This window comes from Nelumbo lutea, chromosome 8 (assembly GCF_056320005.1).
Source record: "Nelumbo lutea isolate HS-2025 chromosome 8, American lotus-T2T, whole genome shotgun sequence".
In the NCBI taxonomy this organism is placed as follows: Eukaryota; Viridiplantae; Streptophyta; class Magnoliopsida; order Proteales; family Nelumbonaceae; genus Nelumbo; species Nelumbo lutea.
This window is the reverse complement of record NC_142691.1, coordinates 58,887,107-59,023,952: the sequence shown is the minus strand read 5'-3', so window position 1 is coordinate 59,023,952 and position 136,846 is coordinate 58,887,107. Positions and strand designations below refer to the sequence as shown.

The 136,846-nt window shown below is 38.4% G+C and overlaps 3 protein-coding genes across 5 annotated transcripts; 2 read left to right on the top strand and 1 right to left on the bottom strand.

The window, feature by feature from the left end:
- Window positions 1-3,658: 3,658 nt before the first annotated feature.
- LOC148844415 (Pentatricopeptide repeat (PPR) superfamily protein) lies at window positions 3,659-9,815 on the bottom strand. 2 transcript variants are annotated; one of them, XM_088957035.1, is made up of 6 exons: window positions 9,565-9,815; window positions 9,236-9,388; window positions 8,947-9,129; window positions 6,018-7,424; window positions 5,820-5,882; window positions 3,659-4,529 (listed from the first exon to the last, which is right to left on the bottom strand). In XM_088957035.1, the coding sequence occupies exons 1-6, from the start codon at window positions 9,599-9,601 to the stop codon at window positions 3,991-3,993; spliced, it is 2,382 nt and encodes a 793-aa protein (XP_088813161.1). In that variant the 5' UTR covers window positions 9,602-9,815; the 3' UTR covers window positions 3,659-3,990. The 2 variants fall into 2 exon arrangements, with proteins under 2 accessions (XP_088813161.1, XP_088813162.1); XM_088957036.1 differs by lacking the exon at window positions 5,820-5,882 and having other exon boundaries at window positions 3,849-4,529; window positions 9,565-9,811.
- A 16,045-nt stretch (window positions 9,816-25,860) lies between these two features.
- LOC148844414 (small ribosomal subunit protein eS8-like) lies at window positions 25,861-30,638 on the top strand. The gene is made up of 5 exons (XM_088956743.1): window positions 25,861-25,997; window positions 26,123-26,195; window positions 28,253-28,583; window positions 30,114-30,289; window positions 30,400-30,638. Exons 1-5 carry the CDS (start codon window positions 25,994-25,996, stop codon window positions 30,476-30,478), a joined length of 663 nt encoding a protein of 220 aa, XP_088812869.1. The 5' UTR covers window positions 25,861-25,993; the 3' UTR covers window positions 30,479-30,638.
- A 14,489-nt stretch (window positions 30,639-45,127) lies between these two features.
- LOC148844413 (putative UDP-N-acetylglucosamine--peptide N-acetylglucosaminyltransferase SEC) lies at window positions 45,128-126,693 on the top strand. 2 transcript variants are annotated; one of them, XM_088957132.1, is made up of 28 exons: window positions 45,237-45,881; window positions 50,864-51,009; window positions 51,238-51,336; window positions 51,434-51,484; window positions 85,772-85,888; window positions 85,975-86,031; window positions 99,483-99,602; window positions 99,836-99,898; window positions 99,993-100,071; window positions 101,268-101,377; window positions 101,487-101,540; window positions 101,643-101,710; window positions 101,838-101,940; window positions 102,105-102,307; window positions 102,395-102,491; window positions 117,955-118,026; window positions 118,151-118,227; window positions 118,304-118,420; window positions 118,505-118,589; window positions 118,706-118,873; window positions 124,545-124,655; window positions 124,749-124,835; window positions 124,933-125,060; window positions 125,149-125,231; window positions 125,371-125,476; window positions 125,609-125,755; window positions 125,844-125,964; window positions 126,404-126,693. In XM_088957132.1, the coding sequence occupies exons 1-28, from the start codon at window positions 45,698-45,700 to the stop codon at window positions 126,515-126,517; spliced, it is 2,967 nt and encodes a 988-aa protein (XP_088813258.1). In that variant the 5' UTR covers window positions 45,237-45,697; the 3' UTR covers window positions 126,518-126,693. The 2 variants fall into 2 exon arrangements, with proteins under 2 accessions (XP_088813259.1, XP_088813258.1); XM_088957133.1 differs by lacking the exon at window positions 118,706-118,873 and having other exon boundaries at window positions 45,128-45,881.
- The last annotated feature ends 10,153 nt before the right edge of the window (window positions 126,694-136,846 follow it).

Genomic DNA, 136,846 nt, shown 5'->3' with positions numbered 1-136,846 from the left:
GACCCTTGAACTGCCAAACGTGTGCCCTCAGGTTTGTATTGTCGGATTCTCTCCTCCTCTTGGCATGCATGCTGATTAAATCTATCATTTTCCATTTTTTTTTTCTTTTAAGCATTATAGGTAGTTTTGAAGATGTAAAATTGCTCAGGCATAAAGGTCATAATGAAGTGGTTCAGGAAGGATTCATTGACTGATATTGGCCGATGATTTGGTAGATGATGTAAAGTGTTCTTCAGTTGCTTGAAGATATTCTTTGGCCAATGGGGATAGACCCTCTGATATATTTGGGAAGATTCCTTCTAATATACATCAGGATAAGCCACAAAAGGAACAATTCGACTGATGGAGATGTCAATTAAACTTTCCAAAATTAATGAGCATGCCTCAAAACCATCAATTTTAAACGGAATCAATTGTCTACGTCATAATCTCTCCTTTGAGCCAAGATTACCACATGTCAATCTCCCACTAGTGAAAGAATTATGACCTTTGGGGTTAGCTAACTATAGACAACTTGGCATGAGATGTTTCTCAATCAAACTGTCTACATTAACCATCCCAACCCATTTGATTGGACAATCTTAATGACCCACCTTTGGGCTTGATCATTATTTGTCTTAATCAAATGCCAAACCATAATCCCTTACTTTAGTGATTATCACATGCACTCTGAACCACAATAGCATTTACCAATGTGCCACATTGGTGACTAGACACCCATTCCAATTCAAATTGCTCTAATGCTAGGGATTGTATAAGGTGATTCAATTCTTTGAATGAATCAAAGATATATACACATACATGAAATTCATAGTAAAGGTGATGCAAACAATCATGCATCACAATATGGAACCATGGAATCAGATATCAAGGACATACTTAAAAGAATATCACAATAATATGCAATAAAATTGCAAACTGATATTAAAAATATTTCCTAAACCAATTAAAGTTAGTAAAATGCCCAAATCAATTCATAAATCCATGAAATTTTACCAGAGCATAGAATACATTGTCATAAAGCTGCGGGAAAAAGTTGGGTCAAAACAGATTTGAAAAACCCCTAAACCAGCCAGTCAAATATTCGGGTTTCACTAAACAAGGGTTGAGCCTCTAGGTTGCAGTGTGAATTAGGGTATGGGATCCACACAGATGGATTCAGAAGGTTGAAAAGCCCTGGGGTACCAATTTCCATTGGAATCTAAGCCCTAGAAGGTTCTGAGCCAATATTTAGAGCGGCCAAGGAGCACCACTCGGAGTGCCTAAGAGTGGTTTGCAGACACTTATACCGTTGTCCCCGGCCACCGCAGACCACCCATGATTGATCATTGGTGGTCGGAGACTCCGTCTGTGCCACTACACCACCGATCACTGCTCCGGTAGCCAGCGACTAAAGACTAAAAACTTTTTATCAAACAAGTCTGGTCAGCCCAGGGATGGGTTAGTTTCCAGTTATACAACCTTTCCAGTCACCGAGCACCACCCAGGAATATTCACCGGCAAGCGATGGGTCCAACCATAGCTAACGCTCTGGCAGACGTCAATGAATTTTTTATTATTATTAAAAGGGCCCTGACAGGTAATTAAAACTTGTTCTTTATGCAAAAAAAAAAAAAAACAATGACTTTCAAAACCGGATCGGACCGGAAAATCCGGGAACCGGTCAGGTGACCGGTTCTGTTTTACCCCAGAACCATTATTTCTTCAACAAAAACTGTTGGTTTGGTCAGCAAGCTGCTGATCCAGATGGTTGAACCATTCAACGATTTGACCGATTTTTATTTTTTTGTTGGAATGGGCTGTTTGTTCGGTTCAAAACAGTCGGACAGTTCGACCTAGGAATCGGACCCTTGACTAGTTTGTTGTCCGGCTCGGTTTTAAAAACTTGAAGAAAAGTCGCTTTGGATCAATGTTAAACTATTTGGAACCATGATTTTTAAAACCGGACGGACCAGACGGTCAGACCAGAAAAAATGAAAACCGGTTGAGTGACCAAAAGTTTTACCCCAGAACCGTTATTTTCCCAAACCGCTGATCCAGGTGGTCAAACCATTCAAACCGTTCAATGGTTTGGCCAATTTTTATTTTTTTGTCAGAATGGGCTGTTTGTTTGGTTTGAACCGTTGGACCATTCAACCTGGGAACCAAACCCCTGAACGGTTCAGTTTTAAAAACCTTGTTTGGAACGATTTATACTATCAAATAAACAATCACTGGTCCGGAAGCTTAAACAACATTCAAAACCAAACTACCAACCATAAGCTCTTAATATTGTCATATTGATGCGGAACCATCTCTAACATGTAGAGAACACAATAACTTAGAGAGGGAGATGGAGACTTACCTTCCATCACTACCAGTTCTCGTATTCTGCAAATCAAAATTGAAGAGGGATCTTCAACTCTCTCTATTGCTCTCTTGAACTAAGTGATGGGCTCTCTTGCTTGTGCAAAACTTCTAGTCGAGGAGAGTTAGGATCCTTCCCTATTTATAGAGTTAGGAGAGCCTTATAGGGCTGTTCATAAGACGACCCAAACCGACCAACCCGAATCGGCCAGGTTTTTTTTAGCATCGGTCAGTTCGGTTTCAGTTTTCACACATGAAAACCGAAACCAAACCGACTTGATTCCTAGTTAGTACTTAGTACCTAACTTAGTTTCTACTTTCTAATTACTTATGGTTTCTACTTTATAGTTTTCTCTTTAGGAAGGCCATTAATGGCAAGTATTGCAAGACAAAGAATGACATTAATGCCATAATAGTTTCTTGCATTTTTTTGGAAGGTTTAAAGAAATGATTCTATTCTCTAAGGTCCTTTATACCAAATAGGTAACTACAATTAGGTATCTTTTTTACTTGATTCGCCCTTACTCTATTGGCCCCTCAATTCAAGCACTCAAACCAACCAAATTGGTTTTGCCTAACTCAGGATCGGTTTCGGTTTCATTTTCAGGCAACCCGATCAGATCGAATCGGTTGAAAAAACAATAATAAACCGACCCAACCTAACCCATGAACAACCCTACCCATCAATGACCTTCTCAGTGGAAGGACTCTGGGTTTCTCACCTTGAGTGGGACAATCCAGGTTTTTCGAAACACCCAAGACTCGGTTTATATCAACTTCTAACCACCTGTGCTTCATTTGAAATTCTGCCAATGAAAAAAAAAAATATTCATTTGATCCAAATAATTGACCCAAAACATGACTACTCAAATCAAATATTCCTAATATTTGAAACTTCCGAATTCTTAGTATTTGACCCGAAATATGACCACTAAAATCAGTTATAAATCATGTTCCTACATCTAATTAAAACCGCTACTTGCACTTAACTCACAATTCGCATGGTCTCAACTATACAAATTCGAAAAGAATTGTAATGGATATTGCTGGGTTATGCGTGTAGCATTGATGGAATGGAGTGCAGTGCAAAATGCAGCTTAGGCTCAGTTTGGAAGCAGTACAAATGCAAATATGTGCGGCGTAAATACATACAAAATAATACAAAATATAAGATTTTGTTTGCACTCTACATATTTGCATTTGTACTCCTTCCAAACTCAGCCTTAAGAAAAAAATCCATTACGGTACACAATTTTAGTTGCAAGTTGCGAGTATGTTGCAATTTCAGAGACCAAAAATGTCACCAATCATGTGAAGGGAAAGAAAAACAAAATCATATAATATACATTAGGACACAACCCATCTTACATTCATCATCATCATCATCAACAACAACAAAGCCTTGTCCCGAGTATATAGGATCGGCTATATGAGTTCTCTGTTTCACCATTCTCTTCTGCTCAATATTACTGTGAGAGGTCAATTCCGGGGACTGCTCTGACAAATCCTAGTCATTTGACACTAGATTCAGATCAAGGTGTGGTGTGTTTGTTTCCGAAGAATGCCCCAGCATGAGCACAAAAACAACTTATCTTTTACATTAACAACTGATAATGTTAACACTGGCACCTCTGAGCAATTGATCTAACTAATAGATGAACAGCATAAAAATGATGCCCATGATGCCTTCCCTTGAGTTTTATTCTTCTCTCTCTTATTTTCTTGAAATGCTTGAGGACGATTCAACTCCGTCCGTCCATCTAATTTGACATCGTGAACTTCAACAGCATACATTGTATCATTTCCAGAAGATGTAAAATTTACCTGTTTATCCTGTGAGTACTTGTGATGTTTTTTGACCTTTGCTTCTGTAAGAAGGTTCTTCAAGGTACCATGTGGTTTCCCAGTGCTCTTGGTGACTTCAGTGGTTATGTGCTCATTCTTTTTGCGTCCTTTTGTCTCATGTTGAATGTGATTAAGAGAAGGAAACCATCCAGATGCAATGCTCTTTTGGTAATTTGCTTTGGTAGGTTCAACCAAGGTCATAAAGGAAGGTGGCTCAAAGATATCCATTTCGTTATGGTGTTCAATTGAAGTGCCGATGTTCTTTTGGTTGACCTTTTGTGCTTGAACAGGTGTGTTCATCTCTTCCATGGCATCTCTAGTGGAAACAAGTGTTCTATCTGAAAAAAAAAATAAATAAAAACTAACAATAATAGATAAATAAAATTAATCGATCAATTAGAATAGATATCAGATGTTGACTTAGGCTAGGTTCTGTTTAAATATTAAAAGCATACAATGGAATGGGAAAATACATGATATATCGTGAATATTCCTTTCCAAATAATTAATACCTATATGCAACCATAAAAAGTGGGAATGGACCTTTGGTATTTTTGAACTTTTCCCTAACTGAAATATCAAATATGACCTATTTCTTAATTTGGCTCATCTCTGTTTGTGAATGCAAACAATTCTTAGGGAAAATTACAGATAGGTAGTAGTACCCTGTTCTTTGGGGATAGTGAAACTAAAGGGCCTTAACTTTCAATTGCGACAATCAAGTAGTCCATATTTTTATGTTTCTAATATTACATACACTAAAACAATTAATTCAAACAAATAGTGAGGGTATCATCAATCTATGTTTTATACAGAAAAGGATTGGGTCCATGTCAATAGTTCAACCATCTTAGTCCATGGCAGGTCAGTGGTTCAACTGTCTAGGCCCATGCCATGATATCATAAATAATACAATAAAATATAAAAACAGACAAAAATACAAAAGTTATAGAACAATTGCCCATGTCTCCAATATTATATATTCATCATATTAAACAAAAGTAAGTGTAGTAACTGAGGATTATTGTTATTAATGAAGGAAAAGGCTAAAAATATAGCAAAAGGGATTTAATATCTAATCTATGATCCACTGGCTGGGTCAAATGGTTCAATGGTTCAACCAAATGGACCACTAGGTGACTGGTTATCTAGTCATACCTGTCAGGTTACCAACAGGATGAAAACATTGATAATTGCTAAGATTTTTAGTTATAAAGCCAATTGAGTAAAAGTGGATTGATTTATATTTGGATCTAACCCATATAGATTCATTGACAGGCTAAAGGGGTTAGATTTGGCTTGGGCTATATTAAAATGCACTGGATATGGATCCACTCAAATCTGAAACTAGATCTGATAAGGCAGCAAGGCCATGAAGCTAGAACTTTTCAGATTGGACTCAGATTTTGTTGGATGTTACAAGTCCTCTTAGATCTCTCGGACTGCTCTTAATTTTATTTTTTTTAATTTCTGAAAATTTAAAAAGAAAATCAAATGTGAGGCTACTTAAGCTTACCTACAACCAATTCAATTTCCTCTTTTATAGGGAACTGAATCTAATTATATGGGGCGTTTTGACACATATCTGTGCATCGAACAAGTCACTTCTAGTATATATGAAAACTTACCAGAAACAGAGCCACAGTGGCCTTCCAAACTATCTGTTAGGCTACTAGAATCAACTGCAACATCTACACAATCTAAAGATATCAGTGCCAACTACCAAATTGACTTCTAATATTTAGAAAAAGAGCTGTGAAAGAAAGGAAAAAGTAAGTGTGGAGGTTTTAGATTTTGAAAAACAACTGTGGTAAGAAAAGAAATACCTGGCATAGAGCCTAGACTACAGGCTGCAACGTCAAAGGAGCCAAATTGATGTTTAAGCAGATTGTTATCATTGCCATTTTGCAAAATAACAGAATTATCATTAGTAGGATCTCCACCACCAAATTCCTTCACACTATTATTGAGTTCATTGGTTGTTGCCTTGGATTCAGAGCCATCAGTTTTTTGCACAACACATAAATCCTTGACTGTGTCAGCAATCCCTCTTTCTTGTTGAAGGTTCTCCTTCAGAGCTTGCTCAGCTGAAGAAGTGACATCAAAGCCCTTGCCTTTCTTACTTACCAATTGACATGAATGGGTCTCCTTAAAAATAGAATCATTATTATGATTTCCTTTTTCCTCTATGAGTGCGCCATTCCCAGAGGTTAAAGGTATATCCAGTTTCATTGGGTCTTTTGATCCTTCAAGAGCCATGTTAGTAGCTCTTGAAGCTGCTAAAGACCCACTGAAATCAGATGTATCTGCAAGTGAAAGTTCATTTGCTTCTGCCTTTTCATTCTGACCCTCAGTAGTCTCATTAGGAGCTGCTCTTGGTGCTTCAAATTCTATTGGGGATCTGACAAGATCACAACTTTTTTCATCCTTGGTTATCTCCAACTTTTCAACAAGTAATGACACGGTGCTATTGAAGTTCAACGCATCTGCATGTAGATACGTATTCACTTTTGTTTTTTCATTTTGACGCTCAACAGTCTCATTGGGAGTTGCTCTTGGTGTTTCAATTTTTACTGGGGACATGGAAGAATCACAACTTTTTTCATCTTTGGTTACCTCCATTGTCTCAACAAGTAATGAATCAGTACTATTACTTGAAATTGAAGTTGATGTGATATCTTTGGATGGATATTCACTGGCTTCTGCTTTTACATTCTGGCATTCAACAGTCTCATAAGCAGACCCAATCTCTACAAGTGGATCTTCATTTACTTCTCCTTTTTCATTTTGGTCTTCAACAGTCTTGCCAAGACCTGCTTTTGGTGCTTCAAATTGTGTTGGGGATGTGGAAGAATAACAACTTTTTTCATCCTCGGCTATCTTCGGTTTATCAATATGTAATGGTGCAGTACTTCCACCTGGAACTGAAGTTGCTGGGATATCTTTGAATGGATATTGACTTACTTCAGAATCATAATCAGACTTAACTCCAACTTCTCCTTCAGTATCACCCACTTTAACAGAATTATTAATCAGATTCACACGTTCGGAATCTTCATTTTGTAAATTGTATGTTTCCTGTCCAATACACACCTTAGAGTTGTCCATGACAATCTTAACAGGCTGGATATTGCTCTCAGAAGAAGCAATGGTTGGGGATAGGGCAGAAGTGCAACCACTTGCATCCTCGGTTATCACCAATGCCTCAATAGGTAAGAATTCAGTATTGTTACCTGAAAATAAAGAACATGCTTCAGTTTTGTTCGGAGTTTTGGTTCTGGTAAAATCCAATATAAACTCAAAAAAAGTAAAATGCAAAACAATAACATCCATACAAATTTGAATATACTAAATATACAAGTCTCAAATGATGAATTTCACATCAGTGACTTCCGTTTATGGTTATATCAAGTGCAATTTAGGGAGAGGTTGCAAATATACTCTAAAACATAATTTGTTCTTTCCTTTCTTTTATTAAGGTCAAGCAGGTGACAGGGAATACATCTATGACCTAATCAATCAAAAAAGCAAAAAACATCTATGACCTAGAACCAAGTTTACCCTCCAAAAATGTTTAGATTCTGAAATCATTTCCTATTGAAAAATACAGAGATTGATTTCTGTTTAATACATTAACATGAATCCAGGTGCAAACAGTAGCAAAATCATTGGATAAAGTTGTTATTAAAAGATACCTTAAGATCAGTATCCAATTTATCCTAATTTATTAGTAAACCCAAAGTCAAATTAAATTAGGTAGAAGATGTGATTTGAAAGCTTATAGAAACAGCAATCAAGGCCAGAATTTCAAACAATCTTACCAAACTGAAACTTGAATATGTTATTTTAATAATTTGGAGAAATATTTCCCCTACTCCAAAGAATTACTACTATGAACACGAATAAGAAAACATCCTAAAAGAATAATAGCAGTGGAAATGAAATCCACAAAAAAAGTCATGATACAGAATACCGGCATATGAATGTTCATATATCTAAAAAATCCCACATACTTACATCACATACCTGATGCAGATTTGGAAGCAAGGAGAATACATGGAGAAACAAATCAGCTTTCCAAATCCTACACCAATTTCAGAATTTCTGGGTGATAGGATGTTGGTATTGTTTGAGTTTTTTTTTTTTTTAATTTATTTTCTACTTGCAGGTAACTTAAGAACAAGGTTTTAAAATTTCCAGGAATTCACCATTATTTTGAAATTACTATTTATGATAACTTATTGTAATTACAATTGTAGGAGCATGGTGTCAATGGTGGTCGGAGTTCTCCGAAAGCCCAAGGAATGGTTCAAAGTTGGTGGAGGTGGGAGAGAACCAGAGAGAACCAATGGTAAAGCCCCTCCTTTACCCCACAAAGCCCACACTTACCCTGTCCTACATCAATACCCAACCTATATCAAATTCTGTTCAGCCATGTCTTTCCCGTATTAATTCGCTCTTTAGGCTTAGTTTTGGAGGAGTGCAAATACAAATATGTTCAGTGCAAAACCTTGTACATTGTACACTACAAATACATACAAAATACAAGGTTTTACAGTAATATTTGTATTTGTACTCTTTCCAAACATATATTGTTCAATCACCAACCTTCAAAATTTCCAAGAGCAAAGAATTGTTTAAAGAAACAGACCGTATTTGAAAACTAATCTCTCTTTGATTCAAAAACTTATGCAACTGTAAAATTGGCTTCAACCATCCTATTCTTTAGCCGGAAGAAGAAAAAAAAAATCTCACCCGAAGCTTCAACTGGTTCAGTTGCAGTCTCGACTTCGATAGATGCAGTTGCCAGAGCAGCCACCGTATTAGTAGACTCTGCCACCGCATCTCCAAATCCATCCTCTTCGGTTCCGGCATCTTTATTTTCGTTGCTTTCAATTGGGTCGCACTGCTTTAAGCTCCATGTATTAGTCGGGGATTCTGATGAAAAACGAAAAATAGAAGAGAGATCAGTCCAATCATTCAAAGGCAATCTAAAATGGAATAGAAAGGGAGCAGTTAAACCAAATGAACCCATAATCCTTACCAGGGTCTCCCCGTTCCGACTCACTGAGCCTGTACCCATCGAGAGTGCCACAAACTTTCTTATGGGCCCGTCGATGTTTGGCGCTCGGATTCTGGTTGGGAAAAGGCCAACCGCATCTGTGACACCGGAAGACATGGTTCTCGTTCTCGTTCTCTGCCAAACGACTAACCCATCAGAAATCTCATACAGGGAGCGCAGAAAACAATTAGACGTAAAACAGAAATAACCCATTAACGAACAAATCATAACCCAGAGAAGAACCACAACGGAGAAAAGAAAAAAACAAACATGAAATGAAAAGAGACAGTGTTTCGTCACGAAATTCTAACCGGGAGGATGAATCTGTGTATGGGCTTCTCCGTCCATTTGGTAACAGAGAACTAAACTGCAGAAAAGATTGAAAGCACACCCAGCAGCAATCTCGTATGGAAGATGAAGCGAAAGACCCTGAAAGCTTCAAAAACCAGAGCTCGACCACAGATAAGAACAAAACGAACAGCAAAGCTCAACCAATCGTAGCTTCTCTCTCTGGTTCTATATTACTTCTGAAGTCTCGTCAGTCTCCTTTCCTGACTTGTTCAATCTCCTTTGATCGCTGCATATATATAGTTTTTGACCATTACTGCGTAGGGAACGGTAATGTGTTGTTTAGTCGGATGGTCTTAACAGATCCTCTCTCGTCAGATCGGGATCTTCTTAGTACTCATCGGGATCTTCTTAGTACCCATCATCGCTACCTTTTATTTGACATTTGTCATTTAGAGGTAACTCACACGGCATACGTGTAGAGAGGTCGGATTCATGGAGTAAGAAGCGGAAGCTTCGGGTTGTTGTATCGGCTTGACGGAGGGAAGGCTGAATGATAAAGCTTTTGGTGGGTGGAGTGACCGGTTTCGTGGAAGAAAAATCTGCTACGACCGTGGTCGCATGAAATAGAGACACACGTAGGGATGGCAATTTTTTCCTTCCCCGACGGGTACCCGGGCTCCCCGACCCGATGGGGTCGGGGATGGAGCTACCCCTGAATCCCCGATCGGGGACGGGAAATGCAATCCCCGCCCTGACCCGTCCTCGATTAATATATATAATATAATATTATATTATATATTATATAATATAATTATATATATTATATATTATAATAATTATTATTTGTTTTTTAAAAGATTAAAACTTTTAAAACACTTAAACAGTAAAAGGCTTGCCGGTTCGTCTTTGTTTTCGTCTTCGATAGAACCCTAGGTTTCTCTTCCTTCGTCAGTTCGTCTTCATTGTCGATTCGTCGACAGTCGACCATCGCCATTGACTATCGCCACTCACCCATCGCTTCAGACATCGAACAAAGGACAGAAATACTCGAGTCTCGACAAAAGATAGAGAAGAGATACTCAAAGAAGAGTTTCAGTTCTTTAATTTTCCTTCAACCTTCATCATTGTCGCCAACCACCATTGTCGTTGCCTCACCCTTCAGATTCTCTCTCATCGCCAACCTCAACTCTCGAAACGGTCCTCTCTCTCTCTCTCATTCTTAGTCTCTCAGAGACTCAAACTCAGTCTCCAGTTTGTCGGAGATTCGGGTCTTCAATGGGGATAAATTCCTCGTTAAAGTCAAAGATGGAAGAGGGATTCCTTTCCTCGCTGAGGATCGAGGACAGAGATGGGGTGATTTGGGGGTCGGGGTTGGGGATGGGGAATGTAGTCCCTGCTGCCCCGAATCCACCCCGTTGTCATTCCTATACACACGATTAATGAAAATAAAAAATCGGTTCAGTTGACGTGCTGATGTGTATGTGCTCCATTGGGCTCACATGCGACCACGAAAGCAGCAGATTTGAGCGCGGTTTCGTGGATCGTGGAAAGGAAAGTATGGAGACAAGATCTTTGTCGTGACAGCAGGGTTACAAGAAAAAATAGTCGTTATTTGAGGAAAGTACATTGCCAAAAGGGACGAAGATGGCAATTCATATGGGTTGTGAAAATAAGAAACATTGCAGTGGAAGTCACACGTGAAGAAAATCTCATCTTCTTACACATTAATGTTATTATGCAGTGGAAGTCTCCACTGCACCAAGGTAGTGTTTTTTAGGTAAAGAGTCCAGATCACCTATCAATAAAAAAGATTTCAACACCTTTTCAACATGATCAGACACTACACATCTTACACATGATGGATCCCACTTTTATGGTGGGGCTCAGTGCATTTCTAGACAACACTAACACCAACTAGTCATGAGGAAGTCTGAATCACTATTGATCTAAAGTGAAACCTTTTTGCAATGGGCAACTTCATTTGCACTTCTTCTAACAAATGGAAAGGTTACATTAATTAAGGCCTACGAGGCAGGGGAATATTCTTCAAAAGGAAAATGAGATATTTATTGCAAGGTACATTCTTCTTATGCAACGATGCAATTAGCTCCAAGTTATCAGACTGTGAGGACAAAATGGTGAGCTCCCATGGCTAGCTTCAAACCCTGCATGTTAGCAAGAGCTTCAGCCTCCAAAGTTGACACGGCATTACCAGCCAGCTCTTTTGGAGTTGTTGTCTCTCGCTATAACACCAAAGGAGCCTCTCCAAATATTTTAACCTTGCATCAGTTTTAATCTTCAAAAAGACCCCATATGGGGGAATCCAAAAGGAAGATGGCTAAATAAAGCAAGGATGGCTCCGAGTTCTCTAATTGAATCCTTCTCTTGGACCCATGAAAATGCCATCAATAATGTTATAATTAGACTTGTTCATGGGCCAAGCCGAGCCGGGCTTTTGCTCTTCGTTAACAAGATTTTTTCAAGCCCGAGCTCGAGCCCAACCCTCATAAAAAGCCCAAAGTTCGACCTAAAAGAGGCTGAAATGAAGGGCGACTGAGTTCACTTGTGGTGCGGCTGGCACCAGTGCTTGAGTTCGCCATCACTGATGCTTGAGTTCACTGGTTCCTAAAAATATGCAATAATGCATGAGAATGAGAACTGTGAGAGAGAGGAATGATGGAGAGAGAGAAGATTCACCACCGGAGAGAGGGGCGATTGAGTTCACTAGTGGCGCGGCTGGCGCCAATGCCTAAGTTCGCTGGTTCCTGAAACCTGAGAATATAAGAGTGCGTGAGAGTGAGAACTGTGAGAGAGAGAGAGAGAGAGAGGACCGGTGCCTGAGCTTGCCTGTCACCTCTGAGACTGAGAATAGTGATTGCTTGTTTGGATTCACGTCGGTTATTGAGAGTGAGAATGAGGAGAGAAAGATAAAAGATGAAAAGAGGGAATAGGAAAGGTTAATCGGCTAGGGTTTACAATAAAATACAAAACGTCGGATCAGGCCGGGCTGGCCCGTTGGGCTACTCGGCCCATGAACAGGTCTAGTTATAATGCTGAAGTTCGTTAGACTCAATTTAGGAGTATAAATACAAATATGTATAGTATAAATCTATACAAAATAATATAAAATATAAAGTTTTGCACTCTACATATTTGTATTTATACTCTTTCCAAATGGCACTTTATGCTCAATTTGGAAGGAGTATAATGTTACAGTCTCAAATTGTATGTAACGAGCATCTACTTCGAGGGAGATGAGAGGCCTCTTAACAGTTTAAGGATAAAATTCTTCAATTGCTATTCTCTCAAAGAACAATGGAGACTCATACACCCATACCATAGATGACTTATCATGACACTCTCTCTTACTACTAACTGACCCATAAATAAGGAACAAACTAATAACAACTTTTACAAAAATGGCCCATGTGGCTTTCTACTACATGCATGGTCGAACGTCTAAATATAAATATGTTAGGCACATTCAATACAATTTAAACCACATCTAAATAAATGGACCCACTAACGGACCCATTTGTTAGGTACGTAATATATAAATACAAATATGTACAGACCCCCTAACGGACCCATTTGTATTTGTACTCCCATCTTTAATTATAGGGTACGGATATAAAAATTATTAAGTTTATACGTTCCAAGATCTACTATTCTAGCAAATCAGATCTGAGACCATACTGGAGATCCAAAGTCGGTCCCACTAATTTTAAACCCGAGAAGGATGAAATCTAGGGGTGATCATGGGCTGGACGCGAGCTGGGTTTTGCACCTGTGTTAATGGCTATAGTCAAGGTCTTTGTCCGGCCCAGCCCAGCCTGGGTTCCAAAGCCTGAAGCATAAAGTCTTGAATTCGGGCCTACAATTATTTTGTATAAAATAATATATATATATATATATATATATATATATATATATATATAATATTTTATGTTATATATCATATAATATATATATCTTATTTTATATTATAAGTGTTAAATTATAATATTTTTTAGACTGTTAAATGTTATAAGAAAAGACACAAATCTCCTTCAATTGTTATCAAATTTTCTTTATCAACTATCAACAACTGTGTAACTATTGTTCACCTCACCGCCACTGCTCATCCTCTTCAACCTCTCGAACATGTGGACGAAATCTCGGCAGCTCAGAAGATACACGAGATTGAACCTCTCCAAAAGCCCAAGCAAGACATATATGCTCTCCGTACATCTCCCCAGTGGTTGGGCCCCCAAATTGAAGTGATCAGATCGGCGACCAAGATGATCGAGCGGGAGATCAACTCCGTGAATAACGACAACCCATTGATCGATGTGTCGAGGAACAAGGCCCTCCACGGTGGTAACTTCCAGGGGACCCCATTGGCATTTCCATGGACAACACTCGCTTGGTGATTGCCTCCATTGGGAAGCTCATATTTGCTCAGTTCGCCATGGCTGCTTACTGTTCTGAACTCCAGTTCCTCGCCAATTCGGTCACAAACCACGTCTAGAGTGCAGAGCAACACAACCAGGACGTCAACTCCTTGGGCTCGATCTCTTCCAGAAAGATAGCCGAAGCCGTCGACATCCTGAAGCTCATGTCTGCAACATACATGGTTGCACTGTGCCAAGCAATCATTTGAGGCACTTGGAGGAGATACTGAAGAGCACAGTCAAGAAAACAGTGAGCGAAGTGACCAAGAGGGTTCTCACCATGGGCGTCGACGGGGAGCTTCACCCATCCAGGTTCTACAAGAAGGATTTGCTCAAGGTCATCGACTGCAAGTACGTCTTCGCCTACATCGACGACCCATGCAGCGCGACGTACCCACTTATGCAAAAACAAAGGTAGGTCCTCGTCGAGCATGCACTCCTCAACGGCGAGGAGATACTGAAACAGAGGAGTTGCAGTGGTGAAACTCCTCTGTTACTCTCTTCGGTTCCTATAGCGGACCCTTCTTGTGAAGAAGAAGACGAACAGTGTTTAAAGTAATACGCGTTTTAAAGTTTGGATACTAAATTGGTACTTCACCGGTATGGGGAATTTTATATAAGGTACTTCCTATTTTTATACAATAAGGAAAAAACACGAGACTTTATATATATATATATATATATATATATATAATACTTTATATATAAAACATTAAACATGTATACATATATTAATTATATATAAGAATATGTAGAGGTCGAGCCTGAAGTATTAGCGCAAGCCCAACCCTAAAGTTTATTGGCTTGATAGAGGATGGATTCAGCTAAAAATGATCACCCCTAATGGAATTCAAGTTCCCCCACCAGATATTGGCTGAATCAACAACTTTACCTGCTTAATTGATACCTCCAAGAAGCATTACTCTACCTTTTAGTGAACTGCCCCTTGTGAAGTCTTAAAATGGAATACAGTTTTTTTTTTTTTTGTTAGAAAGGGATGGTTGCACAAAACAAAACAAAGAAAAAACTAAAACAAAACAGCTATCTTTCTTGGTTAAATCCTCCAAGCTAATCTTGTGAGTTAGGTTGAAGCAGGTTAAAGAGGCGAGGCGGCCAGAAAAAGCCTTACCTCAATAGTCAATAGCGTCGGTCTTCATCTCTGAAGCCTAAGCCTTGGATTGGCTGGTGGTCACGCCTTCCGCCTTGCACCTTATAACTTATGAGGCGTGCGCTTCAACCAGTTGCCCCTGCAAAATGGAAAATCAATTTGTTGGAGAGAAATCGTGATTCCTGAGAACAAAAACATTTTTTTTTTTTTTATAAAAGAGAAGAAACATTTGTTCTTCGTAAATGGCTGGTGAAGATATCTCTAGTCTTCTTCTTCATGCTCTGTCTGTTGGAGATTCACCCATAGAATTGACTAAAAAATGAAAGCATGAGATCAAACCTTCGTACCGGAAAAAATTGAAGATTGCTCTATTTATTTGGAGACTCATCGATCATACCAACTTCTTCTTCTTCTTGTTCTTCTAGCTTTTTCATTCTCTGTACTCTGCGTTGGAATTTGGAAATCCATCCACCGCTCAATCCATGATAAACCAAAGTAGTACTTTTTAGGTTCTCATTCTACGGTTGTAATTTTATGAAGATTTTTTTTTTAGATTAAACTATTATGTTAAGCTTTAGAACTTGTCTTTTAAGTTTTAAAACTTTTAGATCAATTGTACTTTTATGAATTTTTTTTACATAGATGAAATTGGTTGTTAAGTATTTCTACTAGCGGAGGGGGGCCTGTGTTGTAGGGGCTCGCTTTTAAACTATCAGGCTCGAGTTCAATTCGAATTAGAGACTTGAATTTGAGTTTGAGCTCGGCTTGAGTCAAAAGCTCAAAAATTCGAGCTCGGCTACTTTTGGTTGTAGGTCTCTCAAACAACCGAGGTGTCGAGCCGAAGTCTCCTTCAATTACCAAAGTACCAAACCAAAGTCTCCCTCAACTACTGAAGTGTCAAGCTGAGGTTTCCCTAATAGGCGACGTATCAAGCTAAGGTCTCCCTTAGTTGAAAAGGTGCCGAGCTGAGGTCTCCCTCAGTTGTCGAGGTGCTGAGTCGAGATCTCCCTCAGTGACCGAGGTGTTGAGCTGAGGTCTCCTTTAGTGGTCGAGGTGTCGTCTAGCTCGAACTTGATTCGAATTAGAGACTTGAGCTTGAACTCAGAAGTTCGAATTCCGCTTGGCTCGAACTCGACTACCTTTGATTGTAGGTCCCTTAGCAGCCGAGATGTCGAGCTAATGTCTCCCTCAGTTGGAGAGAGAGTGGCATTCTTGTAATTTATAAAGGGAGAGAGAGAGAGAGTTGGTAGGAGAGAGTGTTACATTCTTCTAATTTGAAATAAAAAAAGTAAGAGAGAGAGAGAGAGAATTGGTAGGATAGAGTGACATTCTTGTAATTTGAAAGAAAAAAAAAAAGTAAAAGAGAGAGAGAATTGGTAAAGAGTGGAATTCTTGTAATTTATTTGAAAAAAGACAAAAAATACTGTTAGATTCGAGATGTTCCCAATACATGGTAGGATGTGCATGTGAGGCATTGGGTGTGAGGAGCAGATCCGATCCATTTCCCTCATCCTCGGGCCTTTTTACGTACACATTTCAGCTTAATATATTTATATAGATATTTTGAATGTTTTTAGGGAAAATGACCAATCAGCCCAGATCAAAATTTTATAGCCTTCATAGTAAAGGGAGAATGCATCATGATCGTGAATTGATGCCAAATTCACGGGCAGGATGTGGTTTATAGGGGGAGAGGGCCGGTAGAAGGGGGGGGCTAGAATTCAGAATTCTGCATCGGGTGTATCCGTACTTGTCCGATGCTTTTAAGATGTTTTTAAGTTTACAGATGGTTGATGTGGTTCGTACTTTATAGTAAGCAAGTATGAATTAATTAATACAAATAATATCAACACTTCAAAATCCAATGGTCTAATGGGTATTCCAGAGAGTATTTTTGTTAACGAACATCATATTCTTTAAATTTTTGGTAAATAAAATAAATTACCTTTCTTTGATAAAAAACCTTTTCTTTAAAATTTTAAATGGAAACAAACAAATTACTTTTTTGAGTATTCTAATGAAACTTTGTCCAGAACATGTATTCTAATGATGACCTTAATTCTTTTTTTTTTCAGTTTTTACAATGGTTTTTCGGGAATTACAAATTGGTTAGTAGTTTAGGGTCCATTTGATTTACATGAATAGAGATCTAAAATTGGAATCAGAATGGTCCATTCCAATTACAACTGTTTTGTTGGGCAGAATTAAAATCCCATCTAAACTAATCAGAATGGTCCATTCCAATTAGACCATTCTAATTCCCAATGGGTGGTTAGATGCACATGCTTGTAGTGTGTATAAGGTTTTTGCTTTTAGGAGATCCCGTTATTGTCATTGGACCATTAATAGATTAGATGCACCAAACAAAATTACACAAAACTCCAATTTCATGTTTTAATGCCTTTTTTGTTTATTGACTGTACCTATAATCTTTATCTTTTTTACTTCAAGGCTTATGTTTCAAACTGCCTTAAGGCTTATGCCTCGTCTCTCTAAGAACCAATGGCCTTGCCTTGGTCTTTAGCATTTTAAAACCTTGGGTTGAAGGCATTTGGATCGATGAGACTTAGCCAAATAGCTAGCTATTCAAACTTGGCTCATAAGGAAAGTATGATGCTCAAGTTCGAACTTAGTTCAAGCTAGAGACTTGAGCTCGAGTTTGGCTCGAGCCAAAAGCTCGTAAGCTCAAGCTTGATTATGAGCCAAATGTTTTATAAAAATAAAATAATTATATATATATAATTTATTTTTATTTGATATTTAAAAAAATTAAGAAATATAATAATTATTTATTATTATTATATATAAAAATAAAATAGATGCATGTGTGTATGTATGTATGTATATATACATATATGTAGAAGCTCGATTAAATTCATGAACCTCACAAACTGAGCTTTATTAGGTGTGAATATGTATGTATGTATATATACATATATGTAGAAGCTCGATTAAGCTCATAAACCTCACGAGCCGAACTTTATTAAGCTTGGACTTAGCTCAATGAACAAATGAGCCTGTAAATTGGGCTCAAGCTCATCTTGAAGCTTGATTCAAACTGAGCCAAGCTCAGATTGTGGCCACCCCTACCTCCCATTTAGCTTATTTCTAGTTACCTAGTTCTAATACACCTAAGCCATTTTCTTCTTAGATTGACTAGATCCTCACTTATATGATAATAGATACCTGTAGGAATAAGGAAACAAGAGAGCATGAATTTTCCACAACCGATTTAAATACAACACCTATTCCTACTTGAGATAGAATAAAAGGGTTGTCTTCCATGGGACGACGAAATACTTGCTTGATTTTGGGGTTAGCTTAAAGTGGAGCCTTGAACCACTATCTTCTATAACTTATGGCTAGTATTTGTGCTACAAAATATTTTTGGACTTCTCATAATTTTCAATGGCATTTCCCTCCTTTAAAGGCAAAACTGTCGTCTAAGAAAAGGACGAGAAATTGAAGGACAAATCCTCTTTATCTTAATGCTAGAAATTGTGCCATTGTATATAAGATTGGAGAGATTGGCATAAAGACTTTCCATACACAACATGAAAGGATAAGTTGAGAGGGGGTCTCCTTTGCCTCAACCCTCTAGAGGGAAAAAAATTATTGGTATGGGGTCCAATTAATTCATCTCTGACCAAATCCTAATTTTTCTGATATAATTGATATATATTTAAGAGAAAACTCATTCTACTCTATCATAGCCTTTTGATACATCAAACTTTATAACTATCCACCTTTTTTATAGGCACTCTAATTTTGGATGACACGCTTGGGCATAAGAGGTTTGAGTTTCCTAACTAAAACTTTGGCTATGATTCAATAGGTTGAAATACACAAGCTAACTTTAACTATTATTGAATCACTCACTCTATCCAATTGTTGGGATTTTTGCATACAACATTACTAGATGATCATCTTTTAATAATACAATCTAAAGACGTTGAAAAGGGGAAGAAGGGATAGACAATCCATGCTAATTAGAACCTGGAGAATTTTCATTTGATGCTAGATAAAAGATAGAACAACAATGTTTGCTAGTGCTAGAGCTTCTATACCTTCTAAGATGACGTAGAAGCAATCTTGAAGAAATGTCACTCTGTCTCTCTACTTTTGGATGACAATGAATCTAATATACGAACTTGGACTGGCTCGGCACGACAGTCCACAGGTCATGTCAGGCCTGATACGATCATACAGGCTATGCTGGGCTTGGGGTTTTAGGTCCACGGACTGGCATGGCATGACACGACCGAGTGGGCTGTCGCCTGTGGCCTGTGGCATGACCCATATATATATTTATATAATATTATATAAATTATAATTTTATAATAATATATGGTATAGAGGTGTAAAGTGGGTTGTGGTGGGCTGGCACGGCACGGACCATGTTGTGCTGGTCCATGGGCCAAGCCTTGGGCCAGGTCGGGCCGTGTATCGGGCCAAAGCTATTTATTTAAAAAAATTGTCAAAAAACTTAAAATTTTAATTTTATATGAATTTTGTGTATAAAACTGCTTATATATGCAATAATTAAACAAATTAGTACAATAAAATTAAAAAATATATTTATTTTATTAATATACTATATCCTATATATTATTATATAATTATAATGTATATAAAATATATATAAATATATATGGGTCGTGCCACGAGCCGTGCTGGGCCAGGCTACGAGCGGCACAGCCCGCTCGATCGTGCCATGTCGTGCCGGCCCGTGGACCTAAAATCTCAGGCCCAACACATCTTGCATGGTCGTGCCGGGCCGCAGGCGACACGACTCGATTTACACCTCTAATATAGTATATAATATATTAATAAAATAAATACTTCTTTAATTTTATTATACTAATTTATTTAATTATTGTATATATAAGTAATTGTATACACAAAATTCATATCAAATTAAAATTTTAAGTTTTTGTCAAAATTTTTTTAAATAAATAGCTTTGGCTTGATGCACGGCCCGATTTGGCCAACCTGACCTGTGGCACGACACGGCATGGCACGAACGCACACGGGCCTGGGTCATGGGCCGTGCTAGGCCGACCCCCAAAATTTTCATCGGGGAGGGACATGGTCCATAACGGCCCATGGGCCAGATCAGTGGGCCCCCATTTTACACCCCTAGTTTTGAAGATGATGCGAGAATTGATAGGAAAGTACGAACAAATGAAACCTAACGCCTACAAACAAGGAGAAAGCCATTTTCTTTAAAAGTGAAACGAAAGAAGAGGTTTTTGTGATTGTCAGAATCTCGAGGGGAGCTTTTTATATTTTACACAATATTATTATTAATACAAGTAAATATAACGCTATATTGGCAATAGTACAAGTACATATAACACTAACTACTGTTGGTTCCTAATCAGTTTATACGGTGACTTCTCCTTTCTTATATATTGTGAAATATGATATCTTCCTTTTCTCGTCAACAATGGAGTTCCATGGAGAAGAAATATAGCATGCTAGATGTTCTGAAGTGGCTGGTGATGTTTTATATCAATTTCAAATCCTTTGGAGGTCAAGATGGCAAGCTAGATGTTGTGAGGTATCCATTGGTGTTGTTGATATCGATTTCAATAGCCGTTGGAGGTAGAAATAACAAACCAGAAGTAGCCATTGATGTCACTGAATGGTGGAGTTCTTTTGTAAAGAGAAAGCAGTGTTCTATTTCCACCCATGGAAAAGAGTACATAAGTTTGCTTTTGAAAAAACAATTTAGGCCCTGTTCGATGATGAAATACTTGTTAAAAGAAGTTCTTGCTTTAACAACCCTTTAGATTGTTTGGTAACCCACTTTTTCAAATCACTTATTATGTTTTTAAGTATTTATTGGGGTGGGAATGTTTGATAAGTTACTTTTCCCATAAGTGCTTATATTTATACAAATGATAATTTTAACCCTCACTTCTTTCATACATACATACATACATGCATGCATATATATATATATATATATATATATATATATATATATGTATGTTATATCATGTTATACATTTTAATTGAGAGTCCAGTGGACCCCACTTCATGACAACTGGGAGCCCACGTGGATTCACACGTGCACAAGTGAAAGTCCATGTGGACCCCACTTCATGGTCAACACTATTTCGGTCGTCAATGGCCCAGTATCAAGCTCGGTACACTGGTTGCCGACGTCGTTGGTACACCGGCTGCCGGCTGTTGACGTTGCTGGTACACCGACTGTCGATCGGTACATTGGCCGTCTGACTGGTACATCGGCTGCTGATGTCGTTGGTACACCGGTTGCTGGCCGATACATCGGCTACCAACATCGTGTTGGCGGAGAGATAGAGACAAGGAGAGAGAGTGAGAAAAAATAAGAGAACGAGAGTGGGGGTATTTTAGGTATTACAATAAAATATTAGGGACTGGTCCGTCCCATTTTTTTTGGAGAAATACTTTTTTAAAAGGTGCTAAAAAAAGCCAATTTCAAGTTACTTTTCTAAATAAGTACATTAAAAACAAGTACTTATTACCCTCTTTTTTACCAAACACCCATAAGTACTTAAAAACCACTTAATGTGTGGTCCTATGTCTTAAAAAAAATACTTCAATTCTCAAACAAGGGCCTTATAATTACACCTTTAAATGGAGGGAAATCTTGACAAAATTGGACATTTCCCTCGATTTTTGGAGTTCTTTTTACTCTCTTATTAAATGATAGAAAAGTGACCTAGAGTGCATTTTTGTCTTGAATTGGATTTACACTTTCCCAATGGAGCTTTAGGGTTTAAAGTGGTGTTTTTTTTAAAACTCAAGAGTTGTCATAGAAAAAATGGTTGTCACTACCACAAATCTTAAAATCCTCTATATAAGACCCCCGTACTTTAATTTGGAACAAAACCCCCCTGAATATGCTGCTACAAATAGCATTTAGTCGTTAAGTATTACCAAAATACTCCACTAAACTTTCTCTATTTTATTTTGCTTGCCAGTTTTTATTAAAACCTAGCTAACTCAAAAACATCTTCATTGTTTTTCACAAGAAAATATTTTGTCATTTCACCTATGCATTTAAAGGATTACTCCTTTTAGAGACAATAAACGAAACAATTGAGAAATACATATAAAAATACACACTCACATGGCAACAACAACAACCACCGACCCCTGACAAGTAACACCCTTCAATTAGGGGTGCCAACGGTATTTAAAAATCTGATTTCGAATTCGTTATTCGACATAATCAAATCAAATTCGAATAATTCGAATATTTAATCAGTTGAATTCGGATATCCTATTCTTACCGAATAGTTAATCGGATTTAAACTCGAATGTGACTTGATTCGATTTGATAAATATCCAAATTCAATCGATTATTTAATTCTTATTTATAATATATAAAATATTTTGTATAATTTATATATAATAATTAAGTTATATAAACAATTTATATATTTATTTACTTTATATCACTAAAATATTTATTTTATATATTTATTAATTATTTAAAATAATTAATTAGTCAAACTCAAATCGAATCGAATATTCAAATATTTAATCGAATTCGAATTTGAATATTAATTAAAATTTTCGTCAGATATTGAATCAAATTCAGATATCAGATTTTCTAATCAGATTTTCGAATTCGATCCATTTACACCCCTACCTTCAATGATTTTACACATGAATCACCAACATTTGTTTTCCACCCAGTTAGCAGAGGAGAACTATTCAATGAACTGTATAGAACATGAAGAGCTTGAACTGCAATCAAACACCAGTTTTTCAGTCCCCGTAAAATGACAAAAAATAGATGGACAAATTCGTTAATGGCAGTGAGGATCTCTCCAAATTCGTTAAGCTTCTTCTTCAATGGGGTGTCTTCATCCATCTGCGTGGCTGCATGAATCTGAAAATGCACCTTCCCGATTTCCGTGTTCTTATTAACCGCTTCGCTTTCTCCCCTTCAATAAGCCCTAGTTAACCCTTGCAGTTGAGCTTATCAGTTGCAAAACCTGCATATCAGCTGGGACCTTGTCGCCCACCATGAGTTCAACGATATCACCTGAAACGAGGTCCCTGATTGCTGGTACACCGGATATCTTTTTCCCCTTCATGAAATAGATACGATCGGTAGAGACAATTATAACTCCTCTTCTTCCTCCATTCATAAATACCTTCGCTACTGAAATGTTGGACTTCATATTAGGCAATATCATCTCATTTCCGAATTAACTTCATCGACCGAGAGCTAAAGATAAATGAACAATTCAACCACTATAAGAAGAGAAATTACCGTTAGAAGAATTTAAAGGAAACAATTGAGAAATACATATACAAAACAGAGTTTGATAGACACACAAATGGGGACTCTCCGCTCTGATATCTTCAGTTCGTTTTCCCCTGCTCTCGTAACGCTATTTGAATAGTTAAATTGAACCTGCCCAAATGGGGCTTCAGAACCTGAAGGCTGGTGAGCTTCATCATCGCCATGGAAAAGTCCCAGCAGAACACGGCGTTATCGGCCCGCAGGCATGAACCCACCACTATTTGGTTCCATTACCGGTCATCGGTTGCTGCTTAGCGTGAAGGATTCCCCTCCTCTGCACCAGGCTCTTGTAGTATATTGTTCCGAATCGTTAGGGGTGTTTACGGGTCATCAAGTCGGTTTATTTATTGATTAAACCAAAACCAACTGACCCTGAAGCAAAATCGATTCAAATATGAAGGGTTGGTTTATCAGTTTAGTTCGTTTTTATATATTTTAAACTAAAATATCTTATATCTAAATACCGATTTATATTTAAATTTATTTCTGTTTAGTTTTTATGCAAAACTAAAATATACATTTAAATCGATTAATTTTTTATGCAAAACTGATTTTTTATTAATATATATTTAAATTTATACAAAATTGTATTAAATATTGTACCATTGTATTATATTTGTATTGATTTTGCATTTTTAGTTTTTATCATAAATAATCAATTTTTTTCAAAGTTCAAACAAAACACAAATAAAATATATCAATATTTAACATATAGGGTATGAATTAATTAATAATTATTCAAAAATATAGAATCGGTTTGATTCAATTCAATTTCGATTTTCATACATAAAAATCGAAACCAAACCAATTTATCGTTTATTTTTCATACAAACCAAAACCGACCAGCTCGGATTAGATTGAGCTGGTTTGGTCGATTTAACATTTAATGTCAACACCCCTACGAATCCTTGTCCCGTTTCCTTCATAGTCCTTATCCGTGCTGCTTAGTTTATCTTCTAATGATGTTGTGGAAGAAGGCAGATTTGAGTTGTCAGAATTGTTGCATCTTCATTTCATTAGGTTGAAGAATTCCGGTTCTAGAGTTGGGTCAGGGCCGTTGGTACTTGGTGAGTTTGTAATTGAACAAGCGGTTTCTAAACAAATTGTAGTGGATCATAACGAGTACAAACAATGAAATCCATAACGAAGGTTGAAAGAAAGAACAATAAAACTTTACCTTAATGAAACAATCGTGAAACACGATATGTAACAGGGCAGGTGCAACATTGGATGAGAAAAGGGTAATTTAGGCATTTGGTGAATTGATGTATAAAGTTTAGGAGATCTTTATTGCAAATTGATGTATAAAGGGATTTTTATCACTAATCCTATAATACAAGAAGGTATTTGTAATTTACCCTAGAATATTTTACTACCCCTATGGTTGGGGTAAGGAATAGATGATAATTAGGGGTGCTCATTTGAGACTGAAGTGATACTACTGGTTTATGGAAAATCAGTAACTGAAACTGAACCAAAGCCGATCGGTTAAGTTCATTGTTTTTTCGGTTTTTTGTTTTTATAATATATATTATAAAAATATATTAATATATAATAAAAAACTAAATATATATAATATAATATTTTAAATATAAATAATATATTATATATTTATTAATTTATAATATATAAAAATATATAACATAAATATATATAAAATATATAGAAATATATGTATGCGGGTCGGTTTGGTTAATCACCGATTTTCTATATTGATTAACCGAAACTGAATTGACCAATTTGGTTTCGATCAATTTTTCAATTCGGTTCAGTTTTTCTTACTCACTCCTATTGATAATGATATAAAAGATTTTACGGAGATATACGGATTTACCCAATACAATTTTCTGATTTCTACCATAGAGCTATAAACATTCAAAAGGTCAACAACCCACATTCTATACACCAACGCCCGCCCGTGAATTGGCATCAAATCTGAACTGACACCTATCCGACAATACTTTGAGCCTACAAATTCTAACCCTCGGCTGATCGGTCATTCTCCCAAGATTTTATTATATATAATTTCAGGACGGGCTGGGCCGTCTGGGCCTAATGGTTGGTTTGTCTGGCCCGATGTAGGCCCAGGCCAGGCTAGGTTTGGAATAAAATGGTTGCCGGAACCCGGAAAATTGCGGGTCACATTATAAATGATTATCGCCAATGTCACCGATCCGTTTTTACAATACCGGCGAATACTACGTTTTATAACTAGACATCATTCCTCGGAGGATGCACCATATCAGCGGGCTTCAATGTTGTTGTTGACTTGTGGTATGTAGATAAAAAAAAAACGTTGTGGTATGTAAATACGGTTTGACTATTCTGTATTTATTTGGTCTCAACGAATCCATTATTCCTTTGGATGACAAAAATGGACATGCTAAATACGGGTTTTGGAGCAGGTACCGGGTGGAGACAATGATCACTAGGGTAAAGGTAAAATGGAAAATGTGGATCATGTATATAAAGACGTAGGTGGAGGACATTGGAGGGAGAGGGAGTGACCCGAGAGGGGGAGGAGAGGCCCGAGAGGGGGAGAGGGAGTGGCTGTGGGGGAGTGAGAGGGTTTCTGGTCTCTCCGCCGCTAAGCTAAAATGGGTATAAACCCTAATTCCCGCCTAATATTCGATCTTTCTATCTATCGCTGCATTGCCTAATCTCTCCATTTTTCAGTCTCTGCTGATCTCACTAATCTTCCAATGGCTTGTTTTTGTGGATTGAAGGTATCTCGAGAGACTCCATGCACAAAAGGCGCGCCACTGGAGGGAAGAAGAAGGCTTGGAGGAAGAAGAGGAAGTAAGTATTCTTCATCCAGATTCTCCATTTGATGGTCTGTAGTTTGTTTAACGTTTCATGATGTTTTTTGAGTCAATCGAGCTCTGGATTTGATCTGAGAACTCGTTCATAACTAGATCTCAGTTCTCCTTTTCACAGTGCTGGGTTTAAGATCTGAATCGGGTGGTCAATTTTTTTTTTTTTTTTAATTTGACTAGCTGTTGGCTTTGATTCCATTTTCCGCTTCCATAAGCCACTCGTTTGCTTTTTGATTCTGGTTCTTTGTGATTACTTTTTTTATGTTTATTGGTTAAATTTCTCCAATGCAGTCAATTTTATTACTGACGTTAGCCAATTCATTTGGTTTAATGAACAGTGAACTTATGACATTGGAGTCTTGTTGTATTCATAGATTCATAGCCCTTTGGTAGTTAAGGACATTTTTCTTTTAATTTTTTTTTGTGGTTCATTTCCTTGATTGTACATACTGTGTGCTTTGTACAGATCGTTCATGGGTTGTTCATCATTGCTGATCCCTAGCTCCTTGTAATATATATAGTCCATGGACTAGACTAATCTTTGTGCATAGTTTCAGAAATTAGGGCATGGAAAACCATAGGTATTCATAACCTCCTGATGTATAAGGCTCGGCTAGTTACAGATGTTCTCTTGGTGTCAATTTTGAGTAACACTTAAAACGGACTGCCTTCTATTTGGAGATATACCAAAACCACCTTAAGTCGGGATAATATATTGTTTATTTGGCATTAAGGGTTGATAGAAATGAAAGCCTGCCATCTTGGGCTTGGAAAAATAGTTGTTAAGGTGTCTAGGCTATTCTGGGCAAAAGTCGACTGGCTAGTAGCCTAAGTGACTGATTTCTTGGTTGATCCTTACCTTACATGATAATGGACGTGCATATTAATTATAAAAAAGCAGCAATGCTCATTTCTATTAACATTGGGTTACCACTCAAATATGGCAAATCTCATATCTAAAGATAATATCTTTTTAGATCAGTGTTATAAGGATCAGACCAAATTGGATGGTTGAACTAGACAATCAGTGACCTTTCCAGGTCTCCTATAAATGATAGTTTGAATGCGCTAACAATCCAGTTAATTGGTAAAAACCATGTCCCAATGGACATTCTGGTTTCAGGTCTGGTCCAAGTCTTGCAACATCGTTTTAAATTAATTAATTTTAATATTTCAAAGACAACAGTATGACGTAATATATATTTAACAGAGCATTGCATGTAAAAAAACTAGTAACAACTAGAGAAATCTATAATTTTATACTAATAAAAAATTTTCAAGAGTGAGAGAGACAGTAATGAAGAGGGAAAAAGGGGGACTAGCACATTTTCTATTTAGTGTATAAGAGAGATAAAGAGAAGCTGTAGAAAAAAAAAGAGGTAATTCTATCCTTCTCTTATTTCTTTCCTTTTATCTTCTTAAAACCTTGTATCTTTTATGCTTTGATGGTAAATTCCGTAAACAAAGCATAATTAATGTATTACTATATAATAAGATGTATTAATGCATAGTTGCATACTAATAATATTTAGCCATTATTAATAATATTACATTAAAGGGCTGGTCTTGTGACCTATCTGGGTTCCTTCTCGCCTAAGTGGTGTCTTGAAAACTATTCCAGTAAACTGGAAGATTGAAAATACATAGTATTATAATTGCCACTGGAATTACCTTTACTGCTTTGATTTTTCTTTCCATAAGCTGACATAATTTGCATTTTTGTTCACCTGAGAAAGATGCAAATTTGTTGAAATAAAAATGGAAATTCCGAAGATTGGAAAATCACTTCAACTGTGTTCTATAAAACATGTAAAAAGGCATAAATTCAACAGAAATGAGAATGCCAAGCTTTTGAAAAATAAGACGAATAAAACTTAAATCTAGCTAAAACTGAGGAATCATATAAATAGTGTCTTTTTTGCTTTGATTGACTAATCCAAAATTGAAAAATTGGCAGTACTGAAGTTCACTTGGCATTAATTTACATCATTCGTTTGTAGAATTTTATGTTCTTATGTTATTCTCTTTTGTGTTTGTAAGGTATGAGCTTGGTCGTCAACCTGCAAACACCAAACTCTCCAGCAACAAGACAGTGAGGAGAGTCCGTGTGAGGGGAGGGAATGTGAAATGGAGGGCACTGAGGTTGGACACAGGGAATTACTCATGGGGTAGTGAGCACGTTACTCGTAAGACACGTATTCTTGATGTGGTTTACAATGCCTCAAATAACGAGCTTGTCAGGACACAGACCCTGGTAAAGAGCGCAATTGTTCAGGTTGACGCAGCCCCATTCAAGCAATGGTATCTTCAGCACTATGGTGTTGACATTGGTAGGAAGAAGAAGGCTGCTGCCAAAAAAGATACTGCCGAGGTACTCGGAATTTAACCAGAATGTTGGTTGTTTTATTGCATTTCCTTGTATTCTTATCTAGCTACATGATGTCCTTTAGTGCTAGACTGTGGGCCCTCTTGCAAGAGTTAAATTACTCTTATTTCTTTTACTTTCTAACGTATTGTTAAAACTTTCTGTGGTTTGGAAATTACATGTTTCTCTGCATTTGAATTTGAATGTGATGTTATATTATCTTGGCCTTGATGCTTACTGATTCATTTGTTTTTAACTTCTGAGGCTTGGTGCTTGTGTGAAAAAGTGAAACAATGATATTAGACATCCGCAGGTTGAAATTCCTAGAATTACGTCATGTCTTCAAACAATGGACTTGTGATCTGTGATGTTTTGATCGAACTGATAGTTAGATGATATGATACTCATGTTCCATAGTTCTTTTCTGTTCATTGTCAAGGACTTGGTTTTGTATTTAGCTGTTGCACCAAGGTAACGAAGTGAAATTGATGTCTTGGTGGTGGCAAATTAAATATCTGCAGGATCATATATTATTCATTTATTTGGCTTAATGTCAACAATAAGTCAATAGCTATTATTATTCAGGACTTGTGAACATTAATGATTCTACAATAGGAGCTGGGGTGGGTAAAACAGTACTCATCATGGAATTGATCAACAACATTGCCAAAGCTCATGGAGGTGTATCTGTATTTGGCGGAGTAGGCGAACGTACTCGTGAAGGAAATGATCTTTACATGGAAATGAAGGAATCTGGAGTGATTAATGAACAAAATATATGTATTCTTCATCTTGATATAACATGCCCATGGAAATGGCTACTTGTCACTTGAGAATTGGGCAATGGACCAATGGTTATTGCCCGATGAGTAGATAATCGGTACTTCGTTGGTTATGGCTAGAGTTATATAAATACCCATGCTAAATCTGTTGTAACTTTTAGTTATTTCAATTTCCAAGCTAGAAGACATTCAATAGACCTCTTCTATTCCATTCTCCAGCAATCAAAAGTTGTTATGATGTAAAATTTAACAAGCTCTGTCCACCTAGATGTTGTTTTCTATAATCAGTATTCAATAGCCCTTACAGTTGTTGGGGTTGTTAATATGCTGGATGGAGCGTATGGCCTGTATCAATATTTAGAACCTTAGGCTGTTTTTGGTTGCAGTGCAAATTTATTTGCACTAGTACAAATGTATGGGAGTGCAAATGTAAAAAATTCAAATTCGTGTTTAATTTTGATTTTGATTTTACTTTTTTCTGCTTTATGTCTTAATTTACTTCATTTTTACTGCAACCAAACAAAATAAGCTAGAATTTGAAACAAAAATAGGTCAGAATTTACACTCAAATCATTTGCACTGCCATGGCTTTGCATCAGTACAAATTTATTTGCATTGCAACCAAACACAGCCTTAGTTACAAGTATTGACACAAAGAACAAAGGTTCCTTTTAGTTTTTGCTCGTGTATTCTTGATCCATTATTATTTTTGTCGTAAATTAAAGACCTTGGATCTTGATTTCATGTCTACTAGGGTCAGGAAGGAGATGGTACTACAGAGGAAACAAAGAAGAGCAACCATGTCCTTAGAAAATTAGAGAAGCGTCTGCAGGGTCATAAGCTTGATCCCCACATTGAGGAGCAGTTTGGCAGTGGTAGGTTGTTGGCGTGCATTTCTTCTCGCCCTGGACAATGTGGTAGAGCCGATGGGTAAGTAGAGTAGGAAGAAAGCAAAAGTGTCATATTCAATCCAAGCACTTTCTAGGCCACATGTTAATTTTCATTTTTCACTTTTTTGCTCTTTGAACTTTTCTTAACAGATACATCTTGGAGGGAAGGGAGCTTGAATTTTACATGAAGAAGATTCAGAGGAAGAAAGGCAAGGCTGCTGCTGCTTAATGTTTTGTTTACTTGTCAAATTTAGATTACTCTGTTGTTTTCCTTTGTCTAGGAACATATGTTATTTGATTTGATCACAAGTGATACAATGTTCCCAAATTTTGCTAATTCTCTTTTAAGCTATTAGAGAACCCTCAGATGTCTCTATGTTCTTTTGAAAGTTGTCTGATGTCTCTGTTTAATCTTGCGCAAGAGCAATGCTTGAAATTGTAATGGTAGGAGAGGTACTAAGGCTAGGTACTAAGGCTATGTTTGGTTTGAAGGAAAAGGTAGGGAAAGGAAGGGAAACATAGGGAAACCTATTCAAGGTTTGTAAAGGTTTCCCTATATTTCCCTACTTTTCCTTCAAACCAAACATAAACAAAAGGGAAAATCCATGATGCGAGAAAGACATGGTATGAAAAGAGTGTTGACCAATCAAAACCCACCTATGAATTTTGATAAATAACACGAAATTGGCTACCATGTTTATGATAAAATACAAATACAAATATTTAGATCTTTTGCAAATAGATCTTGGAAGATCAAATGTAATGTGAATGGCTTGTGTGTGGGCCACAAGCCTTTCATTTAATACGTGGGATTCACATATATTTTCTAAGGTGGGATCCATGTACCATTGGTTGACATGTATGTGGGGCCTATATACATTTTATAAGATGGGCTTGACATACCATTGGTGGACATGTATGTGGGGTTCATGTGTTGACATGTATGTGGGGGCCACTAGACCTGTTCATGGGTCGGGCTTTCGCTCTGTATTAACAGATTTTTCTAAGGCCCGAGCCCGAGCTTGGCCCGACCATCGGGCCTATAATTTGGGCCTGAGCCCGATCCTCATAAAAAGCCCGAAGCTCAAGCCTTGGTCTGAGTTCGAAATTTAGCCCATATTACTACTGCTGAAGTGGTTGAATAAAGAGTAAGAAATTATAAAGAAAAAATAAAAAATGTATATATTAAATTATAAATATATATTTTAATAAATATTATATTATTTATATATTTTATATAATATATAAAATGCATATTATGTATTTTATAAAATATATAATGTTGACTCGGGCCGAGTCGGGCTTTTTTGACAAATCTTGAGCTTGACCCATAACACAATTGGGCTTACCGTGTTAGGTTCGAGGTCAGGCCAACTGGGGTGCGGGTCGGGTCGGGCTGGGCCATTGGGCTACATAGCCCATGAACAAGTCTAGGGGCCACGTACATTTTACAATGTGGGCTCGACATATCATTGGAGGCCATGCATGTGGGGTTCATGTGTGGACATTTATGTGGGGCCCATATACATTTTACAAGGGGGTCCCACATGCCATTGGTGGACATGCATGTAGGACCATGTGTGGACATGTATGTGGGATCCACATACATTTTTCACGGTGGGATTCATACAATTGGTGGACATGTAAGTAGGGTTCATGTGTGAACATGTATGTGGGGCCCACATACATTTTGCAAGGTAGGCCCCTCATACCATTGGTGGACATGCATGTAGAGTCCATGTGTGGACATGTATGTGGGGCCCATATATATTTTACAAGGTGGGCCCTACATGCCATTGGTGGATATGCATGTAGGTCCATGTGTGGTACATGTATGTGGGGCTTACATATATTTTACAAGGTGGGTCTCATATAATACCTAATGTGGGCCCATATGCATTTTTCAAGATGGATCCCGCATAACATTGGTAGGTCTCACTTACACATTCAAATAGTTTTTGTTGAAAGATAACCTATTTTCTCCCAAGCGTGTGCATCGTACCATATGTTCAAAGAAGACGTGACACTAAAAAACTAAAAGCTTCATTTGAAGCTTGAAAAAGCCCAAATTCAAGCTTCTAGCGTCTTTTATGGGCTGGAGCTTTTCCCAAATAGATATTTCTATTACCAAACCGGAAAAGCTCAAAATTCAGGCTTCTAGGCTTCTAAATAGCCCGAAGCCCACGTGGAAAGACTTGCCAAACACAGCCTTTGTTTTTGTACTATTTTGTTTGTATCTGCACTTCATATATTTGTATTTGTACTCTTCACAAACTGGGCCCAAATTTCTTATTTGCACTTTACATAATGTATTTGCACCATTCTAATTAAGTGGGTTTGTAAAGTGTACAAATACAAATATTTAGAACGCAAAACTTTGTTATTTTATATATCTGTATTTGTATTATTCAGGCCCAAATTTCTTATTTGCACTGTACATATTGTATTTGCACCCTTCTAATTAAGTGGGATTTGTAACGTAGGGAAACCTGTTATTGCTTTTTCTGCAATATGTTTTTTTTTTTTTTCTCAAAACCCCTCTACTATCATATGTTTTTGGTTTTGTAGAAGTATATCACTAGTAGGGACTTGGCGATGCATGGGCTTTATTAAGTGAAACTTAAACAATAAAAGCACATAACAGTAAACAATTGTTTTATATTTTGATCTTTTAAATAATTAACTAACGGGACCCGTGTGATGCACGGGAATGCTTGAAAGTTCAATATGATGATAGAAAAGATTAAATTGAAATGAAAATATATTATTTAGAAATGGAAATTTAACCTGCATCAAGCATCCCGGTGAGGAGAAGAGACAAGGAAGACAACAAAAAGAACTCACCACTACTAAGAAATACAACAAAACCACAAACACTAAAGAAAATATTATAAAATTGGTAAAACCCCAAGTTAAATTTTCACTCCATGAAGTATGCAAACAATTCTTTTACCTTAAATAAAATTGCTAAAAGGATACTGGACCAATTTATTAATGCAAAACCGGAATTGTTGTGGTTGGTCAAAACAAACAATATAATAGGTCTCCTTTAAATATCTCTAGCTTCTTCATTATGAAGTGTTAATTGCATATTAAAGATGATTAGGAGGAAAACAATTTGTACATTGAATAGTAATCATTAAAATATTATCAAAGACCAATGAAAACAAAGAAACACATTCATGCAATAATTATTGTTATAATACAAAAATAACAATAATTAATTTCAGTTAGGTTTATTCATAAAACTTATGAAACTGACCAACTCGATTAATTCAACCTGAGTTGGTCGGTTTTCTAGTATTTTGTGTCGGCTTTGGTTCAAAAAAATTTCCAATTCGACCAAGTTGGATCAGTTTCACTTTGACCATTTGTAAACTGACCAAAATCGAATGACCTAACCATAGATATATATTAATATTTTATATTTTAAATAATTTTTAATGTAAAAAAGTGAGAAATTTCCCATATTTCTTAGTCTAAAATGTTTTATTTCATAAATCTAAATTTTAAATTTATTTTTAATAATTGCATTGTAATTTTTAAAATTAAATTAAAATTTTAAATTTAAATCTTTTGAACCGATTGACCTTTTGTGAAAACCGACCCAAACTGATACAACTTGAGTGGTTCGATTTTCATAAAAAGTGCCAGTTTCAGCTAACTAACTCCCCAACTTGACCAGGTCAATTTGGTTGGCCAAATAGCCTATGGCCAGATCAAACCAACTCATGAACACATAATTTTAGCTAAATTAATAATATTATCTCCAATAAATTATAATACTTTAATCTCCAACAATTATTGAAAATCTATAGCAAAAATACACAATTATTAAAAATATATTGATTAATGAAAAATACAATAATTACTACAAATATATTAACTTAGTCAATAAATAGTATAATCTTGAATAATAGTTTAATGTCTAATAAATATTAATTAATTAATAACTTATAAAAAAAATACAATAAATACAATAAATTAAATTTTAAAAATTCAATAATAGTAGTTTAATTTCCAATAATTATTGAAAGTTTTCTGTTAAATAACAAAACAAAATAAATTTATACATAATCGTTGAAAATACATGTATCACAATAAACAATAAATAATTACTGAAATACAATAAATATTAATTTTAGTATATATAATTATATAATAAATATAGATTAAGAGATTAAAATTATTATTAATAAATATTATTTTTTTTAAGTTATTTTCTTGAATTATTACTTGATATAACTGAAATTAGTTATTTACAATATTATGTAAAAGTATTAAATTATTATTCATTTCAATATTATGCTATAATTATTCTTCTACTTTTTAGATTTTTTTAAATTTATTACATATTTCTTTATTTTAACTATTTAAAATTGAGTTATGTTAAATATTTTGTTATTTAAAATATTTAGTTATTTAAATACTTAAATAACATGTAAAAATATTTATATTTCAAAAGTATTAGTTACTTACTGGATTTCATTATCTATAAAACCATAATTTATACTATTATTACATAATTTAATTATTAATGTTTTAATATATTAAATTATTATTAATTTCTATATTATGTTATAATTATTTTTCTACTTTGAAGAAATTTTTTAATTTTATTACATAATTCCGTTATTTTAACTATTTAAAGTCTAGTTATGATAAATATTTAATTTTTTTGTTATTTGAATTTTATTTTTTATAGCTATTACATATTATTAAATATTTGAAAAAAATTAACTTGATAATCCCGAAAAACATAATTTAAGTTGTTAGTACATACTTCCGTGATATATTTTGTAATAATATAAATTTATTTTTGTGTTTCTACTAAATAATTTAAAGTTATTATATATCTTTTTAAGAATTAAATAATTCTTAATTTTTTTATCCAAACTTTATTTAAATAGATATAGATAAAAAATAGGGGAGAGGATAAATAGGAATTTGAGATAATTTAGGAGAGAAACTCTCTACTAAATTAGAAATAATTTTAGAGAAAGTGGGGGATAATGGGGGAGGTATTTTATGAGAAAATTTAGGAGAATAGATTATTTAGGTTCTGAGAAAATGCATCTCATTGGTTGTTTCAAAAAGGACATGGAATAAAAAATAAAAAATTGAAGAAAAAGAGAAAATATCTTGACCGCATTATCCCCCACTTTCTCCAAAATTATATATATAGATAGATAGATAGATAGATATCCCATGCATCTTGATAGTTTTGAATCATGTATCGAGCCCTTTCAATAAAAGACGAGGGAAGTATCTATGACCAATTGAGAATGTATGTATTACAATTTGTTACAACATCTTGCAATCTTTGGTGTAACTCACTCCATAGTTGTTTTTTATTTAATCTATAATACCTTAATGAAACAACTAAATATTGCTAAAATTCTCATCCTCTTTGCAATGTTAGAACATTACACCCATCCTCATTGTATGAAAATAACTAGGGGTGAGCACATTTCGGTTAAAACCGAAAAACTGAACCGATATTTCGGTTTCGGTTGAATCAGTTTGATTTATTCGGTTATTCGGTTGGTTTCAGTTTTTGTATTTGCTAAATCGTTTAACCAAATTAACCAAACTTTATAATTATATATTATTTTATATTAATATTTAATAAATTAATAAATAATATATAATAATATAAGTAATTAAGTATACATTGAAATTCGAATTTGAAGATACAAATTTATTTCCTAAGAAGGCAATAACGTGAAAGATATACTTCCTTCTTACTCACGAAAGCATCAAAACAATTAAATAACAATGCAAAACAAATTAGGATTCAGGAGTACAGCCTGTACAAGACTCTTCGTCTTCTTCCCTTCCGCACTCCACCACCGCACCACACTCCTACCTCACCTCGTATGTCGTACCTCCAGGCTCCAGTCTCTCCTGAGTCCTAAGTTGAAAGCAGTGCATTTCACTTAATCAGTTCGGTAGTTCACCGGTACAGGACTCTTTGTCTTCTTCCTCTTCCACACTCAACCATTGCACACAGTTTGGTAGTTCGCAAGTAGCCCAGTTTAGTTCTTCCTCTTCACTGGTGCCAGGTAACTCTGAAACCTTCTTCTTTTCTTCTTCTTCTTCTTCTTCTTCTTCTTCTTCTGCAACACCAAGTCACCAACACATAGATGAATACCTTGAGTCTTGAGATGATCGAGCCATTCCTCATCTCAGATTGCGGCTGGCACTTGGCTCAGTCTTCTTCTTCTTTTGTAGAAAAGAAAAAAAAAAACATCCATAGTTTGTGAGAGAGGATGTGGCTCTCATGTGTTCCATACACATGAAACCCACAACCACAAGCAGTGTTCGCAGCAGATCCTTGTCTCACAGTCACAACTAACACACCCTCACAGCCTCACTCATCCATTCCATCCTTGCGTCTTGTTCCTACGGACATGTGATAATTTGGAAGGAAGGAAATTACAGTCAAGCACTCAAGCTCATGTGATGTTTTGTCAGTTTTTACAATTTTCGGTTTAATTGAAAAACCGAATTAACCAAAAAAAATTTTGGTTTGGTTTAACCTAACTTCGGTTTCGGATCAATTTCCATCATTCACATTTCTGAAAATTCGACTTATTCGGTTCGATTTTAAACCGAACAAACCATTTGCTCACCCCTAAAAATAACAATGGATATTATAGCGGCATGTAGCTTAGATGTGTCTTGTCAATTCTTTATAGTATTGATTATTTAAAGTTTAGACAGTAATATCAAGATTGTATGGCCAGTTATATATTACTTGTTATTTGGATCCCTTTTGGAGAATACACATATGCAAATTGATTTGCATGGGTATGGGGAACAAATTCACTACATAGAAAAATACTCTTACATAAATGTTAACATTAATTGTTCACAAGTTTTGCATGATATTGGGGTTCAAATTATCACCATTACAATCACATCGACTATCATGAATTCATGTTTAATGTTATGGACATATAGATGAGCAAATTTCGATTGCTCTTCATCTATCGGAAGTAGAGATGTAATTTTGTGGTAATTCAAACTAAGTAAAATAAGTTTCACAATGAGCTTCAAGGGGATCTCTCTTGAGTCGACATTTTAGCATGGAAATTTGGACAAATAAAAGATGGTGGACCAAAGTCCTTCCGTTTATTGAATGTAACTCTCTATTGTCTAATAGCACGACAGTTTACAACTCCTATATGGACAAAATGATAGTTGAGTTTGGTTTATAGATTATATATTTTCTTGCTTTCTTACAATAATTAATATTGTGAGCAATCATGTCAGCTCACTTGGGAGGAGGAGATGTTTCTATTGTTCTAGGGATGAGAACTCTCTTGGAGAAAAGCTAGTAACTGATCCATCTTTTCATGGAATACATGACAAAGGTTGGTAATGGTTCAAAAAAGTTGGAATGTGGAATTTGATAGTGGCCCCTAACACTTCCTACAAATAGATATTGAGATGTAAAGCATAATGGGTTTAAATGCATAGCAAGTAAACAAGGGTATTTATTAGGAATGGATACTCCAAATCATTATTTAGCATTCACCAATATCCTCTAGGACTCATTTTCCCAATACTAGGCAGTAAATTGTACAAGGTGTTCAATGTATGGAGTCCCTATTAATTTATATAGAACTTGTGCCATTTGTGCTCTAGAAAATTGCAACTTCTTACTTGAGGGACGCATCCTAGACAATCACTTGGATTTTCCCCTTTGTTCTCGATCTCTTTGTTGCCTATATAGTCTTGCCTCGTTTTAGGATTCAGCAATAGATGACTCTCCTACAAAGTTCAACGAAGAATGAACATGATACCATCAAATCACCATGATTTACTTCAGTAGTTTGTAGTAGTCGTTCAATGAAAGTACAATGTGGAGTGGAACTACCATGGAGTTCAATGTAAACACCTAGCACTTCCTACAATTTACAAGTTTGGATATGTATAGGGGTTGATGGAATTAAGCGCACATAAACAACTAACAGGTGAGATGGTTATTTGACATTTCACCACCAAGGTTCAAAGTATGACACCGATACGTTTCATTCTGGGACCCCTCCGATACACCCCCATCGGGGGTCTGACTGGTTCAGGGGGTGGAGGAGCCCTAAACCAGCCCCTTGAACCGGTTTTGAAAAAAAAAAGAGTATTGATTCACCCGATATGCCCCTACTGGTATATCAAGCGTATTGATATATCAGACCTTGTTCACCACTATCCTTTGCCATTTGTTTTCCCAATATTTGATGCCTATGTTCAACAACAAATTGCTGGAGGTGTTCCTATGAATTTGCATGGAAATTGTGACATTAGTATAAGATACAATTGAAAGTCTATATGTAATGAACAAAGAAGCAATCAAATTTTACCTTTGCTACATTAGAAGTGTGAGCACTTGTCAAGTTGCTTGGGCACTCCACTGGAATTGAATGTTGGAAGTAACATTGGTGTCACTAATTTTCATGTTAGCCTAGAAAGTAGTCGAGTCGAAGTTGAGAAGGGGAGTAGCTTGACATAATTCTAGGTGGACGATAAGTCATTAAGAATATAAGTGGGGAGAACATTTAATGATTCTTTATAAGTGGAAAGTACACTGGGTTGTTATACTCTCTTGGTCTTTTTTAGCACCACCCCTTTTTTTAGTTTAGATTGTCTACCATTAATTCGATATAGAGTATGGGTAAATACATGTTTATACATAAAAGGGTTAGAATGGTATCGAAATACATGTACATCATGTCACGTATAAACCAATACAATAACCAAGGAAAACAACAACGTACCAACTATAAAGCAACAAAGCAACAGGAGTGATTGTGTAGTGCATTTATGTGGGCATAAAAGTATATGTGTGTATATAGATAGATACTAATATCTAAACATCCATCCTTTAGATACATACTCAATGAAAATAGTACAATGAGAGGGAGAAAGTGAAGCCAAAAAAAAAACATTAGAGAAAAAGAGGGGGAAAGCTAAAGATGAAGAGTGATTGCATAGAAAATAAAGGGAATAATTTTAGAATAGTGTGGATTGTAATAATACCAAAAAAAAACTTATAACCACGGGGGGAGGGATAAAGTTCATGAAGGGAAACTACACAGAAAATAGACTGTAGTTTTTATTTTTGGCATTGAATTACTCGCCTTTGCCCCATAAGGGCCGTATGTCTATATTCCTTGACATACTAAAATACTTTTTCTAGCATTATTAATAACTTTTCTCAAAGGTGGTGAGAGCCGACAGTGGAGCTCGAAACTGCATCTCTACTACGACTATCCAGTTTACGTGCCAACCAAGCCACCACTTCGTTGGCAAAATGAAATGTTGTTGAGTCAAGAGAATAGCAAGAGGGAATAGTGTTAGACAGTGTGTTCTTACCTCTAATCAGATTGATGTACATAAACATTTATTTGTAAATGAATAAAGTACATTATTATTTTATGTTAATATTGGTATATCTTTTGTGTATTACTTTTAAATTAGACACTTATGAGACTCGTATTAATTTAGAATGTTTTCAGTTTTACCCTAACAAGGTTGACACTAAACAGTTGGAGCAACTTGTCTCAACTGCTAGGGTTAAACCCCAAGCACATGTAGTATGTGTTTGGAAGAAACACTGAATTTGGACCGATTTCTAGTTATACTTTGGACCTTGGAGATAGATTGACAAAACTAGAAAGTTACATATAACCGTAGACTTGATTATGGTAATGCACTAGGTGTTGGACTTGATTGTCTTTGATGTGCCAATCAGTGAGATCCATCAAGAGTCAAATACCTAGGCATGTTGGGGCAATTTGGAAAATCACCTGAGTGGGTGATCATAGTGATAGGATTGACCCATTTGTTAGACAAAGTGAATATTGGGGTTTATACTATCTCTGATGCAAACCTAAACTATTAGTAGTGGATTTTAACTGTATTTAACACGTGGTTTTGCAAAATGTATTTATATATTATATATACTACTATTTTATGAAAAAAATTTTAATCTTGGGATCCATCTGAGCAGAGAGTGTGGCACTACACTTTGTACTTAGGGAAGAGGTTATTCCCTGTCAGGCAGTGTTTTGATCATTATGGGTCGAGAGGTTAAGTGTAAGAGACCATTACAAGACTGATTATCCAATGAGCTTTATTTCACTTAAATCCATTATCCTTGGGTCTTCATAGGGTGACTGAATCCAATGATCATTTAAGTGTAAATGTTGGGCCCAAACTAAGCCCATGCTGCTTGGCTCAAGGGTTCATTGTTTTGAAGATTGAATTCGATATAGCCTCTTTTAGAGGTGGGACCGGACCCTTATGGACTTGAGAGAGACCTTTTTGGGGTCCCACGCCATATAGTATTAGGTCTAAAGTGGCCTGCAACACCTAGGGTCATGAGCCTTTGAAGAAAACGGGCCAAAGGCCCAATGTTAATAAGATTAATTAAACTATCGAATTGTCATGTGATTTGGGTCAATTGGTTTTGGATATGGAGCACTTATCCTCTCAACAGGACACCGTTTAATTGTTAAAGCAGTTCAGATAATCTCCTAATTAGATTAGGAGTGTGCTTTATTAAGAGATAAAAGGAGAAGAGGGTAAACAAGAATAGACTACCTCTCCCTCTTGTTCTCTTTTGTCTCCTAGAAAACCTTAGAACGATCAAGGCTTTAAAGAACTAATTTAGATCGGTTTTCTTCTTTGTTTTTGTAAAAAAAACATAGAAGAATAGCAGGCTCAATTACCCTACTCGATCCAAGCAAGTTGGATAGTAGATTTGTTGAAATCAAGTGTTATTGAATCCATTCTTTGTACATTGTGCCATCTTTAGTTGAAGGCCGATTTTAGGACTAAGAACGATCTTGAAAATTTAGATTTCAAATTTACTAGGAATTCGATTCCTATAAATGTTAGAAAATTTTTTGAAAATTTGGCCAGCCATCTAGCATGGTTCGGCCATCCATTTGATGGATTGTAACTCTACTCCAACAAATAGGACAAGGGAGTGGGGGAAAGTAAGAAAGTAATTACTATAGGTAGGCCTACCAGTCAGGTTGGGTGGGTCGGATTCGGGTTGGGTTGGCAAATGCTAGACCCTAACCTAGCTGTTTGTGTTAGGGTTGACCCACGGGTCAACTCGGGTTATCTCAAAAATTAATTGGAAATTTAAAGAATAAAGAGAAATACAAAAAATGCCAAAAATAAAAGGAATTAAAAAACTTAGAACATTCAACAATTCAAAAAGTAAATGATAAAGTGTAAAGAGTAAATAGTAAAGATTAAAGTGTAAAAACTTCTAACAACACATAAATAGTCCTAATCAGACCTGACAATCGGGTCAGTGGATTAACCCATGACCCAACCTAATTTTTTTTCGGCTTGGGTTCGGTTAGGTCATTTTCACATTCAGGTAGCTAAATATGAGATCCTAACCCTGTTTTCTCAGGTTAGGTTGGGTTAGGTTTGCGGGTTGGGTCAAATTTTTGCTAGTCTAACTATTGGGCATTGGGAACTTACAAATGACAATAAATGTAGGGAGCCAATAAAGGTTCTTTTGATATTATGGAGAGCATGTAAAACTATGTATTTGCCTATATATTTACTAGAAAAGAAACATAATTGAACCGGATTTATAACATTTCCAATTGTGTAGCGCTGCAATTTGGGTTGGATTGAATTAACATTTACATTGTTTCAAGTTTAGGCCAATTCAAATTTTGACAAAAGTCCAACCCTGGCTCTCACCCAACCAATTTGTACCTCTTTAATTGAGCCAAACCATAGCAGGTCGAACCAAGCATATTTTATTAATTTGTTTAACTTTTTTCTAATCTTATTAGCTTTTATTATTTTATTTATTTTGTAAATTTCTATTTTTTTTTCTAGTGGAATCAAAATGGATTTTAAATTAACAAAAACATAATTTTAAAATAAATTCATAATTTTTATTAAATTTGTACTTGAATAATTTATTGAGTTAAAAGTCATGTATTTTAGTTCTTTGTAATTGTAATTGTTATGTTTAATTAACTATTAAGATAACTAATTATATTTTGGTTATTTAAGGCTATGTTTGGTTTGAAGGAAAAAATAAGGAAAAGAAGAAAAAGTAAGAAAACATATACAAAGTTTGTAAAGATTTTTTAACTTTCCCTTTTTTTTCCTACTTTTTCCTTCAAACCAAACACAACCTAATACTATGATTTTTCAAAAATTATCTTAATTAACTATTAAATATTTACCCACCAGGCATTAGCCAATAATGTGTACTTGGAACGATACAGTGTTCCTGAATACATTAATCGAATGATCTATATATCAGTATGCTAATGATGTCAAAAGATCTAAATTGATCAACTGTCATGCTATCTTTTGGACACATCAAACTTTGGTAATGTATTGTGTGATCAATTTTACATTTTGATTTTAAGGTTAAGATGATCTAATAATGGGTTGGCCACCTCAGTGTCGTAGTGGGAATTGTCGTAGGTCGGATATTGGTCCAATCCGATTAGATCTAAGATACAGCGAACAATCCAGTCTAATAAATACTTTGACCATTAAGTTTGGATTGCTTCAATTCACTGTTTTAATGGACCATCCAACTTATTCAATTTGGTTTTTTGGACTGGTCCAATTTAATGTGTTATTGGACCATCCAATTTGTTCAAATGGGATTCAACCCAAATTCGATCCATTGACAATTCTATTTATCTTCTGTCAATGAACCCGATATTGATTCAACCCAACTTAGTCCAATATGAATATATTATATGGACCAAGTCCAATCCAATCTAATAAATAGTTTAGACCATCAATGTAATTCAATATGTCTTATGAGACTATCCAACCCATTCAAATAGACTTTGATTTGGATGGGTCCAGTCCAAACTAAGTCCATTAATAACCCTAGTGGTAGGGCATATAACGCTTTATGCCATGGTTGTTAATTGCAGGCTAGACATCATAAACCCTGGTTTCACCTATTCAGGTCAAAGACCCATTTTAATCATTTTCTTTGCCCGACAACATAAACAGGTTTCATAAAAGCTGTTTAGAGGCTCAATCAGTTATTGGAAGGTGGACTTCTAGATGCAATCTTGGACCATTGTTTCAGCCATTATAGTTGTCATTTTTTCTTTCCTGAAAAGGACCAAATAGTGTTTGGTTATTAGGATGAAAAAGAAGAGAGCCCTTTTCGGGGGGGGGGGGGCGGGGGGGATTTTGAGAGGAATAAAGTTGGTTAATGAGATTTTGGTTTCCATTGACCAAAATATTCATGTTCTTTTTTTAGATTTATGTGAGATTCATAGAAAATTTATTTTCTCCAAGTGATACCCCATCTCCCCGGTGGGTACTTAACTTTCTCACGGGGAAGTTACTAACACTTGGATATGACAAAATTATCCATTTTAATAATAACTTTTTTGGATAAAATGGTCGCTTTCTTATTTACCTATGAAATAAAAGAACATAGGTAAATGCTAATGTTTTCAAACCACAAATTGACCTGGACAATCAAATTGTTCGGCTTGGGAACCATCCAGGCAACTGGTTCCGTTTTACCCCAAACCCAGCCCCTAGACAAAAACTGTTGAATTAGTCAATGACCTGTGATCCGGGCTGTTGAACCGCCTACCTATTCAACAATTTTGGCTATTTTTTATTTTAATTATTTTATCAGAGCAAGCTGCCCATTTGAACTAGACAGTCAAATTGTCAACCCAAAAACAGTGGCTAGAGTGGTTTAGATTTTGGGTCATTTCTTAAAATATTGGTAAATGCAATTAACCAAGTAAGTATTTCCCAAGAAACACTTACCTAGGTAAATAACTTCCCAAAAAAATGAGCGGGCCAAAGTGTGTATTCTTTACTCACTATGAGAAATGAGAGGAACTCGTTCCTCAAGTCTTTATTATTCAACAATGAAAGTGGGTTAGATAGAGAAGAAAATCCCAATGCTACGTGTAGACTAAGAAACCGTTATAAAATGTTTGAAGTTCTAAAATTGCAACAAAAACTAAATTCTTGGACTGTGGAACCAATGATGAAGTTCCACGCCTGTAATAAATTCATGGACTCCACTATAAAAGGTGCAGACCCTATGTATTTTATTAGGGAAAATTCCTGATCATTACCCTGTACTTTGGGTCGAGTGACAATTTGGTCTACGAGTTTTAAAATGTGACAAGCAAGTGCCCAAACTTTCAAAATGTGATAATCCAATATCCAAACTTTCAAAATGTGACAATCTAATACCTGCTGTTAACTAGTCTGTTAATCAGTGTTAAATGACATTTGAAAAATAAAAAATGCCTTAAAAATACCATCTAATTCTCTTTATCAACCATTCAACATTGATAATAAAATGAATAGTCCCAAATTCTATATTCTTCTAACCAATCACCAACTTTTTGAATAGAAGAGACTAGAATTTGAGTGTTCAGTTATTTATCAACATTTGGATGGTTGATAAAGAGAATTAGATAGCATTTGATGGGCATTTTTAACTTTTCAAATGTCACTTAACAATTGATTCATGGACTAGTTAACAATATATATTAAATTGTCACATTTTAAAAATTTAGATACTGTTCAATAGATTATTACATTTTAAAATTGAATACCAAATTATTACTCGAACCAAAGTAGAAGGTAGTTATGGTAAATTTTTCCATTTTATTATTCATCTGAAACCTTATAATTATTTTCGCAGCATGCTAAACAAACAAAGCGTTCAGCTAAACCTTTCGAATACAGATCAGGGTTACTGTACTTTAATGTGACTTACAGCAATATCTCTATCGTCCGTTCGAGTAAAAAATAGGAGAGAGAAAACATAAGAAAAATTTAGATCTCTATCGTCCGCTCAAGAAAGAAAATAGGAGAGAGAAAATACGAGAACACTAGAGGTCAAATTGCCACTGCTTCCAAATCTTTGTTAATCGAGACAATGAGACTTTCCGTATAGATCCGGCAATCTATAGCAACGGCGTAGATTTAACCTCATTTCCCACAACAGTGCATGCTACACTTCATTGTGCATGCCTTGTTCTCGTGCGCGCCGTGATTCTCCCGACCAACGACCTATACACTGTTCCTTCTCCCGCGTTACGTGGCCACGTGGTGGGCAGACGGCCGGTATCCCAGATTTCTCACGTTGTTGTAGGTGAACGAACACCATTGATGCCGGTTGAAAGACTTGCTCGACGTTTAACGCTGTGCTGCGAAGTCGCTTTTGGCTGCAGAAACGCCGAAGCAGAGAAGTTTGACGAGGGAAAGAATTCTCAGCGTTTTTGTTGAATACCAGAAGCCAAAGGCAAAAGTTAGATTTTCTAATCTTTCGAGGGGGGAGGTCCTCTGGAGCTTGATTTCTTCTCGATGAGAGATTTAATCGCAGTTTAGGGTTTTTGTTTGATCTCCACCGGCCATAGGTTCATAGGGCTCTTTCTTCAAGATGATGCTTTCGTTGCAGAGCGATGCTCGGCAACAGCAACACCAGCAGCAGACGCTGCAGCCGGCGGCACCAAGTGGGTTTGCGAGAGTTGCGTTCAAGGCCGATCGTGATGATTCTTTCGGTTTGCAGTCGGACTCCCTGGTGAATTTCAAGCAATCGCAGCAGGCGCCGGAAACTCATGAAGGTTCTTCGATTTGCTCTTCGAAAATACGGTTTTGATATGCCTGCTGGTGTTATAGATGCTGTAATTTAGGGTTTAGTGCTTCCTTTGTATTCCGCTGCTGAAGCTTGTAACTTGTGAGAGAAATTTGTCGTTTGGATTTCTGAGTTAGGTGTTAATGTTGAAACCATCGAATTCGATGAATAGTGTTATGTGTGAAAGATGTCATCTTTTTATATACAAAAATATTCTTTTGAGTAAAGGCCTTCCTTTTCATTACCGAGCCTTGCTATTGACATTTCTGAATGTTCGAAGCTACTCCTGGACGTGCTTATGAATGCTTTCTTATTTTTGAATCTTCTTTTTCTTCTCATGTGAAAAATCTGTGCACTAAGCAACACTCCAGGATAAGTAAAGAGAAATTTCTTTAAAACAAAAGAGATTACATCTACGTGAAGAATTTTTACCAGATACCGAAATAGCAAAGTTATCTCATCAACCATAAGATTACAAGCATCACTAAAGAGAACCAATACAACATTCTAATGTATCCCATAACTTATCTCCAAAATCCACCCTATTTTATATTTAATCGGACCCAATATCAACAGCCATTTTGTTTCTATCCCTAACATTGCCTTAAAAATATGTCTGTTCTGTTCTCTCCATAAACTCCAACAAAATGCAAAAGAGATGATGCTCCAAAAGATCTTAGCCTTTGTGCGTCAGGCCACAGAGAGAAGATCTCCTTCAGTATTGTTGATGCTGGCAAAGTGACCCAAAACAATGTAGAAAAGAGTAGCCGTACAAATTCCGTAATCCTGCAATGGATAAATAAGAGTGTCATGTCTTCTGGAACTGGAAGCCTCTCAACTTAAAATTATCCAATGGATACTATCTGATGATAGTAGCCATGTGAAAGCTTCAACCCTTGGGGACAAATCAAAATGAGAAAAACCTTCAACTTGGGGTTATTGGATTTCCCCATACTCCTTTAATGTTACTACTCTCTACCTGTTCTCTTAAAAGGACTTGACAGTAAATTTTCCATCCCTACACTCCTTCTATCATCTCATGTCTGGTTTCCTAGTTTCCAATTTAACGTCTTCCAAGTTCAAACTTAGAAAACAAGCCTATGCATCCTTCCAACTCTCAGTTGTTTTCAAGGCACCAAGGAAAGGCTAGGTGACAGGAGGTAAGTCTTGTTGCTTAGTTGCATAGGTGATGGATTATTTTAAATTTTTTTAAACAATAACCATGAATCATAGCACTATTCCCTAGGTTATAGCAATCACCAACCATATTTCATAGTAATTATTATATATAATCTTCACAAAGGAGTATAAACTTCATATTGAAACATAGTAAATTGACATATTCATGAGAAGAAAAAGAAGGAAGAAAGGAAAACTCAGAAAATATAGGGGTTGAGCCCCTGTTTTTGTCCTAGGAAAAGAAGAAAAGAAAGGGTGGAAGAAGAATGTGTTGATTAGACCAAATTTTAAGTTCTTCCTTATTGGTTCAGGTTTTGAAGTTTTCAAGGTCTCAAGATAGCATATACCAAAATGCCTATTGATTGAACCCTAACAAATAAGAAAATAAAAGGAAACAAGTATATAAACCCCAAAAATGAACTACATAGTTTTATAATGTTTACTTTGTTATCATGATCTCAAAAAATAAAGAACATAAACATATTTCGTAGTGCTACTTATAAAACATCCAGGCACTTAAGTGGGGTAACCCTCCATGGGCACCTTCTCACCTAGGCATTGCCTTGACAACTACGAATGGATGTTTGAAAATTGGGCACCACCAAACAACCTGCTATCTTCTTTTCAAAGCAATGGTTCACAAAATTGTTCTTTGAGCTTAGGTTGTACATTCTAAGGTATAACTTACACAGATTTCCTTCTCCATGCGATTTGTCATTTCAAAACCTCTCTACTACCATCCCTCACTAAGAACTTGAATAGTTTAGCAAATTTTGCTTGAAGCTTCACAATCCCTTTCCATAGGTCCACTCCAAAATGTTGATGACACATCTCTAGTATCCAATTGTTACAGTCTTGAAAAGTTAAACAGCTTGGTTTGACGCATCCAACAGCCCTAACACTTGTAGTTTATTGGTCAAGTACATATTATCACAGCATACCACCATGTCTCAAGTGAGAATCATGGAAAGGGATACCTGGGTGAAGGGCTACCTAGAGTAGAGTGAGAACCATCACAAAGAGGGCTACCTAGAGTAGAGTAAGAGCCATCATGGAGATGTCTACTTGCTTCTAGAGTGAAGTTGTGGGGACTTAGGCTATAGAAATGTTATGGTCCTAAAAAACTAAACAACTTGGCTTGATGCATTTCAACAGTCTTAATGCTTTTGGTGTATTGATCAAGTACATAACACCAATTAATGTTCTCCATGCCATATTCACAAAAAGCCACCCTTCTCTAGAGAGAATCTCTCTCATTTCCAAATCGCCACCACCACTTACCTAAGAAGGCTTTATTTAGGTCTCTAATTCTCTTCATCCTCACACAACTTCTTAGGTTTGCACACCTTATTCTACTTAACCAAATGAATCCTGTTTCCTTTCCTCCTTTCCAAAGTAAATCTCTTTGAATATTCTCCAAGGTAACATTGTGATGCCCTTCTAGCAAAATTAGTTAACCAGCCTTCTACGATGCCTCAGTGGATTAGGTGCTGAACCTTAGGGCTATATTGGCTAACTTTGAAATGTTCACAGGTTTGAAAGTAAACCTAGCTAAAAGCTTGTTGATTGGGGTGGGGGAAGTAGGGAGGGAGGAGCCTGATCAGTTTGCTGTGGTGTTTGAATGTCAAATTGGGGAGCTGCCATTCCAGTGTTTGGGTCTTCCAGTAGTGTCTAAAGCTTCTGCAGCAGGAATTTGGAGACTAGTGGTTAAAAGAGTGGAGAAGAGGCTGGAGAGCTGGAAAGCAAAATATCTTTCTTTGGAGGAGCAGGATTACACTAGTTAGGGGTGTTCTTTCTAGTTTACCAACTTATTACCTCTCTCTACTAAATATTCCAGCAAAGGTGGCTAGAAAAATTGAGAAGTTACGGAGGGATTTTTTGTGGGAAGAGGTAGGGGGAGCTAAGAAATTCCACTTGGTAAAATGTGTAGGCCAAAAGGGGAAGGTGGTTTGGGAATCAGCAGGGTCAGAATTTTCAACAAGGCCCTGTTGGGAAAGTAGCTGTGGAGGTTTGGGCTGGAAAGGGAAAAGGGGTCTCTTTGGAGGAGGGTAGTGGTTGGGAATATGGGTTGGCGAGGTTTGGGTGGGAGTCAAGGGAGGTCTCAAACTCTTATGGGGTGAGTGTCTGGAAAGGGATAATGCAGTTCAATCAAGAGTTTAAAACTTTAGTCAACTTTAAAGTGGGTGATGGGTCAAGGATAAGATTTTGGGGGGACGAGTGGTGTGAAGCAGGGAAGTAAGAAAAGCATGTATACCTCTTTTCAGACTTCAGAGCTAAATAATAGCTTATACTTTTCAGTTCCAGATTTCTGCGTTATCAAACACCACCTAAATCCGAAGCAAGTTACATTGGTTGGATCTCAAGCAAGTTCCAGAAATTCTCCCCCAAGTCTAATCTGCTAACTTGATCAAAGTCTGGTAGCACCAATACCCAATCTGCAATTAACTTCCCCACCAGAGCCACTAGAACTTCTATGTTCTTAAATTTGTCTTCAAAATTCCTCTTGTTCCTTTCATTCCATAGTGTCCAGAACACAACAAAGGGAATAAATGAATAGTAATTCCACATAACTTTTGCAGTCTTGCAGGTAGAGAATAAATGTAGGACAGATTACACATAAAGCACCAATTAGGGGACAAACACCAATCAAAGAATAATAGTAATTCCACATATCAGCAAATGGTCACAGTCGTCACCCTTCACTTTACACATAAACCACCAATTAGGGGACAAACACATATAGGGTTTCTTCTTTTGCAAGTTTTCCACAGTATTGATCTTACTGTAAAGGGCTTCCCAACAGAACACATCTATTTTAGGAGGTATTGGCCTTGGCCAGACCTCTTTAACTGGGGAGACTTGAGAGGAGGGGGTGGAGCAAAGGGATTTAAAAAAAGATGCACAAGAGAAGGAGCCAACCGGGGTTAGAGACCAAACCCTTTTATCCAGGTTAGGGGGTCCAAACACATCGAGTCTAGAAGCAACGAGAGATTTGAAACACAAGAAGATTTATCATCCCTTAACCCTCGTCGGAGCCCAAAATCCCAGTTTAAAGCCAAAGGAAGAACTGGGGGGGGGGGAGGGGAGGAACCTTGAAATAGGTTTCATTTTAAGGAAGGAGATGGAATAGAGAGAAAGGAAACAGTCTTTTAGGGGTCGAGTTCCCACCCAAATATCTTCCCAGAAAAAAATGGAGTTTCTAGAACAAACATCATACCTTACAAACCTGAGGAATTTGGGGAGAAAGCCAGCAATTGCCTTCCAAGGTGTTGTGAGCAAAGCCCTTCGAGATACCCCTGTGTCCCAACCTGATTCAGAACAACTATGGATACTCTTCATTACTTCATGCCACAACCTCTCTCTCTCTCTCTCTCCAGGGGCCACCTCCAAAACCACTTACCTAAAAGAGCTTCATTCTTGCTCACTACATTCCCTACTCCTAGGCCTCCTTTTTTGCTTCGACTCACCACCTTCCACCTAATCAAGTGATCTGTTTTCTCTTCACTAGGTTCCCATAAGAAGTCCCTCATCAATTTTTCCAACCTCTTTGCCTCCCTTTTAGGAATTCTAAAGACTGAAAGGAAGTAGATTGGGTTAAGGTGTTGCCATAGCATCTTATTGGTGGTTGTATTCAGTTTTTATTTTTCTATAATAAAATTTTTCTTTTTATCATAAAAATGATTTTTGGACATTTTGTGCTAGGCAACCTAACTACTTCTGGCTGCTATGCTTAAAGGATTCAAGCTTTCCGTGATTTTTGATTGTTTACTGAAAAATTGTTTTATGCTGTAGTTGATGAAGACAGGCTATTGGCCCTTGCTCATCAGAAGTACAAGGCTGGGAACTATAAACAGGCACTAGAACACAGCAATGCTGTTTTTGAGAGAAACCCCCGGCGGACAGATAATCTTCTCCTTTTGGGTGCAATTCATTATCAGGTTCCTTTTTTATTTAAGTGATCTCAACTTTAGTTCTATGAATGAATGTGCTATTATTTGAAAGCTCCATTTGTTTTTATGATGACTTTGTTATAAGAAAGTACCTCTGGTGGTAATCTTTGCTTTTAGCTCATACTGTTGTGTTGATACATAAATGAATTTTCAATCTTCAATGTGGTGGAAGAGGAATTTCAAATTTATCTAAACATGTCTTGCTATGTTATCCAGTTGCACGATTTTGATATGTGTATCACAAAGAATGAAGAAGCTCTTAGGATTGAACCACATTTTGCTGAGTGCTTTGGGAACATGGCAAATGCTTGGAAGGTAATTATTGCTACCACTCATGCAGACAGAATCAGTTTATAGTAATTTTGATGTGTTTAGCTGGGATATAAGACTGAATTTCTTTTCCCTAATACAGGAGAAGGGCAATATTGATCTTGCAATCCGCTATTATTTGGTTGCTATTGAGGTCTGTACATTCTTGTAGAGTGTAGATATGGTTGAATGAATGGTATATCCCTGTTCTGGTCGCATAAGTGATCATTTCATGTTTATAAATGTGAAGAACATATATTTTAAGATTAGGATATACAAATATTGCTTATTGGCTTCTGGTTTTAAGTATTTCTGGGAGTTACCTTTTATGGATATTTTGAAAACTGAGATCAACAGATGGAACCAAGGAAGACCTTGGTTCTGGTTTCTGGAACATTATGGAGTTAGCTTAAAATTTTCCCATGTTATTGGTTCTTGTATTTCTTATTTTCTTTGAGTGTTTCCTTTTCTCTTCTTTGATCTCCTTTGTAGCTTTGTTTTTCTGGTGATATCTCATCACTAGCATATGCATTGCACTCTTTCATTAATAAATTTTCCTTTTTACTTATTACAAAAAAAAGATGGAAAGGAAAATGCCAATAAGCAAATAACTACTCACACATCATATTTGTTTTTTTATTGTTTCCCTTTCGTCTGGTTAAAATTTATAATTACAATGAAATTAGAGGTGGGAGCTAGGTGCCATTCACTTATAATGGGGTGGTTACATAAGCACCCGGACCCCTATTTAATCTCTTTAGATGGAGGAGACTTTCTAGAATCGGTTGGTGTTTGTGCCTTGAAGTTTTTGTTTGCCACCCACTTCGTGACCTGCTCTGAGTCAAGTTGAGAAAAATCCCAAGGCAACATTTCATAGACCCTGCGGCTGTATGGACCCAATCCATATTGAGATTATGTGTCGGATCTGAATACAATATGTTATGTGTTGGTTTGGCTGATTTAATGTATATGTTTGTCATTGTTGGGTCTTAAGTCATTAGTTATTGGGCCTAAACTTGTTTAATGTTTTATTTGTCTAGGTGTCCCATCACTAATCAGGGGCATTCTAGTCCATTCGTGTAATACTATGTAATAAACATATATATAAGATAGTAGGGTTGGCTGAAAGGTTTTTTGAGCCGCCATTCTTAAACTTTCTCCTCCTCTTCTTCTTTTCTTCTTCTTCGGCTACTGTGTTCCAGCAAACATGGTATCAGAGCATTAATCCATCTCCTTGTTACAACCGCCGCCACCTTTTCTACTCTTATCTATTCCTTTTTTTTTTCCTTCCCTATCTTGGTCGCTGTGAAGAAACCCTAGGGTTGACCGTGGAACACAACAAGATCTATACCTAGGGTTTCCCTTGGTTGTAGGGCCCAAGGGGAGTTTGTCCCAGAAGCTGATGCCCTACTAGACACCTTACAGCAGGAAGTAGCCATTCAGCTGCTAAGAGAGATCTGTGTGGAACAGATCTAGGTGGAGGACTGATTTCGGCAGTCCTATTACTGGTCGTAGGGGTGACTACAGTCTATGACAGCAGAAGTCAAAGCCCAGCAGAAGTCAGCACAGTGCAGCGGTGGGTTGCTCTTGGTTTCAGATCTGTTACGTGTTCTCAAGACTGTAACAACTTTGGTAAGTCTGAAACAGTATTCTTTGTACTGAGTTTGGAATCGTGATCATTGTAAGAGGGAGGAGATGTCTTTATTATCCGGGGAAGTGTATTCTAGGGATAATAGATCTGGTGGGAGGTCTCCTAATCTGGAGAATCCAAATCTGCACAGCTTGCAGATCACTAGTGTGTTGTTGGATGAATACACGTTCAGAGAACGGTCTGTTTCTGCCATGCTCTTCATTACTTCCCGAGAACTTACGTTATTTAGATGGGCAGAAGAAGGAACCTGAAGTGGGTAGTGTGGAGTACGCAGTTTGGCGTAAGGAGAATGCTACTGTTATGTCCTGGCTGCTTGCTTCAATGACTCCAAGAGTAGCCAGGACTGCTCAACACTTTTCCAATGCTGCTAAGATTTGGGAGAAAGTGTCTAAAACTTATGGACAGAGAAAGAACAATGCCAGAATTTATAGGCTAAACCAAGACATTGCTGCCTTGAGACAATGAGATATGATAGTTGCAACGTATTTTGCAACCCTAGAAGGTCTGTGGGAAGAGCTTGATCACCACCTTATTCTTGATTGGGAGAATGCCAGGGACAAGGAGAGGCATGATAAACAAATTGAAGAGGGTAGAGCCTTTAAGTTCTTGATGAGAGCATAAGGTCTCAAATTTTGGGAAGGGATGAAATGCTAGATTTACATCATGTTTATTATCTAGTAAGGAATGAAGAGGTCAGGAGGAAAGAGATGCAAGTTGACACTCAAATACAACCAGCTGAACGTTCAGCCCTAATTTCTTCAAATCAAAAGGGGAACAAGTATTTAGGCAAGAGGCATCTTAAGTGCACTCATTGTGGAGGTGAAAGACATGTAAAAGAGAAGTGTTGTGTTCTTTATCCTCATCTGAAACCTGCTGCCTTGAGGAAAGACAAGAAGCACCAGAAGGGTCAAGCAGCAAGGGGGAACCTTGTTACTAGTCACAGTGGTGATAGCACACAGAACACATCAACAGTTGCTTCTTCTCCCATGGAACAGATTGCTAATTCCTTTGTATCCGGGTCCTTGGGTTTCACTGCTGATGAGGTAGAGGTCCTTAGCCGGGCTTTAACCCGTCTAAGGACTAACTCTTTTGCTTTCACCTCTCTTGCCAGATCAGGTATTGTCTCTGCTTTTAGTGCAACTAGTTCTATTGACTCTACTTCTTGGATTATTGATTCCAGTGCAACTGACCACATGACACATGTCCTCTTTATTTTCTTCCTATCACTTATTGTCTGGTCAAGATAAGATGAGAGTTGCTGACGGTTCTCTCTCCACCATCTCTGGGAAAGGGGTGGTTGACCTAAGTAAGGACCTCTCTCTTAAATCCGTTCTACATGTTCCCAATCTTACTTCCAATCTCTTATCTGTTTCAAAGCTTACCAAGAATTTGAACTGTAGCATAACCTTTTTTCCTACTCATTGTGTCTTTCAGGACAGATTGATGAAGAGAACGATTGGGAGCAGTCATGAGTATGGAGGTCTCTACTATTTTGGTGTAGACATCAGTTCGGCCTTACAAACATCTGTTCTAATAGTTAGAATAATGTGGAGTCAATAGCTAGGTTACATTTGTGGCATGCTAGGCTAGGTCATTTACCTTTTTCATCATTGGAAGGGTTGTTTTCTGAATTATTTAAGGGTATTTCAAGTCAAAGTTTAGTTTGTGAAGTTTGTCAGTTGTCAAAACAATGTAGAACTGTTTATCCAGCTTCTAGTAATGAAATTCAAGCTCCTTTTGATTTGGTTCATTCTGATGTTTGAGGCCCTTCACCACTTGTTTCTGTTGATGGCTTTCGTTACTTTATCAGTTTTATTGATCACTACTCACGATGCACATGGATCTACTTGTTAAAAGGACGTGTTGAAGTGCCACAGATAACCATGACATTTTGTAAAATGATTGAAACACAATTTGACAAGAAGATTAAGCAATTCCGGTCAGACAATGCTGCTAAATGTTTTGAAAGATCCTTGAACCTATTCATGGAGGATGCTGGCATGCTACATCAGTCATCTTGTGCTAGTACCCCTCAATAGAATGGGGTTGCTGAGCGCAAGAATAGACACCTATTGGAGACCGCTCGAGCCTTAATATTTCAGTGCAAGGTTCCCAAGCACTACTGGTCTCAAGTAGTCCTTACCGCATCGTATCTGATAAATCGAATGCCATCCAAGGTGTTGGGTATGAAAACTCCTTTCTCTGTCCTTTGTCCTAATCCTCCAGACTTTCCTCTTCCACCTAGAGTCTTTGGTTGTGTATGTTTTATACATGTAAAGGATCCAAAGAAGATCAAGCTGGATCCTAGGGCTACGAAAGGAATCTTTTTAGGGTACTCTCCTACACAGAAAGATTACAAGTGTTATGATCCAGTCACCAAGAAGAAATATGTCACAAAAGATGTAGTATTTTTTGAGTCTCAATCCTATTTTCATTCTTCCCAGAATCCTCTTCAGGGGGAGACTAGTGGGATGGAAGATGATTCTTCTTCCCCCTTTTTTTTTGTGCCTCTTTCTGCCTCGGGCCTTCCATCTTCTCCTCCTGATCCTCCTAGTTGTATCCTGGGTGAACTTAGTGAGGCTCCCATTGTGCCTGTTACTACTCTTGATGCTGCAGATGTTCTTGAGGACTCCAGTAGGCAACAAAAAGATATAAGAATCACCTACAACAGATGGAAAAAGGGCCCTCTAACTCATGGTAGCAACCAATCGGACTCGGATCAACCTGTCTCAGCAACTCCAGGTAATCTTATCACACATACTTCTAATTTGGATCTTCCTATTGCTCTTCGTAAGTCTGCCCGTTCTTGTACTATCCAACACCCCATTGCTGATTTTGTTTCTTACTCACGTTTATCTCCTCGTTATTATTCCTTTGTGTCTGTTTTCTCCTCTGTGCATGTCCCTACTAGGTACTTAGAGGCAGTGTCTGACCCAAGATGGAAAGAGGCTATGAATGAAGAAATGAAAGCCTTAATGAAAGCAAAGACTTGGGAATTAGTGGATCTACCAGAAGGGAAGAGCACTGTGGGATGCAAGTGGGTGTTCACTGTAAAGCATAGGGAGGACGGGTCCATTGAAAGGTACAAAGCCAGACTTGTGGCAAAGGGGTTTACTCAAAAGGAAGGGATTGACTACAAAGAAACCTTTGCTCCAGTAGCGAAGCTCAACGCAATCCGGGTTTTATTGTCATTAGCTGCAAACTTTTCATGGGAGCTACATCAGTTGGATGTGAAGAATGCTTTCCTAAATGGCGATCTACATGAAGAGGTATTCATGGATCCTCCACCAGACTATGTTTTTGGTAGGAAAGTGTGTAAACTGAAGAAAGCATTATATGGTCTTAAGCAGTCTCCTCGGGCTTGGTTTGAGAAGCTTTGTGGGGCCATGAAGAAAGTAGGGTACACTCAAAGTGGGGCAGATCATACCTTGTTCATAAGGAAACAAAATAGCAAACTTATAGCACTCGTTGTCTATGTGGATGATATGGCGATTACTAGGGATGATTTGGAAGAGATAAAAAGATTAAAGGAGTTATTGGCTTCTGAGTTTAAGATCAAAGACTTGGAGATACTTCCTTGGGATTGAAAATGCTAGGTCAAAAGAGGGCATCTATATATGTCAGCGGAAGTATGCCCTTGACCTCCTAGAAGAGACAGGTATGATGGGGTGTAGGCCAGCAGATGCTCCAATAGAATAGAACCATGGTCTACAGGAATCAGTAGGAGAGGACTACCTTAATAAGAGAGATACCAAAAGCTGGTAGGGAAGTTGATATATGTCTCTCACTCGACCAGAGATTGCTTATGCTGTACATGTTGTCAGCCAGTTCATGCACTCTCCAAAGATCCCTGATATGACAGTAGTGGAAAGGATTCTTAGGTACTTGAAAACTTGCCCAGGAAAAGGAATTCTGTTCAGAAAACACAATAAAATTGAAATTGAAGCGTATACTAGTGCAGATTGGGCCAGTTCTATTGGGGACAGGAAGTCAACTTTTGGGTATTGCATGTTTGTTGGAGGGAATCCGATTACATGGTGGAGTAAAAAGCAGAGTGTGGTTGTTAGATCAAGTGCAGAGGCTGAATATCGAGCTATGACTCATGGTGTTGCTGAACTTCTGTGGCTTAGGACCCTTCTTAGTGAACTCGGGATAAAGATCGAGTGTCCTCTTAGGTTGTACTATGACAATAAGGCTGCCATCAACATTGCAAATAACCCAGTGCAACCTGATAGGACGAAACATATTGAGATTGACCGACACTTCGTTAGAGAAAGAATAGTCTCAGGGGAACTCTGCATTCCTTATACTCCTTCCGAGATGCACATTGCAGATGTGGTAACAAAAGGGCTAGCTTCAACGAAATTCTTGGACTGACTTGGCAAGCTAAACATGATTGACATCCATGCTTAGCTTGAGGGGGAGTGTTGGTTCGACTGATTTAATGCATATGTTTGTCATTGTTGGGTCTTAAGTCATTAGTTATTTGGCCTAAACTTGTTTAATGTTTTATTTGTCTAGGTGTCCCATCACTAATCAGGGGCATTCTAGTCCATTCGTGTAACACTATGTAATAAACATATATATAAGATAGTAGGGTCGGCTGAAAGGTTTTTTGAGCTGCCATTCTTAAACTTTCTCCTCTTCTTTTCTTCTGCTTCAGCTACTGTGTTCCAGCAAACATTATGTAGTTTGGGGGTTTCTTTTTAATGTATCTTTGGATTTTTGGAGACGCTAAGTGAGAGAGTTTGGGTGTATTGGGGTTTAGGGTTTCTGTAAGAGAGATTGTACACAAGAAATATTTTGTATTTTGACTTGGAAAATCATATTGACTTCTTTGTGAATTTAATGTTGAAAGCAACAGTGTCTAAATTTGATAATCGAGTAAACTTTTCTATGATTAGAACTAGTCAAATTGTTTATGAGAAGATAAAATAGGAAAGGTGGAATGGATCTTGGATTTTGTTGGAAAAGGTTGTAGATTTTTAACAAGAAGAAAATAACTTGAACTAAGTAGTTAGAGCATAAAATTAATGACCTGTTAACAAGAATAACAAGGGTAATCTTTTTCCTTTTTCCTTTTGTTTTTTTCAAGGTTTTAATCTCACTAAAATACCCTTGGCTCGGTATTCTTGTTTTGGTTGTCCCTTTTCCATCAATGTCGTTTTCTTGTTTTGATTACAAACATTCTGATTTTTTATTTGTATATTGCTTAGGTTAATCCTACATCATTGGCCAGGCTTATTTAGTAATATTCTTTTAGCTTACATTGTCCTCTAAGAAATAGAAATTCATGTCTCTAAGTTTGATTTTTTTTTAAGTACTTTGGAAACCTTTTATGTGGTATTTGGTAACTGCTGAAATAGGCACTAGAAATGGACTGCTGAAAGTATTCCAAATTTAAAAACCAGATCAATTTTAGGAGTATTTTTAGTATATGAAAATTATTTAGGGGTAAAATAGTTGTACACATCTCCATGCTTCACCAATCAGCAAATAAGTCAGTGGTTAATTGCTGAAATGCTGAATGGGTCATTTTGTTCTTTTTCCCATCTGCTTTTAGAGTGTTTTTCAACAGTCATTGATCACCGCCTTAATCTCTTACCACATCAACATTTTAAAATCAGTTAAAGGACTAGTAAATGCTAGTTCTGGTTACAAAGTGAGGAGGCAAAATTATGGAGCTATAAGAGTAGAAGGAAGAAATTGAAATGGTTGGTACAAAGCATGGAAGTGAGAATACTTTGGGTTAAATGAAGTGCAAACATGGAAGGGGTGAGAAGAGATCAGTTAAAGGACTAGTAAATGCTAGTTCTGGTTACAAAGTGAGGAGGCAAAATTATGGAGCTATAAGAGTAGAAGGAAGAAATTGAAATGGTTGGTACAAAGCATGGAAGTGAGAATACTTTGGGTTAAATGAAGTGCAAACATGGAAGGGGTGAGAAGAGATCAGTTGTTTTGGGTACGGATGTAAAAAGAAGGAAGAATTTTTCGGGGAGAGATAAGAGGGCTTATCACTCACTGCTTCTATACTTTTACTGTACTCATAATTTACTTTCTATCTATTAATGAAAATTTACAGTTATTGATGAAAAAAATGTAAGTTCTGGTCTGAAAGACTTATAAAGAGAAGTATAAAAGTTACGAGCCAAGACTATGAAAAGAAGTATTAGAATAATGTAACCAGATCAGAACTCAATTTGGATATTAAAATATTTTTTTTGATCAGTAGCAGAAACATTTCGTTAACTATCATGAAGAAGGTTACAATCCAGGCACACACTACCTGGCCCAAAACTTCAGTTACATCACAACCTAGAACAGTTGTTCCTTGTTGACCCCTTGCTTGGCTAAACAATCTGCCAAGTTAGTTGCAGATCTATTAACCCAAGAAAAAGTGTCATCCACTTCTCTATATTGAAATACTTAAAAAGTATATTTCCTGCATGGGACATTTTCTGAAAATTGTAATTGTATTGTAAATCTTGGAGGTCTAGTTGAATCAAATTGTGAAAGGTTTGGATCATAAAACTGCTTTGTTTTATAGAACTTTGTCAGTTGAACCAAATTGCCATTGATAGGTATTCCCCAAGAGTATAAGTCTCTATATGTGTTGCTTTGTTCTAAAAAAAAATAAGTCAATTCCTCTCCATCCATATACACCAAAAGATAGCTGCAGGCATAGTCCCCACATAAATTTGTCTTTCTTGCTCAAACCTTTCAGTTGCCTACTCACAAGGAATTTCATGATTCTGCATAAAGTATTAGTTAAAGTATTCAAGAAGAAGAAGAAGAGGTTTTTGTCCAGAATCTCAGGTGCGTTACTGTTCACACCCTGAAATGTTTTACTTAACATATTGAAGAAAATTACAAATGGGCCCTTGAACAGGTGCCCAAATACAAAAACATGGAAGGACATAAATGCCCTTACACTCTCAGCACTCCCACTCAAACTGAGCATAGATATTTGTCATGCCCAACTTGTTTAAATTGTTGTCAAGCTTTGATTTGGGGACACCTTTAGTAAGATAATCAGCGAATTGATCTTTAGACCTCACAAAAGGTAAACAAATTTCTCCATTGACAACTCTTTCTCTAATGAAATATCGACGGGCAGGATTATGGGCTATGTTTATGGCAGCTTAATTGTCACAATATAATACCATTGAAGTATCAATCTGCATTCCCATTTTTGTCAACAAGTTCTTTAGCCATAACAATTCGGAAACTCCATGAGCCATAGCTCTGTACTCTCCCTCTACACTAGATTGTGCCACGATTGATTGTTTCTTACTTCTCCAGGATACAACATTACCACCCACCAAGGTACAATAGCCAAAAGTAGACCGCCTATCATTGATAGGACCTGCCTAATCATCATCAAAATAATCCTTTACCTTTAGATGCCCATGATTAAAATACAACATCCCTTTTCCTGGACATCTCTTCAAATAGGCAAGTATTTTTTATTCATTGCTTGCATATGAGATGATCTAGGCTTGTGCATATATTGGCCGACCACACTCACAATATATAATATATCTAGTCTAGTCAAACACAAGTAGATAAGGCAACTGATAAGTCTTTGATACACAACTTTGTTAGGAAGGACATCTCTATCATCAACTCCCAATCTATGATTGCGACCAATTAGAGTTTCAACTGGTTTACAATCCAATTTCCCTACTTCCTGAAGCAAATCAAGGACATATTTCCTTTGAGAAATATAAATGCCCCTCTTTGACCTTGCAACCTTAACCCCTAGGAAATACCAAAGATTTCCAAGATCTTTAATTTCAAATTCAGTAGCAAGAAAAGACTTTAGTTGAGCAATTCTAGAGGTATCATCCCCCGCGATAACAATATCATCAACATATACTATCAACATAGTCACTTTTCCATTTGCTCTCCTAATAAATAAGGTATGGTCAGCTTGAGATTGAGAAAAACTAATTTTTAAGATAGCTTTTCTGAATCTGTCAAACCGATCTCTAGGGGACTGTTTAAGGCCATAAAGGGATTTCTTTAAACAACAAACTTTTCCTTCACTCCCAGGGATGTTCACTCTAGGAGGAAGTTCCATGTAAACTTCTTCTTGAAGGTCGCCATTAAGGTAGGCATTCTTAACATCCATTTGATATAAGGGACAAGAATAATGGGCAACAAGAGACATGATAACTCGAATTGAATTCATCTTGGCTACTGGATCAAAGGTTTCGTGATAATCAATGTCGTAAGACTGAGTGTACCCTTTTGCCACAATAAGAACTTTGCTCACTGGAAGAGAAACAATTTCCCATGTCTGATTTTTCTCAAGTGCATCCATTTCCTTGTTCATAGCATCCTTCTAATGGGGGAATTACACTACCTCAGTAACACATTGAACGATAAAAACAAAAGCAATGGAAGAGATATAGGTATAGTAAGAGGGAGATAAGGTATTATAAGAGACATAATTTGAGATAGGATATTTAACATATGTCCTTTTTGCTTTACGAACCACAATAGGAAGGTTAAGGTTAGAGACCACGCTAGGAGGCTCAATAAAGGTTCAACACAAGTATCATAAATAAGAAGAGGTTCATAATCCAAATTATTTGAGTCTGGGAAGTCAAATTGTAATGGACATTCAATCTTTGGAGTCATCCTCTTTTTTCGTTTGACGAACCACCAGTGCTAAGACCAAAGAACAGGAGGCACAGGAGGAGTATGACTGCCACCACAGGGAGGAAGAGGAGAAGGAGAAGGATTAACAATGCTAGTTATAACCGGAGTAGGAACTAGCATACAAAAAGGAGTCCAATCTTCACTAACATTCTCCCCCTTAAGAGAATGATGAGAAGAGGAAAAGATGGGAGTAGACTCAAAGAATGCGACATCTTTGGATACATACTTTTTTCTAGAGTAAGGGTCATAACAACGATACTCTTTTTGGACTGAGGAATATCCCAAGAAGACACATTTGATAGACTTTGGATCAAATTCCAACCTAGAAGGACTCATGTCATGCACAAAGCGGACACGCCCAAAGAACTTAGGAGGAAGATGGAAGATATCCTCATCAGGAAAAAGAAGCTAATGTGGAGATTGGAGATGAAGGGTCTGCGAAGGAAGTCTGTTAATAAGATATACAACTATTTGTGTAGTATCCCCCAAAACCGTGTTGGGACATGCATATGGAATAACAATCCCCTGGAAACTTCAACCACATGTTTTCCTTTTCCTCTTTGATACCCCATTTTGTTGGAGGGTATGAGGACATGAACTCTGTGAATTGCTCCTTTCTCTTCAAGAAAAGTTTGCAAGTTCTTCTTACAATATTTCTTGTCATTGCCATATTTGATGATCTTGATCTTCTTTTCAAATTGTGTTCCCATCGTACTGAAAAAGCTTTTTATAACTGAAGGAACTTCATTATAAAAGAAAATGAAATATTTATAACCACCCATACATAGAATAGAATAAGGTCCCCAAACATCAAAATATGTCGTTCTACATTGCTTTGATAGTTGATAGACTTCACATTGTAGACCAGAACTAGACAAGGACTCAAACAGACTAGGAAACAAAAATTTCAGTGAACCAAAAGACATGCCCAAGATGGTGATGCCACAATTTCAATTGACTTAGTTTCTCATCATGATTGGACTTAGACTGACACATTATCCCTAACTTTGGAGATCGATCAAGAAGATAAACTCCATCGGCACGCAATAAGATGGAAAGAAGGTTACAAAACAATTATGAGACTTTGTAAGTGAGCTAACATATAAGAGATTTCTATGTAGTTGTGGGACATGGAGAACAAATTTCAAAGAAAGGTTGTTGGTAAGTTTAACTTCACCCGAACCCGAGATTGGGGTAAGAGATCCATCAGCAGTAGTAATCTTACCTCTCCCTAAAAAAAGTTTATGCATGGTAAAGTAAAAGGGTATACCAGTCATATGATCATTGGCTCTTGTGTCAATTATCCAAGAGCCAGAGGATGAGGCATGACACGCAAGAGCAGTACTTGATTTTGCAAAGGCACTAGAAGGTGTACGTGAACCAATAGATGTAGGTAACCCACTCTTTTCAAGATGGAGTAAGATGCCTTTCAATTTTTCCATAACATCAGAGGTGTCATGAGTAGATGCCTAAGCAGAAGAATTTCCCTCGAGCATGTGAGTTTGAGAATCATGACTAGCTGTAGCAACATGAGCATTTACCTTCTTTCCTGTTTAAATTTCTCAGGACTTAGGTGGGGATTTAGTTTCCAACACCTATCCTTGGTGTGCTTTGGCTTCTTGCAATATTCACAAACTACCTCTTCAGGTTTACTAGAACTCTGTTTGGGTTTTGTGGACACAAGAGTTGTGTGCTCGTTGACAGGAACTTGCATCATGGCAATCCTCCTACTCTCTTCATTCTACACCAGAGAATGTGCTGTGGAGAGTGACAAAATATCAACACTAAGGATGTGTTGCCTGGTGAAGTCATAATCAGCATTTAGTCTAACAAGAAAATAAAAAACTTGTTTTTTTCAACGCACTTCCTATATTGTTCAGCATCAACAGGATCCTTCCACTCCAAAAGCTTCTAAATGATCAATATCTTCCCAAATTGATTGTAAAGGAAGAGAAATACATGGCCATCGATTTCTCCCCCTGTTGCATGTTACATGTTTCTCTTCGAAACTGATAGATTACAACAGTGTTCTTCGCTTGAGAATAAGTTAAAGTTAAACTTATCCCAAATGTCCTTAACTTTTGGAAGGAACATATAGTTGCGAGCAATGTGAGGCTGCATAGAGTATACAAGCCATGACATAACTAGCAGATTATCCTGCTCCCATTTGGAACAATTTGGACCTTTAGGTTTCGACTTAGATTCTGTACCGGTGATAAAACCAAGCTTACCTTTTCCTCTGATTGTAAGCTTCGTTGGTTGAGACCATTTAAGATGTTGGAAGGGTTAGGATCCATCATATGGATGGTCAAACTATGCTAGATGGATGGGTGAAATTTCAAAAATTTCAGAATCAAATTCCCTATGTTTTGAGAAACTGCAATTTTCAAGATCGGTCTTGCACTGAACCGGATCAGGTTTGAAACTAAACAAAGAGGGAGATGTATACCTAATATGAATACAACAAACGCAGATCCCAAGGTGGAAGTTCACGCTCAAATCAGTCCTAAAACCAATTCCAACTAAAGATGGCACAGTGTATTCCCGAAGTCGGTTCAAGAACACAATTTTCTACAGAACTGAGATCCAACTGCTTGAGTCGAACTAGGGATGATGAGCCTGATATCCCTTGAAATTTTCTTGCAAAAATCAGAGGAAAAATTGATCTATATCAGTCCCAAATAGCTGATGTCGAACTAGGAAAAAACTGGGAGACAAAAGGGTGCAGAGAGAACCAACAATTGCGAAAATATGAAGTTTTCTTGGACTGGTCTGCCTAGAGGTGTAAATCGGTCCGTGCCACCCGTGGCTTGGCACGACCCGACACGACGGTTTGTGGGCTGTGCTGGGCTGGCATGGCCTAGCTCGGCCCGTGGCACAACCCGACACGATCCATATATATATTTTATATATATTATAATTATATAATAATATATAGTATATAATATATTAATAAAATATTTTTTTTTAATTTTATTATACTAATTTATTTAATTATACACAAAATTCGTATAAAATTAAAATTTTAAGTTTTTTTGTCAATTTTTTTAAATAAGTAGCTTTGGCCCGATACACGGCCCGATTTGGCCCAAGGCTCGGCCCACGGGCCAGCCCAGTCCGTGACATGGCACGGTTTGTGCGGTCTTACCCCCAAATTTTTCAACGGGGAGGGCAACACGGTGTGCGGGCCGCCCACGGGCCATGTTGTGCCGGTCCGGCACGGCCCACTTTACACCTCTTCTGCCCCTCTTTTATGATCTCTTATGGAGCTATCTCCTAATCTAATTAGGAGATAATCTAGATCTAAATCAGATCTGGACTGTAATTAAAGATATACCTTATCTTCTTATAAGATTAGGTGCTCCATACCCAGATCCAAACCCAGATTCGCCCTATAAGTTGTCATGTGCCAACTTAATTAATCATATTTATTATGGACCCTAGGCCCATCATCTATAAGGCTCACCACCCAAGGGTGTTGCATGGCCAACTTAGGCCTGATTTGTATGGCGTGGGACCCCACAATGACCTCACATAGGTCCACGTGGGTTCGGCCCAGCCTCTGTGAAAAGGCTTGGCTGAATTCACTGCCAAATGCAGTGAACCCCTGAGCACATCACTTTGGGCTCAATATGGGCCCGACATTTACACTTAAGTGATTCTTGAATTCAGCCATCCTATGAAGATCCAAAGATAATGGACTTAAGTAAGATAAAGCCCATGAGGTAATCAACCCTGTGTTGGTCTCTTACACTTAGCCTCTCGGCCCATAATGATCAAACACTGCCCGATAGGGAAGGTCCTTTCCCCTGGTTGCAAGGTACAATGTCACACTCTCTGCTTGGATGGATTCCGAGAATTAAAACCTTTTGCAAACATACATATATATATATATATATTTTTTTTTTTTTTTTTATAAGCATACTTTGCTATTGCTCTAAGCTTGGGGAGATGGAGAGCAGAGGCTTTGTGGAAATTGCACGATGGAGGAAGTCCTTGAGAATAGAAGCTAAAGATTTCCTCTTCGAGGAGTTGAAGATTAAGGGACACCCTAGCCTAAAGATTCAGGAAATGAAGAAGGATATGGTCTTGCTTCAAGGATAAGAAATGGTCGAATGGCTCATGCAGTTTGTGTCGGAGGCAGCACTAGAGGCAGAAAACTAAGCAAGCAGGAATGGTCATTGGAGACGGGAAGAAGATACTTGATGGAGTGTAAAAGAAACTCAAAAGGTTCATACATCTCTTTGTCTGAATTCATTGCTAAAGGTAAGAAGAAAACAGTCTGCTTTCCTCAAGGAAAAAAATAGTCAAGGATGGAAGTATATTGACTTGCAAGAAAACTTGGATATGTTACAGGAAGGTAGCTTCAATACAGAGGTTCTTTTTTTTAGAAGGAATCTCTCATGGGGAAGAAGGAGAGGTGAGGAGGATTGAAAGTAAGGCTTCAAAAGCTGAGCTTATTCCCCCCCCCCCCCCCCCCTTGGGGAGCAACTACAACTTCTTAGAACACAAACAGAGTTAGTATAAAGGCACAAAATTTTTCGGTGGTCTATGAAGATAGGCCAGAAAGGAGGGAACAGGAACAGGTTTCTCCGATGGTAAGACTAGACAAAGGTGAAAATTTAACCTTAACCACCTCACTGCAAACACCAACTAAGGGGGAAGACTTGGCACTACCTGTAATTTCTCAGATGCAAGCCTTGTTTCTTCTTCGTTCTCCTACTCTATGATCAGGTATGGGTGTTCATTCGGTTTTTGCTACTGATATGCATGTTCAGCTTGTTGCAGATACTCCAATATCCCATCATGAAGGAGTAGATTCAGTGTCTAAAGGAAGGGATGGAGGTGCGGTGGAAATCATGAACATAAGAGGAAGGAAGAGTCAACTTGTTATAAAGGGGTGGGGGAGGAGGTGGAGAAAATATAGAAGTTGATCTGTACAGAATGTGAGGAAATCAGAATGAAGGAAGATTACTTGGAAGGGAATTTTCAGAAGAAGGGATTGCCTAGTGAGGAAGGAGAGGGTGTTGAAATAGAAGGTGATAAGAGGACAATTGAATTCTAAAACAGGAAGAGATTATCAAAAGGTTGACCTTGGGGTGCGGAAAGAAGTAGTTAAAACATACCACAGGAAACCTGCGGAAAAAAAAAAGAGGAGAAAAAGGAGCATAAAAAGAAGAAAGGACTGAGGTGCAACGGCTAATATCTGACTTTGAGGCTGATATTGAGTTTAGCAGAAGGGGAGAGAGGAGAAAGAACTCTAGGTGAGGAGTTGACTTCAGGAGGGACTTTATTGAAAGTGTGTCCATGAGGATTATCAGTTGGACTGTGTGAGGATTGGGAAGTGCTAGGAAAAGGAGGGTAATAAAGAATTTATTCACAAGAGAGAAGCTTGATATTGTGATGGTGCAAGAGATTGTAGTTTCTTGTGATGATTGAGAGAGAGAGAGAGAAAGAGAGGTACGAATGATAGAAAGAAAAGGCAAAAAACTCAGTACTGGCAGCCGCCAGTTTTCTATTTATATTAATCTTTATAAAAAAGGAAAAATTACAAGTATGCCCCTGGCGGCATATCCTAAGATAAGAACAATAAGAAAAGAAAGAAAGAAAGGACTAGTAATTGAAACTGTCCACTAACATCAGTTACAAGGAACACTCAAGCCTTACAACACTCCCCCTCAAGTTGGGCTGAAGATGTCTATCATGCCTAGCTTGTCACATAGCTCATTGTGCCACGAACACGGAAGTCCTTTTGTGAGGACATCAGCCAGTTGTTCCTTGGTGTTGACATAGGGATACAAATTTCCTTTTTTTCCAGTTTCTCTCTTGTGAAGTGCTTATCCACCTCAATATGCTTAGTCCTCTCATGTAGGACCGGGTTGCTAGCGATGTTTGTTGCAGCTTTGTTGTCACAGTAAAGAGACATAGGATTATGAACAACAACTCCAAGCTCACCTAGGAGGTTCTTTAGCCAAAGGACTTCAGCCACCCCATGTGCCATAGCTCTATACTCAGCTTTTGCACTTGATCTTGCTACCATACTTTGCTTTTTGCTCTTTTAGGTCACCAGATTTCCTCCCACAAATGTGCAATACCCACCAGTGGACTTTCTATCATCCATTGCTCCTACCCAATCAGCATCTGTAAAGACTTCCACCTTTAGGTGATTGTGTTTACTGAATAGTAGGCCTGTTCCTGGATGTTTCTTCAGGTATCTAAGGACTCTCTCTACTGCCTCCATGTGTGGCTTCTTAGGAGAGTGCATAAACTGGCTCAGAACTCCAACTGAATAGGCAATATCTGGACGGGTCATGGATAGATAAATCAACTTTCCCACTAACCTTTGGAACTGCTTTACATCTTTCATAGGTTCACCAATACAGTCACCTAGCTTGTGGTCCGCATCCATAGGAGTGTCTGCCGGCCTTGCACCTAACTTACCTGTATCCCGTAATAGATCAAGGGTGTATTTCCTTTGAGAGACAAAGATACCCCTTTTTGAATGGGCAACTTCGATCCCAAGGAAATACTTTAGGAGTCCTAGATCTTTCACTTCAAATTTGGATGCAAGGAATTGTTTCAATTTCTGTATCTCTGAACTTCAACTCCCTGTAATGATGATATCGTCTACATACACTATCAATACGGCAACCTGCTCTTGACATCTCTTCACAAAAAGTGTATGATCAGACTGGCACTATTGGAACCCCATTTCTTGAACTGCCATGTGAAACTTACTGAACCAGGCTCTGGGAGACTGTTTTAAGCTGTAGAGAGACTTCCGTAGCTTGCACACCTTGTTTTCACTTCCCTTGGTGGAGAATCCAGGAGGTTGAACCATGTATACCTCCTCTTCCAAGTCACCATTCAGGAAGGCATTTTTTATGTCCAGTTGGTGCAATTCCCAATCAAAATTAGCAGTTAAGGATAGGAGAACCCTAATCGAGTTCATCTTAGCCACCGGGGCAAAAGTCTCATCATAGTCAACTCCATATACCTGTGTGTACCCTTTGGCTACTAGTCTTGCTTTGTACATTTTCAACTGTTCCATCTGCCTTGTGCTTAACTATGAACACCCATCTGCACCCCACAGGTTCTTTCCCCTCTGGAGGATCCACCAATTTCCAAGTCTGATTTTTGTGGAGGGCATCAATCTCCTCCTTCAAGGCATCTATCCACTCAGGGTATTTTAAAGCTTCTGCAATATTCTTGGGAACAGGGATGCAATCAACTGCCTATAGGAAGGCTCGGTACGAGGGAGAGATGTGGTCAAGTGGGTAATGGGGTGTTTGGTAGTGCACGACCTGACTCCCTTTCGTTGAGAAATAGGGATGTCTAGGTCGTCCACAGTGGGATACCTCCTGGGATTTTGATGATGTCAGTTGCTCAGTGTTTGGCTGCTCCACATTTCTATCACACTGCTGATCTCTCCGGCGAGTACACTAGAAGACACGGAAGGGAGTGAGGTCCGGAATAGAAGGAAGGGACACCTGAACCTGCTTCTCCTCTTCCACACTACGACTCTCCCCCTGAGGAGGAGGGAAGAATGGCTCGGACTCAAAGAAGGACATATCTATAGACACAAAATATTTACGGCTGATTGGATCAAAACACCGATACCCCTTTTGAGAGGATGGGTACCCCAAGAAGACACAAGGAATGGACCGAGGGTCTAACTTACCTCTGGATGGAGACATCATGGACAAAGGCCCGACAACCAAAGACTCTCATGGGGTGCAGAAAGAAAAAACAGACACCTCCTTAATACTTTGGAGGGCATGCAGTTGATGACATACGCAACTATAAGTATAACATCCACCCAAAACCTTTTTGGGACATTCATGTGGAACATCATCCCGCGGGCTATCTCAAGGAGGTGTCTATTTTTTCTTTCTGCAACCCCATTTTGCTGTGGTGTTCTGGCGCATGAGCTTCTATGAATAGACCCATGGGAGGCGAAAAACTCATTTAGCTCCCCATGGAAGTATTCCTTCGCATTATCAGATTGGAAGATCTGTATTTCAACATGGAACTGTGTAAACACCATCCTCTAGAAGTCTTGCACTATCATTGGAACCTTATCTCTGCTATGCATAGGAATTACCCATGTGTAGCGAGAGTAATCATCAATCAGTGTAATAAAATACTGATATCCACCCTCAGAGGTTACATTTGTAGGCTCCCATACATCAGAATACACAATATGAAAAGGAACATTTGATCTTTTATTACTGGAATGAAAGGTTGTTCTACATTGTTTACTCAACTGACACGTTTGACACATGAACTTTGACACTGAATACGACTTAAATAAAAGTGGAAAAAAACATTTTATTACTTCAAAAGAAATATGACCTAAACGACTGTGCCACAACAAAATTTGACTCTTATTTGACTGACTATATGACTCTGAGGATGACATAGAAAGACCAGCTTTGCTGTTGAGAATGTAGAGACCGTCCACCAGGCTTCCTCTACCAATCGTCCTCCCAGAAGTTAGGTCTTGAAAAACACATGAATCAGCAAAAAAGGTTACACTACAGTTTAAGGAACTTGTAATGCTACTAATTGAAAGCAAATTTATGGGAAGTTGAGGGACATGCAATACACAATTCAGGTTAAGGCCATGGGGAAGGGATATCGATCCTTGACCTGCAATGGAAGAAAAGGAACCATCTGCAAGTCTCACTCTATCCCTTCTTGACAAAAGGCTATAAGAATGGAATATGTTAGGCTTACCAGTCATGTGATTTGAGGCCCCTGAGTCAATAATCCAAGGGGAGTCTGTGGGAGTGACATGGAATGTAGAAGCCACATTACCTGAAGTGGATGCAAAGGAGGTAGAGGGAGTACCAATGACTGAGCTATCTAATTGCCGCAATGCCCTACCATAAGATTCTAGATGCTCTTTGAATGAATTCATTATATCCTCCTTGGGGTCAGGTTTATTAGGAGAGTCTCGGGTACTACCGGCAACTTGAGTGTCTTGGGTTGCCACATGTGCTGCACTCGTTCTTTTCACGTGACCTTTACCTTGTTCTTGATTCTTTGCTGCCCACTTGGGTTTCCCGTGGATGTCCCAATAGGTGTCACGTGTATGTCGTGACCTTCTACAGTGGGTACAAAAGAGTTTATCTTTATCATCTGTCTTCTTAGGATCACCTTTCTTCCCTGTTGGGCTGTTATTCACTGCAGCCAAGGCAACTTGTTGCTCCCCCTCGGCTGTAACCATCACACTCCGCCTGCTTTCTTCAAATTGGACAAGGGAGTATACTTCGTGTACTGTAGGCAATTCTTTACTTCCTAGAATCTACACCCTTAATGGTTCATATACAGGGTTCAGCCCTAACAAGAAAGCGAACACTCGTTGCTGAGAGATCAGCTTCCTGTAGGCCTTAGTATCATCATCGTGCTTCCACTAAATGGCCTGATAATGGTCCAACTCCTTCCATATGGAGGTAAGAGCCGAATAATATGAGGACAAGCTACGGTTTCCCTGTTTACAGGTAGAGGACTCAGCTTGTAGTTGGTAAATCTTGGCATAATGCCTTTGCTCAGAATAGGTACTTCTGGCCTGTTCCCAGATCTCACTGGCGGTGTCTACCCACATAAAATTCTTCTTCACATTAGGTTCCATAGCTGCAAGGAGCCAAGACATCACCATACTGTTTTCTTGGTCCCACCTATCATGTTCAACTGTATCACCCTTAGGTTTTTTCACCCTTCCATTGATGTAACTGGCCTTACCCATTGCTGTTACATAGAGTTTTACACTCTTAGCCCACTCCAGGTAGTTCAGACCATTCAAGGGGGTGATTGGCATGGGAAAAACCATGGTTTCACCTCCCATACCTGCTGTGTTGCGGGTTGAGGTGTTCCCCGGTGAGGTCAGTTCCTGACTTGCCATTGAAAATTACAACCAACCAGTCCAAATGCCACCTAACAGCACAAGCCACAAGTGGAATGTGGCAACTCAGGGTTTACTCCTAGGATGTGAGCAACAAGCTATAGAATATTGCTGAGAGCACAAGAACTACTGCTGAGAATGAGAGATCAGTCCCTACAACGTCCAAACAGAACAATAAATAGTCCAGTCATCGGTTCAGCACCACCAATACAGACATTATTGTCAGTCCGAATGTGGTTCCCCCACTCTAACCATCCAATTGTTCAACTAGTAATCATATAATCAAGGCCTAAGCCCTACGCACCATTGGATAAAGAATACTGAGATAAACTGAAACAAAACCACACCTGTTCAACACTAGATCAGAACCTCCTAGGGTTTCATTGCACTATCAACACCCTCCTTCAATTAAGGTTTCAGAATACCAGCACCATCCCATGGCCAGAAACAGCTAGGGTTTTCAGTAACTGTCGCATGGAGCCACTAGGGTTTCAGTAGAAGTAGCTGCAGGACTTACTAGGGTTTCTGCAAGCACAGTCGCCAGAGAAAAATTGAAAAACACAAGCCGCCGCTAGTTTTATTTTTTTTTTCCTTTTCTTTCTGAAACAAAAGTAGTCACGTCCAATCCTCTTCGAAAGACTGATGCTAGGATTGTAGGTCTTCTCCAGCCCAGAAATTCCGCTCTAATACCATGTAGTTTCTTGTGATGATTGAGAGAGAAAGAGAGGTACAGATGATAGAAAGAAAAGGCAAAAAACTCAGTACTGGCAGCCGCCAGTTTTCTATTTATATTAATCTTTATAAAAAAGGCAAAATTACAAGTATGCCCCTGGCGGCATATCCTAGGATAAGAACAATAAGAAAAGAAAGAAAGAAAGGACTAGTAACTGAAACTGTCCCACTAACATCAGTTACAAGGAACACTCAAGCCTTACAACAAAGATGAAGCTCTCTAAACTGGATGGAAGATGGATATGAAATTTTTGTAGGATTAGGGTGTGTTAGTTGGTCCTCGGCTCCATCTTGGGGTGCCTCTGGAGGAATTGTCACCGTTTTGAAGAATGAGGTAGTTGAAAGAATGGTAGGATCCATCTAATGGATGCCATGAAGGTTGTGGAATGGGTGGGCGAATTTCAAAAATTTTCCTACCTTCTTCCAACTGGGAATCATATTCCCTAATTTAAGAATACAATATTCAAGGATCCTACTTGAACCATAATCAAACCAGATTTGAACCAAAAGGGAAGGGAGGAATTATACCTGATCCTGAGAAACAGTATCTCCCAAAGTTGGTGTTCACGCCCAAAGAGGACACCAAGATCCGCTCCTGCTGAAGATGACACAATTGTATGTGGAACGGAACCAGTAGAGGCGTCCTACACACTAAATCCATCGCAAGAGTCCACTGGAAACTCTGAGCACCAAATCTTTTTAGTCTTTTCTGCAAGACTGATGTCAAGAACTGATTTCTTGATTTCTTTCTTTTCAAAGATCAAATCTTGTAAGAAAGAATGGCGGCGGCTGGAGGAGAACTCTTGGGACGAAGATGGCTTAATAGCTTCTCTTCTTTCTGGAGTGTGTATGAGAGCCAATCTCAATTTGTAGGATGCTTTCTCTCTTGCAAAAAACCCCTAGGTTCGAAAAATCTGATATTGATCTCTCATAGGGTTTCTCCTCTTTTCTTCTTGATTAAGAAACCTCCTAATTAGGAGTTATCCCAATCCAAATCAGTATTTGGATAAGGGATGATCTTAATCCTATTTGCAGATTAAGTTAGCTTACTCCTGATCTTATCAGGAGGTTACCAGATTCAAATCTGATTTGAATTTGGTCTCTCAGAGTGGATAAGGTTAAAGGCCCAATCCTTTTCTAACTTCAATCCCAGATACGCCCCATAGATGGGTGATCATATCAGTCCAGCTCGAAATGGGCTTTTGGCCCATTAAGTGTTCAGTGCTTAACTAGTTTTCAATCTGCTATCCAGTTGGGCTTCTTTGTATGGCATGGGACCCAAGCATTGATCTACACACCAGCCAAATGGGTTCGGCCCAGCCTTTATTACAAGGCCCAGCCGAATTCACTAAAAAGCTCAGTAAACCCCTGAGCCCATCACATGGACCCTATGGGCCCAACACTTACTTTAAGTGGTCCCTGGGCTAAGCCATCTTATAAAAACACAGGGACTGTGGGCAGGTGCAAGATTAGCCCATCAGGTACTATCCTAAACGGTCTTACACTTAACCTCTCAGCCCTTAATGATCAAGCACTGCCCGACAAGAGAGGACCTCTCCCTCGGCTGCAAGGAACAGTGCCGCACTCTCTATTCACATGGATCCCGGGAATTAAAACCATTTGCAAACATTTTGAAACCGTACATATACATATATATATTAATTTTGCAAAACAAAATTCCAACGATTGAAATCAACTGCCGGCAGTTTGGTTTCCATCAGAGAGAGTGCGTTCCCGATCATTACCTTTGTCCAACAAAGGGACTGATCCTGTCACTATGATCACCCACTCAGATGAATTCTCAGACTGTCCCAACATACCTAGGTTTTGATCCCCGCTAAGGAACTCACTGATTGGCATATCAAAGACAGCCCGATCCGACACCTAGTGAAGTGTCATAATCGAGTCTAGGGGTCAGGTGTAACTTTCCAGTTTTGCCCATATGTCTCCAAGGTCCAGGGCAACACTAGAAATCTGGTCCGGTTCAAGGATTCGAGTAATCTCATACTGCATGTGCCTTGGGTCTTACCCCGGTGGCTGAGACAGGCCATTCCAACATTTGGTAGCACACCAGTATCAACCTTGGCAAGATAAATCCCCCCAGACTTATCCAATGGCTGTGAACATTTAAAACTAACATGAGTCTCTATAAGTGTCCAGTTTTAGGGTCTTACACAGAATTATACCAAACAACATGAATCAAACATGCACTTTATTTATTTACACTAAATATCAAAAGTACATCAAATCAGATTGAAGCTAAGGGCATACAAAACTGTCTAACAGTAGTGGAAGCAGTGAAGGAGCTAGTGGGTAGGTACTCTGTCTCTAGTAAATTCAAGAATGTAGCAGATGGATTTTGTTGGGTACTTACCAATGTGTGTGGCCCTAATACCTACAGAGAAATAAATGAATTGTGGGAGGAATTGTATGCAATTCGGGGTTTATGGGATGGACCCTGGTGTTTGGGTGGGGATTTTAATGTTACAAGATACTCAGAGGAATCTAGCAATCATGTATAGTCAATTACAACAAGTATGAGGAAATTTATTGGGTTTATAGAAGATTGTGAGCTAAAAGAAATTCCTTTGTTGCGAGTTAGATTCACCTGGTCTAACTTTCAAGATAATCCTCTGTGTTCAAAGCTGGATAGGTTTTTATTCAACCTAGAATGGGAAAACTACTGGGGAAATCTGCTCTCTAGAGCTTTGCCTAGGTTATCGTCCCATCAAGATCGGTGTGGAATCCCTAATTAGTGGACCTAAACCACTTAGGTTTGAGAATATGTGGTTAACTCATCTGGGTTTTGAAAGCATAGTGAATGGCTGTTCGAACGAGGAGTTAAGGGGAATAAAGTGGAAAGGAATCAAATTTCATCAGAAGTTGAAGAGACTAAGAGCCAAATTGAAGGAGTGGAATAAAGATCACTTTGGTAGGGTAGAGGAACAAAAGTTGAGCCTATTCACACTGTGAATAAACCCTAGTTGTTTCTAGGTCAAAGTAGAGAAGAAGAAAGAAGAAAGAAAAGAGAAAGAAGAAGAAGGAGAGGAGAAGAGTATTCGGCCAGACTAGAAGAGAGGATGTACAAAAGTACCTCTCCTAGCCGACCCACTTAACTTTTATTCATGAAAAACTTGAGTTACAAGAAAGACAATTTTGTCCCTCATAGAAGATGGGACACATAACTTAAACTCAGATACAATAGACATTTCACTTTCAATAAGATATGCCAGAATGACCAAAATACCCCTGACTCGAGCATTCTAACACTCCCCCTCAAGTTGGAGAGTATATATCATATAGTCTCAGCTTGTTACAAATGTAATCTATTCTTCCCCGAGACAATCCTTTTGTGAAGATATCTGCCCACTGATTTCCTGAGCTCACATGAGATGTAGTTATTACCCCACTTATCACTTTTCTCTCACAAAGTGACAATCCACCTCAATATGTTTAGTTCTTTCATGGAAGACAGGATTGGATGAGATGTGAACAGCAGCTTGGTTATCACAGTATAGTTTCATGGGTTTGTCAATTGAGAAACCCATCTCCTGTAGTAGGTTCTTTAGCCATACTAGTTCACATGTGGTATGAGCCATAGCCCTGTACTCTGCTTCCGCACTACTTCTTGCCACCACTGTTTGCTTCTTGCTCTTCCAAGTTACAAGATTGCCACCCAGGAAGGTACAATACCCTGTGGTTGACCTCCTGTCTGATATAGAGCCAGCCCAATCAGCATCTGTGTACCCTACTATCTCAAGAGGTCCTCCTTTTTGGTATAACAAACCACGACCTGGAGCACCCTTTAGGTACCTAACAATTCTCAGAACAGCTTCCTAGTGAGGAACTCGGGGATGTTGCATAAACTGACTCACCACACTCACAGCAAATGATATATATGGTCGGGTAATGGTCAGGTAGTTCAACTTTCCCACCAATCTTCTGTATCTTCCAGGATCATCAAACTCTTCACTTGTATCCACACTTAACTTGGCATTGAGTTCCATAGGAGTCTCTGCTGATTTAGCATCTAACAACCCTGTTTCTTCAAGTAGATCAAGAACATATTTCCTCTGACATAGGTTGATCCCCTGTTTTGACCTCGCAACTTCTATTCCTAAGAAATACTTTAGCTTCCCCAGATCTTTCGTATTGAAGTGGTCCTGTAAGAATTTTTTCAGCCTGTCAATTCCATTGTTATCACTTCCAGTAATGACAATATCATTCACATACACGACTAGCAAGATATTTCCATCTTCCTAGTTATAGCTAAACGCGGAATGATCAACCTGACACTATTTCATCCCAAAGGCCTTCACCACTTCACTGAACCTGCCGAACCATGCACGAGGAGATTGTTTCAGTCCATAGATTGCCTTTTTTGAGCTTGCACACCTTACCAACCTCCCCTTGAGCAACAAACCCTGGTGGTTGCTCCATATACACCTCCTCAACAAGATCACCATGTAGGAAGGCATTTTTGATGTCAAGTTGTAGGAGAGGCCAATTATACATAGTTGCCAATGAGATCAACACCCGAACTGAACCAATTTTAGCCACAGGAGAGAATGTCTCCATATAGTCCACACCATATAACCGAGAATAGCCCTTGGCCACTAACCGTGCCTTCAATCGTTTCACACTGCCATAAGGAAGATGCTTCACTGTATAGACCCATTTACACCCAACAGTGTGCTTACCAGGAGGAAGGGTGGTGAGTTCCCACATATGATTATGTTGTAGAGCAGAGAGTTCTTCTTCCATGGCTTGCCGCCACCTTGGAAAGACAAGGGCTTCCTGTATAGTCTTGGGAATGGGAACCGATGAGAGTAACAATATAAACTTGCAATGGGAAGCAGAAAGGTGAGTAGTGGAAACATAGTCTGAAATGGGATGAGAAGTACAAGTACGTTTACCTTTCCGCAAAGCAATAGGGAGATGAAGATCTGAGGGAGAAGGGGTAGTAGCAGGATCTGTCGATGGGTGCTGAAGTGGAGGAGGAGCCGAAGCACTTCTGCGAGTATACACTTGAGTAATTGGTGGCCTCTCTGTAGTAACCGGCATATGATGTGCATCTGCAGTAGGAGTGGGAACTACGGGAAGGGGGTCCACAGAGGGAGAAGAAGAGACCCCAGCATTGGAGAAAAAGGGAACTAATTCAAAGAAGGTGACATCAGGGCACACAAACAATTTATGAAACTTAGGGTTATAACACTTGTACCCTTTCTGAGTCCTTGAGTAGCCAAGAAAAATACACTTTGTAGCCTGAGCATCTAGCTTGTCTACTCCAGGCCCCAAGTGCTGAACAAAACAAACACAACTAAAAACTCTTGGGGTGAGAGGAAAGGGAGACAAAGTGGGGAACAACACGGAGAAAGGGGATTGACTTCCAAGGATTGACATGGGCATCCGATTTATCAAAAAACAGGATGTAAGAACAGTATCACTCCAAAGATGCTTTGGGACATGCATATTGATCATCAAGGACCGAGCAGTTTCAAGAAGATGTCTATTTTTCCGTTCAGCTGCACCGTTTTGTTGTGGGGTGTAGGCACAAGAAGTTTGATGAATTATTCCATGATGTTCTAGGAATAATTCATATGATTTTTCAAGAAGATGTCTATAGTTTTACTGAACCCAGGAGAATCAGAGGAAGGTTTCTCCTCCCTCACATGTTTTACTTTCCTCTTGGCCTTGAAGAACACCTCCACAGATTTTGCCCATGGTACATAGTTCTCACCATTCAACTTGATGGATGTCATTTGAATACTTAGATAATCTGAGGAGAGCATGATGCCTGTTTTGTTGTCATTCCCAACTACACTTGAAGCCATCTCAATTATGTCTCCTCTGAATATACACCACAATCTCACACTTGTCACAAGACTTATCTCACTTACAATACCACCAACCCACTTTCTTCAACTGCACATTACACACTACACTCTAAAGCTGAAATCATTCAGTCAACACATCAAACACTTGGACTGCACACTGCAGGACCATTTACCACTAACACACCACTACTGAAATTACTCAGTCATTTCATCGAACACTTGTTTTGCAAACTACAGAACTGATTACACGCAAGGTCTAGGGGTTCACTTTTAAGCATTTAAAAACATAGATATGTCAGTCACCACAACACAATCAACACCACACCACTGCTGTCGTGGACATCAGCCGTCTACCACCCTTCTTTCAGCACACATGTGAGCAAGAAAACACACAAAAAAACATGACTGATATCTGTATCAGTTTCACCTAGCACCACAACAACTAACTTTCGAAGCACACTAAAAAAAAAATCAGCATTCACAGTCCATTTCTGAACACACGACAGCAGTGTCCATACCTGTATACGGCCAACCTTCTTCGTACACTGAATAGAGGGTCTAGTATACCACTTCAACGACCACCACAACACCGGCCAGAGGCATTCTCACCTCCAGGCCCTCAAAACGACAACTCCTTTTCAGCCCTTTATCGAGTCTTCAATCAGATCAGTTGTAGGATGATGAAACCTACTGTGAAGCTGGCGGCGAACCTAGGAAGAAGACAGGAGCAAGAAAACGAACACCAGACCTTAATGCTCTGATACCATGTGAATAAACCCTAGTTGTTTCTAGGTCAAAGTAGAGAAGAAGAAAGAAGAAAGAAAAGAGAAAGAAGAAGAAGAAGGAGAGGAGAAGAGTATTCGGCCAGACTAGAAGAGAGGATGTACAAAAGTACCCCTCCTAGTCGACCCACTTAACTTTTATTCATGAAAAACTTGAGTTACAGGAAAGACAATTTTGTCCCTCATAGAAGATGGGACACATAACTTAAACTCAGATACAATAGACATTTCACTTTCAATAAGATACACCAGAATGACCAAAATATCCCTAACTCGAGCATTCTAACACACGAATTGAAAAAATGGATGAGAGGGAAGCCCAAGGGTTGCTGAATGAGCAGGACAGAGAATCAAGAAGGCAATTGAAGAAGGACCTAGAAGAGGTTTTACTCAGAGAAGAGATTTGTTGGAGGCAGAAGTCAAGGCATACGTGGATTAAGGAGGGGGATGGGAATACTAGGTTCTTTCATGAGTTGGAAAATGGTAGGAGGAAGAACTTAGTGGCTAGACTAGAGCTAGAAGGGCAGGTAATTACCAACCAAGAGTAGATCAGAAGGGCAGTGTTTAGAAGGGAATATTGATGGTTAGAAAGGAATATTGAAGAAGAGGAGATCAGAAGGGCAGTGTTTATGATGGATAGATCTAAGGCGCTAGGTCCTGATGGATTTACTATGGCTTTCTACCAAGATTGTTGGAACATTTTGAAAGAGGATTTACGTGATGCTGTTGAGGAATTTATAGAGAATCATATAGTAAGTCTGGGAGTCAAAGCCACTTTTTTGGCCTTAGTCCCTAAGAAATCAGATGCTATCCAACCTAAGGATTTCAGGCCAATTAGTTCGGTAACTAGCATTTATAAAATCTTGGCTAAGGTGTTGTCTTTGAGGCTTAAAGCAATTCTCCCATCCCTAATAAGCCAAGCCTAAGGAGCCTTTGTACAAGTGAGACAAATAGCAGATTAGATCCTAATTGCTAATGAGTGCGTGGAGGATATGAGAAGATCTAAAATAAAAGGCTTTGTTTGTAAGTTGGATCTAGAAAAGGCCTATGATTTGGTGGACTGGCATTTTTTGGTACAAGTATTGAGAAATTGTGGGTTTGAGAATAAGTGGTGAAGTTGAATTTTTGGATGTATTAGTTCCTACAATTACTCTGTCTTGGTTAATGGAGTGGTGAAGGATTTCTTCCCAGCTTGTAGAGGTATCAGGCAAGGGGACCCTCTATCACCTTTCCTCTTCACTCTAACAGCAGAGTTGCTTAGTAGAATGATCTCAAAGGCTGATAGAGAAGATGATTAAAGGGTGGAGAATAGGTAGGGATGGTATTCCGGTCACCCATCTCCAATTTGAAGATGATATTCTGATTTTCTGTGATGGGGATGATATTGAGAAAGTGAGAAATCTCAAGGATCTAGTTAGAAGTTTTGAGAGATTGCCAAATTTGAATGTCAACTTTGAAAAGAGTTGTATAGCTGGTGTTAACTTGGAGGATAAGGAAGTGGAGTTTATAGCAAGAAGCTTAGGATGTTCTATCTCGTCTTGGCCTATGACCTACTTGGGGCTTCCGCTAGGGGCAAACCCTAGGGAGAGTAGTTTTTGGTGTCTAGTGGTAGAGAGGTTCCAAAAGAAGTTAACATCGTGGAGGAAAAACTACTTATCCTTGGGGGGTAGAATCACGTTAATAAGAGCCACACTTGCTAACTTACCAACCTATTTCCTGTCTATGTTTAGGATACCACCTAGGGAAGCTGAGAAGCTAGAGAAGTTTATGAGAGGTTTTCTTTGGGAGCCAGAGGAAAGTAAGGATTACTTGATGAAATGGGAGGTGGTATGCCGGAATAAAGAGGAAGGGGGATTGGGGTTAGGGAATTTGATTAAAAAAAATAAAGCATTGTTGGGGAAGTGGCTATGGAGGTGGCCAGTGGAGAGAGACTTTGGCATGAGGTGGTGTGTAGTATTCATGGTCGCTCAAAAAATGGATGGGATGCTAGAGTATCACGGCTGGCAACCTTGGCAACACCTTGGAAAGCTATTCATGGCATTCTTCCTCAGCTTCTCAGTTTTATCAGGTATGATGTTTGAAATGGTAACTCAGTCCTATTTTGGGAGGATAATTGGGTTGGAGAGGCTCCATTGAAGGACCTTTTCCCTTCTTTGTTCTCTGTTTCAAGGTATAAAAAGCATTTTGTGTCAAAGTATTTTTCCATTATGAATGATCCATTAACACCAAATTGGGACTTTGAGTTTCGTAGTGGTTTAAGGGAAGAGGAAATTGTCTCTCACAAATCTGGTATTGATACAGTATGTTTGGACCCTTTTGAACATGATAATCAGATTTGGACACCCCAGTGGAATGGTTCCTTTTCATGCGCTTCTTTTTTTAAATCCATTACTCAGTCTACCCCAACCAGCCTTTCCCTTTTAAGGAAATTTGGTGCAGGCCTGCTCCCCCTAAGGTTATGGCTTTTTGCTGGGAAGTGTATTATGTGAAAATAAACACCTTTGACATTCTACAAAAGAGAAGACTTTTTCTCTATCTCTCACCTTCCTGGTGTATTCTTTGCAGGTCACATGGTGAGGGCTGTAACCATATTCTAATATCTTGTTCATTTACTACAGAGTTGTGGGAGCTCTTCTCATTGTTTGGGTGCAGGTTCGTTAGGCCAGAAGATGCAAGTTTGATTTTTTTATCCTGCTTTCTTCCTTGGCGGAACAGAAGAGGAAGAATTATGTGGAGGTGTGCAAGAGCAGCGCTGATCTGGTCCGTGTGGGAAGAAAGGAATACTAGAATTTTCCAAGAGAAGGAGAGAAGCCTAGAAGAGATGAAGGACTGCATTCTAAATAGGGTGATCTTGTGGCTAAAATCACTGGACCTATTCCATCAATTCTCATTTAATGATGTTTAGAGTAATTGGTTAGTAGTGGCCAATTGTTCATCCATAAAGACTAAAGTGAGTATGGCTTGGGAACCCCCTCTTGAAAGATTCTTGAAGCTGAATTTCGGCGGAAGTAGTCTTGGTAATCCTGGTCCGTCAAGGGTGGGAGGGGTATTGAGGAATGCGAGTGGGAATGTGGTTCCTATTTTCTGAGGACCCATAGGAGTTGGAAACTCTACTAGGGCGGAACTTGCTGCTGCTATCCAGGGAGTACAGTTAGCAATGCAGATAGGTGTGGAACAGCTGATAATAGAAGGAGACTCCAAGGTGGTAGTGGGCTGGCTACAAAATCCAGAATCTATAGTGGTGTTTTAAGAATGAAATTAAAAATATCAACTGCCTAACAAGAAGCTTGACAGTGAGAATACAATGGGTGGGGAAATCAGCAAACTCTATGGCTGATGGTCTTGCAAAGCAAGGGGTAAATAGGGAAAGTTTATATTGGGCTCAATTGTAGACTGAATCTGTTTTCTATCTTTTGTCTTTCTTCCTACTATTAGGAGAGGACGCAGCTCGTGCCTCTCCACGGGAAGCTTGTAACTGCACTAGTTTTTATTAATGAAATTTATCCTTCTTATTTATAAAAAAATATATGTATATTTTGCAAAACCAAATCTCAAACATAGTTGAAATCCACTGTCGACAATTTAGGTTTCCATTAGAGAGAGTGTAAGCCTTATCATTCACTTTGTTCGTCAAAGGGGTCGATCCTATCACTATGATCACCCACTTAGGTGAATTCTCAGACTAACCCAACATACCTAGGTTTTGACCTTTGATGGATCTCACTGATTGGCATATGAAAAACAACCCAATCCAATAGCTAGTGCAGTATCATAATCAAGTCTAGGGGTTATTTGTAACTTTGTAGTTTTTCCCATCAATCTCCAAGGTCCAGGGCATAACTAGAAAATGGTACGGGTTCAATGTTTCATCCAAACACACATATCATGTGCTTTAGGTCTAATCCTAGCACCTGAGACAAGCTGCCCCGATTTCTTTGGTAGAACATCAGTGTTAGCCTTGGCAAGATAAACTCCCCAAGTCTATCCAACGGCGGTGAACATTTTAAACTAACACGAGTCCCATAAGTGTCCAGTTTAAGGGGTAATTACACAGAAACATACAAATACCAACATGAAACAATAATGTACTTTTATTCATCTACAATAAATATATTTGTACATCAATCTGATTGGAGCTAAGGGTATACACTGTCTAACAGCTCCCACTTGCACTTAGGTCCAATCGAGTACATGCCTTAATCCCATAGTATCCCAACACTAGCTGAATAGCCAAACACCTTTTCCTTAAGATTAAACATGGGCTACAGCAGTAAAACAAGGGAAAAGAAGGTGCTGGCGGCAAAATAGGGGAAGAGAAAATTTCCCAAAAAAGTTTTAGGGCTCCAAAAAATCTGTGACTACTTCCTACAATCTCAAAAATTTACCATGATTCAAATGCAAGTGGATTTAACTGCAACCAACCCACCATGCGAGCATGTCAGCCCTAAACTCTAGATCGGTATTTTTTGCCAATTTTCATTTGAAAAATCCATGAAAAATGTAAAACAACTTCAAACCTCCATGAAATGTATATCAAAATTCCTCTAAAAACGGGGTGCACCAATGAACATCAAAACTGTAGATGGACGCCACCGACTGTATGGGCTGCTGACATCAACCAGTGGTGTGCTGACATCGGCAGGTTTGTCTGTGAGTCACGCGACCAGCGGCTGATGCTTTCCTTGGTCTTCCGATGCTCTAGAAGTGTTACTGTTTACATCATGAAATGTTTTACTTAACATATTGAAGAAAATTACAAATGGGCCCTTGAATAGTCTCCCAAATGCAAAAAACCTGAAAGGACACAAATGCCCTTACACTCTCAACAGTATTCAACAGTGGCATCCCCCTCCTCAGTAGACTATGCATTGTTAAACATATCTCCAAGGTGTCAGTTCACACAAGAAAAGCTACTTTGGAGGGTACTGATATCTTTTTTTTCTTTTTTTTTTGTGAGAAAATTGATTTCATTAAACAAGAAGAGGGGTACACAAGAGGGTGTACAAAGAGAAGATGAAAGAAAAACAGGGATCAGACCCCTAAGAACACAGTACAGAACTTCTAAAAGAGCACCTAATTTTACTAACCCATCTGCAAGAGCATTGTGTTCCCTTGGGATCCAGTGCAGGTTTGCATTTGAAGCTGCCAATAAATCCCTTTCTTCTGCCAGAAAGTGACTGAGTCTCCACGGTCCAGCCTCCTGTCTTCCTAACCACTTTATGGTTTTAGCTGAATCTCCTTCTATGGATAAGTTCTGAATGCCTAGTCGGTTGATTAGTTGGGTTCCCGTAAGTGCAGCCATCACTTCTGCGTTAGTAGAGTAGGCTGTACCTATCAGTCCACTGTACTCCCAGCAAATGTTTCCATTTTCATCCCTTAGTACTCCTCCAGCTCTGGGGTTACCTGAAGCACTTCCATCGAAGCTTAGGGTTCATGTTTCTTCCGCCCTAGGGAGAGTCCCCCTCTAGATGGTGGGGGGGAGGGGGGGAGGAGAAAAGGAAGAGGTCATCATCCCTGTTCAGGTCATTTATGGAGACTCCTTTAAATTTGTCTGAACTGGTTGCCCACTGATTACAGAGGTAGGTGATGTGTGAGATCAAATCAGTCCTTGATCTTGCCTTGTTCTCAAATAAGTGGTTGTTCTTTTCTTCCCGAACTCCCCAAAGCACAGCATGCAAAATTATTTTCCAAAACACCTTGCCTCTTTTGCTCAATCCTTTGCCTTGCCACCGGTGAAGCAGGTCCTGAAGGTGATTTGGAGCAACCCAGGTAGCTGAAGGAAATGACACCAAATGTCTCTGGTTCCCTGGCAGTGGATGAAAAGGTGATCAGTTGTTTCCCCTTCTCTCAGGCAAAGGATGCAGCATGGGGGGAAATAGCTAGTCTGCCAAGGTTCTTTTGTAACAGCTCAGAAGTGTTTATCTTGTGCAGGCAGGCTTCCCAAATGAAAAAGCACACTCTGGAGGGAACATAGTTGCACCAGACCTTGAAAGGAAAATTGCAGCTCTGCTCTTCTGTGACCAGAACCTTCAAGAAAGATTTGGAAGAGAACTCACCTATAGGGTGGGGTTTCCAGACCGGGAATTTAGTTAATTCACTGATCTCCGAATCCCTTAAAGGTCTTCTAAGGTTCAAGTTAATGTTGCTTTCAGTGGGGAAAAAGGGGAGGCACTGGGAAATGGTAGCTTCTTTGTTAAGAGTGAGGTTAAAAAGTCTAGGGTAGGAGTCTGCTAAAGTAGAGTTGCCCCACCACAGATCATTCCAAGTAGGGAGGATTCTTCTCTTTCTGGTGGCCAATTTCTAGACCTCCAGCCTCCTTAGGTTTACAGGTCTGCACCCAGCTCACTGGATAATTTCTTTTCTCCCCTACACCTTCCCAAAGGAAGTCTCTTCTCTTTGAAGCTTCTCAATTTGGGTTCTGATTTTGGCAGGAATCTGAAACACTAAGAGGAAGTAGATGGGCAGGTTTGCAAGAGAAGTCTTAATGAGTGTAAGTCTCCCCCCATTTGATAGGTAACATCGTTTCCAAGTGGCTAGCTTCTTTTCACACTTTTTCAACAGTCTCCCAGAAACTTGGACTTTTAGGGTTCCCACCCAAAGGCAAGCCTAGGAAAATCAGTCACCTGCTGAAAACAGAACCTCTTCACAAGTGGTTGGTCACCACACCACTTGTCCATCCAAAGCTAACCCTTGAACCTGTGCCAATTTTGTAACGAATCCCCTTTACAAGTACAGAGCAATGCTTTTTGAGAATGATGTTTATTTTTCTTTAAATCTTTCAAAGTGTTTATTATTTTTATGTCTTGAGAAACATATATTGACAAACATTACTTAGTTGATCTCTGGATGTACTTCCTGTTTGCAGCTTCGCCCAAATTTTTGTGATGCATGGTCAAACTTGGCTAGTGCATACATGCGGAAAGGAAGGCTCAATGAAGCAGCTCAGTGTTGTCGCCAGGCTCTTGCATTGAATCCGCACTTGGTAGAGCCTTACATCATTTTAATGTTTTCAGTATTTATTTCATTGTGCATGATTTGTGCTGACAATGAGCTTTTTAACTTGCATAGGTTGATGCACATAGCAATCTTGGAAATTTGATGAAAGCACAAGGTTTAGTCAAAGAGGTAAGCTGCAAAAAATTAGGGATGTTGTTTCCCTGCTGGCTTTCTTCCATTCTTTCCTTTTATGCTTTTCTCCTCTCTTTTTTTTTGTGGGAATGGTGGTGGATTGGAAGCTGTATATTGGCATTATTAATTTAGGCACTTTCTAGTTAGCTTTCTTGTTTTTTGATCAATATTTTCTAGTTAGCTTTCTTTGTCCATGGTATTAGTTTGTCCAGTAGATGTTCTCCTTCTTGTGTTAAAATATTGGAAATAAGCTACATTCTCAAGTTATTCTCTATGTTATCTATTTGGTCAACATAATCCAGAGATTGGTGTTAGAACTATAGAATTTGAAAAATACTTCTTGGAGTTTCCCGAAAACCCTAGCTAACTGGAGAGCCTTCTGATTACTTGGTCTGGACGTGGTGCTTGGTGATAGAATAGAAGCATTCTAACTATCTTTGAGATTGGTCCAAGTTGGAAATGTTTCTGAAGCCTTTTGTAGGGTTCGGTGAAAACCCTAATTTGATTATTTGAAGAGCAGTTTTTGACTTAGGACAGTAAGCCTTGAGTAGTAACACCTTATTTTGATTTTCGTTTATCTCTGTTTGGACAATGGAGCGAGCTGGAGGTGAGATGAAACTCTCCACCGACTCCAGGTTTGGTCTAAGAAGGTCTTTGGAGACTCTATTAGGGGTAGTAACCTCAGTAAAGTTGGATGGAACCAATGTTTTAGCTTGGTCCCAGTCTATAAAGGTTCATGTTTGCAGTAGAGGGAAATGGGGATACATCATTGGGACCAAGGAGAAACCTATAGAGGATGACACTACTTATGAGAGGTGGATGTAGGAGAACTATAATGTAGTAGGTTGGCTTGTGAATTTCATGCAATTAAAACTAAAAAATCATTACTTTTTTGTGTGAAAACTAAGAATTTAAGACTCTAACATGGACTTGTTTGGGCTTGCCTCGAGGGGCGTGGCACAAAGACGGCTCGTAGAATTAGGAATGTAATATGCCACATTATCTACTTGAAGTAGCATAATTGAGAAAAAAAGAGATTGTGGGTTTTATATGCTTGAAAATGTTTTATATGTTTGGTTTCATTTTTAAATTCTCATTTTAATATGCTTTACATATTGTGTTTATGTGTTTTAATTTTAGATAATAGGTTTTTTAAAACATTTATTTTAAAACTTAAGTTTATATTTTTATTAATATTGTGTTTTTATAATTTTTTGATTTTTTTTTTGCATTTTTTGAATTTTTTGGCTTTTTTTGAAATTTTTAACATTTTTTTGTCTTATCCTTTTTTTTTTTTAATTGTATGCCTTGCCTCAAAAAGGCACGCGCTCCTCGCCTTTCGCCTTGCGCCTTTCGCTTTTAAAACATTGAGATGGACAAAACAAACACATCCAAAGACACAAAGTATGGATAGGTTTGGTGGGCGATGAAATGATGATTGATGGAGAGAAGAATTTCCAAGGATAGGTATAGGAAGAATATTGATGAGGTGAATAGTAGTGCGGGTCGCCTCCACCCAGAAGGTAAGGGGAGCATGAGAGTCTATTATCAAGGATCTCACCATACTAGCAATTTGACGATTCTTGCGCTCTGATACTCCATTTTGTTGAGGAGTATCGGGACAAGATCTTTGGGACTGAATACCATGTTGTTTAAGATATGTTTGAAACTCACCATCCTCACCACCATAGTACTCTCCCCTTGAATCTGACCTCAAAATACTTATAGTACTTTTAAACTGGGTCCTTACCATAGCATGAAAATTCTTAAACATGGATAAAAGTTCCGATTTCTTTTGAAAGAAATAAACCCGTGTGTAACAAGTAAAGTCATCAATGAATAACACAAAATACTTATAACCCAAGCATGAAACAATTGGAGACGACTACACATCACTATGAATAAGGTAAAAAGGTGTAGATGCATGTTCAGTAGAAGATGGAAAAGGTCAAACATGACTTTTACTATAGCAGCAAGTTAAACAAGATTTATCAACATTTTTAACTAAAGAAGTAGTCATAGGCAAACAACTAGAAGAAAATAAGTAATCCAAATTTTTAGTATGAGTGTGAGCAAGGTTTAGGAGACTGACCAAAGGAGGCCCCAATTATGTGATTTGAGGCCCCGGAATCAATAATCCACATGTGGGAAGGAGATGAACACAAGTAAGCAAACTTACCATCCAATCCAAAAGCAGAAAAAGCAGAGGAAATAGCTGAAGACATGAGCTCACAAATCTTTTCTTCAGTCAGGTTTCCTATGCATCTAGCTTGTGAGTTGATGATGAGGCAGTAGTATCAGTGGAAACAGGTCCAGCCGAGGCCTGATATGCCTTATGTTGTCCTTTCTTGGGAGGCCTAGTTGGACATTCCACTATAATGTATCCCTGCTGTTTGCAGTAGTTGCAAAAGTTTTTCTTCTTATAGTGGGATGCCACATGACCATATTCTTTGCATTCATAACACTGCATCTTCGAGAAGTCTTTCTTACTTTTCTGTTTGGTAGCCAAAAACACTATCAATCCCATGTTCCTTCTTCCAATCTAGTGCTGACAAGGTATGAAGACGAGTTTCCTCCCTTAACAACTCTCTAAGAATTGTGTCAAGATTAGGCACTGGTTCTCTACTGAGTATACTGGAGCATAAAGTCTCATAATCAGGTTTGAGGTGCATCAAAAAGTGCATGGTCTTTCTCTTGTTGAGGTGTTTCTTCATAGTGTTCACACAACAGTCTGCAGACAGATCCCCAAAGTGAGCCAGTTCATATTCAGTCCAAAGATTCACAAATTCTTGAATCTGCTTCTCCCCTTGAACATAGGGGAAGATATCAATTTCAATTTGGTATTTCCTAGACATATTCAATTGCTGATATACCTTTTCAAGGTATTCAAACATGTCATGGGCTGATTTGAGACCTCTCATCGGAATACTGACATCCATCGAGATAGACCCAAGTATCCATGAAGTAACCTGAGCATTCTCAGTTCTCCATTGTTTCAGCCCTTTGACATCACTGGTGTCAGGCATGGAAGTAGAACCATCAATATAACCCCACATACCTTTCCCTTCAACAAAATACTGAAAGTGAAACTTCCAGAGAGCATAATTGCTTAACTTGACAGAAATAATTTCATTCTTTTCTAGAGCCATGACGAAAAGAAGCCAAAGTAAAAACTGATCAAATCAAGCAAGATGAGTAGTAATCAATCTAAGAGAGTCAAAAACTGAGAATAGAAATCTCTTACAGTCACTAGAGGCTGTCCAAGATTCAGCAAAAGGAGAAAACTGGATTCACAGTCCTGAAAAGGAAAATCTGGATGTAGCCGCCCAGAAGAGATGTATAGATCTCTCTCAAAACTTCTCAGATCTCAATGAAAAATTCAGAATATGATGAGAGGGCCTAGGCGACATTTCCTTTCAAATCTTGCTGCAAACTGATGTCATATGAGAGAGATCTAATGAAATCTCTCTTACTAGGTGTGCAAAACACAGAGAAATGGTCTTTGGAGAGATCAAAACAGTCCAGAACCAATCGGCAATGATTATAATTCTCAAACTGATCAAGAAGGAAGAGAAAAGGATCAAAGAGCAGCCTGCTCTAATACCTTGTCATTTTGTGAGAAGGTGAAAGAGCAAGAAGAGAGACACAGGTTCAGATCTGTTAGGGTTGATCAATCTGATTGAACCAACCCAGAAAAGAAGTATTTATATTAATCTTAAGTGAGTCGACAAGATTGTCCTTACAAAGAAAATAAAAGAGCTGTTCACTAATGTACACGCCTATTACAGTACAAGAAAGAATAATAAAGTGCAGTTAGAATTACAAAACTACCCTTCATTTCTTCTACAATTGTAAAATAGTAACTGATCTACTACAACCTGCACTAACACTCCCACTTAAGCTGATCCATATATATTATGAGCCCATTTGAGAGGGCTTCATCTTTGATTCAGCTGTGTTTGACTGAGCTGCTTTGAAGAAGCTACTAAAACTAGCTTCACTATAAAAATTGATTTCTTACTCAATTAAAGCGTACTTTGGCTGTCTGGGTTTTTCACCTAACTTCTAGGCTTTCTGCGTGAGGCCACATTGGAAAGCCAGAAGCAGCTGTCAGAAAGCCCTCCCAAATGGACACTACATATTTCCAACTTGGTAGCAATAAAATCAATACGAGGCCTACTCGGTTCCTGTGTGAATAAGTTTGCAAGTTGATTCTCTGACTCAATAAACTGGTATCTACACCATTGCTTTACACCTTTTCATGGACAAAGTTTGTTAAGATATTGATCAAACTCAACAGGTTGGATGGGATGAATCAACAGCTGGTGAATGCCCAAGTCGGGTTTCAATTTGGGATATTGAGCCTGTTGCAACTCCATTCTACATTTGCCCACCTTCATTTTTCAGGCCAAAATTCCCTACACAATTAGGGATGCCAGGTACACCATGTCAGTAACATGCAGAATATTATGTTAGTCTATCAACTAGATGTTTCTATATATCTGAAGACTACCTTCCATGCATTGGGACAAAAGTACTTACAGGCTTAGCAGAGTTCGCCTTAGTGCAATGAAGAGTTCCATAACAGGCTTTTCTTATCAGATTGTTCAGAGTCCCTTTCAATCTTTGGATTGGAGGTGTCTTCATAGCTTGTGATACCTCAAAGCTTTGTTCTGCAAAGATTTTTGTTGCCGGAATGAAGCCGAGGGAGGTTCCTTGAGATCTCAATGTCTTCTTGAATGATGTTTGGATGAAGGTTTCGATCATGATGGAACATGAAGTGTTGCTTTGGGGGAAGGTCGAGAGGTTGAAGACGAAGCTGATGTGGCAGGATGGAGGCCACATGGTAGCAAAGGAATGGAAGAGGGTCTATTGAAAGATGAGTTCAGCTTGGAAGAAGAAAGGACATGAGGAAAAAAGGAATAATAAATACTTTTTGGTAAGGGTAGATAATTATAATTGGTTTTGAAAGAGTGGAGAGTAAGCTCGAGGAATGAATGGCTATCGAAATTTCAAACTCGGGTGACATGATAGACCTGATCGGGTTAGGCAATAAAACAATAAAGAGACTAGGCCAGGTATCAGGGGTGATTGCTTTGAACTAGGCGGAACTAAGAGGGATTTTAGCAACTCGTCAAATTATCCCAATAAGCCTACTTTTGGAGGTGACTATTAAACAACATAAAATAGCTCTTATACCATGTCAATTAACATAAAATAGAATAGCAACTCAAGGAGGAAACAAGAAGAAGAAATAGAGAAACACCAAGGTTTAATGTGGTTCGTATTGGTAGCCTACATCCACAAGAGGAGAGGAAGCATATCCACTATGAGAACAAGAGATACAACCACTTGCTTAAATAAGAGAAATACATTTAAGTCCCCATAACTAATCAATATTACAAATACAACCAAATACAATATATCTCTTAATAGTGACATTCGAGAGTTTAATGGACCCAAATTTATTGACAATATATTAGCCAATAGACTGATGTCATCTTTAGAAGTGGTTGAGCCAAAAGATTCTTATGTGGAGCCTATTCCATCCTTATCATTTAATTTATTGGGACCACAAAACATATTAAACAAGAGAAGGCTCAAACTGGCCTGAATTGAGGGGGAATCGGTCACTTGTCTTGGACAAGCTACTGAAGCCGATTCAGGTGATTATTTACATATTCGCATGACTAATGTATCGTGGCCTTCATTTGGATCATCGGGAGGAGATAATTCCCCTCTTTCAAGGTCTTGAGGGTGGCAAGTTGTTTTGTGGTGCAAGCTCTCCGTCGGTTGTTGCAGTTCAGGGATCTTGCCTGAAGCACTCATCTCACCCATTAGGAAAGTTCAGAGCTGCTCAGGATTTCAAAGCCGATTTGCATATTTGCAGGAAGCAAAATCGTTTCAGGAACATGAAAGATGGCAAGAAGAAGCTTTTAGGGCCTGGTGGAATAATGTTAAAATAACTTAGTTGCAGTTGTTAGGGCCTGTTTGGCTAATTAAAGTGTTTTTTATTTATGTTATGTCTGTTATTGTACTCAGGGGCACAAGGGTCTTTTCCCTTGTTATTTCTGTCGCCCTATATATAGTAAAATAAACACTGGCACCGCCAGTACTGTTACATTGCAAACCTTCTCTCTTCTCTCCTCTCTTCTCTTCTCTTCTCTCCTCTTCCACTTATGTCTGGCCGGCTACAAGATGGTATCAGAGCGGGAATGCTGATTAAAAGAGAAGATCGATCAACCCAAAGAACAGATCGAACAGACTAGCAGAAAGGAAATCTGATTCTGGACTACAGAATAGCTACGACTGGTACAGTTCTCCCTATTTTTTCTCTTCTTTACTCTCCTTGGTCATGTGCCGAGAGAAAACCCTAATTTTTTCTTGGATTGTGTGATCCTGTTCATGTGTTAAGACAACTGTAGGTCAATGCTGACCTGTCTTCTCAATGGTTTGAGTTGACTATAAGTAAGAAGGATCTCTCCTACTGATTAGTGGCTGTTAGACATTCTGAAATTCTGGTAGGTGGGGACTGATAAAACTATACAGGTCTGAAACTTCCGAATATTACCTCAGTTTTGTCCGGAATTTGGTACTGTTTGTGCTCAATCTGGTTGGTAAACCCGAGTCTGTGGGTGTGAACTGAGTGGAGCATTGTTTTGTGGAGTAAGGAGGGGTCCTAAGTCCAGTGTGTGGGACTGATTAACTGCTTGACCATGTCGACTGAGAATTCTGCTACTTCAGAGATCTCAGGGAGCCACAATGGAGTGAGTGGGGGAATGGATATGACCTTTCCCATGGCTATCATTCCCTTTGATGGTCTGAATTACCTTGAGTGGTCTAGGGGGATAAAACTCTACACCACTGCTAGGGGGCGAATAGGATACATCAATGGGAGAATAAAGGAACCAAAGTATGAAAGTGCTGAGTATGATAGGTGGAACCAAGAGAACAGTATGGTGATGCCTTGACTCTTGGTTTCAATGCTGCCACAAGTAGGGAAGACTTTTATGTGGGCTGAAACTGCTTGTGAGATATGGGAACAAGCGAAGTCCACTTATTCAAAACAGAGACACTATGCCAAGATATATCAACTACAAGCTGAATCTTCTACTTGCAAGCAGGGGGAGAGGAGTCTCTCGATGTACTATTCTGATTTAACATCAATATGGAAAGAACTTGATCACTATCAGAATGTGAATTGGAAGTGTGATGAAGATGCAAAAGCCTATAAGTCACTTGTATCACAGCAACGTGTGTTTGCCTTCCTCCTAGGGCTGAATCCGTCATATGAGTCCATCAGGGTACAGATCTTGGGTAGTAAAGACTTGTCATCAGTCTAGGAGGTATATGCCTTGGTGCAGTCAGAAGAAAGCAGAAGAAGTGTGATGAATGGTGTAGAAGGGGAGTCAGTTGCCCTAGCGGTCCGGGGAAATTCGGATACAAATGTCGGAGGTGGCTTTAAAAGGGGTGACACTCAGAAAAAATCAGAAGATAAAAGCAAGCTTTGGTGCACTCACTGCTAGAAGACACGACACACTCAAGATACATGTTGGGATTTCCATGGAAAACCTAAATGGGCACAGGATTTGGGTAAGAAATCAGCACCAGATCAGGGCAAGAAACCAGGCCAGCAGAATCAAAAAAGGTATAACTCAGTTAATATGGCATCGACAGAGACTAGTCCTTCCGTTACTCAGGAGAGACATCTCGGTTCTGACCCTAAGGAAGATATTATCAACTCCTTCCGTGAACATTTGGAATTGTATGGTAGGACTCTCCGCCTGGTGGATTCTGGGCCTACTCCTACCTCATTTGCGTCTACATCAGGTAATGCCACAGCCTTCCATGTGTCATCTCATACTACTGATTCACCTTGGATTATTGACTCCGGAGCCTCAAATCACATGACTGGTAAGTCAAATTTGTTCCAGACATATAACCTTCTCTCTGGGAGAGATAAGGTAAGACTGGCTGATGGTTCTTTTTCTACAATAGCTGGCCGAGGCACCATATCTCTCCCACATGGCCTTACTCTTCCTAATGTCCTGCATGTTCCGAAATTACCTATTAATTTGTTGTCCATTAGTAGTATTACTCACTCTTTGAACTGTTCAGTCACATTTTCTCCGTCTTCATGTGTGTTTCAGGATTTGACCTCGGGGAAGACGATTGGTAGAGGAAGCATGGTGGATGGTCTCTACGTGTTGGAGAATAATGCTGGTCTAGTGGCGACCGAGTCCACAAGTTCGTCGAGTGAGAGTCAGGCCTATTTATGGCATAGTCGTTTAGGTCATCTTTCTTTTGAGTCGTTAAAAGTTACGTTCCCAAAGTTGTTTGAGTCCTTGTTAGTGAGTCAGTTACAGTGTCAAACTTGTCAGTTGAGTAAGCATTGTAGAAGTTCTTTACCTTTAAGAAATAAAAGATATGAATTTCCATTTCATATTGTTTATTCTGATGTTTGGGACCTTGTTACTCTACCAATTGCGACTGGCTATAAGTATTTTGTTACTTTGATTGATGATTATTCTCGATACACTTAGGTTTACCCTATGCGATTTCGAGATGAAGTGCCACAAATCGTGAAGGATTTTCAACGCATGGTGTTCACTCAGTTCCAAATTGAAATTCATATTTTTCGGTCAAACAATGCAAAGGAATATTTCCATTGTGATCTCACGAAGTTCTTTGCTTCGAGTGGGTCACTTCAGTGAAGCTCTTGTGCCAGGACACCCCAACAAGATGGTGTGGCTGAACGAAAAAATCGACACCTTCTCGAAGTTGCTCGTGGCTTGCTGATTCATATGAATGTGCCAAAACAGTTCTGGATGGATGCAGTATTGTGTGCGACATATATCATCAATCGCATGCCCTCTCGGCTACTAGAGTATAAGGCCCCACTTCAGCTCTTGTTCCCTACAGCCCCGCTGTCCACCATTCCGATGCGTGTTTTTGGGTGTGGTTGTTTTGTCCACAACCTGTCACCTATTCGTGGTAAACTTGACCCTTGGGCAATTCCTTGTGTTTTTCTTGGTTACCCTTCATCTCAAAAGGGGTATCGTTGCTATGATCCCATTGCTTGCAAGTACTATGTTTCCATTGATGTCTCATTCTTTGAGAGTCAACCGTTCTTCTCGGTTTCTCCTTAGAGGGAGAGTAGGGTTGAGGAGAAACAGGCGACGACTCAGATTCAACTACCTCCTTTACCCGATCCTTTGTTTCGAGCTTTTCATCGTCGCCATAAGAGCCAGCAGAGTTCAAGAGCCGTGGAGCCAGACACTATGCAACCAACATCATCGGATTCACCCGAGGCAGATCCTTCTCATCAGCCAGGTACACTTGCTCCCATTGCTCCTTTAAATGTTGATTCACCTGTCCCCAATGATCTTAATATTCTTATTGCTAAGAGAAAGGGTGTTAGATCTTGTACCACTAATCATTCTATCTCTAACTTTGTGTCCTATGAGCATGTTTCACCTTCGTACCGTGCCTTTCTCTCCTCTGTGGATAGTGTTCCCATCCCTAAGACCGTGGCAGAAGCTTTGTCAAAACCTGAATGAACAGATGCAATGCAGGAAGAAATTAATGCCTTAGACAAAAATGGTACGTGGGAGTTGGTAGATCTTTCTGAGGGGAAGGAACCAGTGGGGTGCAAGTGGGTTTTCACAGTGAAACACAAAGCTGATGGAACTGTTGAAAGGTACAAGTCTAGACTGGTAGCAAGAGGCTTCACACAGGTATATGGAGTGGACTATGCAGAGACTTTTGCTCCAGTAGCGAAGATGAACTCCATCCGGATTCTCCTTTCCTTGCCTACAAATCTTGACTGGGATCTTCACCAATTGGACATCAAGAATGCCTTCTTGAATGGTGACTTGGAAGAGGAGGTGTACATGACCCAACCCCCAGCGTTCTGTGCCAAAGGCAATGAACAAAAGGTGTGCAGGTTTAAAAAAGTCCCTATATGGGTTGAAACAATCACCTCGGGCTTGGTTTAGTAAGTTTCATTTAGCAGTCCAACAGATGGGATTCAAACAATGCCAGTAAGATCATACCCTGTTTGTAAAAAGAGGTGAAGGTAAAATTGCAGCTCTTATTGTGTATGTGGATGACATAGTGATCACAGGAGATTGGGAGGCTGAGATCCAGAGACAAAAAATTCTTAGCCACTAAATTTGAGGTGAAGGATCTAGGCCCCATACGATACTTTCTTGGAATTGAAGTTGCCCGCTCTCACAAGGGCATCTTTATTTCCCAACGGAAGTATGTACTAGATCTACTAGAAGATACAGACAAGTTGGGGGTAAAACCATCTGATTCACCTATTGAACCTAATCACCATCTGGGAGACAATCAGGGAGAGTTTTTGAAAGATGTAAAGGTGTTCCATAGACTTGTGGGGAGACTTCTGTATTTGTCTATGACTAGGCCTGATATTGCCTATGCAATGGGTGTCCTTAGTCAATTCATGCACAGTCCGAGGACAACTCACTTTGAGGCTGCAGAGAGGATCTTGAGATATCTCAAGAAGTCTCTTGGAGCTGGTTTGTTGTTCCAGAAACACAGTCACTTAAAAGTGGAAGTATATACTGATGCAGATTGGGCAAGAGCAGTCAATGACCGAAAGTCTACCAGTAGTTATTGTGCCTTTGTAGGAGGAAACCTAGTCACATGGAGAAGCAAAAAACAAAGTGTGGTGGCTAGATCTAGTGCTGAAGCAGAGTATAGAGCGATGACTCATGGAGTTGCGGAAATCATGTTGATAAGAAATCTGTTAGGTGAACTGGGTTTCGCAGTAAGCAATCCTACGTCACTATACTGTGACAATAAAGCTGCCATCAATATTGCTGCTAATCAAGTTCTGCATGATAGGACGAAGCACATTGAAGTGGACAAGCATTTTATCAGAAAGAAACTTGAAAGTGGAGAAGTGTGCACACCATATGTCAGCTCGGAAGAGCAACTTGCTGATATCTTCACCAAAGGTCTTCATCATGTGCGGCACAAAGATTTGTGTGACAAGTTGGGCATGATTGACATCTATGCTCTAACTTGAGGGGGAGTGTTGGAATAATGTTAAAATAACTTAGTTGCAGTTGTTAGGGCCTGTTTGGCTAATTAAAGTGTTTTTTTATTTCGTTTTTTATTTCTGTTATGTCTGTTATTGTACTCAGGGGCACAAGGGTCTTTTCCCTTGTTATTTCTGTCGCCCTATATATAGTAAAATAAACACTGGAGCTGCCAGTACTGTTACATTGCAAACCTTCTCTCTTCTCTTCTCTTCTTCTTCTCTTCTCTTCTCTCCTCTTCCACTTATCTTTGGCCGGTTACACTGTCAAGAGGGCCTATCAAACCAATTTTGAAAACATATGGAGTAACAAAGAGGGTCTCAACTGAGGCTAGAAAAAGAAAGGAAGAGAGTTGGATTTGGGTAATCGCAAAGTTTGACAAATGTGGCAAGAAGAGGATCATTGGTGGTTTAGGAACAATGCTTGATGGCTATTCATGTCCCGTGATTGGTGACGGTATCTTTGGTTAGCCGGGGGTTTGATGGGATTTGTGTATCCCTAGAGCCTGTGGGTATAAGTATGACACTTTTAGAGACCAGATGTGATTCTGGAAATCCAGTTTTGCTTTCTTTGGAGGGTGTACTCTGTTGAACAGTGAGGCTAGAAGAGGGAGGAGAAGGTTTGGGAAAGGAGTGTTAGTGCTGATGTTGAGCCGGAGATTGAAGGCAAGGTTGGGGAAAAGGAAGTTTTAGGTGTTGATGAGTTCACCGAGGAGGTTGAGGTTGGAAGGCTGGGTGTCGATTTGGGTTGAAGGAGCAAACTTGAAGAAAAGGAGGTGGATCAGATTAATGGGGTAATCAGCAAGAAACCGTGCAATTTGAGATCTCACAAAATTGTTCATGTGACAAAGATCTTTTCAAGTATAAATCTTGGCTTGGTAGGGGCAGGACCTACAAAAAAGTATAAATGGGTGTATAGAAGAAAAAGAGTGAGGCAATGAGACTCCTGACTCTGATCATGGGGGTTAATGGTGCAAGAACAGTCTCCAACTCCACTTACGCTGAAGAAACAACAGGAAAACAAGGTGAGTGGTGACGTTTCTGATTCTAGTGTGATCCGGCTGCCGCAGAATAATGATGTAGTCAAAGAAGACTCAAGTGGTGACTCTGATCATGGGGGTTAATGGTGCAAGAACAGTCTCCAACTCCACTTACGCTGAAGAAACAACAGGAAAACAAGGTGAGTGGTGACGTTTCTGATTCTAGTGTGATCCGGCTGCCGCAGAATAATGATGTAGTCAAAGAAGACTCAAGTGGTGTGGCTATACAGAAATTAGTTGATAGAGAGGTTACAATTGGGAAAAGCATGGGCCTGTTTTTTGGGGTGGTGAGGAATTTTCTAGGAAGGCTTTTGAAGAATTTAAAAGAAGAAAAAAGGAAGAGAAAGAAAAAAACAAAGCTCATCTGCAATGGAGAGGGGTATGGGACGAGGATTTCTCAACCCAAGAGGATATGCTCACAGATGAAGACTGATGCGGGTTTCAGGAAAGGTATCTTTGCTTTTGTTTAGTGTCGGGTTGGTGGTCCTTGTTTTATGGGGATGTGTTGGGTCTGTTTCTTCAATTTTCTTTCGGATGATTGGGTAATTTTCATCTTTGTAAGCTGCAGTTATCTTGGGCCTTTTTTGGTTTCCTGAGATTTCTCTCATGTTTTTTATCTTATCACCTTCTTTACTTTTCTTTTTTATCTTAATGAAAATTTATCTTTATCCTTCAAAAAAACGTATGATAAAACAAACACAACCACAAATATGCAGTGGCAGAGGAAATAGAGGGGTATCAAGGAACAGAGTGGAATGAGGTGTCTTACCATCCAAAGTCAAAGAGTTTAGATGATTACTTACGTAAGAGGCTGTAAGGACAACATTACTCCAATAGGACTTTGGATGATCATATAAACCTTTCCTTCTGGATCAACATTTTTTCATCCTCTTTTCCTATTATTTGGAATGCAGTGCTTGGGAGCTATACTTAAGTATATGTATGTTCACGTAGCAGCTAACAAGGATTATGTGCATCTGTTTAAGGTGGGAATGTGGTTTTTGACAGTGAGTCCATAAACCTTGAAATGTTTGATATTTTGGAATTATTGGCATGCACCTGGAATGTGGATATGAAACAGCGCCTGACATGGTCAATTTTCAGAAATAGGAATGCTGTTCTTATAGTGTTGGGATTCACTCGCTTAGAGATTTTCTTTCTGCAATTGATCTTGATCCACCTTGAGTTTCTCTTTTGTCATATTTGTTATGGATGATTATTTTTTCTTGCCTTCTTTTTTTTTGGTAGGAATTATGAATGAATATGTCAAAATTGTTTAAGGATTTGCTGTATGGTAGCTTCTACTGCCACATGGTCTGAAAATTATGTTATCTTTGTAGGCATACAATTGCTATGTTGAAGCTCTTCGTATACAACCAACTTTTGCTATTGCCTGGTCAAATCTTGCTGGGCTTTTCTTGGAAGCAGGAGATTTTAAAAGGGCCCTTCAATATTATAAGGTAGGGATCCTTGAGTGCATGTTTATTTGTGGTTTGGATAGGAAGCTGAGCCATGATTATATTTTAATTTATCTTATTTCTTGGAATGAACATAAACAACTTTAAATTTTTTGCCTAGGGATTGGGCATTTTATGGACTAATTAACTTACAGCTTGAGTGAATTATATCTTTCACCTGAATTTCTCTTGAATTATATCTGTACACACCGCTCATGGGTTTTATCGTTTTCCAGGAGGCTGTTAGGCTGAAACCAACATTTGCTGATGCCTACCTAAATCTAGGGAATGTTTATAAGGTAAGATATCAAATATTGTGCCAATAAGTTCGGCTAGCAGAAAATGTTAGGTGATTTCCAGAGAAAAACAAGATCTTTCTTTTACCTTTTCCAGGCCTTGGGGATGCCTCAAGAGGCTGTTGTGTGTTATCAACACGCTCTTCAGGCAAGACCAGATTATGCAATAGCTTTTGGTATGTTTTGTCATCAACATTATTCATTTACCTTTTAGCTGATTTGCATTCACTTGGTTTCACTGTTTTTACTTATGATATTGGTAATTGAATTACTTCTAGCTACAATGCTGCATAGCTTTCTGTCCCTGCATTGTGGCTAAATTCTTTTGTGCTTGTAGAAGCAGCTGTTTATTTCTTGGATTGTCTCGCTAATGCATGGCTTGTTCAGGTCCCATATAGCTAAATTGAGTCATGCTGTTGTTGCTATTGGGTTATGTGAGTTGCTTGGACAGAGACATGGGAACTAGAATCTGACATGTTACTGACTTGGCAAGAAGGAAAAACTAAGACATGCAGGCATATCCATAGAAAAGTAAAAACTATTAAAGTAGTTCATTTTTCCCCAATTCTAACATTACATATATAGCTTATTCATAAAAAAAACATTAAATATATACCTAAAATAGTCTAGAAATTTATCTTTGCTACTTAACAATGGTTTTGTAAGAAGTGGCATTTATTATGTATATTAACTGTTTATTATGTGAAATAAGCAAGTAGATAAGGTAAAATATCATGTTGAAGTGTCCATTAAGAATCCATTGATTGTCAGCATCCAATACGTGTCCCACATTGACACTTAGGAGTGTCCATGCAACATTGGTTTTGTCATTTTCAACATTTACCAGGGTCATGTTTGAACTATAAGAAGAATGTAGTGGTATTGCTAAACATAATGATAGGGTGCATAAGCATTAGATCTTTTGAGGTCATAGTGCTGTTGATATATCTTAATCTGGAGATCCCTCAAAAATGAAAATGAAAAGGAGTGAAGAAACTGAAATAAGAAAAATCAAGAAAAGGAGCATAAAGGAAAGAGGTCACAAACTGCATTCCCAGATGCTCAATTAATGGACCTGGTTCACCTGGGTGCACCCTGTTTTCGGGGTGTAAAATGACCCTAGAAATGGGATGTCATGAACTGACTTCTAAGCTTGACCATTTTATATCTCTACCTACTTTTCAAAAGAGAAGAAAATTTATATCTCTACCTAAATGTGGACAGTTGGAAAGAGAGCAAAATGAGCTGACTAATTTTACTCTAGACTCAGTTATTCTAGCGGAGGTTTGTTTCTAAGGAGAAAATTAGCTGCCTAACTTGGTTTGTATGATGTGTTGGGCAATAATACATTCCAATCACTGATATGGTGCAGGCAATCTAGCTAGCTTATATTATGAGCAAGGCAAGATAGATTTGGCAATTCTCCATTACAAGCAAGCCCTTGCTTATGATTCAGGGTTTTTGGAGGCATACAATAACTTGGTTAGTCTTCTTGTTTTCATATTGGAATCTAATATGGATAATTTTCTCTTTGAATTCGGTGTTCACAATTTTTTTTTATATTAAAATTTGAGTGGTTGGCAACTGATAGGGCAATGCACTGAAAGATGCTGGCAGAGTTGATGAAGCAACCCATTGCTATCATGTAGATTCCTGTCCCTTTTCTTGTATGATTTTGGGTTTTCTTCATTAGGTTGTGTTCTCTTTCTGTTCTTTATCCTGATGACATTTCTGTTGTTTTGTGAAGGCATGCCTTTCCCTCCAGCCTAACCACCCCCAAGCTCTTACCAACCTTGGAAACATATATATGGAATTGTATGCCTCCTAAATATCTTTTCGTTTTAAATGACCACAAAATTTTCCCTTGAGGCATCACTTAGTGTATAGCCATTCTGAGGCTCCATAAAGAAGGTTTTTTTTCTTTTCTCCTCTGAATGTGCAGGAATATGATGACTGCTGCTGCTCAATGTTACAAGGCAACATTAGCTGTAACAACAGGACTCTCTGCTCCTTACAGCAATTTAGCAATAATATATAAGCAGCAGGTACAATTGCCACTTTTCACATATAAGAAAATGGAAAATAACGCCTTTCCATTCACTTGTTATAAAAGACATATTTTCATGGTACTCTGTTCTTTATGCTTATTTGCTATTAAATCTTTTGCCTGGTTCATAGTTGGAAATCTGATTTTTTTTTTCAATGACAGGGAAATTATCTAGATGCTATTTCTTGCTACAATGAAGTCCTTCGTATGGATCCTCTAGCTGCTGATGGGCTTGTAAACAGGGGCAACACATACAAGGAGATTGGTAGAGTTAGTGAAGCAATCCAAGACTACATACGGGCTGTTACTATTCGACCAACTATGGCCGAAGCACATGCAAATCTTGCTTCAGCTTACAAGGACAGGTATTGTGTAATTAATGATCCATATAAAGTTGCACACCTATTGTTAATGAACATATTTTTCATCCTTGGGATTTGGCTGAGTTGCAGTGGACATGTGGAAGCAGCTATAAAGAGCTATAAGCAGGCATTGCTTCTACGACCTGATTTTCCAGAAGCTACTTGTAACCTTCTACACACATTGCAGGTATCTTGCTAGTATGTGCATATATTGGCTATCTTTCTTGTTTTAGTATTGACCTACAGCAGTTTTTGATGGCTGGTCATAAACAATTGAAATTTATTAGGGCCAACCTAACTGAACTTTGTAAATAGGAAAAATATTCATTGCAATGCTATTAGTCATTCTTAGTCACGCAAGCTTGTACAATGGATGTTCTTGATTTATAACATTTAAAGGTTTCTGAGATTCAAACCTGTTAGTGGGTTAGGTTTAAGTTTAACTGACTCTGATCTTCAGGCTTCCTGTTTTATTTGTTTGTTTCTGTGATTTCTTAAGAGGTAATTCCAGCGAAATGTGTAGTATTCATTTGCTACCTCTTATTGTGCAGAAATCAGCAATACAACAGCTTTTTAGGATTTCAGAGTTTGGTCAATTTTTGTAACCGTCAGGAAGTCAATTTCTTTTATTACAAAAAATGACTTGCATAAATAGGCATATATGGCTGATGTATTCTATGTTTCTCAGCACACTGAATTAAGTACAAAACAGAACATCAATTATCAATATTTTTAAAACATGTTTATGGAAGTCTAGGCCTCAGACAGGGAGTTTGTCCCCTTTGGTTCACACTAATAGCAGATATCCTCAGTTAGAGGCCAGATAGGTTGTAATGTCCGCACGGTGGTTACCTACATGTAATTTTTGGATGAAATTATTATTTTTTGTCATGATAGAGGACTAAGAATCTTCAACTCCTTTTGAATGTTCTGAATGCATTTCGAATTTAAAGTTAAACTTGGATAAGTGTTGTATCGTTGACCTGAGTTTAGACGAGGCTATGGAGAGGGTGCTGAAATTCTAGGTTGCTCAGTGGTTCAATTACCAATAGAGGTGGATTTGAGCCAAGCCGAGCCGAGCCGAATACTTGGCTATTTGAGCTCAGCTCGCTGAAATTGTGTTAGGCTCGAGCTCAATTTGAGCTAGAGATTTGTGCTCGAGCTTGGCTCGTTCAAAGCTCACAAGTTCGAGTTTGAGCTCAACTGCAAGCCAAGTTTTTTTTTCTAAAAAGTAAAAGTATAGATATAAAAATATTTTTTTTATTTTACATACAAAAAATAGAATTACAAAAATTATTTACCATTATTCATAAAAAATAAAAATATTATATATAAAATATTATTATGTAATAAAAATTATTTATTATACATATTTATATGTAAATGTATGTATGTATATAATAAAAAATTATTTATTTATTATAGTAGACTCGTGAGCCTCACAAGTCGAGCTTCACTGGGCTCGAGATCAGCTCGATTAGCAAATGAACCTATATATCAAGCTCGACCTTGGCTCGAAGCTCGGTTTAAACCGAGCTGAGCTCGAGCTTTTCACAAGCCGAGTTGAGCTTGAGCTTTTCACAAGCCGAGCTTGAATAGCTCGTGAGAAGCTCGGCTCGTGGCCACCCCTAATTACCAATTAAGTATTTGGGTCTCGCCTTAGGTGGCAATAGAAATTCATTTGTCTTCTAGAATCTTAAATAGGTTTTGAAAGAAACTTATATAGATTGGAAGAAGAGTTACACCTCTCTTTGAAGGGTGGGGGGGGGAAATCACGTTGATCAAATAAACTCCTGCAAAATTTCCCATTTACTTCTTGACCTTTAAAGTTCCTACACTAGTTGCTAAGAAAATAGAGAAAGTTATTGGAGACATTTTGTGGGAACTAGACAACTCTAAACAGGGGCGTTTGATTATTGGTGGATGCTTTCAAGTATAAAAAGGAAGGGAATTTAGTTATAGGCAGAATTTAACTCCTCTCTCACTTAGGCAAGTGGTTAGGTGATTTGATTGGCTTTAGGAAAATTTCATATAAGGTTGTCAAAAGTATCAATGGTATGATGCCCAATGGATGGGATGCGAGCTGGGGTTTCTTGGAAGAAGTGAATTTGAGGATAGGTTTTGGGAAAAGGTGGAGAAGTTGGATGTTTGCTTGCATCTCTTCAGAAACCGCTGTCCTTGATGCTTTTCATGTTTGTGGTTGAGGTGTTAATTAAATTAATAAATAAAGGAGTGAGGGCAGTTAATTGATGGTTTTAACGTTAAAAGGGAGGGTGTAACCATTACATATTGTTAATATGCAAATGATACTTTGATTTTTGCAGACAATTCAGTGCAGAAAGTGCCAAAGTTGAGGGCTATTTGCAAGGTGCCAACTGGCCAGTTGGAAATACCTGCTGGTTGTAGTGGAGACTTGGGATCAAATCCTGCCTGCATGAGGGTTGGGGGCTTTTGGGTTTGGGGGATGGGTTACCCCTGTTGTGTAGCCCCATGGAGCAAAAAAAAAACAATTGAAAAAATTAGTAAAAAAAAAAAGAAATTTAGGACTATTCTGAAATGTTAAAATGCTAACAAGTCTGAAAATTAATTTAAACAAGTGTTATAATTGTGGTGTGTGATATTTTACATATTTGGGGTTACCAATTGGAGCAAAAACAGCAGCACCATCTATGTGGCTGTTTCCACGTGTAGAGGGAAATGTTTATCAACTGGTGGGAGAACTACACTTGTAAGGAGTGTCTTAACCAACTTAATTTTTTTACTTATCTCTTCTCAGAGTTCCAGCATCAGTGGTTGAAGAAATTGAAAAAAAAGGGCAAAGGGAATTTTTGTGGAATATTATGGTGGAAGAAATATAATTTCATTTGGTAAAATGGGATTGGGTGTGTAGGGATAAGAAGGGTGGTGGATTGGGGATTAGGAGAATAAAGCTGCTTAACAAAGCATTGTTGGGTATGTGGGTTCGGAGGTTTGGGAAGGAGAGGGAGCTTTTGTGGAGGAGGGTTATTGTTTGTAAGTATGGGGTGGTTCATTTTGGTTGGGATTCGATGGAGGTTAGATCATCATATGGTCTGAGTGTGTCGAAGGGGGTTATGAAGTTCCATTCACTATCGGTGCTTTTTTCTTCTTTGAAGGTTGGAGATTGGGGTTTTGAGTGTGTGATGCTATTATTTAACTCCAAGAGGTGAAGATACATCCAAATGGTTCAGATTTAAGGTGGTGGAAGGAATGTAGAAAATGACAAGTTTTCAGCAGAATCCTTTTATAAAGCATTGGCAAGTAAACAGGTTGAAAGATCTTCAGTTAAAGGTGTTTGGGGTAATCCAATACCATGAAGAGTTGAAGCATTTATGTGACTGGTAGCAATGGCCGTCTACTTACTCAAGTTCATTTCAAAAGTAAAGGATTTCAGTTGGCTAACAGGTGTCCATTCTGAACCCAAAGTGGAAAATGTCGTTTTATCTGTTTTATGGGTATTGCTATACAAAATTCATTTGGGGAATCTTCTTTCAGTTTTATTTGTGGCCTGGTCAAGTGCTGAAGTTGAGTATCGAGCTATGGCACATGGAGTTACTGAATTACCATGGGTGAAGAAATTTCTCTTGGGGCTAGGACTTCCAGTGAGATGCCTTATGACCTTGTACTGTGACAATAAGGTGGCAATCAGCATTTAGTTCTGCATGATAGGACAAAGCATATTGAAGTTGACAAGCATTTGATCAAGGGGAAGTTAGATTTGGGTGATATTTGTATTCCTTATGTTACTTCCTTGAATCAGTTGGCCGGTGTTGTTACTAAGATAGTGTTTGCCCCCTGCATGGTGAGCTTTCCAACAAGTAGGGAATGATTGACATTTACGACTGTGAGCGTCAGAAAAACAGCTCACTTTGCCACTTGGACTGGAAATGAAGTCGCCACCCATCAAATTAGGAAATGGAGGTAATGGAACCTCCAAGAAAGATTTTTAAAATGCTTTGTTTTAATAGTGACTCCAAAACCCAAGGCATCAGTCCAACCAATCCGGGTAAGACTCGGATGGGAGAGGAAAGGGATTAGGCACCCCTCTCCCGGGTCCAATAGGTGGGGCCCACCAGTGATTTAAAAGGCATGCCTAGGCGCTTAGGCGAGGCGCATTTTAGGGTAGGCACCTCGCCCAAGTCCTAGGTGCAGCTCATTCAAAAGGCGCACCACCTTAGCCCAGGCGTGCGCCTTTTGAAAAACCCTAACATGGACTTGTTTGGGCTTGCTTCGAGGGGCGTGGCACAAAGGCGGCTCATAGAATTAGGAATGTAATATGTCACATTAGCTACTTGATGCAATTGAGAAAAAAAAAGAGTTTGTGGGTTTTATATGCTCGAAAATGTTTTATATGTTTGATTTCATTTTTAAATTCTCATTTGAATATGCTTTACATATTATATTTATGTATTTTAATTTTAGATAACAGGTTTTTTAAAACATGTATTGTAAAACTTAAGTTAATATTTTTATTAATAATATGTTTTATAATTTTTTGAATTTTTAGCTTTTTTTTTTTTATTGTGCGCCTCACCTTGCGCCTCAAGCACAAAATGGCCCTTGCGCTTTTAAAACACTAGGGCTCACATGGTAACTCAAATAAAAATAAAATCACAAGATATACAAGTAATCAAGCAGAATAAAAGGCACATCAATGAACATGAAAGAAAGCCTCCCCAATTTACTTATTTATATTTTATTTAATTTTTACCTATTTTTACTCAATTACTTATTTGTTTATATTTTTTTACCAATTATTAACCTATTTACTCTTTTCCCCTAAATGTTCTCCTAATCTGCACATACTCTTTCTTACCAAACGGACTACCCAGCACTACTAACCCCATTGATTACTGTACCATTTGTTATCTTTTTTTTTAGTTTTACATTTTCTATCTTTTTATTTTACTACTCCCAAGTCCCATCCTTATTTTGTGTATTATTGTTCACTTCTACTATTTTCTATTTCTTTTCAGATCTGTCTTAACTAGTGTAGTATCCTTCCTTCGGATTAATCTTAAGCCCTAGCCACCCCTTTAGTACTCTTACCATACTCCTGAACTACAAGAAGACACTAATCCCTGAACCACATTCCCTTACTTTTTCTCTTGTTCATTTCCTATTTGCCTAGAGTATGTGAAAGTTAAACTCCCCAAGAACCATGTCTGCATAGATTAGTAGGATAACGAAAAGTAATCATGTTTAAACACTAATCGCATAACATTAATCACAATCATGAATATGCAAACCTTATGATCACCATTATGACAATATTGGAGCATGAGAGACTAGATATTCAACGATAAAACCAAAAAAACAAATAGGATGGGGAAGAACAGTGAGACCTAATCACTATCGATATTACATTCAAACTCAGCTAAAAACACTACCAACGAATATAGAAAAAGTTCAAATTGGATTGGGTTGGGGATAGAATCTACGAGGGTGAATCTGAGAGAACCTACTCGATCGATCCCCTCCCCAACCTCAAATCTTCCCTGTCAAAAAGAAGAAGATTCGATTCAAACTGAGTACCTGAGTAATGTCTCGGCCACCAATGAAGCTGGAGAGAAAGAACAGAAGAGGCTACAAATTCTGGTGGAAGGGGGGTTGCCTCGATTCTCCCCCATCGTCTTCAAATGCAGAGGACTGAGAAGGAATGGTGGAGACTAAACCCATTTCGGCATCAGTTGCTGGCAAGTGTGGCTCCACTAAGGAGGGTATCAATGTTGTTAGGAAATGACCGGTATGAGATCTGAGCTATCTGGCTAAGTCATGACCAACACTGCTTCTGAGTTCTATTCGAATGTGAACTTTAGAGTGGTAAAAAAAAGACGATGATGACTAGGCGGTGGGATCGATGAGGACGTGACCAGTGGTGACAGACCTGCGGAAACGAAGAAGGAGAAGGAGAAGATGAAGGGGGAGAAATCCGGTCGGCAGAGAACTGCTGCTGCCTGAAATTGCAACGGCGGGAAGGAACAAGGGAGAACGAGATCAGCCGCTCAGCCTAAAATTGTAGAAAGTGGGAGAGATGTGGGTTGCTACCGCTTAGCCACTAGTTCGATGTTTGAATGGGGAAGAAGAGTCCATTGAATTCTTCCGGTTAGGGCGAATGAGATGTTTAGGTTGAATTTATATGGGAGGTAGGGGCATTTCATAATTTTGGGTAATTTGGGGGTATTTTAGTAATTTTTGACAAACCAGGGTTCTGGTCCAGTGGTGGGTGGTTTCGGGTCAAAAGGTGGAAGGTTGAGATTGGTCCAACCACAAAGAGAGGGCTTGTGTTTGTGGACTAGCGAGATTGGCCGAAACAAAATCTTTTTAGATGGAAGGGTTAATGAGGGTATTTTGCCTGAAATTTGGCAAGATGAGGTTTTCAGGCATTTTGGGTTGATTGGTGGGATCAAATTGGCCCAACTTGGCTCAAATTGGACAGATTTGGAAAGGGTTCGATTCGGTTAATCTAGGGCCTCGAAACGAAATCTTTGTGTGATTGAGGGGCAAACAAGGTTTGTTTTGGATGAAATTTCACAGGGTAGGATTTCTGGGTAGTGTGAGGTGATTGATGAGGTTAGATTGGGCCAATTGGACCCGGATTGGACGGATTTGGAATCTGGTCTGTAGAGAACATTGATGTGGGCCCCACAGCTGTGGTACCACTCTGTCCGTAGGGTAGAATGTATCTAGTCACAGCTGTGGTTATTTTGTTGTTTTGTTATTTCTAGTTTCAGTTTTATATTGGTTGTTATCTAGTCACAGTTATGATGTAAACACCAAGGGCAGATATGTCCTTTCATGTAACTAGCATAACCTATATATATTAACTTAAAGTGGCGGCGGTAGAATGATTGGCATTCTGTTCTTCTCCTCAAAATCGGTGTTCTATTGCTCTTCCATCACTCTTTCTTCTACATCTTCACTTTCTCTTCTCATTGAACCTAAAATCTCTTAGTGATCAAGACTGAATAGCAGTCTTGAAAACCTACATGGTATCAGAGCCAAGTTAGGGTTTTTCATGTGAGTCTAATACCAGCCGACCACATGAGAATCTCCTAGGACTGAAAGCTGAAAAGGAGGAGTTCGCAGACTGATTCTTGGAGATTGCCAGAGGTACTAGCAGCTGTTAGAAACTTGCTAGGGTTGCAGAGTGTTGGTGGTCAGGAAGGATCAGAGAAGGCTAGGGTTCAGGTAACCCTAGAAGGCAGCGAACTATTTTTTCCTTGTAAGTTGTTACTTTTTAATAGAAGTTCTTTCAGAGAAGATAGGTTGGACCTATCTGAAGGGGAAGGCCGAATCATTCTAGCTCTTTCTCTCTTCGATTTCCTAGGGTTTTACATCAAACCCTGGACCGAACTATGTTTCTTTCTACTCTAGGGTTTGAAAGTGATTTGCGGCAAGCTCTAGTGGTTGACTGAACTCTGTGATCTACCTAGAGCTACTCTTAAGTTGATTGGTAGATCCGATCAGATTCTAGGGTTTCTTATTAACCCTACTGCAAGCTCATCTATACAATTTGGACTGTGCGACTGAATTGCTTCCTCTCAGGACTGATTAAAACCCTACTGAAAGCTCATCTATATAGTTTGGACTGTGCGACTGAATTGCTTCCTTTCCGGACTGATTAAAACCCTAACTTTCCCTAGCATATCAGTTTTGTTTTAAAGCTGTTCTCAGAGTTCTAAGGGGGTTAGAGATCTACAGACAGCTACTACTGTGTTGGCTAGTTGGTTTCAGATCATAATTACTTCGGTTTTGTGCACATACACTGAGAATACAGATCAGGCCTATACTGTTTTGATTGTGATTGGTGATTCAAGTACTGTTTTGAGACTTGACAGAAATGGAGTCTAAAATTCAGGCAGAAGGCAGTCTTGGGAACATCAGTTATGGTGGTATTTCTGAGATGGGTGGTCAGATTACGACCGTAAAGTTTGATGGATCAAACTATTTGGAATGGGCCCAATCAGCCATGATGGCTATTGGTGGAAGAGGTAAATTAGGGTACCTCCTGGGAGATATGAAAGAACCTTCCAAGGGAGACCCGACATATACCATGTGGATGCAAGAAAACTACTTGGTTATGATATGGCTGTGTAATTCTATGCAGCCTCATATTAGCCGGAATTATTTGTGGGCAAAAACAGCTAAGGAGATATGGGATGTTATGAAAGAAACTTACTCCCAACCCCTTAATGTTGCCAGAGCATATGAATTGAAATGTGAAGTGAACACCCTTAGACAAGGAGAGAAACCGGTATCGGTCTACTTCTCTACCTTGAAGTCCCTGTGGCATGAGATTGATCACTTAGAGACTCTTGAGTGGGAGAGTCCCAAAGATGCTCAGACCCATAGAAAGCACATCGAGACAAACAGAGTGTTTGAGTTCCTGGTGGGACTGAACTCAGAATATGATATTGTGAGGCAGCAGATTTTGACTAGAGACAATGTGACTCTCTCTCAGGCTTACTCATTTGTACATAGTGAAGAAACCAGAAGGAAGGTTATGATGCAACCCATATCAGCCTTTGTAGCGGCTACACCCAAATCAGGGGGTGATTCAGAGAAGGACAGGAGGAAGGAAGACAAGTTGGATGTAGTATGTGAACATTGTAAGAAACCCAAACATACAAAAGAGATGTTGGAAACTACATCCCCACTTGGTTCCTGCGAAGTTAAGAAACAAGAAGGGCACTGCTCATGTAACATTGATTCAGCATCCTCATCTGGCACAAAAGGAACATCTTTGGAGACCTTAGCTGCAGTTCGGGCTGCCCTAATACAGCTAGAAAAGGAGGTTGGAAATTCAGCTCAGCCACCGCAACCTTCATCAGCCCCTGTCACATCTGCCTTCGCCCATTCAGGTACTCAAGCTTCAGCCTATCATGCCTCAGCTCCAGGTACTACTGAACCTTGTTGGGTAATAGACTCAGGTGCATCTGATCACATGACTAGCTTGTCTTCACTGTTTACTACTTACCATTTGTCTTCTGGTAGGGATAAGGTATCTATTGCTGATGGCTCCTTGGTTCCTATTTCTGGGAAGGGTGACATCAAGCTTTCAGATACTATCTCCCTATCATCTGTTTTGCATGTTCCTAAGCTTGATACTAACCTTCTTTCAGTCAGTAGTATTACCAAGCATATGAACTGCTCAGTAACCTTCTTCCCTGACCGATGTGTTTTTCAGGACTTGGAGACGCAGAAGGTGATTGGGACTAGCCGTGAGACGAATGGGATCTATCTGCTCGGAGAGCGGTTTCGTCAGGGAGAGTCAGTAGAGAAATTGTCTTTTGTTTCTAAGAGTGTGAGTCCGGTTATGCCAAAGCATAACCGATTAGGTCATTTGTCTTTTCGATCTTTACAAAGTTTGTTTCCTACTTTATTTGAGTCTATTGAGTTGTCTCAGCTACAGTGTGAAAGTTGTGAGTTTGCTAAGCATTGTAGAAAGCCTTATTTATTGAGTAATAAAAGGAGATCTAATTTTTTTTATATTGTGCATACTGACGTTTGGGGGCCTTATCATATCCCCTCCATGGGTGGGTACAGATATCTTTTGTTATTTGTTGATGACCATACCCGCTTTTCTTGGGTTTATCTCATGCGTTCACGAGATGAGGTACCTTCCCTGACCCAAAATTTTCACCAAATGATCCTAACCTAGTTTGATGCCAAGATCAAAGTTCTCTGATCTGATAACGCAAAGGAATACTTTGCTAAATCGTTGACATCTTATCTTCTTCATCATGGGGTTATCCATCATCTTGCTCTCATATACCTCAGTAGAATGGAGTTGCCGAGAGGAAGAATAGGCACATTTTGGAAGTGGCTAGAAGCCTCATGTTTACTTCTAATGTCCCTATTCGCTTCTGGGGGGACGCTATCCTCACGGCGGTATACCTTATTAATCGGGTCCCTTCCAGGGTCCTTGATATGCAATCTCCTTTTTCGCTTCTACACCCACATGAGGACTTGTTTTCTATTCCCCTTAAGACATTCGGTTGCACTTGCTTTGTTCAGCTTCTCGGACCCCATCCCTCCAAGTTCGAACCCAAAGCCTCCAAATGCATCTTCCTTGGTTATGCACAAACTCAAAAGGGTTATTGCTGTTATGATCCTGTCTCCAGGAGGAAGTTTGTCTCCATGGATGTCACTTTCTTTGAGGGGACACCCTATTATCCTCGGGTTGCCCCTCAGGGGGAGAGTAGTGAGAGTGGGGGTTTGAGTTCTTGTCTTCAGGGGGAGAGCAGTGAGAGTGGGGCAGTTCCTTTACCTATTCCATTGGGTGATGAGAACTGCAATGGTGAGGGTGGTCAGAGGGATCGGGAGTTGAGGGAAAGCTACAATGGTGAGGGTGGTTAGAGGGATCAGGAGTTGAGGGTTTATCACAGGCGGTGCAGGCAGGTTGATCCTGATCATCAGCAGTCCAGACCAGCTCCAATTTCATCTGCAGCTCCAGGTCCAGATACTTCAGTCCCAGAGCCCACAGAGACTTCCCCTACAGATGATCTTGACCTTCCAATTGCAGTCCGTAAAGGGAAACGACATTGTACCACATCCACAGCCCACTGTATTTCCCATTTTTTATCCTATGCTCGCCTATCTCCTACCTACAGGTCCTACCTTAGCTCCATTTCCAATGTCCCTATTCCAAGAACAGTGCAAGAAGCCCTATCCGTCCCTGAATGGAAAGATGCAATGCAAGTTGAGATGGATGCTCTGTTGAAGAACAACACCTGGGAGGTAGTTGATTTGCCAAAAGGAAAGAAACCAGTTGGGTGCAGATGGGTATTTACGGTGAAGCATAATGCAGATGGATCTATTGAGAGGTATAAAGCTCGGTTAGTTGCAAGAGGGTTTACACAGACTTATGGCATAGATTACTTGGAGACATTTGCACCGGTAGCCAAGATGAGTACTATTCGAGTTCTCTTGTCCCTTGCAGCAAGTCACACTTGGCCTTTATACCAAATGGACGTGAAAAATGCCTTTCTGAATGGAGATCTGCAGGAAGAAGTTTACATACGTTTGCCTCCTGGCTTCTATGATGCAGAAGTAGGTAAGAAGGTCTGCCGGCTCAACAAGGCTTTGTATGGTTTGAAACAGTCACCTAGGGCTTGGTTCGATAGATTCAGACTAGCACTTGTGAAGTTTGGATATGTACAGGCCCAGTCAGATCATACCCTATTCATCAAGAGGGTGGAGTCCTCTTTGACACTGTTGGCAGTATATGTTGATGATATTATGGTCACAGGGAATGATAGCCATGAGATTGAGTCTCTTAAGCAGCTTCTTCACCAAGAATTTGAGGTGAAGGACCTTGGTGTACTCCGGTATTTTTTGGGTATTGAGGTTGCTAGATCCAAACAGGGGATCTTTATATCTCAGAGGAAATATGTCCTAGACCTGTTGGCAGAAACTGGAAAGTTAGGTGTCAAGCCTGCAGATATACCAATTGAACAAAATCACAGGATTAGTGCCGAGAGTGGGGAGCTTCTTGAAGACAAAGTTATGTTCCAGCAACTGGTAGGAAAGCTCTTATATCTCTGCCTCACTCGGCTAGATATTACTTATGCTGTTAGTGTTGTCAGCCAGTACATGCATTCTCCTAGAACCACACATCTTCTTGCGGCATAAAGAATCTTAGCCTACTTGAAGAGATGCCCAGGTAGGGGTATACTTTTCAAGAACAACAATCACATGAAAGTGGAGGTTTATACTGATGCAGATTGGGCTGGGAGTGTTGATGACAGAAGGTCTACCTCGGGATATTGTGCCCTTGTGGGAGGAAACCTTGTCTCCTGGAGAAGTAAGAAACAAAGTGTGGTCTCCCGCTCAAGTGCTGAAGCAGAATACAGGTCCATGGCCAATGGAGTGGCTGAAATCCTATGGCTAAGATCTCTACTTGAGGAGTTGGGTATTGAGTATGAGAAACCCCTGATGCTGTATTGTGATAATCAAGCCGCCATTAACATAGCACATAATCCAGTACAGCATGACAGAACCAAACACATTGAAGTTGACCGCCATTTTGTGCGAGAGAGGGTCTCATCTCAAGAAATAGGCCTCCCTTACATCACATCCAGTATGCAACTAGCCGACATTCTTACTAAAGCCGTATCAAGAAAGAAGTTAGAGGCGGATCTATCCAAGTTGGGAATGATGAACATATACTCCCAACTTGAGGGGGAGTGTAGAGAACATTGATGTGGGCCCCACAGCTGTGGTACCACTCTGTCCGTAGGGTAGAATGTATCTAGTCACAGCTGTGGTTATTTTGTTGTTTTGTTATTTCTAGTTTCAGTTTTATATTGGTTGTTATCTAGTCATAGTTATGATGTAAACACCAAGGGCAGATATGTCCTTTCATGTAACTAGCATAACCTATATATATTAACTTAAAGTGGCGGCGGCAGAATGATTGACATTTTGTTATTCTCCTCAAAATCCGTGTTCTATTGCTCTTCCATCACTCTTTCTTCTACATCTTCTTCACTTTCTCTTCTCATTGAACCTAAAATCTCTTAGTGATCAAGACTGAATAGCAGTCTTGAAAACCTACATGGTCAATCTGGGACCTTGAAATGGAATCTTGGTACAATTGAAGGGTAAACGGAGGTATTTTGAGTTGAGATTTCACAGGTGGGTATTTGGGGTGTTTGGGATCTGATGATGAGGTCTGATCTGTTTTGGGGGGTCAGGGTTGTAGGAATTTGGGTCAACAAGAGGATCTGGAATAGAAATTTGTTTTGATGGAAGGACAAATAGGGGAATCTGGGGTTAAAACTTTATGGGCAGGTATTTTAATGTATCCAGAGTTAATGGTGTGGTCTGATTGGTTTTGATGCATCAAGATCAAGGGAATCTAAGTTTCGGGTGTTTAGGCTATTGAGAGGCATCAGAATGGAATCTTTGCTTGATGAAGGGGTAAACGGAGGAATTTTAGGCTGAAATTTTACGAGTAGGTGTGTTGAGAGGTCCTGGGTCTGGTGGTTGTGCCTGATCTAATGGTTGAGGTGTAAGTGAGGTTGATCGAGGCCATTGGATGGGCATCAGGCAGGTTTAATGGTGGATCTAAAAGTTTTGGGACTGAAAGTTGGGTTTTATGGATTTTTGGGTGTTTTGGAGAGGTCAGATGGGTCTGATCGGGTGTTTGGGGTAAATTGGAGGTTCAGGCGACAAATCAAGCAAAAATCGGGTGCTAACAATGGCCCAAGTACTGAATTTGAGGGGGAGTGTCGATTATGTAAATTCTCTGTCATGTTTTTAGTGTCAAGGGCACAATAGTCTTTTTGCCCTTATTTATGGTTTCCCTAGTATAAATAATAAGAGGAGCTGCCACCCTCTCACTTTTGACAGCTCCAAGTACTTGTCCCTCTCTTCTTCCTTTCTTCTCTTCTAAAGAATCTAACACTGGAAGCAGTATCCTTCAACCCCGAATATTACTAAAGCAAATTTTTGTTGGTTGCAACCTGGAGAACCTAGATATTTTGGGGAATGGGGAAATTTCAAAACTTGGGAAGAAAATACTTTGGTGTTATGCTTTGGTCTGTTGGTTTTGGTAACTCGGCTAGGATAGAAATATGGCCAACCTCATATAGTTGGGAAAATGATTAGTTGAGTTAAGTAACTAGAGCAGAAACATGAGCATTTGTACAAAGATTAAGGGTGGCAAGATCTCTAAGTTGAAAAGTGTCATAATGGTTGAAGGAGGTAATTGTAGGGTGGACAAAAAGGAACTATGTTGGATAATGAAATATAGACACACAGGAACTAAGAATATGTTATGGATGGATACCAAGATTAGTCAATAGTTTTGCTGATTGGCTAGAAAAATGAGTGGTGAGTAAAACTCAAAACTATTGGGGTTTAATTCCCCAATGTTGGAACTTCTTAATGTAAGTTTCAAAATGAGGCATGTTGAAACTAGATACCTACTAGGGATACTTGACTTTTATTTGTTGTTTGATATTATTGTTATACATTTTCATATAGATTTTAACCATACCAACAAAAAGATGTTGAAAAGAGGTTTTGGCAAATACATTTTCACAGGAATCATTTGGAAAATGTCATGTCAGCATAAAGTGCATGATATCATTTGTGTCAAAATGGTTTTGAAAACACATGCTTTCCAGATGTTGTGATTTTGATCATTGGAAATAAGAATCACTAAATTTGGAAGCCATGCTAAATGCCCCCTTGTATCTCTACCCATATTGATCTCAAAATCTTCCTTGAGCATAACACCATGGTTCAAATATCAATACGAAGCACATCAAAGCTCTACCTTTTATTAGTTTTAGTCAGTGCCCCTTTGTTAATCATTAATATATGAGTTTTATTATTAATTAAAAGAAGTAGCTGTCACTAATTCTTTATATAATGCATGTTGGCGACCTCAAAAACCAATATGAATCATACAATATGGTATGATACGCATTGATGCTTTGAACCTTGCATAATATTAGGTCTCATATTTGTTTAATGGCAAATTTGACCCTTGAAACAAGTTATTTGGAAAACAACAAAAATTATATTTAGCCCCATGCGACATAACACTTTATGGATTTATTTTTTTAGAAGCATATGTAGCTTTATTTAAAATTGAAGTTTTACTTTGAAAAATGAATGACTTTTTTTTCTCTAGATATTTTGTTTCATTAGGCTACATGATGGATGATAACCCATCCCTTGTGTGTGTGTGTTTTAGTTTATTTTATTAATAATATAGTGCTATAATTATTTTTAGTTTAATTTATTAATGGGTATGGAAACTAGAGGGGGTGAAAATATAAAATTAGATACATGAATTAGGGTGAATTTTTGTGTGCATACATACATGTGTGATTTAAGAATAGGAGAAAACTTGTCAAAATGCAGATGCCTACATGCAAACACCCCCTTCCCCCAACAGAAAAGAAGCCTCCGGTTTAAACATAAACCAAATTGGGAGATACATAAGAGGTTTAGCAAAAGGGGGGTGGGAATGGCGATAGGGAAGTTCGGCGTAACAAACAACTCATCTCTGTTAAAAGGAAAATCTCGTGTTTTCTCTTGTTCCTACTCAAGTAGGTATTTGTAGATTATTCTGGTTATGTTGGTTATATTAATTTTTGGAGCTACTGAATGGTTTTTATGGTTTCCCTTGGCTTTGGAAGTCAAACTACTCTAGTGGGGCAACCACTATTTTATTTTTGGATCAATATTGGATTACCACTATATACTCCTGAATATTTCTATTATGTAATTTATTTTACCATAACGTTGGTTGTTTTTTGATTTGTAACTGTTCAATTGTATCCTTAACATCTTTAGATGGTATATTGTAATTTTGTAGGAAGAATTTTTAGTTTTAATTAGGTTTCCCCTTTGGAAATTATATGGTAATTGCAGCCATCTATTCCTTAACTTTAGGAAGGATGTTCCATTTCATGGTTCAGCGTATGTGTATTTCTGTGTCATTGTCCTGGGTTATTTTGGTCTTAATTTTATGCAATATCTTATGCTTGCACGATGTACCGATCCTGTGGGTTTCTACCTGGATAGATGAACTAAGTTGCAAAAGTTTTTGCTGTAATGTTTAAAACGAAAATAGCGCCAATTCCGTGATTTGACAATTTCTTCTTCAGTGTGTTTGCAATTGGGAGGACCAAGAGAACAAGTTCATTGAAGTGGAAGGAATTATTAGAAGGCAGATAAAGGTTTGCAGTCAGTCTCCTTGTTTTTCTTCCTTGCATGGTTCTTTTTCTTGGATGTTTTTGCATCTGGTATTGAATTTAGTACGTCCCAGATGTCATGCTCATTGCCTTCATTCTGTGATTTCAGATTTCTGTACTTCCAAGTGTGCAGCCTTTTCATGCAATTGCATATCCCATTGATCCAGTGCTTGCATTGGAGATCAGGTAGGATGTAGATCTTTGTGCAGTGTGACAATAGGAAGGATAAGGCTTCTTAGTAATTTTTTTCTTTGTCATGCAGTCGTAAATATGCAGCACACTGCTCTCTGGTTGCATCCCGTTATGGACTTCCTCCATTTAGTCATCCCCCTCCAGTACCTGTAAAGAATGATGGTAGAAATGGGCGACTGAGGGTTGGGTAAGTAAATGGCATTGGTTATTTTGTCTACTCTTTCATATATTATTTTTTGTTGTCTTTGTTGGTGATTCCTCTGGTCTCCAGATATGTGAGCAGTGATTTTGGTAACCATCCCCTGTCACATCTTATGGGCTCAGTATTTGGCATGCACAACAGGGAAAATGTTGAGGTCTGTATGTCTATACTCTCCTATTTTCAGTCAAAATGTTTTATTTGTCTTTATTATGAGAAAGCCTATTTTTACTTCTTTTATAACATTGGGGTATTTACAATTTGAGGCTGCAGGTGTTTTGCTATGCTTTGAGTCAGAATGATGGCTCTGAATGGAGGCTGCGTATACAATCTGAAGCTGAACACTTTGTGGATGTGTCTGCCCTAACATTTGATATGATTGCTAGGATGATTAATGAGGATAAAATACAAATTCTAGTTAACCTTAATGGTTACACCAAGGTATCTGTAAAGAGACTGGGCCGAATGGGCCCTAACAGCCTCTCTTGTAATATCTTTTATTTTATGTTGATTGGCCACACTTAATGGGCCTGTTACTTATTCTTGTTTATTTTTCTTTATGTAACTGCCAAGCTGGCCGCCCACTTAAGGGCATTCTTGTCATCATCAATTTTTAGATCTTAATAAAATAGGGTTAGAGGAGAATGGAGAATTATTCGACTCCTTCTTCTCTTACCTCTTCTCTTTGCCATCTTCTTGTCCTTTACAGTTATTCAGATCTGTTTTATTCTGCTAATCACTAAGTTTAATCTTGATATTAGAGGACTGATTTACATCTTGGTATCAGAGCGGGTTTAGTTCCTCTTCCTTCTTTTTCTTCGTTCCTATACACTCTAAAATCAAGAGTGTATGGAGAGATAGGTTCTCTATAGTATAGAGAATCACTTGCCTAGTTGGTAGAAGGGTTTGGAGAGTTTAGTTCTGACTAGATTTTTCCAAGAAGTGATGTTGTTCTGCTGCTGCCCGAAACCCTAGCCAACTAGAGATTTTCGAGGTTACCAGGAAAGGTGAAGCTCGGGTGTGGCGCTCTGTGCTTGGAAGGTGTCTAAAGGAGGGCGGTTCAGGTTTGGAAGAGTTTGGGTTAGTCTGGTAGGTGCGGCAGCATCTTCTCTCTTCCTTTCATCTGCTGGACAGAGCAAAACCCTAGTTTTTCAAGCACCTGAGTTCTGGTTTGACTTCAAGTAAATTTACATTGTCAAAATTTTTGTTCTTTGATTTTCGTTTGATTAATGGAGACATATGGAAGTGAATTCAAGTAGGTGCCGGTTTCCGGACCTGCCTCAGTAGATTCTGTTTTGACTGGTGTTACCACAATTAAGCTAGATGGGACGAACTATCTTGCTTGGGCACAGTCTATAAAAATCTATGTTTGTAGTAGAGGAAAACTCGGGTATCTCACAGGCAGTAAGGTGAAACCCGAAGAGACTAACCCTGAATTTGAAAAATGGATGCAAGAGAACTATACTATTATAGGATGGTTAGTCAACTCTATGCAACCCCATATAAGACAGCACTATCTCTGGATGTCTTCGGCCAAGGAGATATGGGACAGTGTAACTGAGACCTATTCACAAAAATTGAATGTAGCCAGAGCGTACAAATTAAAAAGTGATGTGAAAAATCTGAGACAGGGGGAGAAGAGTGTAGCAATCTACTACCATATACTAAAATCTCTATGGCAGGAAATTATTGATGTTATGGAGACGATGGTATGGGAGAGTAAAAAGGATGCTGAAATGTATAGAAAGCTGGTGGAGAGAAATAGGGTGTTTGAGTTTCTCACTGGACTCAACCTTGAGTTTGATATTATCAGACATAATATTTTGGCTAGGGATGAGGTTACTCTTTCACAGGCATATGCTATGATAAGTAGTGAGGAGAGTAGGCGGCAGGTTTACTTGTAGAGTCCACCTACAAAACATTTTGCACATGCAGGAATGAAACCAAAGAGCCCTACTGAGAAAAGAGAGCAGGTGTGTGAATATTGCAAGAAACCACGGCATACAAAGGACACCTACTGGAAGCTTCATCCTGGACTTCTCCCTGATCGGTTTAAGAACAATAATAACCCTAAGAAGGGCAGTCAGGTGGGAAAACCCAAGACTGCTAATGTTGCTACAATACTTGAAGGGGGAAGTAAGGAGAGTGAAGAGAAATCAACCACTGAGCAGTTGGCTGCAATGAAGCTGGATTTTGAGAAGTATGGGAGGCTCCTAAATCACCTGGAAGCTACAGATTCTTCAGCTCACCCCTCCAATAGTACAACTTCATCGGCTTTTGCTCACTCAGGTATTCGTGCTTTTGCAAATCATGCTACAATTTCAGGTAATCATAAAATCCCTTGGATTATCGATTCCGGTGCATCAGACCATATGACCAGTCTATCTAACTTTTTTTGCTCATATCACCTTCTCTTTGGGAAAGAGAAAATATCCCTTGCCGATGGGTCCCTTGCCCCCATCTCTGGTAAAGGTGATATAAAGACCTCTGACACCATGTTCTTATCTTTTGTTCTTCATGTCCCTAAGCTTAACACAAACCTCTTATCTGTTAGTAGCTTAACAAAGACCATGAATTGTAGCATAACCTTCTTTCCCACTCATTGTGTTTTTCAGGACCTGCAGTCTCAGAGGATGATTGGGAGTGGCCGTGAGGCGAACGGAATATACTTGCTGGACACACCGGATCAAGCTTTGGGACCACCTCATGGAGTTTCCTTAGAGTCAATCATGTCAAAGTCTGTTAACAAAATTTTATTATATCATTTTTGGTTTGGTCACTTGTCTTTTTCTGCTTTGAGTCATCTGTTCCCAGATATGTTTAAAGGAGTGTCTTTATCAAGTCTTCATTGTGAATCATGTGAGCTGGCAAAGCATTGTAGACATTCCTATTCAATTAGAAATAAAAGATCACTTTCTCCTTTCCATATTGTTCACTCTGATGTGTGGGGGCCATATCGCATGCCAACCATGGGGGGTTACAGGTACTTTATCCTTTTTATTGATGATTATTCGCGTTACACTTGGATTTATCTCATGAAATCCAGGGATGAAGTACCAGTTATTGTGAAAATTTTCATGAACTCATCCTCACCAAGTTTAATACTTGTATCAAAATATTCTGCTCTGACAATGCTAAGGAGTATTTTGAGAGAACCCTCTCCACCTATCTTGAAACTTTTGGGGTTATTCATCAAAGTTCTTGGAAAGAAAGAACATGCATGTGGTTGAGGTTGCCAGATCCCTCTTGTTTGCATCCCATGTTCCTGTAAAGTTTTGGGGAGATGTTCTTACTGCTACCTTTCCGATCAACCGTATGCCCTCTCGAGTCCTTGGCTTTAAAACTCCTTTTAGTCTTCTCTTCCCGGATGATGATCTCTTTTCTCTTCCTCTTCGTGTGTTTGGATGTACTTGCTATGTGCATATTCATAGTCACCAAAGGCACAAGTTTGAACCCAAGGCTCATAAGTATGTGTTTCTGGGATATGCTTCCACACAGAAGGGTTATTACTGTTTTGATCCAGTTCGTGGCACCCGCTTTGTATCTCGGTATGTCACCTTTGCCGAGTTGACTCCCTTCTTTAGTATTCCTCCTGAGGGGGAGAAATCCAATGAGCCCTTCGCTATGTCTCCAGTTATTCCTCTTCCCATCCCTTGTGAGTCCGACCATGGGGTGTCCACCTCTTCCACTGGACCTACTCCTCCTTCTGCTTCTGCTCTCCAAAGGTAGTACCAAAGGTAGAGATTCAGACATGTGCGGGTTGTTTCCACTCCTTCAGAAGAGCCTCTTGCCACTCCCATCATTCCTGAGGAAACAGGTCAGCCCTCTACTGACCCATCTTTGACTGTCCCCGACCTTGACTTTCCTATTGCTTTTCGCAAGGGCAAGCGGAAGTGTACAGTCCACTGTATCTCCAAACACTTATCTTACAGCCTTCTCTCCCCTTCCTACTACTCCTTTCTTGCATCTATTTCTTCCCATGTGATACACAGGTCTATACTGGAAGCATTATCTCAAGCTGCATGGAAGCATGCTATGATGACTGAACTTGATGCATTGCATAAGAACCATACCTGGGATATTGTGGATTTGTCAGAAGGGAAGGAACCAGTGGGTTGTAAATGGGTGTTTACCATTAAGTATCACTCTGATGGCTCTATTGAGAGGTTTAAGGCTCGGTTGGTTGCTAAGGGTTACACCCAAATGTATGGCATTGACTATTTTGAGACATTTGCTCCTATAGCTAAGATGACTTCAATCAGGATTTTACTTTCTCTAGCAGCTACTTTTGACTGGCCCCTATACCAGTTTGGTGTTAAAAATGCCTTCTTAAATGGAGACCTGCATGAAGTGGTCTATATGCCTCTACCTCCAGGAGTGTATGGGAAAGAAATGAAAGGCCAGGTGTGTAAACTACACAAATCTATTTAGGTCTCAAACAATCTTCTCGGGCTTGGTTTGAGAGATTTCGGGTTGCTCTTGTCTCCTTTGGCTACATTCAAACACAATCTGATCATACACTGTTCTTGAAGAGAAATGACTCTCTGGTGACCTTCTTGATTGTTTATGTTGATGACATTGTGGTCACGGGTAATGACATTGAAGAGGCCAGTAAACTAAAAGGATTTCTCAACTTTGAATTTGAAATCAAAGACTTGGGAGATCTTCGGTATTTCTTGGGCATTGAAGTTGCTCGATCTAAGGATGGTATCTTCATATCTCAACACAAATATGTCCTTGATCTTCTTGCTAAAACTGGTAAACTTGGAGCTAAACCTATCTCCACTCCCATTGATCCTAATCACAAGCTTTCTACCACACATGGTGAACCTTTGTCTGATAAGGGAGTGTTTCAGAGACTGCTTAGGAAGCTATTATTACCTTTGCATGACTCGACCAGATATTTCCTATGCAGTAAGTGTTATTAGTCAGTTTATGCATTCTCCCAAAGATACTCATCTAGCTGCTGCAGAAAGGGTTCTGTACTACTTGAAAGGTACTCCAGGGAAATGTATTCTATTTGCTAAGCATGGTCACATGAAGCTGGAAGCCTTTACTGATGCAGATTGGGTAGGATGTATTGATGACAGAAGGTCCACCTCTGGTTATTGTGCTCGGGTTGTTGGGAATATTGTGTCTTGGAGGAGTAAGAAACAATCAGTAGTTGCTAGATCCTCAGCTGAAGTAGAATACAGGACAATGGCTCATGGTGTGTCAGAATTACTATGGCTATGATCTCTTCTAGAGGAATTGGGGGTGGACTATGAGAAACCAATGATGCTCTATTGTGACAAGCTACTATCAACATTGCACACAATTCTGTTCAACATGACAGAACTAAGCACATTGAGGTTGATAGGCATTTCATAAGGGAAAGAGTCTCTTCAGGAGAAGTTTGTTTACCATTCATCACATCAGAAGAGCAACTGGCTGATATCTTGACCAAGGGAGTTCCAAGGGGGAAATTGACACACTATGTAAGCAAGTTGGGCATGATTGACATCTATGCTCAGTTTGAGGGGGAGTGTAAAGAGACTGGGCCGAATGGGCCCTAACAGCCTCTCTTGTAATATCTTTTAATTTATGTTGATGGGCCACACTTAATGGGCCTGTTATTTATTCTTGTTTATTTTTCTTTATGTAACTACCAAGCTGGCCGCCCACTTAAGGGCATTCTTGTCATCATCAATTTTTAGATCTTAATAAAATAGGGTTAGAGGAGAATGGAGAATTATTCGACTCCTTCTCTTACCTCTTCTCTTCGCCATCTTCTTGTCCTTTACAGTTATTCAGATCTGTTTTGCTAATCACCAAGTTTAATCTTTATATTAGAGGACTGATTTACATCTGTATCTACCATGGTTTGGTACCTTTGGCTCTTTCTTGGTGTTTCTTTGAAGTGTTTATATCTAATTTAGTCTGATTACCACTGTTTATTGTTGGCTTTGCTTGGTAACACTGGTCACTGGATAGTTCATATCCGAATCAGCTTTGTCATAGAACCATTTCATTTCTGTTTTTAATCCTGTCTATGCTGTTCTATACATCTTTTTTCCTCCCATTAATTCTCGAGTTAGTTAGAGTTTATAACCTTCTGTTGTTCATTCTGCAGGGTGCAAGGAATGAAATTTTTGCAATGCAACCTGCACCCATTCAGGTTTCGTACATGGGTTTCCCTGGAACAACAGGTGCAACTTACATAGATTACTTGGTCACAGATGAGGTGGGCACCAGAATCTAACCTCTTCAGTTTCTTCAAAACTTAATGATTTTTGTCTAGCATAGGCTCATGGCGAGCTGGCTTCTTCAATTGCAGTTTGTTTCACCTACCCGTTTTGCACATATTTACTCTGAGAAGCTTGTCCATCTCCCTCATTGTTACTTCGTAAATGATTATAAGCAAGTCAGTCTTTCTAAACCTTGTAATATATTCTTCATTCCTGATATTTTTGTTTGCCAGTATGGTGATTCATATTTTTTTCTGACTTAATATTTCTCAGAAAAATCGTGATGTGCTGGATCCTATTTGTCAACACAAGCGGTCAGATTATGGATTGCCCGAGGACAAGTTCATATTTGCATGCTTCAATCAGCTATACAAGATGAATCCTGAGATCTTTGATACCTGGTAACCTCAAAAGGGATCACTCCTTTACTTGATTTGTAGCTGTGTTTAAACATCATTTCACAATGATAATATTCATGTTCGAATTTAGGTGCAACATTTTGAAGCGCGTTCCCAATAGTGTGCTCTGGCTTCTTAGATTCCCAGCTGCAGGCGAGATGCGACTTCGATCATGTATGTGGGATGGATGTGTCCATTAATTTGTTAGTTAGACAATCTTTTAGCTTGTAATAATTATAACTTTCATAAAATTGGTTTTCCCATCTATGAAGTTGCATATAATTCATCTTTTCTTTTGTTTTGACATGCTCAGACGCAGCTGCTAGAGGAGTTAAGCCGGGCCAGATAATTTTCACAGATGTTGCCATGAAAAATGAGCACATAAGACGCAGTGTTTTAGCAGATCTCTTCCTTGATACGTAAGTTTAGTGTTTGACTGTTTATTTCCTCACCTATTTAATTTTACTGCAGGGACACTTTATTTCATGTTTCACAGTAATTAGATAGCTTCATGTATCTATGGATGATTGTTGGTATTTTGTCATGATTAGGCCATTATGCAATGCACACACCACAGGCACAGATATTCTTTGGGCTGGTTTGCCAATGATCACTTTACCGCTGGAGAAAATGGCAACTAGAGTTGCTGGTTCACTGTGTCTGGCCACTGGAGTAGGAGAGGAGATGATTGTTAGCAGGTATTTCTTAGTTTTTATCCATTTCCTATCAAATCTTTGTTATGTTCATGGCTTGCCCCCCTTCTGACATGATCTCTGATGTTAAAAGTATGAAAGAGTATGAGGAGAAGGCAGTATTGCTTGCGGAGAGTCGCCCAAAGCTCCAGGCTCTTACCAATAAGCTCAAGTCAGTCCGTTTGACTTGTCCTTTGTTTGATACAAAACGCTGGGTAAGTCAATTAGGAATTATTTGGATGTTGGTATTCTCTTTCAATTTCGGGCATTCGTATTTGTGGTAGGGTGCAATTAGGGTGGGCATGGGTTGAGAATTTTTTTAATTTGAGTCGGCTTGGCCTGAAAGCTCAGGCCCAATGCAGTGTAAATTCTTCAAATCAGGTACCTGACTTGCACCCCTAGTTTGTGGTATTTGCTGTGGTCCCCTTGCCAATTAGACTTCTTATGAGATGATCTCTATGAAGGAAATTAGAATTCTGTACCTAACCTTGAGTTGGTCTTGATCATCATTTCCCTGATGAATTCATGTAGGCCAATGCAAGGTCTCAATGCTGTGATCCCATTAACATGGCCGTGTACCTTCACCTCACCCAGTCTTGTTTGAAAATTGGGTAAAAATTTTACACTGATCAGGTTTTGAACAAAAAACTTCAGGTGAGGAACTTGGAACGGGCCTATTTTAAAATGTGGAACTTGTACTGTTCGGGTGGACATCCCCAGCCCTTCAAAGTAACCGAGAATGATGCTGAGTTCCCTTACGATAGGTAGGTAGGAAGACGACTGTGAAGATAAACTATAAAAGCAAAGAGAAATGTAAGTATGCTAATTGTTCAGACTGTATTGGTTTTAACTTTTATGTTTTCAAGAGTGCAAGGGCTGCCCGAAATTCAGATTGTATTATGTGAAAGCTGTCTATATGCAAATGAATGAAAAGAATTAGGAAATGTATTTCTCTTGCTTTGTTGTTGCTGCATAATTCTTTATGCTAATTGTTCAGACTTCAGACTATCAACCAAAACTAATAGTCCTTTCTCATTCTGCAACAAACCTTGTTTTACGCCCATCGCTGCTGATGTGGAAAAGCTGGACCTGTAGGATGAGCTAGGGACCCAATTATTTATTGAATTATCCAGGCTCGAGGGTATGACCGGTTAATAAGTTAAATCAGTCGAACTGTTGTAGCCTAATGTTGTAAAAACAGTACTCAAGGGAGAATGAAACTTATAAATCTATGTTTTTCCAACCTAGAGTGCAACAATGGTGCAGAATCGCTTCAGAAGAAATTAATTGTGAATTGCAAACTTGCAGACCTGCAAACTGAACTTTGCAAAGAGTATGAATAGTCATGTCACTTAGTGACTATTCATAAGCTTCTGATATATCTATCACATTTGCCCTCTATGGTGCAATCGGGTGTTCGCAAATCATTTTTCAAGATGAAACAACCCATAAGCTTCTGATAGATATATACTCGCTTACCATGGGTCGACATCGACCAATGTTTTATGGACACAGAAGTATCCTTATGTAGAGGTATATCTCTAGAGCAATGTGAAAACCACTTAATTCGAAGAGATACAAAAACATGAAAAGACAAAAGAGAAAATGTTTAAATAGAATAGTAAATGATCAATGGTTAATGTGGTCAAGTAAAACTTGAAACAAATGGTAGACCTAAAAATGATATGATGTGGTGACCTCACCTACGCCTTTGCCTCCACCGGCCCGGCTTGGTGCATGTGTGAAAAAAGCACCATGACCCCCCCCCCCCAACGTATGAATAGAGTGTATAGTGTATTTTCCTCCTATGGATCCCTTTAGTTAAGTAATATACTAAAGCCTACTTATGTTCTCAAGCAATGTGAGACAAGAGGCCTTTACATGCTTCAAGAGACTAGAGCATAAAAAAAAAAAAAAGCAATCTTTCTTCTAAAATATATGAATCCAAAAATTCCCCACAAGATTTGAAATACAGGTAAATCTAAGCACCAAAGTTAGAGAAGTATTTATGTTGATGTCTTTTAGACTTCAATCAACATTTAGGTATAATAGATGATGTTATAGGTCATTAGTAGAGTTATACTCTTTCAACCTTTCCTTTTTAGCATAACTAATTTGCCACCAATCGAACTCACCAATTCCTTAGTGAATCTTTTATTTTGGAACACTTCAACCTTGCCTTCCTCTTGGAATCATGATTATTTGAGAGTTGGCCCTTAAAGCTCTTATAAAAGCAGTCACGCTTTGCAATCATTTAAGTCAGTCACTTAGTATGCACTACACACCTGTATGAATTGACTAAGAGTTACATTCACCCTCCACATTTTTTTGTGAGTGCTATCTCACTTCAGCATCTATAATGGGTTCAAAATAATAGTATTTTTCCAAATCATTAATGACTCATTCTTACCTATGGAATCTAATTCTAGGGATCTCCTTACTCATAGGTTGGGTGTCCATCACCAATGACTTATGTAACAGACATTAAATCTATACCTACAAATACCTTATAAACCACTAAACCACTTTAGAAATTTATGGTTTGTTTGACAAATCTATAAGGTTCTTTTTAAACCTTACAAAATTCTAGAGCAATTGTTCCTTCATTGAAGTATTGTCTAAGTGTCTTAAGCATATATGCCTCTTTTTACCATTATAGGTTTTATTCTTAGCTCTAGCTAATGGTAAATTGGCTATCATAATGGAAAGATATAGATGAAACTGGTTGTGACCATAATAGTATATCTATCAATAAGTTCCTCAGCCATTTTGCCTTAGCCCCTACTAGTACCAACACAATAAACTCAACCTCTATTATCGAATTTGTATTGCAAGATTGTTTGACTAATTTCCAAGAGATTGCTCCACCTTCCAAGGTAAAGATGCATCTACTAGTGGATGTATTATTCCTTTGAATTTGAAATCCAATTTGCATAAATAAAGCCTTCTAAAATAGAAGGAAAACCTGAATAATGCAAATCATAATTTATTGTGTCCTTTAAATATTTTAATAGTTTTACCAAAGCTTTCCATTGTTCATATCCAAGATTATGAGTATTCTTACTTAGTTTTCCAATAACTATTGTTATATCAAGTCTTAAGTAATTTATTAAGAAATAAATCCAATTATACTTGCATACTCCTTTTGTGAAAAAGGTTCTTATACATTCTTTCTTAAATGAATACTATAATCAAATAGTGTTTTGCCTAGTTTATAATCATAATGTCCATACTTTTTGAGTATATTTTCTACATAATGGGATTGTGAAAGGATAATATTTCCTAGTTGTTTGTGGTTTTTCATTTCCAATATTACATTGGTTACATCCATGTCTTTAGTGTCAAATTTGGACATTAAAAACTATTTTGTTTCATTTATCATATCAAGATTTATTCTCATTTTTAACATATCATCAACATACAAGCAAACAATAATTCTTTTATCATCTGCAAACTTGTTGGCACCAGGGTTCAAGTACTGATACGTATCGACCGATATGTATCGTGTCGATGGCTTACCGATATGCCCCTCTAGGGATTGTATCAAGTCAGCCATTGGTTCAAAGGGTAGCTAGGCCTTAAACCGACCCCTTTGAACTAGTTTCTCGGAACAAAATAATTAAAACTTAAAAAATGTACCAACACGGGCCGATACGCCTACCAACCCATGTTGATATTTAGAACATTGGTTGACACATCTATTGAAATCATTTATGCAATATCCATTTGTCACTAACACATTGTTAAAATTTTTCATGTCATTGCTTGGGGAAGACTTAATTAATTTATACACTTTGTTCTCTTGTGCAAGCACTATGAATCATTTAGGTTGCTTAATTTAAATTTCTTCATTTAATTTCCCATTTAAGAAAGTTGTTTACATTCACTTGGTGAACTACAATATGGTATATGGATGTTATAGCAAAGAAGTCTATATCTTTCTTTTTTTTGTAACATTTTACAACTAGTCTAGCATTGAATTTGTCTATTGTAACATATGGATTTAATTTTTTCTTAAATATTCATTTACAATTAGGTGCCTTAGTTTTATGTGAGAGATCTACAAGTTCCTAAGTGTGATTGGTAACCACAGAATCTATTTTTCTTTATGGCTTCTTTCCAAAATACTGCATTAGGGGAGGTTACTACTTCTTGATATGTTAGTGGGTCTTTGTTCATTAAAAATGTGAACACCGTTTCTCAAGTTTATTTCTCTCTTTTATCTTTTACTTCTCTTAAATCTAGTTCTTGATTACTAAACTTAGTGCTTTTTGCACTAGGTAAAGTAATAATTTCTTGAGCATTTAATTTTTGTTTCTCATTTCTGGTGCAAACTTGGGGTGGTTCCTTATTTATTGCTTCATTTTTCAAAGGAAAAGTATGCTTAAAGAATTCTACATCTTAAGACTTAATTGTTGTGTTGTAGCTTACAATGTTTTCTATTATTTTTATTACAAGAAATCTGTAGGTTGCACTATTTTGTACATATCCAATAAACACATTCACATGTTTTAGGTCATACTTTTTTCCTTTTAGGTAGAGATGTAAATTAAATCGAGGCACCTATGGTACGGCACAATTGTAAGGGTCGTGTTGAGCTTGGGGTTTTAGGTTGGCAAGAAAGGTTGGCACAACTCGCACTGTCATGCCATGCCACCCATGGTCTGCAGGCTGATACAGCCCAACACGCAGGCCACGCTCGGCCCACCCGAAGAACTAGCTGTTGAAGAACCCCCCCCCCAATAGACCTATTCATGGGCTGGGATGAGTTGGGCTTTTACTCCTCAATAATAGGATTTTTTCAAGCCCAAGCCCGAGCCTAGCCTGACCAACGGGCCTACAACTTAGGCTCGAGCCCGACCCTCTTAAAAAGATCGAAGTTTGAAGCCCAACCTAACAATGATTTTTTTTTCACTTTTATTAAAGATTGCATCATGAGTTTGCTAGTGAGAATGAGTTCGCCTGAGTTTGTCGGAGTTCACTGATGGCGTGGGTGTTTACTGGTTTCCTTGGAGTTCACTAGTGGCATCGGTGTTCATTGGTGAGAATGAGTTCGCCTGAGTTCACTAGTGGCACTAGTGTTCACTGGTGAGAATGAGAACATTGAGAAGATGGAACACAGAGGGAGAGAAAGAGAGAGAGAGAACTCACCATCACGGTTCACTAGTGGCGCCGGTTCCTAAGAAAGTGAGAATATGCGACAACAAGTGAGAAACTAAGAATGAGAACTACGAGAGAGACGAGAGAGAGGACTAGTGGAGAGAGGGAGAGAGAGAGAAAGAGAAGACTCACCGCTAGAGAGAGAGACAATCGGTACCTGAGATCGTCGGTGCCTAAGCTCGCGTGTCACGTCTGAGACTGAGAATGGTGGTTGCCTGTCTGGGTTTGCGTCGGTTCTTGAGAGTGAGAGTGAGGAGAGAAGATCGAAGAGGAAGACAGAAGAGAGGGAATAGGAAAGGGTTATTCAACTAGGGTTTAGAATAGATTACACTTGGTTGGGCTAGGCTTTTGTGGAAAATCCCAAGCCCAACCTGTAAAATAGTCGAGCTCGGGCTTTTAGGCTCGCGGGCTAATATCGTGTCGGGCTAGGCTAGCCCGTCGGGCTACCCGACCCATGAACAAGTCTACTCCCCAACAGCTATAAACAGCTATATATGGGGTATTTATGTATTTTGACTTTGGGGAAGATAAAATGACAATAATGCCCCTCAACAACTATATTAACAACAAGTTTAGGGGGTATTTAAGTAAATTGATAAATAATTTTATAATGACCAAAGTACCCCTCCCAACAACTAAAAAACAACTACTTTTTTTAGGGTATTTTGGGAAATTAAATTACTTTCAATTCCTATAAATAGCCTTATCCTCCACCATTCTTATCACACCAATTCTCATACTCTCTTATACTCGCTCAAATCTCAATTTCTTCTTATACATCATACTCTAACATATACTCTCATACTCTCTCTTACTTCCCAATTCTCAACTTGATTCAGTTTTCAACAAGAATAAGGTTTGCTCAGGTATCTCAAGTTAGCAATTTGGGAGACTTAGAGGCTTTAACTATTGAAATCAAGTTGAAATTTCAAACTGGCAATTCGGGTAAGTGGAATTAAATTAATTTTTATTTTTTTATAATTAAAAAATGGTTGGCTCCTCCCCTTGCTCTCGACACCAATTCCCCAACATGGGCAATGTTGACGATGTCAATGTTCAGTCACAAAATGATAGTGTTAGCACCAATATGAATGTTGTCAACATTCCAACCCCTAGTACTACTACTAGAGGTGGGGGAAAGAAAAATGAGAACACTAGGTTGATTAGCAAGGTTTAGACAATATATAAAATAAAGGAAGTTGAGGGAAAGGTAAAGAGAGCCATTTATCAAAATGTAGGAGTGACTTTAGCTATAGTAATAGTGGTGGTAGTGGCCACTTAGGCAGACATTTGAAACAACATATGATTAAAAAAGAAGGGAAAGAAAAATCACAAACATAAATAGGAAGTGAGATTTTTTGTACATTTACATATTCCCAAGAAAAAATAGGGCAAGAATTAGCAAAGTATATTGTGCATGTTGAACATTCATTTATATTAGATGAAGATACTAAATTGGAAAAATTTTTACATAGATTTGCTAATCCACAATTTAACACAAGTTTCTAGAAATACTATTAGAACATATACATTAAAAATTTTTTATCCATATAAACAAAATTTATGTAGATCTCTAAAATTGCAATAACTTCTAATATTTGGACATCTAGATTTAATATAAGTTATATTTGTGCTAGTGGTCATTTTATTGATGAAAAATGGCTTTTACTTAAAAGAATTTTAAGTTTTACTAGGTTTGAATGGCCTCATATTGGCCTAATTATTGTTGCAAGTATTTTAAATACTTTACATATTTATAGAATTGAAAATAAACTTTTTCTATTAGTTTTAGTGATGCTAGTAGTAATGATTTAGCAATAAATATTTTAAAATCTCAATTAAAATCATGTTTAAATGGTAAATTGCTCCATGTTAGATGTGCATGTCACATATTAAACTTATGTGTTCAAGATGTTTTAAATATTATTTCTCATAATATTTCTAAAATTAGAAATTCTATAATATATAATAAAAGTTCTAGAGCAAGAAAACAAGAATTTAAATATTTATGTCAAAATTATGGTTTAAAATATAAAGATTTTGTATTAGATGTTCAATATAGATGGTATTCTACATATTCCATGTTAGAAAGTTATATTGCTTACAAACAAATTCTTAGTGATTTTTATAATGCAAAAATGCCACATGATCCTAGACTTGAGGAAGACTAGGAAATGGCAATTTGTATAAAAGATTTTTTACAACTTTTTTATGATAAAACTAATGAATTTCCTGGTGTTTGTTACTAAACTAGTTGCCTTTTAGTTATTTAATTATTAATAACTAGTGAATATTTTGCAAACTATAGGAAAAATCCATAATTTCAAAGTATTACTGAAATAATTGAAAATAAATTTAAAAAAAATTGGGAGAAAATTTTTCCCCTTTATTGCTTAGCTATAATATTAGATCCTATGATTAGGAAAGATTAGAGGTGTAAATAATAGAAATTCTATAATATATATTAAAAGTTCTGGAGCAAGAAAACAAGAATTTAAATATTTATGTCAAAATTATGGTTTAAAATATAAACATTTTGCATTGTATATTCAATATAGATGAAATTCTACATATTCCATGTTAGAAAGTTATATTGCTTACAAACAAATTCTTAGTGATTTTTATAATTCAAAAATGCAACATGATCCTAGACTTGAAGAAGACTAGGAAATGGCAATTTGTATAAAAGATTTTTACAAATTTTGTATGATACAACTAATGAATTTTCTAGTGTTTACTACACAACTATGTGTTTTAGTTAGTCAATAATTTATAACTAGTGAATGTTTTGCAAAATATAGGAAAAATCCATAATTTCAAATTATTAATGAAATAATGGATAATAAATTTAAAAAAATTGGGAGAAAAAAGTTTCCCCCTTATTGCTTAGCTATAATATTAGATCCTAGGATTAGGAAAGGTTAGAGGTGTAAAACGGGTCGTGCCACCCTCCCTAGGTATAATTTGGGGATTGCCCCGGCATGGCCCACGGCCCAAGACCACACCCGTGTCATGCCGTGTTGTACCGTGGGCCTAGGCCAGGCGAGCTGTAGGTCATGTCATGGGCTTGGGTTGTGTTGTGTTGGGCCACAACCCGAGCCTTGGGCATGGGCTAAACTGGGCTAAACTATTTTTTTTACATTTTTAATTTTTTTTATTTCTTTGCTAAGTAAAACTAAAATATTTAACTTTCCTTCGAGAACTATTTGAAAAATGAGAAATCTAATAAACAAATGAAAAAAAAAATACTTAACCAGCCAAATTGATGGACCCAATTTTTAATTGGGAGGAGTATTTTGGTCATTATAAAGTTATTTATCACTTTACCCAAAATGCCCCCAAACTAGCTGTTATATAGTTGTTGGGGGCATTTGTGTCATTCTTTCTCCCCCCAAAACCAAAGTATATAAGCACCCCCTATATAGTTGTTTATAGTTGTTGGGGGTATTTCTGTAAAAAAACCCTAAAATGCTCATCAGATAGGTTGAGCACAGCACGTAGGTTGTGTCATTCCAGCATGTGGGCTGCGGGCAACACGACACACATAGTCGTTTCATGTCGTGCCATGCCGTGTTGGCTCGTGGATCTAGAACCCTAGGCCCAGCACGACCCAAACCATCATGTCGAGCTTGGCACGACCCGTCATGGCATTGAACCATATTGTGAAAATATGAATACTGAAATTGGAAATAAAACGGAAGAAGTTAATAATTTATTATTTGAAATGTATAGTTTATATTAATCTCAATTGATAGGACATAGAAAATCTTGTACAGGTACTAAGTTCCACTTTTGAAACAGCTAGTACTAGTAGTGGAAAAGACAAAACTCAGTCTAACACATAAGAGACAAAAATCTACTACTAGTTCATCAGCAAGTTCATTTATTGAACTTAATTTTCATTTACAAGCAAGTATTTCTACTTTAATTGATTCCTACAATAACGAGGGATGGGATAATTTTGATATTTTAGCCTGGTGGAGAGGACATTAAAAAAACTATCCAATCTTGCCGCCATAGCATGTGATATACTAATCCTTCCGGTTTCTATAGATCCATTGGAGTCTTATTTTAGTGTAGGTACTAGGGTGCTAGATGACAAGAGAAACTATATGAATGATGAAAGTCTGGAGATATGCATCTGACTTAAACATTGATTGGATGATGAAGATAGATTACAAGACAAAGAAGGGCATGGCATTATACCTAAATCAAATCATGAAAATCAAGGAGATGATTAGATGAAGATGTAGGTGGAGGTGGAACTTGAAGAAAAATGATGAAGTCAATATTTTTTATTTTTTTTTGTACACTCAATATTTCATTATTTCAATTATTGTAATTTTTTTAATTTTATTTAAACTAGTTGTTATTTTTTCAACAATGTATTTTTTTTTCAATTTATAATTGCATTATATTCTTTAATATTTTATTCCATTTTCTATATTTCATTCATCAATTATCCATTGACCATTGTATTGTTCAAATTCAAGAAATAAAATTTCTATTTTTCCAATTTGTTGTCCATTTTGTATTTTGTTAAGTATTTAAGTATTTTTTTAATTTCTTTGTTAGATTTTTTATTTACCAATTTGTTCTCAAAGCTCAAAGAAATTATTGAATGAAGGAAAGTGAAGTACTTCACCAAAAAAGAAAAAATCAAAATGTCAAAAAAAAAAACTTTGGCCTAGTTCGACCTAGGCCCAAGGCTTGTCCCATAGCCTACCCTAACATAGGCCAGGCCCACGGCATGGCCCGCAGCCTACCTAGCCTAGGCCCATGGCACAGCCCAACCCAACATAGGTCCACACGGGCTCAAACCATAGGTTGTGTAGGGCCAACCCCCCGAAGTATCCTAGGGGAGGGAAGCAAGGCCCAATGCGGCCCACAGGCCAGCATGGCCCAGACTACACGAAGGTCATGTCGTACCAGCTCAGCATGACCTGATTTACACCTATACTTAAGGTTTTGGTATTTCAATTTTTTGCTAAACAACTTCAAATTTTTAAGTAATTTCTATTGAGTTTTTTTGTTATACCAAAGTTCAAATGAAATTAGTCGTTTTTACTTAGGAGGTGTTTTTTAAATAACTTTCCCCCATAAGTTTAATGATAAAATTGAAATAATTAACTCCATTTGATTTGATTTGTTAAGGCTTGTAATTTCATGTATAATTCCATTTTCTTCAAAGAATTTTATTAATGTATTTTCATCATATTCAGTCTCTTTATAAGTTTTAAGCCTTTTTATTCTCTTTTCTAACTAATTTTCTACTTCAATTTTGTATGTCATAAAGGCTTGTTCAACCTCATCTTTTGATTTAAGTAAAACAACCTTTGCATATGTAAAATAGTCATCTATGAATGTTATATGATATTATTTTCCTCCCCTAATTTCATGTGATTTAAGATTGTGTTCCTAATTTATATAGACTTTTTTATATAAAAAGCACTATGATATCCTAATCTAGCATTCCAAATATTAAAAGATTCAACCATATAAGCAAGAGAAGAAGCATTTTTATTCATAATAATATAAGAAATATTCAATACAAACAAGCCACCAAAATTATATCATTTCCAATTAATATATTATTCTTAGTCAACATGTTGTTAAGGAGTGCATTTGATACCAAATTCTTCATTATTTCTAGCACACGCAACATGTCATTCAGAATTAGTATTTTTCCTGAAGTTGATTTCAGAAATAACTTTCCTTTGTTGATGACCTTTAAAGCTAGTGAATTTCCCATGAAGACTTGCATTCCTTCATTCAGAGTTGTGTATTCATAAAGTAGCCACGGTCCCATATTTGCTTGGTAACACTAATGTTTGACACCCACTCCTTCGGTTTCTCAACCAATTTTGCCTTGGTTACCATGGTTGCAATAATATTTATCTCAGTCAACATGAAGACTTGCCTTCGGTTTCTCAAAGT

Bases quoted from the DNA above. Each gene is read 5' to 3' on its own strand.
- LOC148844415 (XM_088957035.1), bottom strand. From the start codon at position 9,601: ATGGACGGAGAAGCCCATACACAGATTCATCCTCCCG. The intron at 5,883-6,017 runs GTATTTCTTTTC...TAGATTGTGTAG, and splicing joins TAGTCTAGGCTCTATGCCAG to ATGTTGCAGTTGATTCTAGT. The intron at 4,530-5,819 runs GTAAGTTTTCAT...TTTTTTTTTCAG, and splicing joins CCACTGTGGCTCTGTTTCTG to ATAGAACACTTGTTTCCACT.
- LOC148844414 (XM_088956743.1), top strand. The intron at 26,196-28,252 runs GTAAGTATTCTT...TGTGTTTGTAAG, and splicing joins GCTTGGAGGAAGAAGAGGAA to GTATGAGCTTGGTCGTCAAC. The intron at 30,290-30,399 runs GTAAGTAGAGTA...TTTTCTTAACAG, and splicing joins CAATGTGGTAGAGCCGATGG to ATACATCTTGGAGGGAAGGG.
- LOC148844413 (XM_088957132.1), top strand. From the start codon at position 45,698: ATGATGCTTTCGTTGCAGAGCGATGCTCGGCAACAGCAACACCAGCAG. The intron at 118,590-118,705 runs GTCTGTATGTCT...TTGAGGCTGCAG, and splicing joins ACAACAGGGAAAATGTTGAG to GTGTTTTGCTATGCTTTGAG. The intron at 118,874-124,544 runs GTATCTGTAAAG...TTCATTCTGCAG, and splicing joins ACCTTAATGGTTACACCAAG to GGTGCAAGGAATGAAATTTT.